We start from the raw sequence: 144,179 nt of genomic DNA, 5'->3' as shown, positions 1-144,179 counted from the left end.
TCCCAAAGCGATTCAGGATCCAGTAATTCGCGTACAAGCCGACAACCGCGGGTTTGTGTTGTACGTATTATGAACCTTATAAACACACGTTCTGATGACGTTGCAATGGACATTGCTTAACATTGAATTTCTTAACATTTTCGCTTATAACTTTTTATTTATAGTTCTACGACAAAAGTTACTAGACCAAAGTTGTAGAGAATTTAATTTGCAACAAAAATGTTTATAATTTTTTGTCAGATAAATAGTTTAAGAGATACATCGTAAAACCATTTCAAACCAAGATGGCGGCCGTGGGACAAGGGTGGCGACCCCACAAACTTGGTTTTAGCTTTAGACTGACCCCCCCTACACTTCAAAAAAATAAAATTGCGTCCTCTAAAAAACGCAAGGTAAGGCCTAAAAAATGTAACATTTCAATGGACTAGACGCATTTTCATTTCATCGAGTTTCAAATCACAACGTTTCTAAAGAGGTTTCTATTGCACTCCTAATGACAAAACAGTCACCAGCAACTAAAAGTGGATATCTCAGGCCTGAAACAATAGACTCCAAAACATCCAATACACAATTTCCAAGACATGAAACTAACCGCGATCGATTCGGAATATGCGCGCTATACCAACTATCCGATGAGATTTAATGAAATAACTTCCGCCGGCGGAGAAACTACGTCGATTGTATGAGAAATTTTGCTATAAGTCTATTAAGCAGAAATGGCTGTGGGTTAAGTTGATAGATGAAGCGAGTTGTGTAAAACACACAAAAACATCACGCTTTAATTGCGAAATAGAGGTGCAACTAGGGCACTCAATTTTGACAGTGACGTGTGTTCCATCGCTTCGGGCAAGGCTATGATCTTATCAGGCACATTTGTGGAATTTCCTAGACTTCGTAATGATACTAAGAAGGAAAACCCAATAGCACTTTACTCTATCCGGGAATCAAAACCTTAGAACAGTGTCATACCACACCGATACAATCTTTTTGTAGAACTTATTTTATTAAACATGACAGAATTTACTCTAGTATTTTTCTGGTTAGCGCGGGTCTGTCTACCTAGATACTACCGCCATGTCTATTTTTGCATTCAGGCAACGTCTATGACCGCTGTTGTGTTCCAGTTTTACGTTTTAGCCAGTGCAATTAACAATCAGCCAACCACCTTAAATTTCAATGTAAACAATGCAGTACAAGGCCACGTAGAGCTTTGTAATTTAAAAATCTAGGTAGACTTTCTAATATTTATAAGTAGTCGTATTATGTTAGGCAAGTGAGTTGCTCCTCTGGTCAATCATTTTTTTATTTTATTTATTTTAGGAAAACTTACAACTAGCACAACAAAATGTGGTAAATATAACTAAAGAAAGGTCAATTAAAAGTTTTTACAAATATAAGAATTGCTAGAAGCATAGTCGGGAATATAAATGGTGTAATAAAAACGCTATCAGCTTAATACTTGTGCCAAATAGTAAGACGCAAAGATTATTCAACTAATGTTTCATTGTTGGGTTGGCAAGACAATTCAAATGCAAATAATTTTAATTGAAATATAATTACATCCTCCCGCTTATTTCCAAATGAATAGATTGACTGGACCTCATGTCTACCTACTTAGCTCCGATTATTAAATCACTTCAAATATATTCCAAAACATGCATACGAACTTGCATGCTTTGTGTGTATACTCATGTTTAACAAATAAAGAATCTTGAATCTTGAATCTTGAACAAAAAAAAATTACATTTTCTTTCCTATACCAGTTTCATAGATTTTGCGGGACTTTTTCGTAGGTAGAGCCGAGAAAGTACCTAGTATTATTAAAGAACTCTGTATTCGATAGTCAATAGATTTTATAGTTAGTCAAAAAGATTTAAAGAACGATATCTAGTCCAAACACAAAGACTGTTAAGACAGAACATCTAACAGTTGCAGTTTATTGTATTTTTTATAAACGTGCATGGCTAAGTGACTCCACAGCACTTGAAGTGGAGTAGGGACCACAAATGTCGACTGACGAGAGATGATTACCTATCGACCGTCGACACAATTATGTCGGCCTGATGGAATTAGATATACACAGGCTGATCCCGGAACGAGATACACTAACGTACGTCAATATGATGGATTTCAACACCTTGTGTACAGTGGTCGCTATCCGGGCGGATATACAATATATCCTACCACCAGCAAGTTTAGCATCGATGTCATGATATCAATGTTTCTTGGCAATAAATTAATAACGTCTGCCCGGTGCCTAAGGACTATTTTATAAGGGATCTTTGATAAATTAATCGCGTCACATCACCCTTTACTTATCTAGAGGAAATGAAATCCTTTACCTACTTATCGTTAGAGGAAAGAGGGGTAGCTACATTAGAAAGCGTAATCAAGAAGCCTTGTCATAAATAATTATGTCTGCCGATTCATATTATGTGTATTGGCTTTAATGAAAGATATAAGAAAAGGTAATTAAAAAAAAATTATAAAGGTATGAAGTAATATAAGGTGATATATATATTGTATTACTAGGTGACCCGACAGACGTTGTCCCGTCTTAACTATGAATTTGCAGCGCGCATTCTGTCAATCGCTGACAGCTATTTTAAACAGTTGACAATTATATAAAATTAATATTTTCGTATTAAATTTTAAAGGCCGAAATATCCATGCATATTAATTATTTTTACGTTTTTCTTTCAACTGCGAGAACTAATCACTAACTAGACGTGAATTTAAATTCTTTACTTGCCAATACTTGTTTAGTTACCCAGATTAAAGGTGAAACAAAATGTATGAAAAATGGACCTTAAGCTATAACCTTAAGTTTTCTCAAATTTTCTAATTTCCGCGCAATTTTTTGAATTCATAAGAATCTTCTCCTGACAATAACAAACACAACAACAACAAAAAATAGTGAAATCGGTCCAGCCGTTCACGCATGATGGCGTGACCAAGGGAAATAGGGATTAATTTTTATATAATATATAGATAACTCTTATTGAAAAATGGTTTGTACAGATTTCATAATTACTACGGGAGATCGCAAATTGTATGACATCTCTGAAACGTTTTAACCTTTTCTATGCGATAAATCTAGATAGATACTATAATTCTTACTACGAAATTACTTTAAAATTTATAAAAAATTGTCCTAATCCCCATTTCACTCGATAGCCTAATAACATCAATTTATTAAAGCGAAAAACGCCCCTAGAGCTACAGATAAATTTCACATCGATAAAAACCGTCAGCAAAAAATTAAATAAGCTAATTTAGCAGTTTCAAAAAATAACGAACCATAAATGAACATAACTCAACGTTGAACGCAAATGGCCGCGTCTAATAATCTGAGCTCAAAATTTAATTACATATTTCTTACATTTAAAAGGCACTCTTTATTTTACATTTAATAGTCTTTCATTAAAATGTTTTTATGATACTTTTTTATGTGGAGTAAAAAGTTGAGTTCGTGTTGCGAGCGGTTATTTTCTTTCTTTGGTAATGTTAATTTTTTAACATAAATTCGTGAATTATGAATAAATTACACGAAAATAATAACCAGTTTTACGCCGCCATATATGTTTTTTCGTTTTAATGTTGAAGCTGCAAGTACAAGAAATTAGTTCCATATTTTACCACAATATGGCGAAGATTTTTTATTTTTCTGGTCAGGCTATGCTTTCTGGCCATCTTCGAATAAAATACTATATTTTTTTTTTATATATGTGCTTCTTTTTGTTTAGCCTGTTTAGTTTTATTCCTTGCCATAGATGTACTTAGATAAATCATCCTCATTTGGAGTCGATTTAAAAAATAGCTCGACTCTCGAAAATAGAAAAAAAAATACTGATTCTAATTTTAAAATTAACTATATTCTTTAAAAGCGATTCGAAATTTAAATTGAATATTATGATCTCGAAATCCCTGAGTCAACAACTGATGACGTTAATATATTTTTTTCCATTACAGCCATTTAATTAAAGCCACAATCCGAAATCCTTTATTGCCAGAAAGAAAACACCATTCTCTTTATTTGCTCAAACGAAATGGTTTTGGTCCCTGCGAAATAGGGCATTCTTCGAGACGTCCTTAATTGTAAACGAAATTTCTTGAGAATATAATATTTCAGCTTAATTGTCCGTATAAATTCGCGTTGTTTGGTTCGTTGTGCGCGGTTTCATAATAAATGGTGTTTTGTGACGTCATATCGCAGTTTTTGCTTCTGAATGGCCTGAAAAAGAATTATGGAATGTACCATTAAATAGCAATTGTTTATTTTGCTGGCTTGAATTCGTTCGAGTATGGTTGCGGGTTGTAAGAATTATTTTGCAAATATTATTGCTAGTGGCTGTTCAATGGTTGAAATTCAACCGTAAAATAATAAATTTGTAGCACATATAAATATATATGTTTAGCTTTCTTTGTATATATAAATTTATGCCAAATCACACTCATCCGTGCGTGCAATGTAATTAAAAAGGAGTGCAAAGTTTTCTTCACATATATATCGATAAACTAGGTTTTGCTTGTGACTCTACGAAAAAATACACTTATATATTCGATCAACAATAATAGACTAATAAACACACATATACTATAATAAAACCTGTAAATATTGCTGAGTTGCCTCCCATACAGCCCCTTACATATGACGGACCATCTCAAAATAATCTTAAATTCGATTTATAAAAGTAATAATTTCAAAGACACAAACATATCAATTTGTTTATATAGAAAAATATGAAATGAAAAGTCAAGCGTAGTATTTAACGTAACACTACGTGCAAAATATATTTGAGAACGCTCTCCAAAATGACAAGAGTGGCACGTAGTGTAGCTCGATAGAGAATTTCCGTCACGTTTCGGCCAGAAATCTCTAAATCGGTGTCTAAAGAGCTTTGTGACAGTATTATACTTGATCTTTCTTTTAGAGACTGGCGGAGAGATGAGCAAGTCGGTCTAATGAAGGAGAGATCGCGGTATTGAATATGGATTTTAGTTATTGTTAAATTAACCTTGTTATATAGTATCTTGTACATTATAGCCAGTGTAACTGCTGGACATAATAGTTTAACATCTCATGTCTCAGGATGGCGAGCGCAGTGGAATACCAAACAATACTTTCTTAAGGTGTTGGATGGTTTTTCTATCGTTTATGGACGGTCGTATCGCTTATCGTCAGGTGCACGGCAAGCTCGTCTCGACATTCAAAGCAATAAAAAAATGTACTTTAGTTATTTGAATCTGTGTTGCATAATTTTCGGATAACATAGAGGTTGTATTTATATATATTTTAGCAGCTAAGGGCATATACTGTAACACTGTAATATTATTATATCTTTCACTGCCATACCACTTAAACCGCTCTATATTCTTTAGCAAGATGCAAAGTCGAACCTCTCAAGCAACTGTCTTTGAAAGGTAACAGCCCACCTCCAATTGATGAAGGTTCAAATCTCCCATGCACCTAAGCAGATCCTCGGCGTCATTAGTTGTTTGATGCCGACCATCGACTCTACCATCCACCAACGATCAAAATCAGATATTAAAATACTCGATGGGTATAAATGACTGCCTCATTGCGCCTACAACTTGCAACACACGCCATGTCAGCACGTCATAACACGGTGCAGCAGACTCTGAACACGCCACGTGACTCAGCTTATAGGACGTGTTCCTGGTATTTGACTTTTGTATTTCATGTAAAAATTATCACAAAGAGCACAATCAAAACTGATAAAAATCAAGTTTTAAAACCAGGACAAAGGTGGTCACAAAAAGCACAATCAAAACTGATAAAAATCAAGTTTTAAAACCAGGACAAAGGTGGTCACAAAAAGCACAATCAAAACTGATAAAAATCATGTTTCTAAAACCTGGTCAAAAGTGGTCACAAAAACACAGTCAAAACTGATGAAAAGCATAAAACTTTACGGTCAAATAGTTAAGTACAATTAACAGAAAAGAGGTACAATATTATTACATGACGTCATGTATTAATAATTGATTCCTTTCTTACCGAATTTCGGCCACGACAGCCAATCTCAACGAAGATCAGCCAAGTAGGACATATTATAGTGCGCAAGTGTGTGCGCAATACATAGGTGCACTCTCTGTTCCTTCACTCTCATAAACCGGTGAGACGGCAATCCGACTAGACTGGAGAAAGATCAGGCGCAGGACCAACGGCTTTACGTGCTTTCAAAGGCACGGGGATATCACATCGACAACTTCCTGACTCCAAGCTGCGACTGAGTATTTTTTAAGATGGAAAAACCCAGTTACAATTATTTTGGCCCGACCCGGGAATCGAACCCAGGACCTCAGCGCGGTAGTTATACTTGTACAATTACGCCACCAAGGCAATCATGTAGTCATATGTAGTAACTAATGCGGTCACGAAAGAGATAGCAATATCAACAACTCGCAAACCAAATATTTATTGAGGTCTAAACAAATACGCACCGAGATCTAACCCGCAACATCCACTCACCCAAGACTCAGTAATTACAGAGTCCTAAATTCCTAAACATTTCCATCAACCCTCCAAATGCAAACGTTTTTGAAATGCGAACTAATTAACCCTCTAGGATAAACAGCGGTCCGAAGCCTCTAATCGTTTGCGGAACACCCGGCACATTACAGCGGTAATAAGGGCCCGTAATGAACGCTGAGCGCGATTCCATTGCATCCGAAGGGTTACATCTGTGTAATCTGTTTTTTTGCGTCGACCAACAAAATATATAGAAGAACCTTATCTATTTTTAATTACTGCAAACTGAGTAGGTTATATCTTAGGGCCATTTTATAAGTATACTAGCGACCCGCCCCGGCTTCGCACGGATGCAATGCTGATACTAAATCCACTACAGAAAATCTGTAAACGTTGTATATAAAAACATAGCGGCCCACTCTGGCTTCGCACGGGTATAACATAACAAAATAACAGTATTTCTCCACTATTTAATGAATGTTATTATTATACATATAAATCTTCCTCTTGAATCACTCTATCTATTAAAAAACCGCATCAAAATCCGTTGCGTAGTTTTAAAGATTTAAGCACACATAGGGACAGAGAAAGCGACTTTGTTTTATACTATGCAGTGAAGCTACTCAGCAGTGGCGAAGGGTCCGTATAACTCTATTTATTCCGGCTTCCCTTTCGTAATTCATGTCAAATTATCATTCGAATGATTTGCATATATTTATGCATATTAGTACCTATATGTGACAGGTACCCTTTCGGAAAATTTCACCCTCTGCCACTGGCACTTTATATATCTCTCAAGTGCGATACTAGGCCATACGTCAAAATAAAATAAAAATAAAATATTTTATTTATCACGTAGGTGAACAAAGTTGCACTTATAATAATAATAATAATATCAGCCCTGTATTATATACTTGCCCACTGCTGAGCACGGGCCTCCTCTACTACTGAGAGGGATTAGGCCTTAGTCCACCACGCTGGCCTATTGCGGATTGGTAGACTTCACACACCTTCGAAATTCCTATAGAGAACTTCTCAGATGTGCAGGTTTCCTCACGATGGTTTCCTTCACCGTTCGTTGCACTTATGATACTTCAAAATAATGTATTAGAATAATCAATATTATTTCTAAATAACATTTAAAATTACTTATATAACTATGGACATTTTAAATTACAGATTAAATTTATAAGGAATACAGATACAAACCAATGTAGCCAGCTCGGGCTGGCAAGTAGAGGGAAATACAAGGATAACGTGTCGCGATCCTCACCGGCGAAGACATGGGTCCTAGCCTAGCTAACCTACCAGCCTTTCACTAGCTACATAAGTGCTGAGCACCCGAAGAAGAAAGGCTGAAAGAAACTGCCAAGTTAGTCATCATCTTAATATCGTAGATATTTAATAAACAAACTTTAACATCTCAAATGATATCTTCAGTTCTGACGGATTTTGACTGCATATTTGTTTATTAAACGCTTAGTCATTTCACAACTCTGCTCAACAACTCTCCTCAGCGCGACCCCCGTGGTTCATGACCTATTTGGGAAATGCTGGTCCAGACAGAGGTACGTTCCAATCAAATAAGCCAGGGTCTACTTATGTTGTAGACAAAATTGTTTGCAAAAACACTAAACAATGATTTATTGTTCGATCGATTATTTGGGTCAGTTGTTTCATTAACCAGACAATAGGTTCGCAAAATATTCAATTATTTTGGACAAAGGACCTCTCGTCTCTTTTATTGTCTACTTATAATATAGTTTTTATGGGCAGAAATATTATTTTGGAAAAATAGATAAACGGTTATAACTTCTTTTATTCTCAGAAAATAGAGAAATAAATTGCGTAATTCGTACGACAACAAAATATTATTTTTTAGGCTTTGGAGACGGTAAGAAAGTATCAACTAAACTCCTTTTCCAGATTAAAATCACATTAGCTACATTTAACAGGTTATCTGCTGCCTTGTCAAATTTCATCAAAATCAATTCAGTAGTAGAATCATAACAAGTTTATAAAAAATCCAAGTTCCTTTATTGAAATTTGGTATCGAATATAAATATTGGACCATAGGTTCTTTTATAACTGTGAAAACTCTGAAAAGTGTGAGAGAGATAAAGCGATCATGCGGTCTTCACACATAGAGACCGTATATATTGAATACAGCGGATACAACGAAGATAATTACTGGCGACATAGTTTGGAAGTGATAACCCTTATTTCTATAGGTTTAAATTTTCCAAAGACACTTTCTGAAGTAATTTTTACCTGTAGTATGAATATCGGACCAATACCAAAATATTATGTTATGACTAAAACATGATATCGAATCCACTACCTAACGTAGAGTGTCGGCGCCTGAGCAAAATGGGCCGTCAAGTAATACAGTCAAAGTACTAAACTTATATTAATAGCGCATATAGCTTGTGCGAGTACTCAGTGAGTACAGATACGCACTTTAGGTTCCGAGGTGGGGACTTTGCCTCCCATCTGTATAATAATATTTTAAATAATAGTTTTCCTTAAATTTTTAATGGCTCGATTGTAATGCCTAATCAGAGACAACGTACAGATTCGTTTTCAATTACAATAAGAATAAATAGTTTTCGCTTGAAAAAACTCTTTTTCTTTAAGATTAAAATTAGGAACACTTTGAATTGTTTTGACAAACCATAAGGTGATCTACCAAGCAATTTATATCTTCTGCTTTACAACTCTTGAAATACTTTCACGTATAATTTAACTAGCTGTTTCCCGCAGCTCCAGCCGCGTGAAGAAATTTTCTTGGATAAAAGTCCCACTTTATATTCTACCGGGATACAATTTAGCTTCCTGTAAATTAAATTTTCAAAACCAGTTCACTAGTTCCATAGAAACAAAAAGAAATCAAACTCACAAACTTTCCTCTTTATAATATAAGTATACATAATTAGGTTATAAAAAATACAAATTCGGTTATCTTTACTTGCCTGGTCCGCCCCTGTTTCTATTTAAACAACAATGCACCCATTGAGATAAAGTTATGTTCACAATGCAGATATAATTTAATAAATTAAACAATGCGTGAATATTAAATTATAGTGCCTTGATGTTTTAAACGCAATTTTATTTTCCCACTACTTTGCAGTTATTAAAAAGGTAAAGCATTTTATTTATTTTGCTGGGAATTCTTACGCTGGAATATGGACAACAATTTTAGTGATAGACATTATAAGGAACAAACTAACAAAATCTGCTCATAGTGTAATCCGCTACCAACCTAGCAAGAGACAAATGACAAAGCTGAATGTTCCAGCGTCGTAATTTATGATTACATATTTAAAATTATTAAGAATTTAACCCTCTATTGGGAAATTAATGACCTCGTTAATTCTTAATATGTTAATTAACCTTGCCAATATTTTATGTATTTGAGTATCCAATTATTAAATGTAAAAATAATATGCTCTATCTAAAATTCAGTTGAATTACTACTATTTGTGTTCAGTTACGATTAAAACATATAAGCAACTGACGCGTTTCGTAATTTAGTTTTGTAAAATATAGACGAAACAATGTTTAGTAAAAACAACGAAAACATATCGCGGACTTGCTATTACAGGGTTCTAGGATATATTTTTTCTACAAATTTAATTATATTATATATCACATGATTATTTGTCTTTTTTAGTAAATATAGAGTGGGAGAGAAGTAATATAGAGGGAGAACCATGTCTTTTTTAATTTTTACCCACATAACTTTAAATGTAATTTTTCTAACACATACAAAAATTAACACTGGACCTTTTAGTAATGAGTTAGCGATATACCAGTAAGAGAAATTAATTAACACATTTACCAACCAAACAATATCATATAAAACTGGAATATAAACGCGGCCTAAGCCAGTGCCTTTAAGGAAACAGTAGCAATAAATCGCACACATGCAACCGCCGTTAATGTGTTTTTGGTACATAAATACTACCGCGCTGCCTCCAATGAGAGCTGCTTTATTCATCTAGTCACATCTTTATTAGAACGTGTGGTTTGGAATATTCTAGATAATATAATGTGACAGATCACGATCTCTCCAATTGCATATAATTTATAAGTTATTCTTTATATCTGGAATCATAATAAACTAATATGTGCATTAAATAACTTTTACAGTAATTTGAAAAAATAAAAGCTTCGTCAGTCTTAAAACGCCTAAAACCTATCAATAAATTTATAAGTTGAATAAACTTTATTTCGAGGGGGTTGAGGCCCCAACCCAGGACCAGTACCTGGCTACGCCCATGTCATAGGAATTACTAGACTGATTTTGAAATTCTTTCTCTAAATAGATGGTTATTCTCTTTGTAACATTAGAACAATTCGCTCGCTTGATGAAAAACGTCAAGAATACTTATAGCAGCAAACATTACTTTCAAAATTTTTTCTAGAAGCAATACACTACTTTAAATTACAAATAGATAAACAAGTTCCACTTAATAATTTAATAGAATTTACTTAAAATAACAATCGTTTATAAACTCATTACAATAATCCGCAAACAAAAAGTATTTAAATAAAATTAACATGATGAATTCAACAACAAATTAACGGGGATAATGTTGGATGTAATTACATAATCACATTAATTACAATATTAAACAAAACGAATCAGTGATATAAAGTCATGAATGGGAAGTGTGAAAATGTATTCTTTTTTTACTTTTATGTACAGCTGCTCATGATGATTTCCCAATGAATTTCGGATACATTTCGGTAATTATAATCTATTTTAAATAAATTATCATTAATTCATATAAAAAAATTGGTTTAAATAATTTGTATAGGCAACAAAATGAGTCAAAGCATTGATGGAAACCAGGAAAATCTTTTTACAATACCTTTCTTTCAAAAGTATTTTGGACGATTAGGAATCAGGATACTTACTGTCTAATTTATCGCTTGTTTTATATCTTATTCCATGTGCATTGAAGCCAGTCTAATGTGGTGTCGTCTCAATACATTTTTGAACCATTTTGAAGAAATAATTTTCTTACTTTCTAAAACAATTCCTCTTACTTGTACATTAATACGTCAAATCACCTCACACATCAAGCATTTAACCGCAAAAGAGTAGGCAGAGGCAACCAGGGCACCCACTTTTCGCCATGTGTGTTTCGTCCCATGATGTGAGGGGTGAACCTATTGCCATATGGAGCACCAATTCCGACTCCGGCCTAATACTGAGATAAAAAACCTAATATCATCTTGCCCAAGTCGTGATTCGAACTCAAGACCCCAAAGTAGTGGTAGTACCAGGCACGCACAACTACGCCACAGAGGCAGTCAAATTAAATAATATGTTATTCTCAAAATTGCTAGACCTTGTACGACTTACCTTTCTGCTTACATTACATCTGAGACTGACAAATACAGAGTAAAACAATACGCGGTGTCTTCTGATGTATTACATCAAGCAAACATCACATCGTCCCATTTTTCAACGGCATATTATACACGCACCGCATAACTACGTTATATATCATGGGAATAAGGTTGCCATACCATAAAAATAAAATAAATGTGAGGAATTTTGTTCTAGCATATTGACTCTCCGTTTTTGTTCTATTTTCATACACTTACGACTGCAATTGCTGGCAAATAAATTGCTAATATCGAAGCCTTTGACTAACAAAATACTGGATTTTGTTTCATGTCATGGCTGTGAGCGACCTAGTGAAATAACGACCAAGCTCCTTAAATAAATATCATGGATGTCTTTATGGAAGATCGGAGTAGGACGAATCATTGCTGCAGTCGAATAATCCATTTTCTTCTTAATATATTTACTAACATAATATAATTTTATTCCCTTCTGTTACTGACACTCTCATGGAATTTTATTCTGAAATAAATTATGATTTATTTCCACCATGGCTTGGACTGCAGGTACTAGGCAAAGCTGTTTAACATCTCCAATTTTCACACCAATTTACTTATACACATAATATAACTAAGGGAGGCGAACATTTAAGAGCAACATGTAGTTTTGTATAATTAAAATTCCTGGACAATATTCTTATTAATGACGTGCGTGGCGCATCAGAAATTGATACAGATGTACGTAAAGCCTTGACTACTAATTTAATATTATTTTTTACAAAACAATCAAATTTCTGAATTTCTCCAAACGATGGTAACATTCCAAAACGTCTCTGGAATCTCGAGAAACGTCGCGAACGCGCTATGAGTTATGTGTTCCATCGTTTCATATTCCAAATGTCTTTATGGAAATGTATAAATGAAAGTCATATGTCAAGTGGATAGCGTATTACGCAAGGATCTTCACACTTGAGAGAAATGGAATGGTTAAAGCCTAGAATTTTGAATGTGAGTAAATTTTAGGATATGAAGGAAAGAATGTATCAACAAATTTATTGTTTTATCTACCAATTTAATTGCCACCTTCGTTAGTTTCATAATTATGTGAAAATGATAGAACTATGTACTTATAATAAGTTTTTATTTTAACGAGCACGACAAATTGACCTTTTGCTGCACCTGATGGTAAGTGGAGGGAACAGGACCATTCAGTGTCTTAAGGATAAAATTTCTGTACGTTGTTAATACTCCTAAGGGCACTGCAGTGGTTTGCCATACACTATTTCCAGAACTGAGATTGTATCCGTTAACTACAATCTTGCCACGGAAAAATGACCTAAAAAGTGTCGTATAATAAAGTTTAAAATTATTCGTCTCTGATTTCTATTTTTAGGTAGTCGTTTTAATAAGCTGACAAAGTTAAAACCAACAGATAATTAAATTCTATCTATATAGGAAACAAAATGTAAACCACTATCGCCTTAAAATATCTATACATATTATAAAACAAAATCTCCTTTTCTGTCTCTCTGTATGTTAACGATTTTCTTAAAATGTACTCAATGAATTTTTATGAAATTTTGTATGGAGATAGTTTAAGACCCTAGGAAAGTTATAGACTACTTTCTATCCCTGAAAAATATATAGAGGGACGTTTATTCCAAAAAACTTCTTCACGCGGGCGATGCCGCGAGCAAAGGCCAGTACCTACTAGATAAGAAAGAAAAAACAAAGGTTACTCAATTACTTTTATTCTCATACACTATCACAACAGAGTCAGCAACGTCAAATAGCTTTAATATCAATGCCGATACAAACAGAAATACCGATAACGAAGTTATTATGAGAACTAATTTAACTTCCATCTCACAATTCGATATTAATATGATTGATTCAATGGCCCGGAATTAAAATAAGTACGTTAAAAGCCTCTATAATTATGATATTTAAATTAATGGAAATGTTAAGTCAATACGTCGCAAAAATGCTGAAATAAGGGTTATATTCATCGAATTATTTTATATTAACTAATTAGTATAATTACCTTGCAAATATTGCTGACGTCATATCAGTTTGATTCTTGACGCTCCATTTATTTCATGTTATTTACATAGTTAATTTATATTATTGACATTATTTGCGTGATGTAAGCACTCCCCTATATACACAAATGCGTAAAGATGTAAAATACATACTGTATAGTAAATCTATGGCCAACAATATACCAAAGATGTTTCCAAAATTATTATCATTAAATGTACCTTAGATTTTAGAACAATACATTGTATTCCTAATTCATGACCATTTAACATACACTATATATAGTTGTAATATTTGGTAACTCATAATATCACAATATTTCCGTGCTACAGAAATGTGAAAAAACAAACATTTACGTAAAAGTTTCGGTAACTTATCTAGAGAGTATGCCTAAATATTATTCAATACCATAAGTTTCTGTCGAAACGTAATACACTCCAGTAGCGTTACCAGGGTTGTGGTATCCAGCCATAGTGACTTGGTTCCTCGCACACTGCCCTCCAGAGAACTCATCATAGTTATCACAAGCCCACGCCAAATACCAATTGGGTTCATGAACAGACATCATGTAATACCTCACACACGCTTTGTGACTGCATTTAGCTGCATCAGACTCTCCCTTTCCAGGTATAAGCCCCTCGTGACATGGCGGTTGCTTCTTCCCCTTCTTATTAAAAAAGAAATCAGTATCAGCCAAGACTGCGGTAGTCCCCAAACCTCCCGCATTACAATGGTATACTTCCACATACTCTGCAACACCAGACCTGATTTGGTCCTCGATTAAACTGTTAGAGAAGCACGGTCCAGCTGGATCTAAGCCTGTTATCCTCCAAATCTTCTCTTTAGTCAGTTCTGTGTAGATACCACCAGCGTATCCTAGCATCTGACTTCCTAAGCTATGACCGATGCAATGTATGTTCTTTGATGGGTAACCACTATTACGTAGTTTAGCAAGAACGTTACCAATAGCTCGTCCAATGTAATAGGCATATGAAACAGATCGTTCGTAACTCTTAATTTTCCCTCCACGAGCGGAAGTGTAAAGGGAATGGTCAATAATGATTAAGTAGGTATTGGGAACATCCTTGAAGGTCTGTCTGACAAGTTCCTCAGTGTTTTTGCTGATATGAGACTTGTAGCCGGGGACGAAGAAGATAAGCTTCCTGGTGACGTCAAGGTTGTAGTACTTGGTGATGCCTTCGACGAACGAGGAGGCAGGGTAGGTGAGGTTGAAGTTGTTCTGGAAGTCGTAGAAGTAGACGTCGACTTCGCTGACGTCGCGGTTGAGAGACTTGTCGTGATCGCCTGTAAATTAATAGTGATTCCAATTAGTTTAAAAAGGAATGACACTGGATTATGATCAATCATAGCTTGAACCTATATTTTGATATAAATCGTTCAGTTTAAGTGCCGTTTGCATGATATAAAAAGTTTATGCTATCAAGAGGTCAATGCGATTGTATTTCAATGCGGACAAGGACGGGGAAAAAATTGACGGTAAGACCTAGACAAAGTATCTTCAGCAAGTCTAAGTATGTACTAAAATATGTCGAGGTTACATATGCTGAACAAAGCCACTGAGGAGTTTTAATCGGTATTGTAATAGAAGAAGAAGAAGGATTAGAGTGAAAAAAAAGTGAGAAATTAAGGATAACAATTCTGTGGTGGTTCGTTTCAAACACTTCATTAGACGACACCATATTATAACTTCTAGTTACTTTTATACTGTATACTATAGTATATCGTTATGAAATGTACAGCCAGGCACGAAAGTAGCTGAACAAATTCAAAACCTTAAAACTCTTCTACACATTAGTTTCAATCGCAGGATTATTATTTTTATCTGAAATAAAGTGAAAAGTTACCATTAGAGACTAAAGAACGATTGTTGATAATGACTCAAAGGTAAAAAGGAGATTTGAAATTATAATTTGTTCATCTAGATTTGTGGCTGACTGTACATCACCGGCTCAGCTTTTCGCTTGAACGTTGAAGGAAAGTCGACATTCACCGTTAAGTCTGTAAGGGCTACGAGCGCAATTAAAATCATAATAATTCTTCATATTTTTTTTTTGTATAATAACATTTTATAATAAAGCGTATAATATGACTATAATATATCGGGGCATTGGCCAGGGTTGTGATTATTTAATATCTTCATAACATTACAACGTTTAAAAAGATAATAATAAGTCATAACCACAGAAACAGCCACAATATTATTATTAATATGTATTTACCCAGTTAGTCAGTTAAATTGTTTTCGAATTATAAAACAATTACCAAATGTCGCTTCATTAGTGAAAGAGTCACAAAAAACCCGACTGAATAACAATAGCACCCATAATCTAATAGTCAGTAAGTAAATAAATAACAATCGAAATTATTTGAATATATAATTAGGTTAAAATCTTCGTGTTGCATGTATGACAATGGTGAAGGATCCATATAACCCGATTCCTGCAGCTTCCCTTGCGTATCTTATACAAAATAAAATTATTATTAGAAAGATTTATGTTTACGCGAATATTAGACATTAAAATTAAACTATTTTACGGATTTTATGGCGGTTTTAATATTTTACTTTTCTCCCTACGTTTCGAAGACTGCGGCCTTCGTAGCCACGGGCTGGACTGACCGTGATAGTTTAATTTTAATATTAGAGAGATTGACAAACCGCATTTATGCATATTAGTTGTACCTATATGTTGTCGGGTTACCTTTAGGAAAACATCACCCTTTGCCACTGATGCCTACGATCTAAAAAATATCTATAATATAATAATATCTAGGTATTATTTAGGGATAGCGGCGATGGTAGGTTGGGAGTGGAACGGACTGCCGAGACCAATGTCCGCAGGTTCAAAGCCCAAGGGCATGTATCTCTGACTTTTATTATATGTTTATACCTTGTGAATTTTAGCGTGCTTTAACGATGAAGGAAAACATCGTGAGGAAATCTGCATACCTGAGAAAAACTCTATATAAATTTTGACGGTATGTAAAGGCTGCTAATCTGCACTAGGCCATCGTTGTGCCCTAAAACTAGCCTAATCCCTCTCAGTAGTTGGAGGTCCGTGCCCAGCATTGGGACAGTTTATAATACAACTTATATTATTATTTATTATAACGTGTGCATGTGTGTGCAACGAATCGTATTATTGTTTTATATTATTTTACCATTACCGCTCTAAGATAAAGCACCACATTACATAATAATGTTAATTAACCTTTAAATGGTTTTCAGAGTGTTTGCTTGTTGGAAATATATTTCAATCCGTGAATACTTTTTAAATATTTTAATACTATAATCCCTAATAATGTAAATAGTAATACAACTAAGTTAAGTATTTAATCTTACTTCTTACAATATATTAATTATAAACGAATATAATTATAATAAATGCGAATGTTTATAAAAAATTTTGGTTGTTGGTTACAAGTAAAAGAAGTAACTGGTAAACGGATTTCAATGAATTTGGCACACCATAAATGAATTCCTCCTAGTCAAATTTCGGCCACTTTAAATTACCAAGCATTGCCATATTTTGTAATGGGTAAGTGAGTCTATATTTGTATTTTATTAAGGAAAGTCGCACGGGTTTTTACCGTAGAGTTTGCGAAATAATGGCTGCCGCGTGCCGCCAGAAGTTACAGTCACCCACATAAGTAACTGAATTCAATAACTTTTAATTGTCCTTACACTGTGTTTTATCCATTTTTTTTATTCTTAACAAAAAAAAATTACTCTACAAAAAGAAAGAGAATGGTTTAAGTAAACATATCTTGTATAGACGATTTTAATTTTTGCATTTGTTCAACTACTATTGTGTCTAAGTGTACAGGAAACTCGGATCAAGGACAATTATCAATGAACGGCGAACAAAAAGGCCCTGACTCATTGTTCTATGTGACTATATGGGATCACGAGCTCGGCTTTGTTTCACGAGGTAAAACTAATTCGAGTTACAAATATTTGTTAACATGCACTTTTCCTTACATATAACAAAGTCCCCACCTCTGTCTATCTGTATGAACGTTATAAACTCAAAAACTACCAAACAGATTACGATAAAATTTGGTATAGAGACGGTTTGAGACCCTGGGAAAGATATAGGCTAAATAAATCTGGGGAATGTATAGCGGGTCTTATATCCTGGAAAAATCCGTTTTAGTAAGCAAAAACTAGTAAACCTAAAAGTCATCGTAATAACTAGACTCTAAAAAGAATAATAATTATTGTTATTTTCATTAATTAATATGGGAATCAAGATTAGTACATTTCTCGGTCTCTCGGCACACCGAACCCATGAATTTTAATTTATAAGGAAACAAGGTTTTTAATTATATATTTTTCGGTCACCATGCATGCAACGTGCTTGTGTAACCAATTTTCGCTTGCGATATTTCCAGACAACGATTAGGGATCTTTCTGTTACCTTAATGTTAACTTTTCCTCCTTTGAATGCCGACAGTGCAATTATTTAATTATATTTATTTGGAAAACTAACAGCTATAATAGACAATATAAAAAAACAAAAAGAAGGCTACTTATAAGTTTTCACAAGTAAATTAAGATTATGTAAGGGTCAGTTAAACTACATATTTAAAAAAAGACAAAGATAAATTATTCACACAAAGAACAGTACTGGCGCATTTCACCACGGCAAATACAAACATTAAACAAAAACATATTATGTGATTCTTATGTGTAATGGATTTTATTAGGCAGTTAGAATCACCTATTTCATGGAACTTCCTCAGGTATTTTTATAAAAAAGAAAAAAAGCCCAGAAAATCATACGAGCAGAGGAATATTTGTCAGCGTTGGTGACTTACAAAATTTAACGTTAAAGTGATGTTGTCATGGTTTTGTATTCTGTGGCATCAACCGGTAGAGGCAAGTGATGGTAGTTTTAAATTGTTTAAAATAGGGTCTACCAGAATATAATAGGTACCAATTAAGTAATACTGGCAACACAACTTCGTCAAAGACCGGTTTATGACAATTCTAAATTTTAAAAATACGTTCAAAATTTTATTCGCATCACGCGCCGCCGTGAGAACGCGTATCCACCGCCCGCATCGAATGAGGTCGACCGGCACGATGAAGAGCAAGGTCGATTGCTTGTTTAGTTCGATTACATACAATTAATGCCTAACAAACGGTGATATGGATGTTTTAATGCCATGATTAACGCTAAGACTACCTCCCACTGTCTACTAGTACTACTCGAGGATATACTTTTTTCGAATATTTGGATTTGGTGTACTGTATTTAGTATTTGGGTTTTATACTATATGGAAAACCGAGGTCACCAGCTGTTTAGATGGTATGATCAATGATCATCACCTAGAAATACTACCAGAACTCGCTCATTTATGAACCGATTTGGAAAATTCTTTTTTTATTCGAAAGAATTTCTCTCCAGATTGGTCCCATAAAATTTTTTTCAAGATCGCTTCGGTAGTTTGGTTTTAAAATTTAAAAAACTAGAATAATTATCTCGTCCAAGAAAACGAAATCGCGAATTTAGCTTTCCTGTGACGTATTTAGTTATGTTTTTGCATTGAGTTTGGTTGACTGTACTTCTCACATACTTATACATATAGCATAACATCTTTTCCCCGTGTCAGGGGTAGGCAGAGGCGTAATATTTCTTCGCGATAGTCGTACTGTGTGTGAAAAATATCAGTTGTGTTTTTGGGTTGGGTTTAATTGTCTCTACTTCTTACATACATACATATATGTATATAGCATCACACCTTTTCCCCTTTTTAGGGGATAGGCAGAGATGTAACACTTCAGCGCGATAGTTATAGTATGATCGAAATATATCAGTTGTGTTTTTGCGTTACGTTTGCTTGAATCTACTTCTTACATACATACAATATATAGCATCACACCTTTTCCCCTTTTCAGGGGTAGGCAGAGGTGTAACATTTCAGCGCGATAGTCGTACTGCGTGCGAAATACATTAATTGTGTTTTTGTGTTGGGTTTAGTGGACTCTACTTCTTACATACATACATATATATAGCATCACACCTTTTCCCCTTTTAAGTGGTACTCAGAGGTGTAACTCCTCAACACGATAGTCGTACTGCGTGCGAAACACATTAGTTGTGTTTTTGCGTTGGGTTTAGTTGGCTCTACTTCTTACATATATACATATATATAGCATCACACCTTTTACCCTTTTCAGAGGTAGGCAGAGGTGTTACACCACAGCGCGAATATCAGTTGTGTGAATATCAGTTGTGTTTTTGCGTTAGGTTTGCTTAAATCTACTTCTTACATACATATATAGGTCTATTTTTTACTAACACAAAAAGCAAAAAATAAAAATAATTTTAACAAAAAATTAAACCGCCTTCAAAAACCACTCAAAACCAAAAAATAATTTTATATAACAAGTATATATTGGATACCAATTTTGGAGTCGGTGCTTAATTAAAATTGCTAGTTAAGCTAGATAAATACATTAACGAATATACGAAAACAATGTGCTGCCAGCGTACAAAGTCAACAAGTCAGATCGTCACCGGAGATAAACACACCGCCGCAGCACAGCAAATGGAAGCTATTAAGGAAATATTTAAATTTGTGAACTGTACACTACCCAAATTCTTCCCCTGTTACCTATAGCTGGTCAAATGTGGGTGTATTACACTCCCTGCCTCGAAAAAAGAGGAAATAAAAAGATGAAACACCATACATGTGCTTGGTATTACACCTTTCACTGTGTATGTTTGTAAGTAGTACACGCAAACCTACTCCTTTTAATTGATTTGAAAGAAATTTTGCTCATAGATGGACTATGCAACAAATATAGCTAACTAGCAATTTTAATTAGGCACCGACTCCAAAATTGGTATCCAATATATACTTGTTATATGAAATTATTTTTTGGTTTTGAGTAGTTTTTCAAGGCGGTTTAATTTTTTGTTAAAATTATTTTTATTATTTTATCTATTCACTCATTTTTACTAGATCAAACATGAAATAATTAGTAAGTAATGAATTTGAAACAACTATGTCTTAAATTATCGTAGACCTGTACTGTAAAAATATTTAAATTAAAGCCAGACATTCAGTATTAAATTCGGGTCAGTTTTTGTTCAACTGAACGCGACAAGGCTGTGGCATGATGGTTCACCCACGCTCATTAATAGCATCATCAACAGTATCAATCATGTAATCATCATCTTGCTACTATCCCACTCCGACTACTATAAATGCACGATCGCCTACTAGGCAATGGAACGAACTGCTGAGACGAAGGTTCGCAGGTTCAAAACCCAAAACCAACCTCTGACTTTCCAAATGATGTGTGTGGTTTACCAATTACCGTTCACTTGAATGGTAAAAGAAAACATCATGAGGAAATCTACAATAAGAATTCTAAATTAAGATTTTCGGAGGTATGTGAAGTGTGCCAACCCGCACTAGGCCAGCGTGCTGGACTCGGGCCTCTCCATAGTTAGCTCGTAGCCAGCAGTAGGACGGTATTCAATAAAGGATTTGTATTATTATTATACCACTTCGATGTGGGATCTGCTCAGCGCGGTTAAAACATATTATAGTAATAATATGTAGTCTATAAAACCGGCTCCCTATCTGTTGTTTGGAATCCTATCTTGGTAGAACCTGTCCCATGATAGCATCACTTAAACGGTACGCATTCCGTCAGCCAGAAGGCTCTGGTAAACCATAAAAAGTGCAGCCTATCATCTACTCACTTTTATTTATTTTACATTTTAAATACAAAGTATGACGGACATGTCGAAGGCATTCCCTACCAGTGCAGCTTTTGGATGTTCTATTAATAAAATTGTTCATGTAGGTTTATTAAGATTTGGATTCAGACATATTTATTACATTATTTGTAAGTTTGTTATTACGTCCTGGACTTTGCTGTTATAATTTTTTTATTGCTTTGAATCTAGCTTGCCCTTCGCCTAATGGTAAGCTATAAGACCATCGATAAACAGTAGAAACACCATCTAACACTTTCAATTACAAAATATTGTTTGGTATTTCACTGCGCTCGCTGAGACATGGGGTGTTAAGTCTTATTACGTCCAGTCGTTACAATGGCTACAATATTCTTCAAACCGAACACAATCGTGTGTAGACACATTAGTGACTACACACTGCTGCTTGGCGGTAGAAATAGACATTGCGATGGTACATTAATTTTGACACTTGACAATTTGGAAGGGTCCTTAACCAACAATAGTTCAAAAACTCCTAAAAATGTCAATAATAGATCTTATCTTATCTTCAATTCCACGGCTCAGAGTCATGATAAGGCTGGCTAAGAGTGTTTGAGTCATCAGAATTGTGACATCTGTTTTAATCTAGGTTGCGTGTCGATAAAGCATCCAATACTTAAAGTATTAAAAACAATATTTATTTTTCACTCAAGCTGGATAACTAGTAAATACAGTACAGTTCAAATAACATTGTTCAGAGACATTCCATATCTCGCTAGATGCCAGAATATTGGACTGTATTTATGCCACTGAGTGTACATATATTTCCGAATAGCTTTCTTAAACGAGTTACAATTTAGAGGTTTTTGTGGAGTCTTGACTTACAACTGAATACTAACATTATTACTTCACATAAAATGAAATATAGAACATAATTATTTAGGAATAAAAAACACGATACTAAGATAAATACACTCATTGTCAATCTCATTGCTATGTTACTTACGATATTATAAATGATGCATTCATACACTTTTATTATCTATCTTACATTTAACTACAAGGTAAGTGACTGATCACTGACATTTAAAAATAGAACACGATAGTTGATTGAATAATTACTGCTAAAATTAGATGATCACATTGTTAATCACAGAAAGTATACATTTTTAACACTTTTAAAGACAATTGATTATATACGCAAATTTATAAATAAAACACTGCAAAAACTGCGCGTGCGCATGACAACTCACATGTAATCCAACTGGAGTACAACAAAGCCTTAAAAGGTTGCCAGTTCGCATACACTTGGGCGAACGTCGCAGCTAGTAAATATAACGGTAAGAACATTTTGATAACCTGTGACACGACCGCACTGTGCCACGGTTGAGCGACGAATGGCAAGCGCGTAAGACACTACGTAATCTAGTTATTCAATTCGCAGCATTTTAACGGACACAAACATTTTGTTGTTTGTCATGCGTAACGCAAAAAGTCGACGACGCGACGCACACTTGCGACATGAAATGCGTTCTGTAAGAAGTCTTCGTGATCTTCGTGATGATGCTATACTCCCAAGTGCCGATATTGAGCCATAGAACCAATGAAATCAACATGACCGTTCTTCAATTCTAAATACACTCCTTTCGACCGCGCGAAATGGAGAAGGCCGCGTTCTGTTCTTACTGACCCTGAGGAAGATATAACTCTGGCACTTCAAATCAAACACGAGCTGCTCAAAAAGCTCAAACACTCCACACGCCCGCAGCTCTGTCCTTGCCGCCGAGGACCTCGCCTCGTCCCCCGTCCCCCGACCCTTTCAAAAAATTCCGGCCCGTGCACCGATGTATACTAGGTAGACTGTTAGGTCGCTTGCGCATCTCTCGCGTTAAAAATATTTATTTAAATTATAAATAAATATTGTTATAGATATGCCAATAGATGGTGTTGTATAAAAACTATAAATAATTGAATGGCGATGTCAAGATTCGCTTACCAATATACATAAGTTTTCAAATTCAGGGAAATAAATGTCTTTCTCACCGATATGTAACTTTATTTTAATACATTGCTGGATATTTTGGGGACGTTGAACACCCATAATCGTTGATGTCTCATCTTCTCTCAATGGCCGTCCTGAGCCGAGGCCGTGACCCTTTAGAAGGTCGCCCTCAGCATGGCCACTTAAGGGCTCGCAGTGCGTAAAGCACTCACCTGCAAGACCGGTGTGTTTGTATGAGCCGGCCCGGCCAGGCTAACAAACGTATGACCATGTTAAAAAAAACCGTTCCACTTACCTGCTAAGTCAAGGTAGGGATAACGCGTTTATTGGCTGCGAGAAAAAAGAATGTCCTGTGCAGCTACCGTAGTGCAACAAAAACCCCGGGACGGTTTCAAATTAACGAACTACTAAATTATAAAATCATTTAAATTATTAAACAAAAAATTATATTCTAAGAAAATTTATTAATAAATCAACAGTTATATACATTATTCCATTTCACCATCTGAACTTGGTATCAATTTGTCGGTCATTAATATCTTCATGGAAAAATCACGGACTGAGTGTTGAGATTGAGTCATGTATTACATCATGAATTCGATACACTTTAGGTAAACTGTTAAATGTCAGATATTTACATGTTAATAAGTTCGCAGTCTGAAGTACAGACAATGGACATAATGGTCTGAAAATTTGCATATCTATACAAACATGTTAGTAGTAATTAATGTGTAGTGCGTCTTAACTTGTTACAATTGAAATGAAATGAAATAATTTATTTGAATCTGTAAAATGTAATGATTAATTAAATTCAGTAAATTTTTTACTAAACAATGCTTGCCTGATAGATTGCTTATAAACAGAACCTAGAACTTTTAATGTAAAAAGAATTCACAAAAGGGTCGTAGTTAACGCTAACATTTTTATAGGAATAAAATATCTTAGCGGTTGACTTATCCAAACGGCAACAGCCTAGTTGGTGTGGAACGGACTGTCAAGACGAATGTCCGCAGGTTCAAAACCCAAAGGCCACACCTTTAACTTTTGTAAAATGATGTGTGTATTCTTTGTGAATTATCGCTTGCTTTAACGGTGAAGGAAAACGTCGTGAGGAAATTTGCTTACCCGAGAAGTTCACTATCGGAATTTTGAGGGTGTGAGAAGTCTAGCAACATACACTAGGCCAGCATGGAAGCTCGTGCCCAGCAGTGGGACAATATATAATACAGGGCTGATATTATTTTATGATTAATATATGACTCTTCAATAGAATATGTCATTGTTATATATTATTTCTCATTTCTATTAAAGTTAACGATTGTAGACAGGCATGCTAGCAACGGAACCAGATTACGCCTAGTCATACTGGCTACAATTCACTTCAAATCGGATTAATATATCTGTACAGACGATTAAGGTCAGGAATACAGGAAGCGATGTTACCTACACATATCCTCGTGTAGAATATCCACTTAGCGAGTGTTACACGATGTCTGAGTATACGGTAATACATATATAAATACAATAAATCAAGCCTCTATCCTAAAGGTGCAGGCAGAAATTGTGGTTTGCCACTTTGCTTGAGCAATTAAAAACTAATCATTGACTATATGTCGGCCAAATAAAAACTCAAGCTTCCAAATAAATTATTAAAAAAAAGATTGCATTGAGTATTAACTAGCTTATTCTTTAACTATCAAATAATATGGGCGTGGTTCTCTACTACTGAGAGGGTTAGGCCTCAGTCTGCCACGCTGGCCTAGTGCGGGTTGGTAGACTTCATATACCTTCGAAATTATTATGGAGAAGTTCACAGCTACGCTGGCTTCCTCACGATGTTTTTCTTCACCATTAAATCAAGCGATAATTCACAAGTATACAAATATAGTAAAGCATAATTTACTATTATTGTGGGTGATATCTAAGTTTATAATTCTTAGCAACCAAGCTTAGATAACCAGAATCCTTCACATTCCTCGCGAGACTTTAGCGATATAAAACGCAGCGCAGATGTTGATAGCAACAATCGTTTATGATGCGACAGCAACTATCAATTTAGACAAACAGCGTCTACGCTCCGCCTAACACAAGAGCTTAGCAAACTCTATTTCAAATAAAACTAATGAGCCAATTCTTTTTCGAGATATAATTTTATATAATATAAATTAATTGAACGTTATATTTCATGAGCTGAGTTAATCGGGTGCTTCAATGATCCGAAACGGAGTGGCTCATAAAAAACGATATCCTGACAAATCACAGCTCACTAATCATTGGAAATTGGGTTTTCATGTAAATTTAGTAGTTATAAGGGTAAGGATCCGAGAAAAAGTTCAAGGAAAATTATATTTCTTTTGTACGGAACTATATGTAAAATATATTTACTTTTTCCTCAAAATAAATAATACAATAATAGCATTTGGTATATTAAATGCTGATGATGAAGACTCAACATACTTTGTTGATTAGCTGGTTTCCTCATGCTTCACTTCATTTATCAGATGCAGTAACTTTTCGTCTCTATTTCACTTTAAACTTTGTCATACTAGAATAATAAAAAGACCATATTTTTTATCACACTGTAAGAAGTGGTATCAATACAATTTCAATGTTTTTTTACAAGAGGTAAGTCAATATATTTCACAATTGTAATGCTTTCATCATCGTTAAATAAATCGATTTTTTCAAATAGGTTAATGAAACCCACTTATGCCGCTATAGGATATATCGAAAATAACCTGGGTGGCGTGGTTGTATTACTTGTGTTACGGTACGACTACATTGTAGAGATCTCAGATCGAATCCTGGGGACGGACAAATTGATATTAAGATTTTCTACTCAGCATCAGTCCGGAGTTTGGAATTTGTGAATGATATGGCAACGGGCTCACCCCCTATCACATCATGGACACGGACTAAGAACGGTGAAAAATAAATGCACCAGTTGCACCCCTGCAACTGGTGCATTTATTTTTCACCCCTTTTCGAGGATAAAAGGCGCGCGCGCACGTGTTTGTGTGAGTGTGTGTGTTTTTTGTAAATAAGCGTTTTCTATACTAAAAAAAAACACGTAAAAGGTGTCAATAAGTGAAACTATCTTTATATCAAAGTCTAGAAAATTTAGATGACAGGCATATTTAGAACATAAAACACATTCTGTACCTGCGAAGCTGTAATGCCATGTCATATCAAGCTGTGTGCCTCCTGCCAGTACAGTTAAAGAAAGATATATTTACGCACTGTTCATCATCTTGTATTCGGTGTAAATCGTCCGAACAAAGGCTTTAAAAGAACTCCTTGTTCACATTCGGTTTTTCCTTCCCTGAATTGGTAACACTAAGTTAAAGGAAGTATATTATTCATTTGTACTAAGACATCGTAGAGAGCGATCGAGGAATTCGAGATCTGTATAAAGAAGGAAAAAAGAAAAAATATTTTATCCACAGTGGTTTGCCGTTTACACAAATTTTCCTCACTTTCAAAGAATAAAAATTGGCATGCAGGTTTATAGTTATAATATATTTGGTTTAGATATGCTAGTCAGAGACATTTGTTCATAAAATCTATACTAATATATAAAGCTGAAGAAGAGTTGGTGTGAATTTGCTAATCTCAGGAGCTATTTACTAAAACTACTTTTTTTTACTTATAGGAAACTACTAACTCCTGAGCGCTATAGGCTACTTTTATCCCAGGAAAATATTATTCCTGGAAAAACTTTTTCACACGAGCAGCACTGCAGACAAACGCTATATTAAATTATATCAGCCTTGTACTAAGTAACTGTATGTATATTTCATAATTCAATAGCTAGGATCCACAGGCTTACTCACAATGGTTTTCTTTATCATTATGGTAAATAAAAATTAACACACGTCGAGAATACAAAAATGTACACACGTCGAAAAGTCGGAGATGCCTTCTAGGTACATAGATGGGGTTAAAACCACGACGTATTTTGGGCAGTTCTCCCCCGAGTTGTCGCCTCTTGTGAACAAAGCGTGTTTGTAGAATTATCAAGGAAATCAAATAAAACAAATCAGTCGCAAGAGATCATCGCTGCATTTAGCAGGGGAGATCCCCTTTTACACAACACACGTCTCGTCTCACTAACCACTCACATCTCTTACTAGGTAAATTCCCTTTAAAGATAGTGTTAATGGAGGTTTAAAAATGATTAGCGAAGATACAGATGGAATCAATTAGGTATTGTTAATTGAATACATTTTAGCTGTAAAAGGAATGTGAAAATAATCCAAATCTATATCTTTATAATGTTTATAAGAATCATAATAATGTGAGACAAAGAGTGGATTAAGAATTTTAATTCTATACTATATAAAGAAAATATAGTTTATTTTAAAACTTCAGTATCACATCAAAAAATTATAGGGCTATTTTGTATAACAAGAAATAGGCAATAAGACGCGACTTTTAAACTTTACAAAATTGTTTCTTTGAAACAAATGTAAAGTAGGCTTATCGTCATTCAAGAGAGAATTAAACCTGAAATTTAAAGTCGAAACAAATTCCAACAGACGCGTTTACGAAAAGACATTATGCCGGCAAAAAGGCGAAACAATCCAGCCAAGAAACTTGTAATTAACTCACCTTAATTACTGGACACCCGTTGAAAGTTTTTAATTGACTTTTCCCTATCCTTTTTGCTGGTACGTAATTGGAAGTTTACAGGGGGGTCTTTATATTGTCTATGCTTTGAAGGGGCTGACGATAAGTAGGCTCGTTAAAATGTGCGTCTGTTGAAATGCCTTAAGGAAATGTTTGGAAAAACTTAGATTTTTTTACTGTTATACTCGCAACAAACGGAGGAAATTCGCACTTTTTAGCTTACTGAACAATAAACAACTTTTTATTTACTCTTTGAGTTAAGCAAAATGTAAGGTTTTGTCGGAATCATTCAGAGTAAATAAGTCTAAAACCAAACTATAACCACATTTTTCTTTATGAAAACACGGAAAATGAATACGAAAACAGAAAATTATTGAACAAAAAATATGAGTAACTTATACATGGCTTAAACAATATTATGATTCGGATAGGTACAATGTGTAAAACCAATACCACACATATTAAATAGGTGTAGTAAATTAATCCAAAAAGAAATACCATTCGTAATTATTAACTTTATTTATAATTTTGTCAATAAATTTATAAATAAAAACTACTTTGAAACGCCCCAGAAATCCATCGGATACTTATTCTTAAATAACTAATTATATAAAAGACAAAGAATTTGAAACGGACCACGATCTCCCTATTATTCTGATTACGTTCCTGTCTCTTTGAAGTCTCGGCTGTTTTTGAGTCGTTAATCTCGATGCTTGAAGACTGATAATTGCTGATCCTACAGATCCCGCCCCACTATGATAACTTTGACGGAAAGGAGGAAGGAATTTAAAGCAGATCGTTAGCGGTTATAATGAGTTTGATATCATTACTTTATAGAGGGACTTAATGAAAAGGAAATGAAGGATATCTTTCATCGCTTTTGGTCCTGGCTATATATTCTGACCGAAAAGTTCGATTGCCAGGTCAGACAACTTTATACTGCTACAATAAAACTATTTTGCGGATTTTATCTGTTTTTATAATATAATTTTCTCCCGACGTTTTGAAGATTTTGCAGCCTTCGTGATCACAGGGCTGGCTAAGGTGTTGGTCATCCGAAAAGTCAAAGTTACAATATCTACCTACATTTTACAATTATAATATAAAAACCGCGATCGAATCCGCTAAATAGTTTTAGTTTAATGTCCAACATTCACGTAAAAATAGAAATCAACTTTATACTGGTTGATACAATGTGCCCTGGGATACGCCTTATAAACAGGATGAGGTCAACCGGATAACTATAATTAACTTCAGAAAAAAAACAAAAAACCATTTACCATGTAGACTGAGATGTTGAACAAACAATACCTTCAGTCTACAAATATTTATTTAATTTGCATAACTTGGAAATGAAATATGTTACAGGAATGTTGATTAGCACCGCACATTAACGTTTTTGTGTACGATTTTCACGATGATAATTACCTTTGTGTTTGTTAGGTCGTTATTAGAAACTCTAGGTTTAAAATAAAAAGTATATTTAATGAAAAACTATTTTATAGCAAAAAACAAAATAAATTAATGTAGGAAACAATACATATACCTACAATCCGTAGGAATTAAGCCGAATGTCTTAAACAATCGTAAGTATTACGTCATCAATGATTTAAATATTAGTAGAAGCGTAAAATACACCAAAAGCATCACCAGAACTTTGATAACCAACCACAGTCTGACCATCGCCACCTTTCAAGTAACCTTTGTAGGAATCAAAAGCCTGATAACAATTCTTACAATCAACAGAGTTTAACCAGAATGTAGCGCACATAACATGACTACAAACATTTGCATCAACAAATCCAACTTCGGAAAAGAGTTTACCCCCTTCACAACCTGGTTGGTTATCTTTTCCTTGGTTTAACATAACGTCAATATCTCCGACTTCATTACTTGTACCATATTTACTACAATGGTATACTTCTACGTAATCGCCAATTCCAGACCTTATTTGGTTATCAATAGAGCTGCCTTCAAAACAAGTTCCTGATGGATCTATACCTGTTACTCTCCACAATTTCTCTCTAGTGTTTTCTGTGTATACTTCGGATATGAAACTCAGCAGTTGTCCTCCGAAGCTATGGCCGAAGCAATGGATGTTAGAAGATGGATATCCATATTTTTGGAGCTTAGATAAGAACTCTCCTATCGCTTTACCGATGGAGTATGAATTTTTTACGGCTTCCAAATAGTTTTTCTTGTTGATTGGTTCTCTAGTATAGTAGGAATAGTCAATGATAATTAAGGATGTATTGGAGTGTTTTAGGAATGCTTCCATCGCCCATCGTTCTGTATCTCCTCCTGTGAAGGATCTGTATCCAGGAACGAAGACTACTAAGCGCTTGATGCGTTTTATATCCAAAAATGGAGCGATTCTTTCAGCTGCGGTGTCAACGAATCCGTGAACTTTCAAGATAGGGTCGTAAAAATGGACTTGTATTTGACTCACGTCCACATTCTGAGATTTATTCACGACACCTATAAAGAATATTTTCATATTAATACGTAATTTCGATACATAATATTATATTACTTGTTATTGATCGCAGTTCTGCTCGCATAAGACACGGTTAGATAGTAGATAATAAATTTAATGCGTGTTAATTTCCACGTCTTTTTTTGTTATTTAAATTCTTTAAATGCTACAATTTATATTACTTAAATACTACAACTCTAAAATTATTGCTAATTGCACAGAGAAGTTTTTGCATGCGACTCATAAATATATAATATAGGTATATTAGGAGTAGATCTAAATCTAAATATAAATATATTAGGAGTAGATCTCATAGTTCTTGATAATCATCTCCCAAGATTTTTTATCGTAATTTTGATTCAGAGTAAGACTGTACATTTTAACTATTACTAATTTGAGAAATTTTTAAACTCATCAAACACAACATTGGAAAATTACGTTTCTGTAATTTGAACAACTTCAATTCCAAATTTATTTCCAATCAAAACTTCTTGATTAAACATAAACGAAAATGAACTCTCAACCCTATAATCTATACAAAAAAACTTACACTCAGAATCGTCTATTTCTGTAAACGATTGTCCATTTGCAACAATAAACGACGTTGAAAACACAATGAACACACGTGCTACTTGTAAACAGAACATGTTGAATTAATGACTATTAAACACAACTCACTTATTTATAATGAGCAGCGATCGTGGGCTTTGAACCGTGAGGGTTAAATTCCCATCTAGCATTAATGGGAATCCATCTAGGTTTTTTGTTTGTTAATTGTAAGAACATTATGCTGGCAGCTTTTTATTTTTTTCTGAGAACAATATTGTGCCTTCAACGCTTCGATAAATCCTCACAAGGGCATAGCTAGCTTTCTATGAAGGGGCCACCACTAAAATTTGATATTACCATCTGGTAATTTCTAAATATGTTAGTTCGCATGGGGCAAAGTGAAAATTTTATGAGTAACGCCCATATTTTAACACAAATATAATATAAGAGCCACGTTGTTGTAGGTAAGTATTTTAATATCACTGTCACTAAAAACCTGCGTGCAGAAGGTAGGTACATAATAGCTTTTAACTGTATTTTGTTTTGTAGGTAAATAGAAAAAATCTGAGACCCCCACAACTTTCAAATCTAATCCTTAACTTCAGCGTATTGATTTCTATTAAAAGATTCTAAACATAATATTGCTGTAAATAATTCCGTCCATGTCCAATTTCTTAGTTAGGTTTACAAAAGCCCAAATGCAAAAACTGTCCCTTCGTGAGATTAACACAACCAGTGACGGCGATGACGATGCCAATGACTCAGGCAGTCATTACCCAGGTCCAGGATGGGACTGACCCCGAAGGGATGATCCACTGCACCTCCTAGCCCTATGGTAGCTTCGCCCTTGTGCATGTCCAAAGGAAGGCAAAAATTACAAATACTTAACCAGTGGCATGAACGCCTGATACCACGGTTCTCAGCCTATGCCCCTGTCCAGATAAATCATTCACATATATTGTGTTAACGGATTGTCCTGAACGTAATGAAGGTAATTTATGTATGAGAGATTAATGAAAACGTTGTATTAATGTCCGGGTTAATTTCCTTTGTCGACCATATGATAGCTAAAGTCAAAAGAAATTTGCATAAAATACAAAATCACCTTTAAAGTGTCCCAATGCGATAATTCTGAATAAAATTGTGTGGGCTGATTAACCGGCTAATGAACCATCTGATTTATCCGTCCCGCGATCTGTCATAGTTGTAGCATCAATTGAAAATATAATAAAAAAAACACGTGACCATTCAAACAATTAATGGTAATTATTTATGTACTTCGGTACAAATACTTACTTATCGATAGTGTTGTCGTCATAGGTTATGGGATGGATATAAGTCCATGCAATGTGGGCATGTCCAGATTCAACAGGCCGGCATAATTGTGTCAACTGCTGAGGGGTAATCATCCATCGTCAATCGACATTGGACCCTACTCCACGTACCATCAGGTGCAATGGAGACACTTTCCCGTGCCCATATAAAAAATAAAATGTTGAACGCAACTAATGCATACCTAAACCTTCCCGGATAAAGACCGATGTTAAATATTCCATACATTTTTACCAGTTACTGTAAAATATTACCTTTCTTCTACAGCAGTTGAGTAAAAACCTCTGTGGTTTTTCCATTAACACTGCTGAAGGAACGCCAAGAGTTTATGCTCGGCATGAACATTATTGCATGCGGCGTCTCAGGAAATTAAGCGGACTCCATCTCATCTGAATATCTCTGTGGAATTCCTCCCGTAATGGATGACTCGCTCGGGACACGTGGCTTTCATTTTTCTTCTTGATTTTTATATAAAATGTCGTGGGACATAGCTTCGTAAATAATTATAATTTTTTGCATCAAGTTTACGATCTTATTATATTATACTGCCGATCTATAGACTATAGTTCCCATTCTTTCAAGATTACTTACCTACTTCCCAATGCTAATACTTATATCGCACTCGTAATAAAATAATGACCTATTTCAAAATTGTTAATTTGTGGCAATCGTCGGAAAACTAATTTTTGTTTGCTACCTTTTTTTGAATTTGCTATAAAATTGAGCTTATTAATGATAGGTAAAGTATGTAACCTACTTATAGCATGAAAAAAAAAGGGAAAAAACTAAAAGGTCGCAAACAGAAATTGGTTGTTTGACGATTCCCACAAATTGGCAATTTTAAAATAGGTCATTATTTTATTAAGAGTGCGATATTAGTATAATGAAGTAGCAAAGGTGAGATTTGTATAATGTGACCTAAAAACACGATCGAAAATTATCTACATAAGTAGATTGAGAGTATTAAGTTAGAAGCCATGCCATTCGAATAATTTGTCACGAGCCATTTGTGGTGTAGGTAAGTATTTATGCCACTGATAATTTTTAAATTATTCCATTATTCATTGTTATTAATAAACTCATGGTATCCACAAGGTTTCATTGTAATGCTTATAGCCGTTGTAGGCGATATAACAATGGACACGTCACTTGTGAAGATCGTAGTCAAAGGGAGAAGACCGAGCTTACTCATACAAACACTGTGAAAATTGCTTCAGCAATTAAGTAAGTTTACTTTAGCAACCGTCACTTTCGTAGTAGTTGAATTAGGGTTTCTTAGCAATAATCTAAAAGCGTCTTCGCGGCGCCTAAAGCATTACAGTATCATAATACATGCATGCAAATTTAACATATTATCTTATAAAACGCCAAAAACCCTCGAGTAATTTTAGTCATGCTTAAAATACAATGACAAATTCATACGACGCGGGACAAATGAGGTACGGCATATCTCGCGAGGAGTATGTAGGCGCGAAGATTGATGCCTTCGGGACTGAATAAAAACATCATTACGTCACGCTTGTTAGTGTGAACGTGTTTACATATTATATTCGGATGTTGCGTGCCTTCATTCTTAGATTAGATGTTTTTGTCTTCACGCGTAGTGCTAGTAAGTACCGGATCATAATATATTATATACGGATACGGGCCTTTTTATATATACGTATCTAGACGAAAAAGTGACGCCACTGCATCTGATGGTAAGTGGAGTAAGTTAATAAAATGTCAACTGACGAAAGATGATTGCCCCTCGGCAGTCAACAGTTATGCCGGTCAGTTGGAACCGGATATACAAAGAATGATCTCAGAACGCGACACACTTCGTTGACCACTGTGACGGGTTTTAACACCTTGTGAACGGTGGAATCAGGCGGATTTAAAATATATCCTACCACAAGCAAAAGTATGTAGCACCATTGTTGCAATCAGGGGTTTAGTTTTTTTTTTTATTCCGCAAAAAAGGCACGCAAGATATGCGCGACAACTGAAACTGGGTGGCCTACACTTCAGTATAAATTCAGCACTATCTGTAGACTCAGCGAAGATGTGTGCAAACATTTTGTTACAAGTCTAAAAAATATAAGTGATATACCCTGAACATTTCATGGCTAAAGATGACGGGCGTAATGCAGTACCGTGAACTGCGTTTCAATTCTAAAGGAATCATGGGATCCAACTCGTGTCGCTTCTGTACAATCAGGGAAGTTGCTCGAATATGGTACAAAAAAAATATTACGCGAATTATTAACAGAGTCAAAAAGGGTTAAATAGGCAGCAATTCTTCATACAAAATTAATCTAAAAACACTATTTTTAGACTACTAATTAAAATGATTAGCTCTAGATTCTCAGTTTCGCATAAAGTAGGTAAGTCCTTGATTTTTCAATCTTAATAAATTACTAAATCGCAGCACAGTAAGGAAATTGACAGTGAGATACCCCTCCATCTCGGAAAGCACGTAAAGCCATTGATTCTGCGCTTGATGTCTCTACGGTCATGTTAGATTACCGCATCACCGAACTGAGTGAAGGAACAGAGTGCACTTGTCCACTATACTTACTCTCCTGCGTATTTAACTGATCTTTGTCTGTGTCGTCTATTTCAATTGTAAAAACATAACACTTATAACTCTACGCGTTCACAAGAAATGACCGTTTATGTATCATACTTTGCGATTTCACAAAGGAATCAAAACCTTTCGGGTTATTACCTATGATATAGATATTTTGCAAGAACCAATATTTTACAGTACCTTCTTATATGTAAAGGCAATAATCTGAAACCCTAATAACAAAAAAAAAACGAATTTACTATTACAGATTTATTATTTGAAGTTGGTTCAATAACTGTGTCGGGGGATCGAACGGCAAAGTTTAGTTTGTCAAGTTTCAACTTTGATAGCTTACCTAAAAGTTTTAACGGAACTCTAGGTGCGATTGTTCCACTCGCACTTGTCATTCAATAAGGTACGGTCCCTTATAAGTTTCAATTTTCAAGTTTCAATATTAAGTAACGCAATTTTGGATGATTTTTGAGCCAACCCCCTCCCCCATGTAACGCGCCGGAACGCTTTCCTGAACGCTCCCGCCCCCCTCCAAAAGTTATGTAACTCTAAAGTGTCATTTTTTTTCGTAATATTCACAATTATTTTACGCAAAATACCGGAGTCGCTAAAATACTTTTGTTATTGTTTTGAAATAAAAAAAACAATGTTACATAACGCTTTGTACGTGACCCCTCTCCCGCCCCTGTAACGCATCGTAACGTTTTACAAGACCCCCCTCCCCCCCCAAATTGTGTTACGTAATACTTGAACAGCCCTTAATTAGGTATTAGCGATAGTAATAAAAAAGTACAAAACAAATAAGGTTATACGTCTATAATTCACTAGGGTATAAATAAAACAACAGCGGGGTGTATAGTTTAATGCGGGCGCGGTCGCAGCGCGGGCTCGCGGGCGGCGCGCGCGGCGGCCTCGGCGTGCAGCGCGGCGAGGCGCGCGCGCACCGGCGCCGCGTGCGCGCACACCCACTCCGCCGCCGAGCGCGCGCCCGTCAGCGCCGACAGCCGCGCCGACAGCCCCGCCTCCAGCGACGACACCTCCGACAGCAGCCTGCAACACAAACATATATAAATCGCTAAACGAGGCTTGCTTCTTTTTAACCGACTTCAAAAAAAGGAGGAGGTTATCAATTCGACGTGAATTTTTTTTAAATTAAGGACTCACCTTTGAGTAAAATTTGCTATTTCGGTAAAAAAAATCGGCTCTGTTGTATTAATACGTGTAGATAAACTTAATTTAAACACATTGCGCGCACAAAGGCGTGTGAATTGCGATTTGGTAAATTCAAGTTCATACTGAAGGAGTACAGAAAAATAGAATTTATGTTAAAAGTATATAAAAATTCGACCACTACCCGATCGCTCGATTCATTTATTTTGTTATAAAAGGCCTACTTCACGATGTCTTAAACTTCAATGGTGGCATATAAACCGACCAAATACAAAATTCAAACTCCCATTAGCTGGTGCATAACATATATGTATTATACTTTCTCAAACAGACCCTTAGTTAGTCTATTACCGAAAACGGAACGAAAGCTTCAAACTGAAGAGCATCAAAATATTTATAAAAAAATAATTAATAAAAATATACAAACATTTGTGCAGTTCCAGCGATGGCTTCCACTTGCGCCGGATTTGTATAATTGTGCTCTATCTGCCACGGATTTAACCATGTTGTCACTCTGAAAATACGGTATAAATTATCAAATTACATGTAAAATTAGCTAACAAAGTTCTATGCTACAATAGAAAATATGTTTAAATTAATAAAAATTAAGTAAATATACAGTGTAATGATTACTTATGTTTAGGCAATTTAAAACATCGGAATAAAACTAATATTCCGATTTTATCTTTTTTATATTATAATTTTTTCCCGACGTTTCACTGAGTTATAATATTTAAATAATAATATTAAAAACCGCCATAAAATCTGAAAACTGATTTTATTTCCACATCATGTATAGTAAAACGCCACTTCTTCAAACCATTCTACAGGGTGCTCCCCAAAAGAGGTATCATATTTTAAAACCTATTTAAAAATACTCACAGATCACCGTGTATGAAGGAGAGACTTCTTTCTCTAATTATAACGAAGGAATGTATAAGTCTGGCCAACTCCTCGCCCGGCCACTGATGTGACGGTAAAACGTCACTCACAAACGTCTCTGAAAATAATAAATTATTTGACTGTATGTTGTAGTGATGATTGTGCTGGTTATCATATTAATTTGCGTAGCGCACGTACTACAGGGGACGCAGGCCATTAGACTGTAATGAAATGTCATTGCACACATTTTATGCGCACACGCAGAGCTCATCCTTAGGTATATGCATTAGCAGCACTATTATACACACAACATTGACAAATATTTTGCTGGGAAGTGAAACTGGAATTGAGAATTACAGGATACAGGCATATCAGTTAAATATATTGCCTGCCTGATAACAAACAATAATAATAATAATAACATTCAAGATTCTTTATTTATCACAGTGTGTAAACGTAAATAATTTAATTTGGATGTTACATTGCATTTGATGAGAACATAATATTTGATAACTGATTACAAGGAAATTTTTAAGAGCTAAATTGCCTATCGCAAGAATTACATTACCTTTGGTTTCATCTTCACATTTGGCTACTACACTTAAACAGCTTGCGAGGCTTGGCAATGATACTGGAAGCAACTCACACAGAGTGGCATAGTGATCATATCTGAAAAATAAAAGATAATTGGCTAACAATAACACAGATTAGTTTCTTAATTAGTCTAGTTCTAGAATAGAGCAAACTAGATGAATTATAGATGACTAGTAGTTGATTTGTTTTACATACATACACTTAAAAACAATTAAATAGAAATATGAAGTTATAAAACTTAGAAATTTGATGGAAGGGGTACCTATCTAACAACAGTAATAGCAAACTGTGACATCACCGAATGTCTCTGGCCGTAACGCTCCATGAGTTGGAAAGAGGTAGCATGATAACCTTACCACACCCCCACTTTTACTCACAACAATATTGCATAAATGAAAGCAAAATTTTTCAACCATATTTGATGCTGATGTTACAGAAGAATTTCTTTTTCATATTAATTTCTGTTACTTATAAAATAATTTACAAAATGAAACATAGGAAACTACCCTATTATTTGACCCAATAAAATATTAATAGATAATTGGACTTATAGAAACTGTTGAAAAAATTTGGTGTAGGAAGTTGTGCATAAAATTACTAAGAAAATAGAGACATACCTTGACCAGCCAGTGAGAATGATACCAGCAAAGCGGACATCGTTTTTATACCTCTTGATCTCTTGCACCCAAGCTTCGTTGTTGCTTACGTAGTGACATACGGGCGATAATATCTGCAGAATAAAGATAAATGGAATAAATTTGAATCCTACAAATAGAATCTGACTATTGTGAATGTCAAGTATAGAATACGTAAATATTTAAATAACAATTCAAGGAAGAAATGTGAAAAGAATAGAGAAGTTTGACGTCAGACAGGCAAACTGTCCTAAAATATACCAAATCCTTTCTACAACAGCAGTATTACCGTTAATACTACTGTTGCACAAAATTACTTTACTGGAAGAACGTCTCTCAGATATGAGAGTCCGCCTTAGTAGGTACTATTGCAATGTAGTAGTACCATAGTATAGTCACTGTTGTGTTTCAGTTTGAAGGACATTGTAGCCAGTGCAACTACTGGACATAATGAGACTTAACATCTCATGTCTTAGGATGGCGAGTGCAGTGGAATACCAAATATTTTGTAAATCAATGTATGATGGATGGTTCTAATTTTTTTGGGCGCTCGTATCGCTTACCATCAGGCGAACGGCAAGCTGGTTTCGACATTCAAAGCAATAAAAAATTAATAATAATAACCACAACCTAATTCTTTGCTGTTATAAATAATATTCACCTGACAACTCCCATTGGCTCCTTTAAACGCCGAAGCTGCCCACACACAAGGGAAGAGCTGCCGATAATGATCCCACAGGCTTTGATCGATCTGAAAACACTCCATCGGGTTGTAATGCCACAGCACTGGCTGTACTAACTCGCCCAGATTGTACACTGAAAAAAAATTGTCATAGTTAGTATTTATTCTAGTAAATAATTAATGGTTAGTTATGGGCTCCTTTTTCTGCACTTAGCCCGTAAAGTAGTCGGGCCATTGTGCGTGACGTGCGTAGTAAATAATTAATTATGTAGAAAATACTCATGAATTTTGGGTTAAAAATATATATCCACAACTGTTACAAAAAAACTTTATGAAAGATTTAAAAATTAGAGTACTAGTTGTAATGGCCACTATTATATCGTATTATATTATAATTTATCGGCTCGTTTGCTACGCACACCGTCTTCACTCCGCGCCACTCAACAAGACAATGTTCTATCTACCCGCGGTTTTGTGTTGTGTATAGTTCGAGACGACAGACGGAAATAATTATAAATATCCATACACTACACTAGTGTCATAAATTAAAACGTAATAAAACAAACTAATTAAAAATATCTCCGCAGTTAGTTCATAGAATACATGCGCAGGGCAAACGCTAAATACTTCGCCAATTTTCTTATAACTTCCGCGCCTATTTCTCGCAATGCACAGTCAACATTGATCAGATTTTACAAAAAAAATACATTGCACAAACACACCTTTCAAAGTATCCAGACTGATTGATCTCAGCATGTCATCCCACATGAGTATGGTGATGCCGGGACGCTTCTGTTTCACAAACGAGGCGATGCCGCGCACGTGGTCTAGGTAGAGTGAAGGGGCCTTGTACTGGTGGGTAGCCGCTATAAACTTACATTCATCACATACTGCTGTATGCCACACCTGAGATGAAATAACGAACATTTAAAAAAATACACATTGAATTGATAACTTCCTTTTTTGAAGTCGGTTAAAAATTGCGTTTTTTACACTGCATATTAATTCAAAATAAAAAAGTGTTGCATAATGATCATGTATCAACAATCTAAAAAAATATTGTAATTTGTGTGTTTTTAAATATATCAACTTCAGAATCAAAGAACAAAGAGAAAAGCTACGTAAACTGAAAACAATTGATTTATTTTACATAGATAGAACTTTATTGACCATCACATACCAACGGAAAAAATATACTTGTTCTAATAGATACAGTAAAAGTCACCTCATCGGCACCAATATGAAAGTATTTAGCGTCAGGCTGCAACTCCAGGGCCTGCTCTAGCATTGCTCGCACCAATACTTGAGACTCAGGCTTGGAAGGACACAAAACGGCTGGTGAGATGGGTGCTTCGCGTAAACCACGGTAGGCAGGATGTTTGAGGACATATTCCATGTGCCCTATGGTTTGAACTAACTGAATCTGTAAGTTAAAAGGCATCACCTGATTACACTCAAGGTTACTTTCATTATTCCATGAAATTTCTTTTTGTATGGAGAATTGTCTCTCATCATAGCCATTCCATTGGAGGAGGAAAAACACATCCAGGTAATCTATTTCAAAGCTTGATGGTCCAGCAAAGAAGAGTTGACGAACCTATAGATTCAGGCCATGAGTCCTGCCAATATTATTTTTAGGGAGGTGCATCTGCATCTACACACTTTAGTAGATACTACATAACATCATTAAATTTATTTATTTTTTCAAATAAAAATTGTACAGGCATTTGCATATGTTAAACCATAATAAAACCTCTAAGATTGATGATTCGCATTATCATTCAGCTACTTTTATTGTGATTTGTTCCGGACAGGGGGGTGAACATGCAACACCCTCCTGGTGTCCATGATACAGGCCAAGATGGTTGTAACCATTAGGCTATAGCACTGTTATATACTTGTAATGTCACACTTGTCAAATGAATATTTAACTAATGAGGGTAATTAGATATATGATTACAATAAATAGTTTGGCTTCAGATCTCAATATTGTTGTATTTTTTAAGCACCATATTGAATAAGGAAAGGAGAGAACAGATTGAACAATTCCTCAAAATTAAAAATCTGCATTATTTTGATCAATACTAACCGGTTCAAGTCCGTTAACCTTGGCCAGCCACAAAATGTACTTGACTTCCTCAACAGTGTACATGCCATCTCCACCACACCCTCCCTGACTCCCAATGTCTACCAGGGCTGCTGTGTACGGGAAGGTGTCTTCCCATTCCAGAAGTATACCTGTCGCTCCCCATGACTTTGCTTGTATTAGCACCTACAAATTATGACCAGAGTTGCTTCAATATGAATTGTTTTATTAGTTTGGTTTAATTCTATTTTTTATGCCCACAAAGGACCCACTTGCGGAATGACAAGGATCCAAGATTTATTTTATTGTGTACTTTTAATTCTAATTCAAATTTCTTATTAAGTCCCAAGGGAGAACATTTGAGATTTTTTTAAAATATATATCGCTCTATTATTGTTTGTTCAACCCACTGATTTTGTTTTTAATAAAAGGTTATTTATTTATTCAGTCTTACTTAAAAAAAATTGCAAAGCTTAGTTAGAACACAAATTGACTCGATCAGCTGTAAGTCAAGACTTGACATCTTGCCTCTTAATAAGGTATAAACTAGGAATTGGTGATGTTTTTGACAGCTACTTAAGCAATTCTTAACCAGCTCTTAATGCTAAAACAAGTTTATAAGTAAGACTGATAATGTTTAATTCAAATCAACTCCATTAATAAATGTCATTGAATCTCTTTCTTTCCTATTTTATAAGCTATGTTATTCTATCTCTTCCTTGCCCATTCTTCTCCGATGAACACTGCTTTCCAAACTAGTGGCAGAGTAAAAACTTTACTGAATCTAAATGATGTTTAACATTCCATTGATCTGAATCAATTAAGTATTTCATTTTATTTTAGTTACAACTCTTATAGGACTTGTTAATGCCTTAAATTTAATCTTGATTTGAGTCCTTTAAACAGAAATCAAACATATCAAATATATATTAAGGTGTTTACAATTTAGGCAAGTACAATTCAAATAAATTCAATTGCAAATTTGATATTAAAAGCAATTCACAAAAATTGTAACACGCCAGTTCTTTTCGATTATTATGACTCTAAATAAATACTTACAAATTACCTTTTCTAAATAAGGCACCTTGGGTGGAGCACCTTTTAAATCCAAGTGCACTATTCTATAACAAAAGTACACAAGTGAATGAAAACAGTCAATTGGTTCGCATAAAAAGACAAATAAACGGACCTCTCCATTATTTAAAAATGTATTCGGATGTTAATTTCCCCATTATTTACTCCCGTACAATTAGCTATTTAATTTCAGATACCGGTTGGTTTACGATTCTGTTTTGTTTTGTATTGTTAAATTTCTGTGTTGTCACAATGTCAAAACATTTTTTTGGTGTAATAAGCCATTGATAATTGCCATTTTACTGTTGACATTTGACAATTTTTTTTTTTTTTTTTATAATTCGTCCTTAGAGGACAGGTTATAGTCTTACGACCATACTGCCTAGTCTTACGTATTTCTTTTCTTCAAATTTAAATTCTTAATATATTGTCTTTCGTAAGTATTCCAATTAGTAGTTTTCGTAAGTATAGTCAATTCCAGGTAAAGTATAATCTATTTTTCCAATTGTCAAATCCAGAGTAAATATCAATTCAGTACGATTTTCCTCGTCAGTGAATATGTTTCATACTATCCGTAAAATATGTTTTACTATCCTCTTCTTAATTTAAAGCTTCATTGAAAGATATAGAATTTGCAATTCCACTATTTGCTCTTTGCTCCATGTATTGAGCGTGCTTCAAAATTTCAAAAACTTAGAGTAAGTACTTCCTCTAAGTTCAAATATAATCAATGGCAGATATTATCTGTCAGACTCAGCTGTTAAAGAATGACATTTGACAAGAGACGTCACTTATCAGATATTTTAATTAGGGTAAAGGAAATGCAAACTTACGGATTCAGCACTCTGGTATTACGTACTTGCGCCACATAATATTTTCTAAGAACTTGTTATTTTTTGCAGATTTGGCATAATGTGTAATATTTATTGTTATAATCATCGAGTACTCACCAAAGGCTAGACCTACCACATGACCTACACACAAATTACAAAATAAACGAATGGCACTTTTATACCACACCTAAGTCGAAATGTTATTGGCGAATTTTTTTTTTTTATTTGTTAGCCCGACATGGGTCGGCTTAAACAAATACCGGACTTTCCGTTGAGTACATTAGGCGATTGCAACCCTTGTAAATTAAGTTACCATGTTGAAGGCAACCTGTTCGTAACCCACTAACGGTAACCCGTTTAAGGACGGTCATTGGGAGAGGATGAGACATCAATGATTACAGGATGAGCATTCTAAAAAATCTATCCGATACCGTAGTGGTTGGCACGTGGGCAGGAACTATTAGAAGCTTTTGGCGGATAGGGAACATGGCGAGGAGGGAACTGCGGCCTTGTAAGGTCTAAGTGTTTCAGGAACTCGTTTGTACAGCGAATGGCCAGAATATGAGTGATATTGTTCTCTGGATCAGCCAGAACAGAATTGTCGATAGATATAGTACCTACAGCTTTTGCACTGACATGTCAAATAAAAGATTTTGATATATTTTTATGAGTATAGCAGAAGTAACAATTCCATAATTATTATACCCTTCAGGTTATTTAATTTTATTTTTTAGTAGATATTTCATTCTAAGATTGAAACAGTGCCTTATATATTTTTGTAATGCAGGTAGTCGTTACGCGAGTTTCGTTGCAAATTTTATAACGTGGAAGTTTTCAGAAATAAAATGTTTAGAAAATACTTGATTGATAAATTCATTTAATAATATAATGATACATAGAAATCGATACACGATTAATATTTGAAACATAATATAAATCTAAGTAGACAAACTTACACTCTAAAATACTTTGAAAATTACCACTATAACAATAAAATCATCATAATAATCGGTGTTTCCAAATGGCAAGTAAATTAGGCATTTATTTTATCCAATAATATTCAATACAAAAATATCAAAATAATTTAGTTTTAATTATACCTGCATTTTTTTGGGCAGTGATATATATTGACAGCTGTCATTAGCTAATAATAAAAAAAAATATAATACGTCATCCTCGTTATTACACACTTTTATCCCATGGAAAAAAATGTAAGGATTTTAATAATTTATTAATTTGAGAATTAATTTAATGATAGTTATTTTTGTATTATCTTCATATTTTTTAGGAGTATACGGTGTAAGTCAATTCTAAATTACTATGCCATTTTAGCCTAAGGCGATTAAACATAACGCAAAATCTAAATAAACTTTTTGCGTCCTGTTGATATAAGTACCTAAACATTAAAGCAAGTCACACAAAAATACCTTCGTAAGAAATGTCCACAAATAAATATATAGTAAAATACGCTCCAATTAATATTATAGGGTGACTTGGGGTAGTACCGGATCATGAAAACTTGTTTCATGATAACTGCTAAAGCCTAAATCCGACAACATTCCCTAATACGGACAAAACAGCTTGAAGTGACATTTGTAGCGTACCAAAATTGTTTTTCCCTGTATTAGTTTTAGTTACAGTTTAGCAGTAATATTAAAACAACGTGATTACCCGTAAACCGGTGATACCCCAACTCACCCATACATGAATTTGGAGATCATATTTTTCCATATTCTGATATTTTTCCGCCATTTTCGGTTGTCTATGGCGATGATGATATAAATAATAACATTAAAACTACGATTACAATCAAAAGTGCAAACAATATTATATGTGATAAGTACAATACTTTAATTAATAGGCAAAAAATATGCATACGCCATTATGATAATTATATTATTCTAGAACATACTAAAACAGGCACTCATACATTAATTGGAACTAATCAGCACTGAACATTCTGCAAAATCTCTAAGTGATAAAAAATATCATATTCATGTAAAAAGGTACCAAGATTTGCAACATCATCTGAATAAACATGCTTAGTCACACTCAAAAACGCAATCTTTAAGCATAAATAATATCTTTAAACAAAGAATTTAAGTGCGTTCTAACACCTACAAAAATATAATAAAAAGTACATAAGGAAATAATAAAAAATACAAAAAGTGATAAATCACAAATAAAGATTGACAACTCTAACAGTGCTGGCAACATAACATATTTATGTTTTAATATTGGTAGTACCGCTTAACGGCATTGTACAACTGTCTACTATGTCAAATTCAAAATGAGAAGGCTTAAAAATCTCTGTGAGAGTCTTCAAATACATATTATCTATCTGTAATCTAGTAAGTGCCTAGCAAATAATTAAAGCACATTGCTAGAATATATCAAAATTTTCTAAAAGTTTTCAAGAATATTAGTTATGTCAATTCGGCTGTACGATTGTAGCTTTCATGACTTTTTTTTAAAAATCTCGAAATTATGTACTACTGTTTTGCACTATTAAAGACTGATAAAGATATTTTATTAGATTATTTTATAGGGATTTAATTTAAATTAATTATATAATATTATCCGGTTAATGGGCGATGATAATCTTGATGCCAGGGTCTGGTTCTCCAGCGACATCCTTAGCCAGGGGTGCGTTGCCGCAGATCCTGAAGTTCTGGGTGTAAGGTATCACGCCTACTAGGAACCCAGACACAATCACCCAGATACCAGCCATATAGAACGCAGCGTCCCAGTAACCCGTAGTATCACGTAGGGAACCTGAAATAACAATTAATAAATAAAATTTAGATGATCTAGCAAAGTTTATAGGGTTGTTAAATGCAGACGAGATAAAATTCTATATAGGAAGCCTTTGGTGCTGCCACGTTTAGTCCAAAAAAAATATTTCTTAGTGTAGCCATCAAAGAAGTTGGGCTAGCTTCGATTATCAACAAGAAGGTTCAGATCTTTGGTGTACTAAGGTTTATCAGAAACACCCTTTAACTTGTGAAGTGAAGGTTGTCTGTTCGTACATGTTTTGGCAGACAATACAAACTGACCATAACCATATACATCTAAATATGGCCGAGGACGGCTGTAACTGCATGACCAACGATGAGATCATTGCATTGTTAATGCAAAATTTTAGAACTGTTGACGTTGTCAGGCTTATATGCAATACTAAGAGAATTCTTCAGTTATCGCAAGAGATTCACTATAGGTCATTGCGCTGTGTTGTTATAAAACAAGTTATTAATGATTGTCTCCTCCTCTGCAGATAATCTACACGTATGTCTAATAAATGAGAATTTAGACCAAGTATGATGGTACCGAAAGGCCCTCACCCGAATAAAGAGCCTTGAGCAGTTTTATATATTTACGACCCATAATTTCTCAAACTACCTACATTTTTTACCCGAAATTTCAAAAGACCTGAAATAAAATCTTACCAGCAATAGGCGGCCCGATGAGATGTCCAACACCTTGGCTTAGCAGGACAAGGCCATACGCCATGGTAAACCGTTCCAACGCAATTAGCTCCACCAGGATACTAGGGGTGTAAGAGTATGAGCTAGAGAACATGAGTCCGAAGATCGCAGCGTTGATGGCCAGGATGTAGAAACTGGAACGGGCTGTGGGGTCCAGGAGACGGATGAGGACAGGGAACATAATGATAGAGATGCCGCAGAAGACGAGGCATATGGCGTAGGTCTTCGTGACGTTGACCCAAGGCAAATCTCCCATCCAGCCGAGACCAACCTGAAAAACGTGAAACTTTCTTTATGTTGGGAAAGATTGAGTTTATTGATCATTGCAGATTTTGAAATTATCATATCTACATTAATTTAGTTAGGTCAAAATTCGTATAACTTTAAACTAGACCGTTCAAGCAATATCAAAAATATGATTTAGGTAGCTTTTAGCTGAAACGGAAATCTATTTCTGCAGTTATTGCGGCTTATGTCAATGTCATTGTAATCTGCATTGTATCGAGACCTCAGAACAATCGAGACTAATGCACGATAACTATCGTAACAGGCATTATGTTAGATGTCATCTCAGTGACATATATTTTTTATCTAATACCTATTCTTTAGAATACCTAATCGTATCAACTATAATCACTCGAGATAATCTCAACATTGTGTCAAGTGAAGGTAGAATTTTATGATAATATTCCGTAGTTTGATTAAATACGTTCATTAGTATTTGCAAGCCGTGACTTTGGTTACGGTTTCTCATTGACTGATAAGATGAATTTGTAAAGATCTTTATCTGAAGTGATTAAAGTCGTAAATAGCTTAAGTAATAAAAAGTCTAATGGCAAACAAATGAGTGACTGGATGATGTTAATAAAAAAAGACTATTAAGTAGGTATATATTGAAACATAAAATTTTAATCCTAAATCATCACAAATATATAACAACTACTACGTATAAAAGCTTTACCTAATCTTATCAAGACTTAAGAGATTCCAAATTTCGACTTTTAAGAATCATATTAAGTACCATTTTCCTCTTAGTTTTAACTTGATAGTGTTATCATAAAAAATCGAAATTTATCAATTTTGCTACTGGAAATATAATAGTTTTAAAATATATATTTCCAAAAGATAATATTATACATCATACTTACAATACCAATAATAGTAGCAACACCAAAAGTACTCAGCATCCAAGACCCATCTGCTTCTGAATATCCGCTCATGGACATGAAGTTAGAAATGTAGAAGTACGGAACAATAAACCAGATGAACAGCACCAGGGTGGAAAGGTTCATCATCAGGAAATGGAACTCCGTGAACATGTTGAAGTCGAAGGTTTTGTTGATGACATCGATGACACGCTTACCCCAAGTCTACAAATTCGGAGTTTTATATAAGAAATTTAATGCACAAAATAAAATAGTATTTTATTAGCCGTTTCAATACATAAGTATGTATTATATACTTATGTGTTGAAACGGCTAAAGAAATTTACTAATTACGGAAAGAAAAAGATAGAGTAAATAAAGTAATAAAGTACATTTATCATCTGTACTCAAAACTAAAAATTATAATCATAAATATTGATAGCAATATTAAATATTTGAACTTCAATTAAGGGACTATATTCAACAGAAGCTTTAAAGGTAATGAAGTTGTAAACTTTGTTAAGCCAAATATTTGCACAATCTTTATTTATTTGCCAATCACATGTTTATTCCCGCAACTGCTTCTAAAGGCTTCTTCTAGTTAAAATTTTATTTCTTTAACATTATTTTTTAAAACAAATTACCTTTTCTTCTTGATCTTCAACCGACCACATGGAATTTCTATAAATATCAGGACAAGACGACGCACGGAGTTTGTACTTCGCAATGTTCATCATAGCTCCACGATGCATGATAGAATTCCTGTGCACCCTTATATCTCTCAGATAATGGTGATCAGTGTGAAAATGCCTTGAAAACCAATCCTGACGTTCGGGCCTCGGCGCTATCAATGCTGGTTTGTTTTCTGGGATAGGCTGAAGTAATTTCTGCTTTACTACGTCGAGTTTCGACTCAAAATCCTTCTTTTCTTTCTTGTTCAGTTTGAACTTCATAGACATTTTGACCGGCTTAGCTTTCTCTGATGATTCTACAGGCAGTTTTTGTTCTGAGTTGCTTCTCAATGCCAATAACGAAGGATAGTTTTGCAAAATGATATTGTATAGCCGTTTATTTAATACTAATTGATCGAGTACTTCGGCAGGCACCTGTGTAAAGAAGACAGTTATCGATATTACATAACTATTACAGTAAGATTTAAACACATATAAACAAAGGAACATATTTGGTTAAATCTATATAGCAATGTTCACATAATTTTAAATGCTTTACATATGTTGCGAGCTGGTACAGATCAATTTTTAAAAAGCTATTAAAAATTAGGGACAAGGAATTAACATTTTAAAGATGATAACAGAAAACTCACCTTCTCGCTTTGCTTTAAGAAAGTAGGCAAGTTGATCACAGAGCTAACTTTATGTTGTTGAGACAAATCTGCGTTCATTTTAGTAGCTGCTTCCAAGTTCTCAGCCTCAGCTATCGACGCGACTAAAGCCGTTAAAATGTACTCTGGAGTCTCTCCGCTCTTCATCATTGTTTTCAAATCATCGTACCCTGGGTAAACGGATTCACCTCCGCCAGACTTTGCTGATATAGATACGGAACTTGACGCTCTCTTTGACTTATTTAGCTGTCTCGCTTTCTTTTGTTCTAATATCAACCACTCTGGGTCCCTCATGACAGCGCCGCAGACGCACACATTAAGTACAGTGCCAGCGAGAAGCAGTAAGGCACCTCTCCAGCCAAATTCTTCCAATAAATATGTCGTTAAAGGAGAATAAATGAATGTGCCAAATCCTACTCCGCAGGATCCCAAGCCAACAGCCAAATTACGACGTTTCTCGAACCAAAAAGCAATTGATACAACGGCCGTTACGTACAGCAGGCCCATTCCCAACCCAGCCATAATACCATAGGTGAAGTACAGCACCTCTACTGAATTACTATAGGACGCCGCTACAAATCCGATTGTGGAAGCAATTCCTCCTACTATTGTCATATTTTTGCATCCATATCTATCGACCAAGGCACTCATGATCGGACCAGCAATAAGCGGTACAGAGATAAACAAGCTTCCAATCAGTGATGTTTTGGCTTCACTGGTTTCGAAGAATATGACAAATTTGTCATGCATCAAGCCATAAGAAAAAGCCAAGCCATCGGCAACAGTGGCGACGAGGAATGAGGCGGCCACGACCACCCATCCCCAACCGCCATCTGGTATGGCAGGGCCCGTTTCTGGCGGTGGCTTGCTAGAGCAAATACTGTCTGTATCTCCCAAGCCAAAGAACTTAACACCTTCATTAGTAGAAACCGCATCTTCATCTTTTTGTCCATCTTTATGGTAGCCCACCGCAAGGGTGTCAAGCTCTTTAGATCCTTTATTATCAACCACACCGTCTATATATTTAATATCTTTCGTGTCCTGCAAAAGGGGGGATGTAGTACTTTCCTCTTCAGACGGTGTTTTCCATGCATATTCAACAGGCTTCTCTTGGCCTGCAACACCATTTGCGTAGACCGTATGCGTATCTGCTGGCCTTCGAAACGGGTGCTTTTTATTCTCTTCAATATCTTTCACATCTTTCTGACTATCGATCATACCATCTATGGATTTAACATCGTTCGTCTTCGGCAGCGAGGGAGACGTAGTCTTCTTCTCTTCAGACGGTACATTCCATCCATGGCCATCAGGCTTCCCTTTACCTGCAATTCCATTTGCATTTGTTTGCGTGTCCATTAGCCTCCGAAAGGGATGCTTTTAAGTACGAATTTAGGTACGTACTAGGAACGTTCAAACGCAGTCCTCTATAGGACCGTGTGAAAACTACCAGAATTGGATTATAAATCCAATTAGGGAGAGAATCTACGGCGAGTAGATCTCGAATTCTCTGGACCAGTGTCTTAACCTGGGATCTCTAGCGGAGTAGCGGCAGGGCCTCTTCGATATACAAAGTTTGAGAGCGCAAGGATTGTAACTTGTCGATGACATCAAGGACCGGCTAGTCCTCGATCTCACACTTTTAATAAATACACTTTCAACGGCGTGTCGCTTTCGAGTCTCAAACGGCTCGCACCTTCTTGGCATTAAGATTCAAGGTTTCGAATAGTTCAATATCAGCAGAAGTAGCATTTCAAAATATTGCTGACTGGATTATATCTGGAACAAAACATAAACAGATTATAAAACCCATATATGCTCAAATAGACTCAAAAAGTTGTAAGTCGTATAAAATTCAAATAGAATTTAGTCAAATTGACGTGAAATGAGTGATAATACGCGAAGAATTTATTCCTTAATCTGGATGACTGCGCAAGACACACTTGACTCCGCATGGTACCAAAGTGCGGCCCTGAACATACGCTAAAAAAAACGTTCAGCACGATTTTACCTATGCTTGCTAATATAAATAAACTCCATTCACGTTTTTACGTGAACGAAACGTAAAATGAAGTTTAATGGGTTATTTATACCTCCTTAATATATGTACAATATGGCAGTGCTAATAAATTAATATTTCGTATATCGAGTATGAACACGTTTTTAGTTTGTACCAACAGTTAAAATCAGGGTTGGCAGTAAAAGTATAGACATAACGTTATTAATTTTCATTGTCAGTTGTCACTGAAGACTAGCTTCAGCAGTTTAAAACCTTTATAGATAAAACCTTATCAAGGGACAGAATTCAAGAGTTCAATAAATTCATTTCCTTACTCATGCCACTAATCCTATAACAAGTTCCTCATTGCGTCCGACCTCGTGTGGTGCAATCAACCGAAATTACCTCAAACAGGTAAAGCCGAGGCTGCCCTAGTTGTGTCAATGGAACGCACCGCTCAGCCCGACGGAAACTGAAAATATCCAGTACGAGATCTTGTAAGGCACGGCCTTTTGTACTAAGGAATCAGAGTTGGCACTACTATGAATAATTATATAAAGAGTATTATATTTTGTTGAGTGAGTATTTTTGCTAATATTATGAATTCTGAGCCAGTAATAAGGAATACGTACGACTAAATGTGAGTACACCAGTTGCACCTCTGCGTCTCTTCAGGGATGAAAGGCGTGAGTGAGCGTGTATGTGCTAGCACTCTACATTACATATGAAGATGCACACGAGAAGCCATATTTTTAATACTTTAATATTGAGTATAATTTAAGCAGTATTTGTATGCTTAGGGCGTAGAGCTTACATTATATTGACGACTAGCGTAGCTATGGATTTTAAGTACTGGGGGCGGCTGGTGTTGGCAAAAAAAAAGGTCGTCGAATTCAAAAAAGGCCTGCACCACGCGATGCCCCTGTAAGCGCTAAGTTTTTTTAGAGTGGGCACCGACTAACCTTGCCCTTAGCTACGCCTATGGTATTTACATCGTACTTATGTTTTGTAATTGACAACCCTATACACAACGGGGGTGCGACCCGAGTTAGAACCGGTTAGTACAGCACAAGTGGACTGCAAAGGTTGATTAACTACGTTCAGATGTGATTTACTTACATCTAGTTCAATAGGTTTTTTAATAACATTATGTATTCAATAGCATTATTCGTTCAATGAATTTGAATCGACAAATTGAAAGTGATGGCGTTATGTCACATTTTATGGGATTTAAGGAACTACTATTTTTTATACGAATGAAAATGAATGTAATCACTACGTTTTAATTGCAATATACGTAAAATATGTATAAAGAAATAAAGAGTATATGATGCTCAAATATGATGTAAAGAATTCTCTTTGATATGAAGTAATATAAATGAAATATGTCAAAATAATATTACCAAAAATGGTGCAAAAAGTTTCATTAAAATCGAAGAAATATTAATTATATAGATTTTTGGGACCAGAAGACCTCGCCAAAGTTGTAGCACAATCTGATCAAGGTGTCGGAACGCATAGAGGACAAACATTGATTTTTATTTTGACGATAATTGATTGGCGAAACGATTAAGCTGCATTATAACAGACATACATATCATAATGGCAAACTATACAAACTCTAATGTCATTTCATCGGGAACACAACAACGCTTATAAAATGCGACTCCGCACCCACTGGACCCCTAAAATTCGTATCTTGTGCCCACTCGTCACTTGTAATATTTTTAATGCCTATTAGTCTCCCCCTGTAGAGTTTTTCTGCTGCTTCACGATTAAACGACTATACTCCTTATTCATAGACGTTTTTTATCTAAGGACGGAGCATAGCTGTGATAACAAGTCTGTTTCTCAGCTTTGTTTATCTGACAGCTTGCTGTTTGTTCAAGTTTGTTTATCTGACAGCCAACTAGATTCAAGTTGTATCTCAATATTTATCAATCACAACGACCCTATGTCTACGCACTGCGAAGGCTGCCATGCCGTCAGCACTGAGAAACAGACTTGTTATCACAGCTATGCTCCGTCCTTAGATAAATAACGTCCATGAATAAGTGGGTATGATGTTACCAATCCAGACAGACTTCTCCATATTTACTAACGCATTTCCTATCTCGACTTATATGACATCTCGCAATAGAGTATGAATATCGACTTTCCCCACTCTCGCACGTAGCAGGTATGAATTATCACCGCAGATAATAAATGTAGGTATAATAAAGTTTTATAATGTCGCCATTATGACGCATACTGATAAATGGTTTTGTGTTTGGATGTTTATTTGTGTGTGTCTGTGTTTGTGTGTTCGACAGCTCTCGTTTATAAAAACAATGCAATATTAAAAAAATTTCCATCATTGAAACAATTGGCTAGTTTTTTGCAACATAATTAGCATGAGCAATGCAGCTCATTTGTCCAATTTAACTTTGAAGTGGCACGTATACTATAGTTGGTGGTAGTTTCTCGTATTATTATGGCTTCGGCTTCAGTACCCATGTTCAATGTTAGTTAATAGTTACTAGGTAAGTTTCCCGTATGCCAGAAAATAGTTTGCATACTCTCCCGAAAGCGACCCTAGAGTGAAACATAAAATGGATGTATATTGCATATATAGGGTGAAAATTATGACTCTTCCTTACTTAACTGTAGTCGGGTATAAAAATAAAAACCTCTCGAAGCGCGCACAACTTATGCTCGTCGCGATAGGCTGATCTAAATATAACAAAAATGATAATGCAGACACAAAAGAACAGACAATGTCGTGTGAGAGGGACGGTGATATATTCCATCTCTTTCCACACACGTCTAACCTAGAAGTTAGTTCAATGACCAGAAAAGTCAAGGTCACGAATAAATTTAACATGTTAATGTCAGAACTGTTTTCATGTTGTTTATTCAGTTAACGTTGATTTTATATTGGGGTATAATATGTATCATTAATCTCTTTGATTGATATAGAAAAAAAAGAGAAAATATTTATTATAAAACGCAAACAGTAGGTGTAAAGTGCACATAGTAACATAACAAAACAAGAATAAAAACATATAATAATAATAATATAAGCCCTGTATTATACTGTCCCACTGTTGGGCATGGGCTTCCTCTACTATTGAGAGGGATTAGGCCTTAGTCCACCACACTGGCCTAATGTGGTTTGGTGGACTTCACATACCCTCGAAATTCCTATAGAGAACTTCTCAGGTATGCAGGTTTTGCTCTTGATGTTTTCCTTCACTGTTAGAGCAAGCGATAATTCACAAAGAATACACACATCATTATTTTTTTAGAAAGGTCGGAGGTGTGTCCCTTTGGTATTCGAACCTGCGGATATTCGTCTCGGCAGTCCGTTCTATACCCAACAAAGGTATATAAAAAAAAACATAAAACTTGAAATATTTAAGTATAAATTATACCTATTATGCCAATAAAATGAATCCTCATTCAGCTTCTTGCTTTAGTACCAACTACGAGTCTGACACCACAGCGTTGATTTTCAATGAGGCATCTCAGGTGACGAAAGGATGTTTACTTATATTCCCCAAGATATCACACAATCACTAAATTATATTCATAATATCTTTCTTATTAATGTTAACAATAAAACATGGGTATGTCCATTAGCCTAGCGATAGACTAAAGCATTCTGAGAAGCCATAATCGCACAGAATTATTGTTTGAAAAGTTACCTTGTTAGAACATGCGCGTTGATATAATTTACCAGTCTTTGGACAGATACTCAAAATTGATTATTGCTATCAATAATTGCGTACAATTACTGTTAGTAATCAGTTCGTATAATTGAAGCTTTTTGGATATATCATTCGCATACATTTTTCTTTTTATGAGCGTTAACAATTGTAGAAAGGCATCTCATCTAAGGCCCTTTTATTCCCTTAACCCCCCTTTTATCAGGATATCGTCTTTTAGAAACACTAACAGTATTTGCCCACCCTGTCAACATAAATTAATCAGTGTGATTCATTTGATATCGGGAAATCCCCCACCAACCGATTTTGATTAAATTAGCTTAATGACTTCGCATTTTGCGTTTACAATCTCAGACCAATCTAATGGTATTTCCAAATTAAGTATATGGCTGTCGAAATATTTAATTTTGGATGAACTTACTGTGGACACGTAATCATAAGTATTTTTTAAAATATTTAATACAAATATTTTTCGGATATACACAAGTTTTCCGCGGAACGCGACACACGTGGGCCACTATGACGGGTTTTAACATCTTGTGTACGGTGGTCGCTATCCGAGCGGATATAAAATATATCCTACCACCAGCATAGATAGTGGATAGATGTTAAAGACCTTGCAAAGTCTGAATACTGGCGAGTTGTACCCAAGTTGATCTTCGTTATTAAGACATAAAGTAACTGCAAATCTAAGACTACCACTGTTTGATACTATTGTCATTGCGATAAGCCCTTGTGGGTCAAGAGCACGAAACGTTCATTAATCAAGTTTTCCTGGTAAATATCAGACGCTTGCAATGTTTATTTCCTCATTAACCTAGTAAAGTCTAGTACCTACAAAGGCTGCTAGGTTCAATTCCGAAGTTAAGCAAACTTAGTGTAATTTTAGTATTACCAAACTAAACACACTGATTGTTTTTTTTTGGTATAGTGCAGTGTAATATAGTGCTGGGTACAGATATGATTGTCCCCTATCAGTTACCTCGGTGACGTACTTGTACTGCATTCCAGGTACGGCAACGCTCTAAGGTCTTGGGTAAGAATCCCATATTGGGATTATTATATCGGGCAAAGTGATATTTGGATTTTTCTGCTCAGTATCAGCCCGTAATATCTCAGTCAGGCAATAGGCACATGGCGAAAAATGGGTGCCTTGGTTGTGCCTCTGCATACCCCTTCGGGGACAAATGCGTGATGTGTGTATAAAGTTGCCGAATAGTGGTTAAATTAGTTGTACCTCTGCCTAACCTTCAAAGGTAAAACCGTGAATGCATGTAATATAAAAGTAAACGTAAATACTTTTTGTTTTAATGCAGATATTTTGTGCATCAAGTACTAATGTACTTGATATATTAATATATAAACATCCATCTGTTTCCACTTATATTTACAAATGTTGGGCGCACTCCACACTAATGCGTTTTAAACTGCGTTTTATCTAGTCTCATAAATACTCTATTGAACGTTCAACTTCTTTCAATGCGTTGCATTAACTATAATTGAATACAGTGGGGTTTATTTTTGCATAAACAAATTTACATTTATCATTATGACTGCCTGTATCCACAAAAGGTGGATTTCCGTCTGTGTTATAATAGATGACAAATTGAACTAATTTTAATCTTAGACTACCAGTCATATTATGGTCGGTTTTGAAAATAACACGGGTAATACGTAATATCCATTCCATGTCTCGAGCCATTCAAAACATTACAAGCTTGACTGACGTGTGTCATATTTCAACGTCATTATTTAAAATTGGAATAAAAACGTTTAAAAATTTGTTACTATTATGACAGCACCTCATTAGCTAGCGTCATAATTTATCACACACGCGATTAATTGTGTATATACATTGTGTGTGTGCGTTTGTGTATGTGTGAGTGTATACGTGTGCAATATATTGCATTTTCCTGCATTACTGAGTCAATTAAAATGCTATATCAAATAAAAGGCAACGTTTATGTCAATATATGTATGTAAATACCGAGAAATATTGTATAAATAGAATAACATGTGATTTCATGATGAATTATTTCCGTGATGAATAAAAAGGATCCAATAAGAATCACACAAACAAAATAATATATTACAACCCATCAATAAATTCACACTCGATAATTAAATTATGAAAGTCTGAACTATACAGGTAAGGTCAGGGGGCCCATTTCCGTCTACGGGGGTATATCCGTCTTTTGGCAATTACCGGCTTTTTATTCGAAGGACCGTTTTGATAGCCGTATAGATAAATAGAGGATTATTTTACGCTCCTACCTGTACGACTATCGAAGTTGTTCTTCGTATAGAATGCGCGAAACTGCATAAAGACGGATATACCCACGTAGACGGAATAGGGACCTGTGATCTTACTTAAATTATTAACTTAAAAAATAGACAAACAAACGGATTAAGAACCTCACCCGTTTTTGGAGTTCAGTTATAATACGCTGGTGATAAGATTAGACAATTAATGAGAATTGAGATAGGAGATCATGGTAATATCTTTAAATCCCAAGTTAGTCTCGCTAGCATTCATAAGGACAGTGACACGAATTATACTAACTAATCCACACCTATTTTCATCATAAAGTATAATTGCCATTATCTATCACTTTCTTCATCATAACATGTAGTTGCCTTTATCCATCACTAGCTTTTGCTCGCGGCTCCATCTGTGTGAAAAAGTTTTCCCAGGATAAAAGTCCCGTTTTATATTTTGTCGGGATAAAAGTAGCCTATAGACTATATATAGCACAGAGGAGTAGTAGCTTCCTATTAGTGAAAAAAAATCAAAATCCTTTTAGTAGTTCCTGATATTAACGCATTGAAACACACAGTCTCGTCTGCGTTATATATTAATATAGATTTATCAAGACATTTTGGGTCTAGAAAAAACTATCGAAATGTTGAATGCATACCAGTGCCACACCACGGCTGGCGTCGCGCGGAAGAGCTCTGTAACAAAAAAACAGGTATTTGTATTAAAAGGTAACTTAAATCATTTTATGTGACCACTTATTGATACCACAGATATAACTGTCTGAAAACAAATACACATTTAGATATATTTTGTACTTCAACTGGATGAAAGTATATCTTTCTTTTTTATACGGACACTGCTCCTGGTGGTAAGTTTTTATCGAGAGATGATTAAAAACACCTCATGAGACCATTTGTTGACACCACAGAAATTACTGTTTAAAAACAGGTACACATTTAGATATATTTAGTACATCAACTGGGTGAAAGTATTCCTTTTTATATGGGGACGAAAAAATTACTTCACTGCACCTGATGGTAAGTCGACTGTGGTAGAATGTCGACTGACGAAAGATGATTACCCCTCGTCAGTCGACACAATTATGCCGGCTTTTGGAACCGAATATATACAGGCTGATGCCGGAATGAGACAGACTTACGTGGGTTAAAATATTACTAAATTCCCAATAATCTACGTTTCATCTCACAATAAATAAATTAAACTTGAAATATGAATTGACGAACAACAAACAGTCTTCAAAATGAAAAAAGACTAGAAAAAATCGTTGGCAAGATAGTCTTTTTTTGACTGGAAATGTAGCCAAGTCCGAAAAACAACGTAAAAAACTGTTAGTAATCCGTTATCTGAAAAACAATACGTAACTAAATTTCATTTTTAATGTATAAATATAATACACCATCTGTCTGTTAAAACATAAAATTAATTACGACTAATTTCAAAATGAAGGTATTTTTCCTACGTTCAGTTTATATGCTATCTACCTGTGTGGTTATCTAGAAGTTTTAGTTAAGGTTATATACACGTCTGACTGTGTAAATACATGTTCTTCCTTAATTTTAGATTGTTTATTTTTTAATGCATAGTAGTCAGGGTTAATCAACGTACTATAACTACTAGGTACAAGTTGCCTTAGATCTGCCAGAAGAGAAAGAAGTAGAGACTACCCGCCGTCGAATTGTGGTCGCATATAAAGAGAAATCCCAAGAAAGCCCAATAACTAGAGGTGACAACCCAGAATATATTAACCTGGCGCCAACTAGTGAGGAGATCCGACAAACAGCTAATCTCCACAACGACTGGAATATGAACTACTTTTGACAAGAATTTCTTTGACAGTGAACTTTTTAACAAGTCCAGATATTTTTGCCCTATTCGAGTAATTTCGTGTCATAAACTTATACACACTCGCACAAGCCACTGTCTGTCTTACAGCTGCAGTGCATGAGGGCGAGACAGTCATATTTCCTAACTTGACAGATCTAAATCGGACTGTACGATTCGTGTTGTCACTTCGCCAAGGTCCTGATGGAGGTTAGCAGTATTACGAAAATTGGAGTCTTCATGTTAACTCAGCATACCAGATCATTGGCCTCAGTCCAGAACATTCTAAATAAACGCTATGATATATGTTTCCTGCATCTCATATTATTTGGTGTTTATTTCGAATGCTATCAGGCATAAGCGAAGGTGGGATGGATATTTTTAAATATTAAGTTACACTTAATACTTTATGCGCTTAATTTTTATTTATAATACAAAAGGTTTACATAAAAAGTGAATTATCATAGTCCTAATTCATTTTGCGGAGTTCTCCTCTGCGTCTTTGAAGTCCTATACCAATGAAATTAAAATGGGACCATTCCGAAGCTATACAAAAGAGAACGTAAACAAATCATTATATCAAACCACGGGGAAAAAAATATACATTAAAATACGACAAATCCTCCTTTGGAGGCACCAAAGGATGATTTGTGGTATTAAAAATGAATTATGTACAGACTTCCTACCAGTTAAACCTCTGCGTTAAGCGTAAATATATGAGTCTGAACCTTCCACGTAGAATAAAAAGCGGAAGATGTCTTGTGATGTCCTGGATTATATGTCCAAATTTCTTTTTATTCATCACAAGAGTAATATATATACCTATACATAATATACTCGTACTTATCATTTTAAGAGAACACCATGACTTAGGGTGGCAAGCGCAGAGCAATCCATTGCAGTACTTTGTGATTTAAAATCTGTGTAATATACCTACTGTTTCTCCTGTAACTTCGAGATAATAACTCGTTTTATCATACATTTGAATAATAATATATGCAAAGATAAAAATAGTCTTGAAGTTCCGTTAAGGGCATGACATCACCTGAATAGAAATCAAGGTATGCATAATAAGGAAACGAAACGTAGGAAATATTGCACTTCCCGCTAGTGTAGGAAACTAAAAGGTCAGGTACCTATAGGAAGATGAATGATGGATGGATGTGTTTAAATTAACTCAGAAAGAAAACTATCAATAACATTTTACTAAGTATTAGTGTATGTTATTAAAATAAAATTATTTTACGGATTTTACCGCGATTTATTATAGTATAATTTTCTCCCGACGATTCGAAGACATTGCAGCCTTCATGGTCACGAGGGGGGCTGAGATGATGGTCTTCCGAAAAGTAAATTACAATATCTACCTACATTTAAGAATTATACAACACTTTTAATTGTTTTAGCTATTGACGATCCGTTCTACGCAGAATGAGCTCACAGTGTCTTCAAATATGGCAGCCGGTCTTTTGGGTACCGATTTAATTAAATATACCTACAGTGTATTTTATTTTTAGATGCACGAGTTAAGACTTCTGAGAAGGAATCGTATATATATTTCCTAGTGTTAATGGGTGCCATTTAAATATAAATAATGTATGTATTTTTTATAACAATTATATTTAAAAATGATTTTGCATACAGTTGTTCCACAAAAAACCTATTTAAAAAAAACGTGGTAATTTAAACTTGGCATTACCATAAAAACCTGTCTAATCTTTGCTTATTTTAAAGTCAGGATTCAAAACAACTAAGCTAAGGTCATCTAATTGTCATTCGACGATGTAACCAACACCAACAAACAATTAATCCCAATAAAACAGAACACAATCCGATTGGCAGCTGAGTCCAGCGAATTATTCACAGAACAAACTATGTTAACAATACTGTCGCGTCATTCTGGCGCTGTATTGAATATATGCATATAAATATTGTAATCGCTGCATTTCTTAGAAAAAGCCAAGAGCATTAAATGTAAAATTGCTCACTCATTGGTACTATCAAAGAAGTAGGGACTATTTTTTTTAACATAGTTCTGTAAACAATGTGGGCCATGATATTGTCGTGTGAAAGCCACTGATGCAATATTGTTGTTTAAAAGGCAAAGAACAGGGATGGGATAGGGAGTATAACTGTCTTAATAACATAGTTCTGTAAACAATATGGGCCTTGATATTGTCATGTGAGAGCTACTGATGCAATACCGTTTTAAAGGCAAGGGACAGGGACGGAATAGGGGGTATTACTGTCTCTGGAAATCCCTCATAATACGAAATACTGTAGCTGTTACTTCACAGTAGTTTCTACAGCGATTCTACCGCAAGCGAGCAAACTCAATTAATAAAGTATCCTATAAAGGAAATTATTCCATAATCATTGACGTATATTCTATAGATACGGACGTATATTCTATTTGTTCAAAATCTGAACTAAAATCGCAACTACAACGTCACTGTTATAACCTAGTTATTCACTTGAATAACAAATAATTTTACTTATTTGACTAATATTTTTTATTCACATCCAGGTTTACACTTAGACACGAATTCTTATTTTATGAGCGTCACTGTACATAACCACACGCTGTCAATGTTGAAATCATACTAAAGTCAGGTGTACGGATTGCAGTACAGTTGTGTCGAATACAATGAGTATACGGAACGCCAGATCTAGTACGTAGTACATTATATACCGATGACCATAATACAGTTCACTGAATAATCAAAATAATAGGGGACCGGCCTATGCTTGATTTTGTACATTATTCTATATGTAATGTTTAATAATACGAAAAAGAAGCACTGCTGCGAAAACTGCATAAAAATTGGTTAAAAAATGAGCGAGCAGTTCATGTTTAAATATTGTAATGTACAGAAGTGGGCGCGATGTAGGGATATCGCTTCACCTCTTTCTTTAGCACGCGTCGTAATTCCCAATGACGTCACATGTGGGTATTTCGTGTCTTTTCTGTTTCTTGTAAATTACCCTTTCCACCGAAATTCAAAGACTTATAACTTGTTGATTTTTTACCGGATTTTAATAATTCTTTCTGTGTTATAATTTATATTATGTAAATATTTGTTAATAGTAAAGAACAAAAATGAGTCCGGTACCCTAATTCCAATTAGCAACAGGCAGAGATGTCAATGTACTGAAAATGCAATTGTCGCAAGCCTCAGCGGCACTACACTGTGTCAGGTTTTTATTGTTACCACACGACATTAGGAAGGACATTTGGAATTTCGAAGGTGTGTGAAGTCTACCAACCCGCACTAGGCCAGCGTGGTGGACTAAGGCCTAATCCCTCTCAGTAGTAGAGGAGGCCCGTGCTCAGCAGTGGGTAAGTATATAATACAGGGCTGATATTATTTACACGACATTACGTCGGCATTGTGCATGAAATTGTTTGCATACAAAAGCCTTGTGATCCTCTCGAATCGCTTCACTGAATGCAATTGCAGTGGATGACTCGCTCAGTTAATATTGTTGATTACTTCAGAATAAAATGAATAATGGTATTATTAAATCAATGACTTATTTGTTTGACTCGAGATTGTTGGCTCAATGTCTGCTTTATTATAATAAGATTGATGTCGGTTTTAATACAATTTTCATTATCAAAGGTGAAGTCAAGTGTGTTAAAATCCAAAATACGACCATTTTGCCAACCTTGGAATGGAATCCGGAAACTTTCAGTTCAAAGCCTACCATACCAGTTTCAATATCAGCCAATGAGGCATGCTCAATTCTAGAATTAAGAAAGTAGTCATCGCCAATATACATCATTACATCTCAACGAGGCGTTTATGGTACCAGGATAGCAGTAAACCAAAGGAAGTGCTTGATAAACACGTAGAAACCCAGATCGTGTGGTACTAATCCAATTTCCACTGAAACGGGCCGGCTTTATACACGCGATTTACAATGAGCTATTGTTATTATTAGTGATGTACCTGTCCACTTATCGAATCTGCCTTTTCAATATAGTCGATATTACGTAGTAAAATAATGGATCCCTTCTAGTTGTATTTCGGCGACGGTGGCCAATCTCAAACGGAGATCAGCCAGGTAAGCAGGACATTGTGTGCACAATTGTGTGCGAAATACTCAGATGCACTCTCTGTTCCTTCACTCTCATAATCCGGGGAGACGGCAATCTGACATGACTCATAATAATAAATTATAGAGAAGCTTACATGATTTGTTTTTTATATGGTAACAGCGCCCCGGAGAGCGTATTTGCAACTAAAATACAATAGCATAAACATTGGGAGTGTGTTAACTTTGAATAATAAATCGTGAAACTATAAAATAATACTAAAATACTTAGGAATCAACAGTACTAACCTCTTTTTGGACTACAAAGAAATACATGTTAATTTGGCGAAATTATTTATTATCCGCATAATTATTCAGTATTCAACAGTCTTAGTTTCAAATTTGCCTGTCAGCAACAAATAAGTTTAGATAGATTAAGAATTTATTTACTGATTCACTTCAAACCAGCGCAAACATACCAAGTGACATTAACTCCCCTTACTTACCATCAGAGAACCAACATAATACGTATTTTGGGGTAGTTATTCCCACTTATCCTTCCAAACGTAACTAAAATTAATTTCAAGCAAAATATGTCATAGAAAGTTACCACAAATTATACGAATAGCCCTCAATAATGTTTACATCACTAGTAAACGTTCCCCGTAGCCGAGTTTAGCAACGTTTATTGTTATCGTTCTTACTTTACGCACGTCACTGACTCGCCCTCCACAATGGAATCTTCCATTCTTCCTACATTATACCAGGAAGGCAGAGAAAGGGAACGGAACAATTGACGTCTATTGTCAACATTAATACTAAAATCTCTTTACAAATGTTTTATGTACCAGGAAAGTAGGAAACAGTAGGAGTTATATTCTTGATTAAAGCATCTGTTTTAACGTTTTATGTACCAGGAAAGTAGAAAACAGTAGAAGTAACATTCTCTAAAGTATGATTTGGGAATTACGGGGTTTATTCTCTGACGTCATAGGTAAATTAAATTACTTAATAGACAATGTTTCTAGAATACAGAATAGAAATTTTAGCACTACTCTTTATTCGGTTGTACCATAGTAATTTGTACTCAAATTTAAAAAAACAAACCTGTCATACAAAATCTGTCAGGATTCGGAATTAAACACAATTTTGACACAAACAATTATCAACCACCCACATCTATAGATTTAAAGCTAAACACAGATTCTAAAGTGGATATATTTGATTGAACAATTATGACTCTACCGAGAAACACTTGCTAACTAGTGACTATTAGAGGTAATGAACACAAAGATTACTTGAATATTTTCATATCTACTAAATTAACCAAATCAATCATGTAAATAACTTTTTTTATGGTGACAAAAGAAACAAGTTGTTCACCTCCTGGAACCGCCTATGCGTGTCGCGCTCCAGGATCAGCTTGTGTACATCCATGTTTTATCAGGCCGGCATAATTGTATCAACTGGAGATGGGTATTCATATCTCTTCAGCGAACAGTCGACACAATCTATATCCCACTTTACTTTCAGTGGCAGTTGGGTCATTTTTCCGTGGCCTTATAAAAAAAAATTATATCTCGTTTCGCAGTTTCCGCAAATAGCCACGCCATAATATCCCAGCCAGGACATTGTAATATATTTAGAAAGACCTCCAAGACTAAACTAATATAAACAAAGAAATCATTAAACATTATTGCACGCTGCGTCAAACGGAACGCATTACAATGGACGTGCATATTATGCATTCGAACATTGGTGAGGAGCGGCCATGTTTGAAAACAACATGTTATCTTTAAGAGCCATTAAAAACATTTAGTTTATACCTACTTAGCCCTTCAGAAAATCACAAAGGCTTTACTGGTCTGACCAAGTCAAGTCTTCGTTCAATACTAAATTTAATACCTTTTATTATGAAGAATAAGTTTGAAATCTTGCTATATTCTTCAAATTAAATCATTATGTCCAACTTAAGTTATTCGTTTAAGCGGCGATAGCCTAGTTAGTTGTGGAACGGACTGTCGAGACGAATGTCCGCAGGTTCAAAACCCAAGTGCACACACCTCTGATTTTCTTAAAAAATTATGTGTGTATTCTTTGTGAATTATCGCTTGCTTTAACGGTGAAGGAAAACATCGTGAGGAAACCTGCATACCTGAAAAGTTCTCGATAGGAATTTCGAGGGTTTGTGAAGTCTAACAATCCGCACTAGGCCAGCGTGGCCTAATCCCTGTCAGTAGTAGAGGAGGCCCGTGCCCAACAGTGGGACAGTATATAATACAGGGCTGATATTAATATTATTATATTATAAGTTATTCGAAATAAAATCATTCTGGGATCACTAAAAATTCAGCTCAGACGTATTGGCATTCAAATTAAAAAAAAATTGTCCTAAAGGTCAAATTTTCAACTGTCTTTTTAGATTATATTTTTTTAAACAGTAATATAGTCGATTTGTTTCAATAATATAAACATCTCAAGCTATTTCAGATATCATTGACAATCGCGGTCAGACACACATCACGCATTTATCCCCGAAGGGGTATGCAGAGGCGCAACCAGAGCCATAACATTTCGCCAAGTGTGTTCCGTCCCATGATAGGGGGCGAGCCTATCGCCATATCGGGCACAAATTCCTGACTCCGGCCTGATACTTAGCAGAAAAACCCAAATATCACTTTGCCCGACCCGGGATTCGAATCCAGGATCTTAGAGTGCTGCCGTACCGCGGATACAGTATCAACTATAAACACGCCACCGAGGCAATCTCGCTCACTTTAATGGAAAATCACTGAGCGAAATAAAATTAGAACGCTTGCATTCCTCCGAATACTGAGTGCATTTTATTTATAATAAGGGAATAAATATTGGACATTATGTCTGTCTCAAGATCACGAACCCAGTACAATACCAAACAGTACTTCAAGTTCTAGATATCGCCTTATAAGTAATATACCTTTATTATGGATGGAACGATTTACCATCAGATGACTTATTGGCATACTGGCCGTCTAGAAAAACCCAATATCACTTTGCCTGGCTCGGAGTTCGAACCCGAAACCTTAGCACTGCAGGCATATTTTATACAATAACGCCACCGAAACAGTCTAATAAACAAACTTGACAAATAATTCAGCACGCTTGTTCCAAAATAGACTACTAACAAACTTCTTCAAAATCAATAAATATTTAAAAAAAAAACCTTAGCGTTTAGCCAAAATAACTAAACACCCGCAAAATTTCAATGCCAACGTTCGCACTATTCGCATTGTACAAAAATAAACTACATAATACAATATAACTTTTCGCATTTTACGCAAAACAACTATTCGAACGCAATAACTGTCATGCACGTGACGTCATAAGTATTTTTTTATCCATCACAGACTAGTACTCCTGGCATGAAGCCATGACACAGTTCATGATTGACAGCAACTCAAATCCAATTATATTTATTCGAGTAGTATAAAATAATTTGCAGTTATTTTATTTTGCTTGCATGGAAAATTGCGGTTTGGTTTGTTTGTAAATAATTATTGTTATTTTCCTTTATTAATAGGTTCGTATATTCTGATGCAGTTTATAAAAGGTACTTATGTAGTACATACAATGTTATTTACCTAAATATTAATAAAAACCAATAATTGCGGATATCATAGCTTCCGCGTTACGTTGACATATTTATGGGTAAATATTATTACTACTAGTTATTAATTCTATTCAATCCAATAACAATAAATGACTCGATCGAACGATGATTTAATACATCAAAAATAATTCTTCTAATAAAATGATTGTATTATTATAAATAAGCAACCAGATGTCTTAATTTGCGACTATCCTTTTGACAAATTTAAATCAAATCTACATGTGTGGGAACTCAATGTTTTTCATACCCCCAAAGGTCCTCCACCTTAATATAGTTTTAAAACTACGCGTGTAACCAGTACCTATTGGTACCAAGTGGTAGGTAGTAGGTAATATAACTACTTCAAGTGTAAGTAATATTTATCACAAACCTGTTAAATATTATTTTGGAATTTTTATTACATCGTAATTTATTTAAAAGTCAACCATAGATCTTTGCATAAGTTTAATGATTCTACAGATTCATCTACAACGGTCATGGAAACGTAATTACACATAACTGTTCGTAGTCTTTCAAATAGTCTTGTAAAAACAAAACTGGATGATAGGCTTCACTTTCCACTGACTTCTCACGTGCTATTTAAATGTAAATCACGAGACAAAAATTGGCAGCCAGCAAAAATTCAACTCGAAATATATATTAGTGTTGTCAAGAGCAAATATATACAACCACGGTGTAGCCAGTTTTTGTATGCATAACCTATTACCTACTCATAGTGTTTTAGTCCAATCCCAAATCAGAACGTATATTAATGTGAAAATATACCAAAAGATGGCGCTGTAATTATTATGACTGCCTAAAAATATCTCTAAGCTGAAAAGCCTAAGCTCTAAAATCGCATAAACTCGGTACAGCAAATGATCAATCAAATAAAATATCAAGATAATCGTTGCAACATAATACGTTTTAATTATATCATAAACTCGCTAAATAAACACACTATACACACAAGTGATCACGATTACCGACTTTGTGCTACAATGCTAAAGAACCATATTTCAATGCCGACCTTTCAGAAGAAGAATGGCAAGTTACAATTTCACCTTTCAGTAAAATGTATGCCCGAACTAAAGATAGCTAACATAGCATTATAGTAAGAATTAGAATTATGATCGTCACAGTAAAAAACGTGCAAAATTAATCCGAACATCTTGCCTTACTACTCGGAATCAACTGTTACCTCACAGACGCGCTACTGACAAAAAATAACTTTTTATGTGTTTTGTTTTGAATGCGAATACTTTTGATCCATTATAGTTTAACTGGCTGTTTAAATAAAAAATAGAATAAAGAATCCTAATGCACCTCTGAAGGACGTCTGCGATTTGAATCTATATCTATACTATTATATAAAGCTGAAGAGTTTGTTTGTTTGTTTGTTTGTTTGTTTGAACGCGCTAATCTCAGGAACTACCGGTCCAAACTGAAAAATTCTTTTTGCGTTGGATAGCCCTTTGTTCGTGGAGTGCTATAGGCTATATATCATCACGCTATACCCAATAGGAGCGGAGCAGTAATGTCTTATCTCAGGAACTACCGGTTCGAACTGAAAAATTCTTTCTGTGTTGGATAGCCCTTTGTTCGTGGAGTACCATAGGCTATATATCATCACGCTATACCTAATAGGAGCGGAGCAGTATTGTCTTATCTCAGGAACTACCGGTTCCAACTGAAAAATTCTTTTTGCGTTGGATAGCCCTTTGTTCGTGGAGTGCTATAGGCTATATATCATCACGCTATACGCAATAGGAGCGGAGCAGTAATGGCTAATCTCAGAAACTACCGATTCAAACTGAAAAATTCTTTTTGCGTTGGATAGCCCTTTGTTCGTGGAGTACTATAGGCTATATATCATCACGCTATACCCAATAGGAGCGGAGCAGTAATGGCTAATCTACGAAACTACCGATTCAAACTGAAAAATATCTTTTTGTTTTGAATAGTCCTTTGTTTGTGGAGTGCTCAAAGTTATATATCATCACGCTATGACCAATAGGAGCGGAGCAGTAATGTCTAATCTCAGGAACTACCGGTTTCAACTGAAAAATTCGTTTTGTGTTAGATAGCCCTTTATTTGTGGAGCGCTATAGGCTATATATCATCACGCTATGACCAATAGGAGCGAAGCAGTAATGGCTAATTTCAGGAACTACCGGTTTGAACTGAAAAAATCTTTTTGTGTTGGATAGCCCTTTGTTCCTGGAGTGCTATTGGCTATATATCATCACGCTATGACCAATAGGAGCGGAACAGTAATGAAAACATGTTGCAAATCGAGGAAAAATTATTAGTTTTGAGAGCTTCCGTTGCGTGCGCTGCGTAAACGGTTAAAGTTATGCAACAATGATGTATGACGGAATTGTTCCTCTTAAAAAGTTCTAAAAAATATATTATAAAACAAAAGTCCCCCGCTGCATCTGTCTGCCTGAACGTGTTAAACTCAAAAACTTCCCGACGTATTAAGATGAAATTTGGTATGGAGACAGTTTGAGACCCTGGGAAGAACATAGGCTCCCGGGAAACTACTACTTTTATAACGGAAAACTTTAGCCTGAAAAACTTTATAACGCGGGCGGAGCCGCGGGCAAAAGCTAGTTTTTAATAAATTTAATTTATGCGTATAATGGAATATTTTATTAATTTTTTTTTTGCTGGTGGTAGAATATTTATATTCGCCCGTATAGCGACCACCGTACAAGTTTTTATTACCCGCCATAGTGGCTCACGTAATTGTCACGATCTGGGATCATAGATTATTAGAATATACATTCTGTAATAAAAACCAGAACAAGTCTATCAGGTCTAATTAACTTCAAGTAATAAACACTACAAAATTACTTTATCTTCAAAGCCTTCGATGGTCAATTGGTAGGTACTTATCTAATCATAGGAAAACGTCGTGAAACAATAATGTAATTTTACCCGATTCCCAACTTTACATGTGCCACCGAATTCGTGGCTGACAGTACCTGCCAACTGACGTCATTTGTCGCAAGGCTATTCCCGTCCGAGACAGGCGTGACGTCACATATTCCAGAATTCTGCCAAAACCGTCTATGGCCGTCTGGGCTTTGCGTATTCTGAGCATCGGCGTAAAATCGTTATGGCTTTCGCAATTTAGTTTTTAGTGCCTTGTAATAGGTAACTCAGCTGTGAAGGTGAAAGCTTTAATATAATTTGCAAATGTATTCAAAATGTATAGCGGGCAAAAGCTCTATTACTATTTTACTCGTGGTAGGTCTCTCATATGTGAGAGTCCGCCGGGGTAGGTACCACCGCAACGTCTATTTCTGCCGCTAGGTAACAAAGTGTAGTCACTTCTGTGTTCCGGACTGAAGAACATTGTAGCCAGTGTAACTTCTGAACGTAATAAGACTTAACATTTCATGTCTCAGGATGGCGAGCGCAGTGGAATACCAAACAATACTTTGTAATTCAAGGTGTTGGATGGTGTTTCTACTGTTTATGGGCGGTCGTATCGCTTATTAGGCAAACGACAAGCCCGTCTTGTCATTCAAATCAATAAAAAAAACAAAAAGTTCGAAAAGGTATCTGGAAGCATGTTTGTAAACAAATTTGCACGAAATTTGTCGTGCAAACACATCATATGGATTAGTATACAGTCCATTGTTTATTTCGAGAAATATTTCTAGTAATGGCAAAAACACTCATATAAAAGTAACGTTCCATTTATTTCCTCCTATCGTACCATCTTTAATTAAAGATAAATTACTTATCATGCCTAACATCAAAGGTCGTAACGATAGCTCTGTCAAGTGTAGGAAAAGTACTACGGGACCGCTGGGAGCACTCTTTATTTATACTAATTATTATCAATTGATAACTATCAGGCGGTGCTAGTCTATATATATCGGTCTCCAAGCGATATCGATATCAATTGTCCAATAAAAACGTTACGATAGGTCAGACGTTGTTAATGTTAGGTTCATAGTGACTAGTATTGAACGAAAATTATAGTAATTATTGCAAATATTTAGATATAGAAACTTATAATTTTTGTTAGTTTTTGTCGTTAAAATAGGCTCAACCAAATAAAGAAAAAAGTATTAGAACAAATATCTTTTATTTTTGTTAGCTTTTTTCGTAAAATTTTTAAATAATTAAATTAAAAGGTATTAGAATCAAGGCAATACATTAGTACTAAATTATGCACTTAGAAATAAAAATGCATGGTTGAATACGGCGTTGTTTTTTAATGGAGGTTATTCTTAACCCAACGAAATTTCACTATGCATGTTGTTTATAAACCTAAATAAAGTATTAAGTTAATACTTGGATGAAAACAACAAACAAGTCTTCCCCTACCCATAGCATAATTTTTGCACGAACATAAAAAGAGGTTGGCAGCAACTGGCGCGTATAACGAGACGCGTTCCGCGGTCACTCAATTCCATTAGCGTTTGTTTGTTATGCTGGTTTTGTCTGCTACATCACTCACATGTGGAATATCAAATTTAGTACAAACTATTGTAAAAAAACTTCCCTCTTAAAATCCAATTTATCGGTTGTAAAGGTTATTACTGACTATCAATTTTGTATTTCTTTTATTTCTTTACACCAAAGTTTAAATTATTTTTTTGGATTATGTTTAAAAATCAATTTAAAGACAATGTCATTGCTCTACCCACCTTCTCTGATGATAGGCAGGACAACAGGGAGTGTGACACCGTAAACGTTAAGTAAAGTACAATTATAGAAACTCATAAAATTCGAAGTATTTATGCCATAAAAACAATGCCTTAATCAAAGTATATTTATAAGTCCAAACTTAAACCCACCTTTCATATTTCTTTGTTAGTCCACTCAGGTTCAGCTCTTAGCTCACGTTGGCCTTAATAGCATAAACAGTAAAAATACCATCCAACACCATGTTATTACATATTATTTGGTATTCCACTGCGCTCGCCATCCTGAGACATGAGATGTTAAGTCTCATTATGTTCAGTATTTACACTGGCTACAATGTCCTTCAAACCAGAACACAACATTGACTACGCACTGTTACTTGGCGGCAGAAATAGACATTGCGGTGGTACCTACCCAGGCAGACTCTCACATATGAGAGACCTACCACCAATAGACATTACTTTAGTGTTCCCTGAGACTTCCCGAGTTTCATCGCTCGGTGTCATAGAATGCGTTCCAAAATCAGTTGGCTTACAGGAGTTGTAGTGGTGGGTGTTAAGTCTAATGACCACATGTTTTTTAACACAATGAACCAAAGACAAGAAAAACATAAAACGTATGTAAGTTTCGTCCATTAAGCGAGTTTCATAGTTTTTACGGATATTAGGCGCGGCTGACCGCGACCTATATTCATTCCTCAAACAGATACCATTACCATTAAAAGAATGGTTTTATTGCCAATAAGGTTTTAGTTTTTGATGGCCCACTAAGGATTTCGATTAAGGATAATTTGATGCTAATGGAGTGTTCATATTTTCTAACTTACTCATATTGAAAATACTTTTTCTTTTGTATTCCTGATTATGTTTAATTAAATAAACAATATTTACTGCGTAGATTTTATGGAAGACAAAGGTACTATGTAAATAATCAGATTAAAAAAAACGAGAGTTTGAGAAAAGCACGAGCACGCAAAAAATATTATTCTAGTTTATTACATTCCGTTAGATGTTACAATTTCCGTCTAAGCCATTTTATATTCAAATAATTTATATTGCAAACTTATTACAAATTCAAATTAACACAAGATTCAATTCGAGTCGGTGACGTTATATTACGTGCGAGGCAAGACACGGCTCTGAGGTCCTGGCTTTGAATCGATATATATGAAATCGATATCGATTTTTCGACTAAATGTCAGCCCGGAGTCTGCAATTTGTGCGCGATGTGGCGATAAGCTCGCCCTCCATCACATCATGGGACAAAACATACAGGCTAAAAGTGGTTTCGCCATGATTACCTCTGCCAACCTGTTCAGGAATAAAGGCATATGTGTAGATTCGATACTAGAATAAGATTCAAAATTATGCTTCCATAACGAAATACGATATCCCCAAACGACCACAGCAACAACATTTCAATATCCTGGGAAACCATAAACAATAGGGGACCGGCCTATGCTTGATTTTGTACATTATTCTATATGTAATGGTTAATAATACGAAAAAGAAGCACTGCTGCGAAAACTGCATAAATATTGGTTAAACAATTAACGAGTAATTCATATTTAAAATATTGTAATGTGCAGAAGTGGGCGCGATGTGGGGATAACGCTTCATCTCTTTCTTTTGCACGCGTCGTAATTCCCGATGACGTCACATGTGGGTATTTCGTCTCTTTTCTGTTTCTTGTTAACTACCCCTTCCACCAAAATTCAACGACATAACTTGTTGATTTTTTATCGAATTTCAGTAATTCCTTTTGTGTTATAATTTATATTATGTAAATATTTGTTAATAGTAAAGAACAAAATTGAGTCCGGTACCCTATTGCAAACGAAAGCAATAAAACGTGTGCCTCAGCCGTCCCACAGCCAGTCTCCAGAGATCGTTCACCCTATAAGGTCGGCGCACGCTCCTGCAGACTTGACTTACGACTTTTACTTATACTATGGTGTGCGTAAAACTGGTTATACGCGTCCTTTTACCCGCTAAGGAAATATGGAAATATCCATTCGCAGGGACGGAACGAGCTTCGATTAGATTTGCAATGGCTGATACGTCTGACGTTTTTGAGTTCGTCAAGATATGCAATACATGTTGTTCCATGTCATATATGAGCTTGCACCCTATCATATCATAGGACGGAATAGACGCGACGAAAAATGGGTACACTGGTTGGACTACTGCATATCCTTTCTTGGGGAGTGTATCACATTAACTGTGATTACTTCATTAAAGATTAAAGAAGCATCTATGTTTAAAGTAATATGAATCGCTTGCCGTTTTTCCTGACCAATACGACTTAGGTTATTAAAGAAGAGATCTCATTCAGGAACTTCAAATGTTGGCTACGCGTCGATGATTCTTGTAATGTGGATATTTATGGCCATTGATAATCTGTGAATGCCTTGGTGGCAAAGTTGTACTACGGTGCAAGTGCACTGCTTGAGGCCTATAGTTCGATTCCCCGGTCGGGCAAGTTGTGTTAGGATTTTCTACTCAGTATCAGCCCGGAGTATGAAATTTATACCCGATGTCGTAGGCTCGCCCTCAACACATTTAGGAACGGGATACATGGCGGAAAGTGGGTACACCAGTTACGTCTCTGCCTTCCCCTTTCGGCAATAAAGGGCATGAGGGTGTGATAGTTGATTACCATCATAAAACCCACCAAACCGCCTAACTATTGGTTAGATTGCTATGAACAATTAAGAAATGATGACGCTCACGTCAAGCACGTGTCGAATCATGTTTCACACAATATTTGAACAAAATAGATAAAGTACCGTAAATTATTTTATTCTAGATATTATGTAGGTCTCCGTGTTAATAGATTCAGACCTGGTTATAATAAATATTATTACTTTTATGCTGTGATGTTTTGAGAGTATGAATGGTGCTGCATAATCGGAGAAGTCTGAAGTCCCGCTACCACATAGAAAAATAAAGTAAATATTTCCTAATAATTTTTATGAGGTAAGTGTGGTCATTAACAATTTAATGCAGAAACATCATAATCCTAGCATGCTTTATTGTTCATCACAATCTTAGTATGCCTCTTCAAATTTTCTAAATTCTACTGCGCTCGTCACTAATACGCTTCATTCTCATAATGCCAAGTTATTACAGGGCTCATAGAATAATTACCAGGTGTATTGCTACCTTCGTATTGTTCGGATCAGGGATACATCCTCGAGCTTTAGGGCCATACTTGGCCCATACCTAAGCGGATACCCAAAAGTTTGCACTGCCCTGAAGGGCCCCCAAATTTTGATATATTGTCCCTTTTACTACACTACTGATTATTATGTACTACGAATAAAGCACACGCTTGAAAAATGTTGTCCGGTGGCGGAAATAATTTTGCTGGTGGTAGAATATATTTTATATCCACCACTGCTATGATCAGCCTGTGCATATCCAATTCCAACAGGCCGGCATAATTGTCGACTGCCGAGGAGTAATTATCTCTCGTCAGTCGACATTATATTTGAACCCACTCCACATCAGGTGCAGAAATCGTTACGGTGCCACATACCTCACGTATACGAGAGATCTACAACATATCTCTAATTAAAAATCTTTCGACTCCAGTGCCAATGAATTTAGCAAATATTTTGAAAAACACGTCTGCGATACTTCAATGGACGTTTGTTGATAATTAAAAAGTGAAACAATGACTTGTAACTAGAGTTTATTTCCGTCACTGACTCACGAATGTTGTTGTAACACTGCGTTTTCTTTATGAGACGTGGCCAAGGGTAAAAGTATTGAAAAAGGAAATATTTCTGAATATATGTTAATAACATTTTTAATTATATCTGATTTTGTGATTTTTTTTATATGTAACAGCAATAAATTACAAAAAAGAAGTCCTGTGAAAACAGCATTAAAATTCGATAAGAAATGAGAGAGTAATACAAATTTTTTAAAAATGCTACGTGCAGGAGTTGGTGTAGAGTGGGGAAATCGCTCCATCTCTTTCTTTCACACGGATTGTAATGCCCGTTAATGTCAAATACAAGTATTTCGTCCTTTTTCTGTATGTTAACACTCACCCCTACTACCTAATTTAAATTGCCTATAACTTGTGGATTTTTCACCAGATTTCAATGATTTCTTTTGTTTTATAATTAACGTACAAAGTGTATAAAAGTTATAAATAAAAATAAGTCAAATACCCCATTACTAAGTTTGCAAAAGTATTATATAAACCCTTGCCAGAGTAGGAACCGTCCTCTACTTTACAATTATGTGTATAATTAAATCATATTGCATTTATATGACGTTTACAAAATCAGCTCCGAGAAGTCGTGCGTATTCATTAGCAAGGTTATTTCCCGTGAACCACTTGCAAGCAAACAAGGTTTTGCCACACCCAACCCTTTCTTGACAAGCATGATAATGGACCGGTAACATAGTATCCTTAGCTAAATAAGGAAAAGCCGTTCCAGAAGTAGAGGATTTTATAATTTACGAGCGATTGCTCGCGGCTTTGCATAATAATTCCATATTCATAAATAATGATACAATAATAATAAACGTTTATTATCAAAAAGTTAATAATATTGAAATCACAATTCTTGTACTAAGCTTAAATAGCTTGTATCTCAAGACCCTTACAATTTGTATTATTTCACCATTATACATATTTTAGGTTATTGACAATCAACAGATATATTGAATAATTGCCTTGACAATACAAAATAATTTAAACTACCATCCGTCATCAAACCCATGACTTCACGGTTAGAAAGAACAACATATCAGATTCCCTGTAATTTGCAAAACACCTACAAACACCGGAAGGTAAATTCTATATATTTTATACACCTTTTGGATCGACATCGAAATAACTAATAAGTAATAACTGTTGGTACCTATGTATGTATAACACACTAGCTTTTGCCCGTGGCTCGGACCGTGTGAAAAAGTTCTTTGGGAATAAAAGACCCGGTTTATATTTTCCCGGGTGTAGAAATAGCCTATAGTATTAAGAAATGATTAAATATTATTCTTTTGGATGGGCGTGTACCACCTCCGTCTTCATCTACTTTTTCCATCAGGTGAGATGGAAGACAAACGCCTATTTCATTGCAACTATATAAAAAAAAATGTTTTTTATCAGTGAAATAATTTTCAATATTAAGTCAGTAGTTCTAAACATTAGTTCTACATCCCAAACAAATTCACAAAATACTCCTCTTTATAACATTACCCTCTTATTCATAGAGGTGTTTTATCTAAGGACGGAGTAATGCTGTGCCCAACAGCACTGAGAAACTTGCTCTTGCACTTGCTCCGTCCTTAGATAAAAAAACTTCTATAGAATAAACACTTATACAGCTACCTATTGTATTCTACTTATACTTCATACCTTGTACAGTTACCTACATATAAAATATTTTAATTATCCTCAGAAACTCATTTACCTAAGCCGCCAACAATAAAAACATTTACAGGAAATACAAGAATTAATAATATAACTAATAGGAGCGAAGCATCAAAGAAAAATGTTGCAAAAACGGGGAAAATATATTATTTTATAAATATATTCCTTTTGAGAGTTTCCGTTGCGTGCGCCGCGTTAACAGTTAAAGTCACGCAACAAACATGTACTTATGACGGAATTGTTCACCATAAAGAGTTCTAAAAATATATTCAAACAAAGTCCCCTGCCCCATATGTAAGCCAGTTTGAACGCGATAAACAAAAACTACCCAATGGATTTCAATGAAATTTGGTATGAAGATAGTTTAAGACCCTGGGAAGGACATAAGCTACTTTCTATCCCGGGAAAATATATAGCAGGGCTTTTATCCCGGAAAAACATTGGCATGCGGACGGGGCCGCGAGCTAAAGCTAATATTTCTATAACCTTGTACGATGCACAGAAGTACCTACACACTGGCTCATAAATCAAAATAAAAAAGTTAACACCATAGTCATAAAACTACAAGAATTGTTTACATTTTGCATAAATATGTTAAATATCGGCTTTGGTAAGCGTCAATCGTTTTTGCAGTGCTGGCATGAAAAATAATCTCGTAAATAATTTTCAATTTATAAACACATAAACATTTACTACCGCAGGTGTTGCCAGGTGAGTTCGCAAAACCTCTGATTTAATATTTATTTTGTAATGCAGAGTAATTTTGTTACAAAGTATGCGGAATATAAATATATTGTTGCACATTTACTTTGTTCATAACAATATAATAAGTAGCTGGTTTAATTGTATTCCAAAGTTTTTCGAACAATTCTTTATATTTAGTTCTGTAACTATAAGTACATGTTGCGCGACACAAATAAACTTAACGCACTGACGACATTTTTTTAAATTCAATTTAAAATTAAAACTGCATTCTATAACCAAGATTTTATTTATATGTATAGTAATCCATGTAAAAGAAAAATAACCCGCTATAGAAAATAATTCTTAAAATAAAAATCAAAATAAGAGGAGTAATATACACATCATTAGAGAAATCCGTTAGGACTTTTAAAGATTATTCATTGGAACCTAAACTGAATAAGTAAATTTAAATTTAGAACAGTGACATGAGTCACGAAGACTAGCCGCTTTGTAAAGACAAGAAACATGAAAACTATTTCAGACTCTCTGTCTTTAAATATAAATACTAAAATGGCTACAAATAACTTTATTTGCTTAAAACCCATTACTGCTATTTAAACTTAGAACTAGTCTGAGGAAGATGGATTAATTTTCTTACAATACAGACATTTATAACAAAGAAACCATTCGAATGCGCTCTAAATGTCCATGCATCACCAAAATGTGTAACTAAATATAATGTTACGTGATTTGATCCGTTGAAACATATTTACATTCGGGCTATTTATAAAGATTTATTATTATACTCTATACTCCAAAATGGAGCACCAGTTGAATAGAGTTCAGTTGAAATTGTAAAAGATAAATTCAGTAGATTATTTAAAGTGAATTTTATTATCTAAGATTCAAGGTGAAGATTGCATTGCAATTAATACCTTGTAATTTAAAGTGACAAATGAGAATATTAGTATTATTAATAATTTTAATAAGAAAACATTTGCCATTGACACTACTTTTACCTATAGCTTCCTCATAACAACAGTTCCAAGGTCACACAACAAAGTACTTATCTGCGAACAAAACTATAGTTAATCAACGGAAATTCCCCAGTTATTACTAGCAACACCAGACGTAAAATCGACGGATTCTGACGTCATCATACAGAATAAACATAAGATTTTAACAGCAAATACGCGATGACGAATCTCATATCCCAATATAATGAAACAAAATGACGTCAAAACAATGATAGTTCTGCGAAGGAATTGGAAATAATTTATACCCCGAAGGAATATGATTATAATCTTAGTATTTATTATACTAGATTATGACGTCACAACACCGAGATTTCTGTGAAATTTGACGCGAAAATAAATTATATCTTTGCCTCAATACACATGTTACACCTACACACAGAAATATGATTTATTTTATATCTAGCAATCGAAGAGAACTATAAAGATTCTCATTTTGCGTCAGTTTAAGTGGTACCTATCTAGTTAACATAGACATTATATCTTACTTATAAATGTCAAAACTAGCTTTATCTTTTTGAAAAGTACAAAACAGCGTTCTTTTTTTAAATGTGCATGACAAAGTGACCCCACTGTACCTGATGGTAAGTGGAGTGGGATCCAATAGAATGTGGACTGACGAGTGATGATTACCCTTCGACAGTCGACACAATTATGCCGGCCTGTTGGAACCGGATACACACAGGCTGATCCCGAAACAGACAGACTTGCGTGGGCAACTATGGCTGGTTTTAATACCTTGTAGTCACTATCCTGGCAGATATAAAATATATCCTAAATCCTTTTTTTTACTTTGAATGACGAGACAAGCTTGCCGCTCGCCTGATGGTAAGCGATACGACCGCCCAAAAACAGTAAAAACACCATCCAACACCTTGAATTACAAATTATTGTGTGGTATTCCATTGCGCTCGCCATCCTGAGACATGAGATGTTAAGTCTTATTATATCCAGTAGTTACACTGGATACAATATCCTTCAAACCGGAACACAACTGTGACTATAAACTGGTGATTGGCGGCAGAAATAGACATTGCGGTGGTATCTACCCAGGCGGACTCTCACATATGAGAGACCTACCACCAATAACATAACACCGTAACAATTACAGTACTAAAGCAATTTTATACAAAGTAGGTATTTATTTAACAATTCTAATATAATGGAAAGTTCTAGATACTACTTTACACCTTACACATTTGATTTTCAGTCTCATTGCCCTGTAATTAACTAATAACATGTCTCCAAACCAATACAAAGCCATTATTAACTGATAGATATTAAGCAAGAACGTTCACGCTACCTGATAATTTGTATGTTAAATATAACGGTTATTTTGAACCGTATATGCAGTAACAGGTAGCGATACAAGATCTCCATTGTCATTCAACCGAATTAGGGTTGGCAAAACATGTTTTGAAAGCAACTTTTGGTCTTAGTTCTCACCCTTTTAAAGTGATCCTTAGCTACGTTTAGATTTTAAAATACCATCACTTCTCAATGAGTTTCAAGGTCATTACGGATCAAAGAATGCGACACCGTTGTAAATTATAATTTAAACGTTTAGTGCTGCTTTGATATACATACATACATCACGCATTTATCTCCGAAGGGGTATGCAGAGGCGCAACCAGGGCCACTTTTCGTCAAGTGTGTTTCGTCCCATGATGTGATAGGGGGCGAGACTATCGCTATATCGGGCACAAATTCCAGGCCCCAGGCTGATACTGAGCATAAAAAAACAACTATCACTTTGCCCAACCCGAGATTTGAACCCAGGAACTCAGCGCTGCCGTACCGCGCATGCAGTTCAACTACACCACTGAGGCTGTCAGTCTTTAATATACATACAGAAGAAAAATCATTAAATAATACCTTAAAACTGTTGAAAGCATTCACTTTATCGAATAGTTCTAATGCTTTTGTATTTATTTAAAGATAAATGTATCAAAACATTTCACTTAACGACAATAAAGAAATACAATAATCTAATGATCATAAAAAATATAAATATTAACTAATACTCTTATCACTTCTTATCGTACGTGAAGTGATAAAACTTGATTGATATAGATAACACTTTGTGGCATGTGATGCAAAAATTATGGTAAAATACAGAAGGCAAAAATATCAATGTATTTCACGTGGAACTTTTATATTATTTAGATAAGCCCAAGTGATGCGAATCTCTCTAAATACAAGAGAGAGATTGTAGAGAGATACGTTGTATTGCACGCAAAAATGTTCCGTATGTCATCCACACATTGGGCTCAAATTAGCAGGATTTTATAGTTTTATATTACAAAATAACATTGCAAACTCTACTTACACATTTATGTAAGACATCTACACAAAATCCGACTCATATAAAAATATATACGACTTAACTCTGTAACGTATCTAACAAAAGCCGTTCCTTATTCAAAAACACGGACCTGCATTTGATATTTTACAATACCCATTCATCTGTAAACAAACACCGTGCAACCGAGCATAAAAAAAAACAAAGACGAGCCAATGGGTCGAAAAAAAACATTCCGAGTCGACTGTGGAAATTTCCTACGTCTGAAGGACACGGGTCGGCTCGAGTTGTTTGTTTTTAAAAAAAAAACTATTTTTAATCTTTACGCGTCGTTATTTTTTTATAACACTTTTAAAATTTATGTTCCACATTATTTATAAAACGAACAGGCGTCTTAGGTTTTTTTTAGTAATCCATAGAGCAATTTTTTTTATCGAAAGTACTGGCTGGTTTAAAGCATATTGTGTTAACAAGAAAAAATTTGCATTCAAATAACCATACTATATATTAATAGATAGTATTATTATAGACTGATTTCACCAATTCCAATCGTGCGGTATATTCGCACCGATAGCGAAAATAAACCAAACATATTAAAGTTTGTTTGATATACCCACAAGATGGCTAATTTTATTTGGCTAATACGTACCATTATTCGAAGTCAGAGATTAGGATCCCCTATGGAAATCGACCCAAAATCGTAATTTCTTTGAGATCGACTTTGACCGATACCAGAAAGTAAATAACCATTATAGGGCGGAATTATAGTTACATTTAGTACTGTATAAGTACTGGCTTTACAGAAAGTAATCACTCAAAGTTAGGAATCCCCTAATAATCGATCGAAAGCAATCATTATTATTAACATCTAAGACCTCCCCTGAGCTTACGTCCTACGAGCATACGTCATACGTCATATTCGTGCTATAAATTTACGGCACAGAGTTAGGGCGAATATGCAAAGATTTACAAAAAAATACCGCAAAAAACAATTTTCGATCTTTTTAAAAATTTTAAAGTAGCAAAATGTTCCTTATAAAATCGTCTATCTAATAGTATTGGCTGCAAATCAAAATAATGTGCATTTCAGGAGGGGATGCACGGAATCAACAATATTTGTATTTCCAGAGATTAGCCCCTACTAACTTACAAACAAACCCACAAACTTTTCCTCTTTTAATATTAGTATATATTATTACGGATTTGACGAATTATTGTATATCATTCTACTATAATAGTGATAGAAATACAGAAGGCAAAAGACCAGAACGAAGAGTCAATTTCATTGTGCACTGGTAGAACCCTCGCTGAGTGGGCACTCATTAAAATTAGCCCACGCCTGCAGAACAAAGGATGCGTGTCTAAAATGATTGAATCCGAACAAGCCCTTGTGTTAAGACACATCCTTATTAATTGTGAATTGAATCTTTCCTAGCCGAACTTCAGCCACAGTAGCCGATCTCAACGGAGATCGACCAGGTACGCAGGAGATATTATAGTGCACAAGTGTGCGCAATGCACAGGTGCACTCTCTGTTCCTTCACTCTCATAGTCAGTAGAGACGGTTATCTGACATGACCGGAATGAGATCAGGCGTAGAACCAACGGCTTGGGGTATCACACTGCCAACTTCGTGACTCCTAGCTGCGACTGAGTAATTAAGATGGGAAAACCCAGTCACATTTATTTTTGAGCCGACACGTGGTTCAAACCCAGGATCTCAGCGCGGCAGTCGTGGTCCTACCGCGTACGAATCACACCTACGGCACCGAAGCAGTCGGTATATTAATTTTACTCCTATGAAAGAATACAGATATAGTTATGACCAACGATGACTTATCATCAGGACTCATTTGACTTCGTGAGCAAATAAATAATACACATAATGCCTGTTCCCCAAAATGATAGGTAGAGGTAAAAGAGTCCTTTCATAGCATATACAACATAATAATATGTATACTTATAGATATTTTTGCTGGCAGCAGGATATATTTTATATTGGCCCGGATAGCGTTAAAATCCCGCAATAGAAGACTACGTAAGTGTGGCGCGTTCTGGAACCAGCCTATGTATGTATATACGGTTCCAACAGGCCGACATAATTGTGTCGACTGCCGAGGGGTAATCATCTCTCGTCAGCCGACTCCAGTTACCGTCACGTGCAGTGGGGTCACTTTATCGTGCCAGTATGAAAGAAACTCTAACGCAATTAATCCACATGTATTTTTAATAGTATAATATATTTTCACGTACTGAAAATCAAATGCTAACCCTGACTTCACAGCCAAGGCGACATTATTAAATGAAAAAACGAGTAATGTTTACACTGCTGGTTTTCCACACTCGTAGATAAACCACTATCTAATCTAGCGGTGCATGTATAATGACAATTTCTGTTTATCATTACTTTTATATGGCGCAAGATACATTGTTAACCGTTACATATTGAACAACTAAATATCATATAACACACCACGACAGTTGTACGAAAAGCGACATCTAGCGAAATCTTCATTATTGGTAGGTTTTTAATTGTAGTGTTTAATCCATAATTAAATCACTTTACATTTTTGGGTTATAATAATATATAATATCAGCCTTGTATTATTTACCGTCCCATTGCTGGTTACGGGTCTTCTACAACTGAGAGAGATTAGGTCTTAGTCCACAACGCTGTCCTAGGGCGGATTGGTAGACTTCACACACCCTCAAAATACTTCTCAGATATGCAGGTTTCCTCACGACGTTTTTCTTCACCGTTAAAGCATGGGGTAATAAATCAATTTTGTTTAGTTATCCTTGACCGGTATAAATAACTAAGGTATATATTAATTCCCTACAGCCCGTAAGGGTCAAAAATTTATTTGCTTGAGTTAAATACTTCTCTTATGATATTGGTACAATAAAATAATATAGATTCCTTCTTTAACGTTAGAATCTATTCTTGCTAGAATAAAGCAATCGGGCAATATGACTGATGAAAATAATTTTACCATAAATCTCGCCATCGATAAGTCTCAAACACCAACATTGTAATTCAAACTGGATGTTTCACTCCATCGAACCTTCGAGAAACTAATTGATAGTCTACGAAGCTCAACTTTACGAAGGGAGCATTTAATTGCCTATAATTAACATGCATTAAGGGATCGTAAAAGTTGAAAACGAACGTCTATAAAAATCCGTTATTTTTTTGTCCATAACCTTCCTTCTACAGCCACTCTATTTTAACGTAGAGTCGGCGAATAAGATGGTCTGGTGAGATTGATTGACAAAGTATTTATGCTTATTTCTCCTCGACGAATAGGAGCTTATGGTCTTTGAGATTTTTTTTATTGCTTTGGATGATGAGACGAGCTTACCGTTCGCCTGATGATAAACGATACGACCGCCCATAAACAGTAGAAACACTATACAACACATTGAATTAGAAAGTATTACTTGGTATTCCACTGCGCTCGCCATCCTGAGACATGAGATGTTAAGTCTTATGTTCAGTAGTTACACTGGCTACAATGTTCTTCAAACCGGAACACAACTGTTTGTAGCATATGTAATTACTAGGCATTATGAGACTCATAGTGACAAGCGAATAAGTTATTTTGAACAGTTTTGGTGGTGATGAAGAACACAACATGAACATCACACTTCCCGTCATACTTTCAGTTGCATACAACTTGATACAACTTAATAAACATACTGATCAAGGATAAATTTATATTTTAATAATAACTATTAATAACAGCCCGTAACCAACGCGACGCGACGCCGCGATGAATATCTTACGCTAACCCATTACTAATGGATATTTAACAATTTTCTATCTAGATAAGTTCAATTACAGGTCGCTGTAACAGTTTATAATATATAAATACGTATAGGTGCTAAGAAACGTTAATTTAATTTACTTTGCTGCTTTTACGACCGACTCTGACAGCTGTGTATTGATCTTTTCTTGTTAAACGAGAAGATTCTTTTATTTGACTGCTCTGCGCCTTCTTATAAACAGTTGTAAATGGGTATAGGATGAACGAAGCACTGCATGGCACTGAGCTCATCACGCTGAGACTCATTGGCCATAATAATATATAAGTATAATAATCTACTTATTAATTATGCATTATGTACACATGAATCACTTCATATATCAGACTCAATAATAATGTTAACATATATGTTGCAAACCAAAGAATTACATACATTACATTCTAAAGTTATTCCATCAGAAATTGTTGGAGAGAAATGAGAATAAACGTGCATATTCGCGAACTCGCGAGTGCATTCCATAATTTTCCATAGCAATATCTTGTAAGATAAGCAAAGGGCGAAAACATTCTGCCGACAAAACTTCAATGAATACATTCAACCTTTAACACAAATAAAAATACACGAACAGACAGATTAACCTAAAAAATTCCGCAAACGTCGAAGTTTAGTACATTTATCGGCAATTTAACCACGAAATGAAACTCTAATGACATTATAAACATGCTCATTCATAAAACCGAGTTACTAAGCACCGTTGTGTCCGGCGCGGATAACGTGTTATCGCACGAATTTAACGTTTAAAAACAATGTTTACATTACAATACACATAAAATTCATAACATACCTCGATTTTAGAGACTTCACACACTAAACACAATATTGTTCACGAAATCAGCTGTTCACTGTACGTGTATGGGTATGAAACACGACGAAAAACGTCAGAGACGTGTACACTAGCGCACACCGACGCGGACTGAATAAACTAAAGTTGTGTATTGGTGTTAGGCGGGACGCGGCTCGGCGCGCCACAACCATGCCACCGCATTTTTAAAAACTCTTCTTTTTGTTTTCTTTTTTAATTGTTTTTTTTTTCAACACGTCCAGCCAGTACTGAGATGCTGGGACAAATATCTCGTTATCAGCACGTAACAATTAACATTTACTGACTGCTAGATATAATTGCTTGTTTTATACTTAACGACAGAAAGCAAATCCGTGGCGTTGATAACAATGGAATTTTACATCAAATATAATTAATTTTATTTCATATTAGTTGAGGACTGGTTTTTTTTATCTTGCATTACAATACAAATGTATTTAAATTATTAAATTTGAAACGTTGACGTGACGTTTCTTTTTTTAATTTTTCATACTTAAAAAAAAAAACATAAAAGAGGTTTCAAGCGTACCTACGAAATATTTTTATTATTATTGGAAAAACCTATAATTTATCATGATTCTATCGCATTTAATGTTCATTATACATACAATATTAATTGGCGATTATCAATCCGCGATAACAATGTTACAATTACAAATTATAAAATGCATTTTCATTATATATTTTAAATTTCAGAATTCAAAATAATTCCGTACAAATACGTCCGCCGCTAGCTAACACTCAACGGTACATATTGCAGTTCCTACTTCAATATAAGTACTTCTAGATCATATAGGTACACAGTACGTATATATTTATATTGTACCTATGCATTTATAGGCTGCTCTAAAACTATAGTAGATGTAATCTTGCAAATCAGATATTATTAACAATAATTTTATTTAACTAAGCCGCACAGACGCAGTTTTACAAAAAATATCCTTATCCTTATATCGAAGATAAGAGCAGGTAGATGCGTGTTGGATGCAAACAAAAATAGTTTTTATGCTTAAACACTTTCTTAGGTTGGTCGCTAGATGACAATAGACGACCACTTTTTTTTCTGGACGAAATTCTTTCCACACACACTCAAGATCCTGTGCCTCACACCAGGCTGGGGAGTTCCCCAGCCTGAGGCAGGTAGATCGAGTTATGGGTCACATCTCAAGTCAGCGTTTCGAATTCAACTCGTCATTCTTGATACGAGAGAGACGGGTCAAAGGCATCGTAAGGTGCGGTATCTTTATCAAGCTGCGACCCCGAGTACATACTTACCAAGTGACCCATTATGGACTTTATTAATCTCATTTTTAAGATAGGCTAGGTCGATTTTTAATTGACATTTTGTCGTATTATACAACGCCTCTATACTACAGGACATACTCATGCCTTTAGTCGTCGAAGGGGTAGGCAGAGGCGCAACTGGTGAACCCACTTTTCGAAATGCATATTCCGTACCTTCTGATAGGGTGCTGGCCTATCGCCATATCGGGCACATATTCCAGACTCGGGATTGATACTGAGTAGAAAAACCTAATGTCACTGCCCGACCCGGGGATCGAACCCAAGATCTCAGTACTGCAGACGTACGGTAATAGAACCACGCTAGCGAGGCAGTACCTCTATCAAATGTAGAGGAATTGGCAGTATTTAAGGAATAGGGGTTATACCGAAAAAAATATAGATCTTAGAAGGTGTTTATAGCATTCTAACACGACTCTACTACTTAGAGAATCACAAGCAATTAATACCCATTATAAAAATATTTATAAATAAGGTTTAAAACGATAACGAAGTTTACCTTTATATTCTAGGAATTATATCTTATGTATACATATAGATAATATAGTAATATACATATAACAGTTATATATAATGTTTTATACAATATTACCATTACTCATTGGGTATAAGGTGTATATTGCATTATCAAAGTGCACTATTTTATTTATGCTAGTAACTATAACTCTGCTTTGTATAGTAACTAAACGTTTATCACAGAGAGAATAAACTCCAATGAAGGTTCCACTCCATTAAATTGTTTTTAAATGTCGAGTCATTTAAATATTGGCTTTTTGAAATAAAATCTGCGTGGTAACATTTTTTTAATTCTCATAATATCACTGAAGATAGTGGCACAGCACAACATATACTAAATATCATATAATCATTATGACAAAATGGTAGTCTTTAAATTTTGTTTTAAGCATAATTGGATGGATTCTATTATCCTGGTAGTATTATTGTAGATGCAATGAAGTAAATTGGCAACATTGTACTCAGTTCGATCTCTACAATTAATTAGTAGCCTACTCAACCGCAACTGCAAGCTCCGATACGATTTATCGTTACGATATTTTTCACCTGACCGATGTGTAATGCCAATATGGCTCTTATAATATTAAGTTAAAAGTCAGCAGCACACCCATATTCCATCTGATTCCTTTATCATCATATCTACAAGATCACTAGCTGGCTGTATCACGCTAAAAATCGAATCACAGCTCTATGTATCAACTCATAAAGTCTAGATTTCTTTTACCCATAAATTCAACCCGATTGTCATGGTACCAAGACAACTAACATGTAATTCGACGACCTATACAAGTGTAAGCAAAGTGCATTGTATTGTGTTTATGGTGCCGGCTTCGAAGAAAACCTTGTGTGGCGCGCATAACAACACAAGGTCCGCAATGATTCCAGGTACGGATCAAGGTGGGTCGTGGGGGTCATGGACCACAATTATAATAAATTTTATATTATGATTTGAACTACAAATAGGTGTCTGTTACCGTATTCATCAATCGAATGTAATAATAAAGGAACAACATTTAAAAATTTAACAATAATATATCCTTATGCTTTTAAATTAGTGTATTATTAAATATAAATTCAGTTTGTTCATATTAAAAAAATATTTAATAGCCCATATACCGCGAGCAATACTATTTTGTCTCCTCTCTCGATATCCAAATCCATGCCGAAAAACTTTTGCAACGATCTCATTATTACCGATTATTTCGTTGATCCATTTGATCGAATGAAACAGTTTGCTTGTCATTTTTACGTATGACACATAAAATTTTAATCTGTAAATCAATGATATACAAAAATAGTGATTATCTTCGCCAATTTCGTACATTCTTACATATTGTTAAACAAAATTTGCCCACCGCGTCTGTCTGTCTGTCTGAACGTAAGAAACTTAAAAACTACCGAACGGATTTTGATAAAATTTGATGTAGAGATAGTTAGGGCATCCACGGTGACTCCCCATCCGTCAGTCTTGAGCTGCCTGCTTCATGATTTCTTATGTTTACGCGACTGTTAGACATTATAGTTAAACTACTTTTCGGATTCTATCGCGGTTTTTTATATTTTAGTTTTCTCCCGACGTTTCGAAGACATTGCAGCCTTCATGGTCACGGGGGACTGCTTGCTTCATTTTTCTCCAATTATATGCGGTTTTATCGCCCCGGTTATATGCGAGACTTAAATAATTTCGCATCGTACCATGCAGATGAAACCGTAATTGAAAGTCTATGGCCACCGCGTCTGTAGTTCCGGAACATTACTTTGTATGTAACATGTTTGTATACTTATACGGGTACTAGATTGGACCATAAATAATGTTAAATGCATGAGATGAAGTTGTTACTTATCAGCTCTTACTTTATAAGCAGCTGCAGTTTCTTCCTGATCATTCTAAGAAAATACTTGTGAGAAAATACGGTATAGAGACTTCTTCGTATAGAGTATTGTGAGCGCATTCGTTTTATTGAATAAAGACAGCGAAATGGTAAAGAGACATAGGCAGGGTCACAGCCTGACGGGGAAAGGATTGGGACCCCCCCCCACACATAAATTTAAAGTTTGTTCCACTATCAATTGATTGGTTATAGGCTGACAATCTACGGTAATTTTTTTTTAAAGGAATATAAATGTCATTTAATGCACATTGTTGTTTTTTTTTTTGTTAACCCCTTCAATACTAAAACTTGAATACGGCCGTGTGCACAAGTCATAACTTCTATGATAAATTTAGTACAGTATCTTATATAGAAAGTTTTTAATAATTATGGCAATGGGCTCTCTTTCTTTTACATCATGGGATGGAACTCATATGCCGAAAACTAGTTACCTGAATCCTGGTTACCACTCTATCTACCCTTTCAGGAATGAGCACGTGATGTATCATGTATGTCTCTTAAGATTTGAGGGCATTGCTTTTATGCTAGGATAGGCGTCAGGAAAATGTTCTCTCTGACAATTCTGAGAAACATTAAGGGCGTTATTTCAAATTCCTAGCTACGACCCTGCCATTAACATTACAGATAAGCCTTATCGCAATTTCTGTCAAACAAAGAACATTGAACTTTAAAAGAAATTTGTAAAAGAATAGGAGAGAGTCAAAAATAGACATACTGTTGAATTTCATCAATTTGACCGATTAAATACGGTTAACCGCCATTTTCAACAAACGACCCCAATCGCTTTTTTCGAACTATTTCAAAAATGGACCAATCAGAACAAAGTGTTTGTGACATGCTTACAAATGAGTTATTTTGATTGGTTCGTTCTCGGAATCGGATTGAAGATTGATATTGGGATCAGTAATTGAAAACGGCTGTTAGACGGCGGCGGTATCACGCCAGTTTTTTGTAAGTAACCACTGACTTACACAAAACCGGCGTCATACCGCCGCGCTACGACTGGGCTAGGGCAGGACCACACCTACCCCACCCCAGTCGCTACGCAGCAGTTTTATGAAAAAAAAATCCTATAATAACCCTGCAATATAACAGCATTGCATTATAAATCCAAAGAAAAGCATTAAATAAAACAAGATCTCGGAATAATATTTTTAATGATACATTTGACTACTAATAACAATAAGTTGATTAACATGAAGTTTTTTACCCTATATGTAGGTATTATAAAATACGGTTATTGTGCTTATATTTAGTAATAAATATGCGTCAAAAGAGTAACATTTTATAGAAATATTTTAGCAAGAATTTGCGTTACAAAAACTTATAAATGTGAAAAGTCGATCGCTTAATCATTCTGTACTCACAAATAGTTTAGCCCTTCATTTTTACTTCCATTCCTTTTCAAAGTTCTGTTTTACACTACATAAAGCTTTTCTGAGACCTTTTGTGGAATCTCACTTTGTTTTGAATATTATTGGCTACATTGTCCATCAAACTGCAATACATAGAATAATTTTTTTTTTTGTCGGTACTTTTCATATCTGCTATTAAAATGAGTATTGTACAATTCATTTATAAATAAATTAGTCTAAAAGTTAAAATATTTATAGAAGTTGTGAATTGTTGAATATAAATTGACTAACAAATAATTGACTAAAATAACTATTTTGAAAGTATTATTGACTAAAATAAGTTTATTAGTGTGCAGTACGATGCCAAAATTTGCTTCATAATAATATTTTGCGTTAATTTTTCATTATAATATTTTTCGTAATTTTACTCGACTTTTAAGTTTACCCTCGTTCAAGACAATAAACAGTCTGCCTCTTTCTTAATCCATATCCTTTAATTTCCCTTACCTGGAGTTAAATACAAAGACAAAAAAGCAATCGATTTAATAAAAATAATTTTAATAACTTTCTCTATATAAGATTATTTTTTCTGTAGACATTCACGTGCTCTGTGCAAGGTCCCAGAGATTAAGCTTTAATATCTTAAAAACTCTGTAGACCTATATGCATGGTCGCGTATTATCCTCACAATTTATCTATTACAAAGATAATTTATTTTTTTCAAATATCAAATTATTATTTCGTTTCTTCTCTAACCATCCATACTTTTAATTCTTCCGTTAAATCTAAATTCTCATCTTAGACCAAAATATATTCGAAGATTCTAATTTTGAAATATGCAAAAAGTTTTATTAAGTCAAAATTCCGCAGTTTACATCATTCAAGCCGAAATCCTCGTCAGCTTTTCGGCTCTTCTCTTCTCCTGGTAATTCTTTACGGGCTGGATGAACGATATCAGGATTCCGGCGACCACGATCCAACCCCCGGAGAGGTAGAACGACAGCTCCCAGGAATAAGTCAGGTCGTAGATTAGACCTAGAAGTAGTTGTGCCTCTTAAAATTTTTGTAAAATTCGGAATTCTTCAAAAAATTTCCGCTAACTGTTTATAAAATATTCATAGATACGATCTGTATAAAATATCATAGATAGAAATTGGAGCAAGTTAAAACTATAGTCATGGATGCAGCTGAAGTGACTATTGGTGTCATCGTAGGTATAGATTGATCAGACAATAAAAAACCTCACATGTTGTGGTAAATATAGGCCAATTTTTTTGAACTGATAACGAAAACATTAAATCGAAAAAGCAAAAGTGGAGTCCGCGAAGCAGGTTTTTTGTTTTCCTGGTTAGGCTATAATTGTATAAAACGTAATATTTACAGCTTATTGCTGCCATTTATGGCTGGTGCAACAAGTTGTCGGCGATAGACTAGAAATAGAATACACGTAGGAATTTAAGCATGCGCTTCTCTGGCACATTTGTTACTAAATCTTACTAATATTGGACTTTTTTGCTCAACATCAGTCTGGAGTCTGGAATTTGTGCTTCAAATGACGATAGGCTCGCTCACTATCACGTCATGGAAAAGAGAGGTGAAAGTACGGTGAAAAGGTGCACTGGATGCACCTCTGCCTATCCTGTCACGGATGAAGGTGTGATATGTATTATTTTTTCGTTTCATTTACTAACTTACCCGACAACGGCGGTCCAATCAAATGTCCAATCCCTTGAGCCAACAACACCAAGCCATACGCAGATGTGAAGTCATCCAACGACACCAATTTCACCAACAGGTTTGGAGTGAAAGTGAACGAGGCAGCGAAGAGTAGCCCAAACGCGCAGGATATTGAGGCAAGGGCCCAGTAGTTGGAGGCCACTGGTGGGATGGCTGCCACTGAAGCCCCACAAAGGACCAGGCATGTAGCGTAGAGATTCCCGATAGAGACACCAGGGAAGTCCCCTATCCAGCCAAGCCCCACCTTAAAAATAGAAGATTGTTTTGGTAAGACTGCATCTTATATTCTATCTTTCTCTTGCTAGACACAATCTCAGAGATATCAGAGTAAATCCCTTCATACATATTCAAAAACTTCATAATAAAAGACGTATGGAGGTAATTTTTTTTATTGCTTTGAATGACGAGACGCGGTTGCCATTCGCCTGACTGTAAGCGATACAATCGGCCATAAATAGTAGAAAACCATCAACACCTAGAATTAGAAGTTATTGTTTGTTATTAGACTGCGCTCGCCATCCTGAGACATAAGATGTCAACTCTTATTATTTCCAGTAGTTAGACTAGCCACGATGTCTTTCAAACCGGAATACAACAATGAGTACACACTGTTGCTGGGCGGCAGAAATAGACATTGCGGTGGTACCCACCCAGGCGCACTCTCACATATGAGAGACCTACCACCAGTAAATGTAACCCTATTACGTATTAAAGGTTTCTCTTCACTGTTACTTGCTAGCGCTATAATACCTATTTTTAGCTCAAACGAATTTGCTAAGTATTTCATTTCCTTGCGTGATAGGATCGACTTTCCTTAACCGTGACCATGCTTCAATGTTCAGTTGCATCTTAATGCATGCCACTGTCGATCTTAATACAGGAACTGTGGCCAATGTCACGTGAGCAGCATACTCTCATAAAACATCAGTAAATGCATTGAATCTTTAAGTGTTAACGTTTTTAAGATCCAAGATTGAGTGCGATGCCTTTACGAACATTGCAATAAATTTTGACCACCTGATTTAATTTTAACATATAAATATATAAATACTTTGCGCTTTAATTCTCTTTAAATATTTATTTCAAAGCTGAATATAAAACATTTTTGCACATTAAGTACACAATATACATATATAAAATGCGTTTGCAACTGAAACATCTCATCAAAATTCAAAATAATTCTTTAATAAAACTAGTCCATTTTAGCATCCAATTCAATATCCAACACGTATCAGAGCATAGATGTTTACCTCAAACCTAAATATTTGTGCCGGCTGTTTCAAACGCCCTTGCCAAGCATCAACATTGGCAATATTTGGCAAACTCGTTCACCTATTTAATGTAAATTTAAATTGAAATATTTGCGGTTTGTGGTATTTGGCACGGAGCGGGACCGGCCGTCGCCAGACGCTGGGAACTGGATATTTTCTATTTCTGGCCTCCTTGGTTATCTGTCACAGGCATCACGTTCAGCCTTGAAGACTCGTGACTAGATATTTTGATGATGATTTAAAATGGTCAATGATTTCTTATGTTTACGCGAATGTTAGACAAAGAAATAAAAGTAATTTACGAATTCTATCGGGTTTTTTCATATTATTATATTCTTCCGACGATTCGAAGACTTTGCAGCCTTCATGATTTCTTCAGACTTCCCCATGTGACCATGAAGGCTGCAGACTTCAAAACGTCGGGCGAAAATAATAATATAAAAAACCGCGATAAAGTCAGTAAAATCATTTTCTTCCTAAAGTCATGTATGTATGTATGTATTATGAATTATCGCTTGTTAAGATAAAGGAAAACATCGAGAGAAAACCTGCATAGCTAAGGAGTTTTTTATACGTGCATGGTAAATTAAATCCACTGAATCTGGTGGTAAATGGAGTGGAGTCCAATAGAATGTCAGACTGACGAAAGAAGATTACCCCTCGGCAGTGGACATAATACTACTACTGTTATACTGTTCGAATTGGCTAATCCCGAAACGCTACACACTTACGTGGGCCACTACAGCGGATTTTAATACCTTGTGACCGGTAGTCGCTATTCGAGTGGATGTAAAATATATTATCCTACCACCAGCAAGAATTTCGAAATTATGCGAAGTCTTTCAACCTGCACTAAACCAGTGTGGTGAACTAAATCCTTAATCCTCTCAGTAGTAGAAGAAGCCCGTGTAAGCAGGATATGATACAGGACTGGTTTTATATTATACAGGATCATTTCCACATTGCGTTAATAAACTTTCGTTTATTAGCGGTTATAGTTGTTTTCCCACGTACACGTCTTTACTTCTGGTTACATTGTACCAAAAATCATAAATGAATAACGCATATTATCACCAAGATCTTGGTTTTACATTTTAATGTGTTGAACACCATGTAATTTAGTGCGAACATGGTGTGTGCGTATGTATTTCTTATTGAAAGTGTGATGTTGCCGCTGCGACGAATTCAACTAGACTAGTAGGAGGCTACCGAGCCTCCAGTGATAGCGGTAGGGCCCACCAACTCATATTGATGCTGCCGTGGTTGCTAAGCCGGGAAATCGCTTGTACACCGTTAGCAGGGTACCCCCGGTGACAGCCGCGGCAGATCCCCAAAAAAAAACAAAAAACTAGACTAGTAGTAGTGGCACAATGGCTGTAAAACTACTAAAATGACTTTTTATTAATATTTAATTTGTTCAAAACTTACATATTTTTATTTTACATCTACGGTTCGAGTAAATGTTTTTAGTGCTCTTTTCAAGATAAAAAGTATGCGGTATAATTAAGTAAAGCAATGGCAAAATGACCCTGTATATAAAAGTTCACTGTTAATCCAGTGCGATATCAGAAATTCTTAAGCCCCATACACTACTCGTATATCTCTTTGAAACGCGCTTCTATTCTTGATATATATCTACATAGCCCTAGCCAATACATCAATGTGATGGTTTGATTTTTTACTTCACCTTATTGGGAAAAAGATAGAGGAAATGTAGCTGAATACTCTTTTTTATATTTCTGAAACTAGCTGATAAATGCATACGTACCATTCCAATAGTATTAGTGATTCCAATAAGGCTCAGCATGAGCGCGCCGTCGTCTTCGGTATACCCCTTGTGAATCATATGCTCAGCGAGATAAAAGTACGGCACGATGAACCAGACGAACAATATCAAAGTACCCAAACAGAGGAGGTTGAACGTGTGGCGTTTGAACAAAGTCACGTTGAACATATCCACGAAACAGCTCAAACAGTCTTCGTACCATTTCTGGAAGACATGCAATGATATTAAACTATTTATTTCGCCGTCAAGGAAGCCTGCCTGACATAAGTCCCTAAAGATTTCAAGATTGATTGAAACGACCTTCATCCAGCGAGTTCCTGAGGCCCTTATCAGTTCTTCTATCCACCTTATGATTCAGACAAAAAAAATATTGAACCCAAATACATTACATAGCACATAGATTAAATTAGTTTTTACTGCGAATTAATTTCCGTTTTCAACGCAATTTCTACCACAGAAAAACGGGTGATGTTGAGTGAGCTAGATAGGTGGACTAGTTCCTTTTGAAATAAAACTATAATAGAGTTTTTATAATAGTTTAACTAGAAGTACTACATACGATCACCACGGAATAGTGTTATTCACATACCTCTTCCTTCTCGTCTATAGAAATCATGGAATTCTTGAATATATCAGGACATGATGATGCCTTCAGCCGATATCTCTTTATATTCAGCATCGCGTTTCTATGACTGATTGATGTGATCGGCATCTTCAAGTCTTTCAAGTAGTGATGATTCACTGACAGCTGTTTCTTCAACCAATCCCTTTTATTCTCCTTGCTATCCTGTTTCACCAGTTCTCTATCCTCTTTTGACTCTGACATTGTTTTTCTCATCACTCTTTCTGGAATTACAATTATTTATGTCAAACTGGAGTAAGATAGCTACATCTTCTTAATTTAGCATTGATTTGATGCAGGTTTATTCTAAAGCATATTTATGTAAACCACTATCGAGTATGAAATACGTGCTACTTACACGACTAGAAGTTACATATGGATAAATACATTAAAACGCATTGAATTCTTACCTAGCCTAGGTGTATTGACATGCAACTCCTCTATTTTAACTTCTTGATCGTCACATTTATCGGAATAAGTTCTTTTCACAGCGTTTTTAATGTGTGCTACAACTGGTGGATCGTTGCATCCCAAAGTAACTCGCTTTATGCCAGGATTTGTATCTGCAGCTTTCATAAATGCTGGACATCTCAATTCTTTACCGCATTCTTTGCTCGCGTTCTTCAAAAGTGTTTCCAGCATTGTTTGTGCAACCTGAAAGTAGCAAACATTAATTTTTGCAGAATTGCAATTAAAGACATTCATTTTAATAAATGCATAAAATTGATCAACATACAAACTAGTTTTGTTTATCCTCCTCAAGAACAAAATATAAATAAAAATGACTCCTCTTCTACAAAAGGCCTCCAATGAAGCAATTAAACTTGACCTTAGTGCCATCTCGTATGATTCGTGCAGGCAGTAAAGATAAGGTGGCAATAAACCACAGATCCCAAGTAATTGGGGTCAGAAAGCAGATAAAGGCTTACCTTATCACTGGTAGTCAGGTACGTTGGCATATCAACAACGGACTTTGACCGTTTCTTGTCACTTTTTCTTAATATACTCTGGCGTCGAATACTCGCTGCCTCCTGGCTTATCACCTTCTCAGCCGGGACCCCTCGCTTTATGAGGCCATCCATGATTTTTCCTCGCGTTGGTACTTCGAAATCAGAAGTGTAAGGATTTGCTAGGGACAAAGAACTGGAATTCTTCGTTTCAAGTTCCCGTTTTTGTTCTTTAGCGTTTTGTCTCTTCTGTTCTAATATCCACCACTCAGGATCTCTCATAACACAGCCGCAAACGCATAAGTTAAGCAAAGTACCTGAGAGTAAAAGAATAGTTCCTCTCCATCCGTATTCTTCTATAAAATATTGAGTCATAGGTGCGTATACAAATGTCCCAACACCAGTTCCACAAGCTCCTAGACCAACAGCTAAATTTCTTTTCTTTTCGAACCAGTAAGCGATTGAAACTACAGCAGTAACATACACTAAGCCAAGTCCTAAGCCAGCTATCACGCCGAATGTGACCATCATCATTTCTAAGGTTGTTGATATTGATGCCAAAATGAATCCAATAGTTGAAATTATTCCGCCAAGGATGGTCATACTTCGACAGCCATATCTGTCTACCAAAGCGCTCATTATTGGTCCAGATAGAAGAGGGACGGCAATGAATAGGCTTCCGATCCACGCTGTCGTCGATTTGCTTGCTTGGAACTCTTCCAGAAATTCGATGTACAGCAGACCAAATGAAAAACTTATACCGTCAGCTATCATTGAAATTAAAAACGAAGATAACACAACGATCCATCCCCATCCACCGTCCGGGATAGCGACTTTAACGACTCCGATCTCACATTTTTCTACATCTATATCGCCATCTACAGGATTATCTATAATCTTAACTTTGTTATGTTCTTTCAGATTCTGTTCCTCATTTTTGTGCGTAGTCACAAATTTTTCTCGAGCACTAACATCCAAATCAGGGCTAGAGAAGGAAGTTGTGCCAACACTTGTAGTGTCACCTTCCTCTCCCCTGCAGATGCCTGACGTAGACTCCGACAACAAAGATTCCCGTACAGCACCATCTCTTGACTGCTCTGCAGTTCTTGGAGTACGACTATTCCTTAAAAGGAGATCCCAATCACGCTCCATTATACTTAAATAAAATACTTTAACAAAATACTGGCAGTTTGTTTTATGGTTTTCTTTTTTTATTTTCTTAAGCGAGGGTCGCGGGCTGAGTATCTGCTGGCCTGTCTAGCCACGCTGTTGAGTTTCAGAGTGTTTGGTTTATTTTGTCTGGGGACCATTAAGAACCTGCCGTTGGCCTGATGATCGAAGAGACGACCCATACACGCGTAATGTCGGCTTGCGGCGCTGGTGACACGCCGCGAATCGACAGGATTCAATGTCAGTCTTCTGCGTCAATTAGGTATTGATGCATCTGAAAATAGTAATTAGTCTTCTCAGATAAAACGATAATTAAATGATTTAACATCCTCTGAAGCACAATAGCAAAAGACACATCTGAAGAAAATGTACCTATTAGTTTTTAAATATAAGACAATATTGCATGAATTGCACTTGACTGAAGGCAGATAAGTGCGAGCTGATTAGATCGTATCTTACGTAGCAGGGCTTCAAGGACATGACGCAAAACCTACCCGACACAACGTAATAAAAACACAAGATTGAATCACTATCTACCTTTACCTATAAAAAACGTTATATGATAATAAAAACTGAGAACTAATTAGAGTAAATATAGTAATATGTAAACTCTTTACGTTTCATAGTTTTCTGACTATAGCAAGCGTTAATGATGCATTTAATACTCAGCTAATAAAGGGAAACGTATGTCTCTGAACATAATATTACTATTTACTATCTTTGCAAACTCAGGTGGCGTCGTGAATGGTTCTAGTTTTTAAAACGTTTTGTACCTAATATCAATGTAATTACGGACTCCAAAATAAAATTGACAGTTGTTCGATAAAGATCTATTTTTACTTTTAAGTTTTCCATTCTGTCATGAGTAGGAACTGCAAGTGTTATCTTTAAGTAAATTATTTGTAATTTGATAGCGTCTTGTAAACGCAATTAAAATTAAGAATAGTTTGTACAAATGATTTTAATCTCGTGCGCCTGTTAGCAATGACAGGGCTGTCCAAAAACCGTAAATACAAAAAGACATACTTTAAACACACACATTACGCTTTTCTCCCCGAAAGGATAGCAACCAGGGCACCCACTTTTCGCCCATGTGTCCATCCCATGATTTTATAGGAGGCGAGTCTACGTCATATCCGGCATGAACTCTAGACTCTGAGCTAATTCTGAGCAGAAAAAGCCAATATCATTGGTCGACCCAGGATGCGAATCCAAACACCTCCACCTACGCCTGGACTCTTTTTGAACACCCCTGCCGGACGGCCCGCGGACGCTCTTCAAATTAAGACAAATCTGGGAAATTCCAGACGGATGGCAACCCTATACATCATAGACAGTTTTATCAACAATGTGAAAGCGCCGCCATGACCAAATTGTCTCTATGCTATCTTTTGACTAACAAATTTTTGCTGCAATATATTACGCAGGACCGTCCACATGCATTTACACTTGCGTTGCGTTATTTCAATTGTTTAAACATACGACTTGCCTCAAGATTACCAATATTAAAAATTTTCAGGCTCTAGGTGAGGCCTATGTTGAGCAGTGGACAGTTATAGGCTGATGAGTTGAGAAAAATTTGCAGAAGTCAGCTTGCCCTGATAGCTTACATGGTTAAAATTGCTTACTGTAGTCGACTTTTGTCGAATTTTCTTGCTCTAAACCTCGCTTTAAAGTTAAAGAAGGTATTGTTTTTTTCCAACTGATGGAGGAGGGTAATTTTATTTATTTATTACATTTTATTACAAAGAGTATAAAGGCGGACTTAAAGCCGAAGGCATTTTCTGCCAGTTAAACTTTAGGTGGCGCCGAGACTAAAGAAGGTGTACACAATTTAATTTTACCTTTGAGTTTTGTAGAGTCATTGACATTATCAAAAGCCTTATAAATTAATGTAATAAAATTAACTCAAAAATCTTCCTAACATCATATTTTAATTACCTACCATCACGTGGCTCATGTGTTCCTGTATTTTCTTTTAAAATAGCGATAATGACAATCATACTATGTTACAATTAAAACGTGACAAAACTGATGACCCTCAATATAAATTAAACCAAACATAATTTTATCTGCAATTATTATAATTTAGTGTTTTATCACTGGCGCCAACAATTAATCTTTTGCACAAAAAAGTCCACGATTTTTGCGAATTGTTCAAATATGTTAATTAACGACAAATATAGGCCATTGCATTGCATAAGCACGTATTTACACTAATAATTTTTAAAAAAATAAGTTAACAATTATATTATGTGAATTCGTGAGTCGGTTTGTGTATAAGTAGGACTATTGAAATGATTCTCAAAGTTCTCTCACTAAGCACAATGTCTATTTTTGAAATGAAATAAAATGATTTTTCATTTCATAAGATACTTCATGATCTAAATCTTGTTCGTGGTTCCGCGAGCAGTAGTTCGTCCCCAGAATAAAAACAACATCCTACAGCACTCAGAAATAATGTAGTTTCCTAAACTTGAAATAATTTTCAGAATCGGAACACTTGTTCCAGATTACAATAGTTTAAAAAAAACATTGCTTCTTACCTATTTATTACCTACCATATACTTAGTGCAAGGTTTACAAAACTATAATTATTTACTACTTACTTACTAACACTGGTGGTCCTACCGTCAGTCGACTTACATATTTCTACACAATTTTACCACAAAACATTTCAATCACTTTTACCTCTACAATATTTACCTGCACTTCTATTCTGATGTGCGAAGGTAGCCTTGAGACTAGTGCACACGACAGGATCACAGCTGTTTATGGCTCAGAGCAAAGCGATCAATACAGGGGGACAAGGAGGTTGTCGGGTGGCGCCCTCTCATCCACTAGAATACCTGACCTTCCCCACTCCGCCAGTTCCTAAAGAATCCATAGCCAGAAGGGGTAAATATGGTATGAGGTGCGGGTCGTGCTGAACTGGTTTTCAGGGTGGAAAACTGCGTATAATGACGTCAGAAATAAAGTTACGTATGAAAATATATCGAGACTAGTGTTGGACTCTTTTGTAATATTAAAATAGGTTCTTGTTATTGTTACAGAATATATTGTATCGCATATTCATCATATATGAAGTGGCAGAGATTAACCGCCCGTACACCTGCCACTACAACTCCTGCAAGCAAGGACCGACTGGCACGCGGCGAAGTTCTGCGAGGGTCCGGAAGTATTTATCAGTTTGCCTTCTAATACAAGCCAAGACACAAGTCTTGCAGCTACCGAATTTTCTGCATCAAGAATGGCTTATGGTAGGACATTTTCAGTTTCAAACAGGCTGCCTTTATTATGCCGATTGGTGGTGGTGGATAATCATCTTTCGCCGGTTGACAAGCTATCCTACTCTACTTATTATCAGGTTCCTTGGGATCCCTTTATTGTCCGCATATAGAAGAAAACACACTCACACATACACATGCATGCAGGCAGCGAACCACGCACGAACACACCCGATACATCCGGGGCTATGTTGTTTCCGATAAGACTATAAAGTTTACTCTCCTATCATTATGAAAATCATATTTATTTTCAATAATAAGGTGATAAATGAAAATGGAACGAAACGCCAAGACGATGTACCGCAGGATCAAACCTAAGACAAACTCCTCTGAGTTATATGCCTAAGAATTTGGAGCTACGAGCAATCTGCCGACCTGCACTAGTCCAGTGTGGTGGACTAAGCCCTTAGCACTTTCTAGAGAAGGGGAGACCCGTGCTCAGAACTGGGACAGTATCTTTGTACTATGTGAAAGTTTATGAACATGTTTGATATTTATCGAAAATATTAATTATAATCGCTTAAAGTTTTTCCGAAATGTAATGAAGATGAAATCTGAAATGCAAAATAGGAAAAATATATATTTTTAAGTGGTGTGATCGTAGAAATAGTCGGACTGACTCCGCTGATTATAATATTTATTTATTATTTATTTCATACCGTTATTGTACATCATAAACAAAACACTGTGCTTAATATTAAAACAATAAAGGTTGAAAGGAGGTACAATTGGCGATCTCATTGCTCGAGGCAATCTCTTATGGAATAACCATTGGATGGAATAAGAGAGAAATTATAATTATTTTTATTTTGCTTTTAATTTGTTCTAACCATTTACGGACTATATTTCGGTAAACAGTGAATTAAATACCACCTTGTATACATATATATATATTTGACACACAGACAAAAGTCTTGAATGAACATTATTAATATTTGTGTTGATTTATACTCATTACAGACTATAGGAAACACTCTCTGTTCTTATTGAATAATACTTTGTCCCATCCCTAATACAGACATTTCAGTATAACACAATTTCGTAAGCAGTGCAGTAGTTTGCCGGCGCCTTTTAGTCTGGTTGTCAAAAGAAAACTAAAGGGACCTTTTTGTTCAAATATAATGTTAATTGCGTAGCTGTTAGTTCAGACAGTATGTTTGCTATGCGAAAAGTTTCAGGCGTTACTATGCTACAAGGGCGGGTTTAATATTTAGTTATACTACTTAATTGTATGAATTTTAAATTTATTATCCATATAAATTATATGAGTATTATAGTTAAGAGAAATTAAATTATTCTTTATTTTTAGTAAATTACAAATCGACGACTATAAGTCTACTAATCTTAAGACCATGGGGGATCGCTTCTCAGAATAAAACACGACAAAATAAAATGTGGCAAGAATGTAGCAATGCAATCCACTTTAGATATTATGTATTATACCTTGTGCTGACGTAAAACCACCCTATCAATCCCCAAGTGTCATTAGCCAATATTGACATTATCTGCGGCTTGGTAGTGTTTCCTTGACATTTTATAACATTAAGTATATAATTTATTATTATACAAAAGAACCTGCGCCACGTCTGTCTCTTTAAACGCGATTAAATCCATTACTCACGAACAAATTTCGATTTAATTTTGTTATAGATGTATTTTTAACCTTGGTAAAGACACGTGTACCTTTTATCCCAAGAAATATATAGCCTGCCTTTTATCCCGGAAAAACCCTTTCATGCGGGCGAAATCGCGAACAAAAGCTAGTTAAGAAAACACATATTTTAGTAACGGGGTATTTACTCCAGGTGACTTTGGAAAAATTTCATCTTGCATGTATTCTATATTTTAACACAGGTATATAATATAGCATAGGGAGAATATTAACCCAACTTTACGAGCATAGCCATCTATATAATATTGGTAGTACCATGCTTACTGTGTGTAATAACTTTAATTAATATTATTATGTAAAATAATGTATTTTCATGTAGTAGCGCCTGTCGTCTTCTGAGACAAAATATTTTATTATATTATTCATTACATTTTATTGCTATGCGATAATTGTAGGCGTTGATCGCGAGTACATGATACTAATTACCTAAAATTAAATATAATTTATTGCATAACATTAAAAACTTATATTTTTTCCTAAAGCCAAGGGCACCCGCCATAATATAATCTTTTCAATTAATTATCAAAATAAAAATTGTAGCCTGCGTGCTCAACTCTAATTATTCATTTATGAGCCGACATTGATGGACATTAAAACCTTATAAACATATAGATATAGGGCACCTAGTTACTTTTAATACATTTTCTCAAACTATTATATTTTGGCAACTAATTATAACGTATTTTAACTAACGACATATTTATATACGCGGGTATCCAGAATTTGGTTCGAAAATCAAAAATCACCACCATTTGACATGATAAAAATAAATTTTGAGATGTTCAAAAATGATTATAAAATATTTTACTTTGAATTCCAATTATAGTATTTTATAAATAAATTGGTATAATTAAAAATATTAGCTTTATAATATCCTTTCTTTAAAACCATAGACTGTAGAATTCCGTGGAAGTTTTTTTTTTTAATTTGACATTGGCAACACTGACACGTTCTTTTTCTCCTGTAAAGTGCGGAGACACGTGCGTCTATACGCCGAAATCTCAAAAATAATTAAAAATGAGTGAAGGTACAGCGACTATTCGCACGCGCAAATTCATGACCAACAGGTAAAGTTGTAAATTGTGTAATTCCGTCGCCAATCGCGTTTCTATTGCCGAGAAAATGTTTGTGCACAACTTGACAGGTTATGTGTGACAACGTTTTGTGGTTTTCGTAGATTGTTGGCGCGCAAGCAAATGGTGTGCGATGTTCTGCACCCGGGCAAGCCGACCGTCAGCAAGACCGAGATCAGGGAGAAGCTGGCCAAGATGTACAAGGTGACGCCTGACGTTGTGTTCGTGTTCGGTTTCAAAACCAACTTTGGTGGTGGCAAATCGACCGGATTCGCGCTCATCTACGACACCCTGGACTTGGCTAAGAAGTTCGAGCCCAAGCACAGGCTGGCACGCCACGGCTTGTACGAGAAGAAGAGGCCCACACGCAAACAGCGCAAGGAACGCAAGAACAGAATGAAGAAGGTGCGCGGTACAAAGAAATCCAAAGTAGGCGCGGCCTCCAAGAAGTGATGTGATGGTTAGGACTGTAAGTAAATAAAAATACAAAAAAATATTTTGTTGTTTTTGTGTTCCTCATGAGTAGGCATTGATGAGAGCATGTCAATAAGTATCACAGTTCCCATATGGGAATGAGGTATTTAAAACCTTAAAGAATGCAATGTGTAGTTTTGTAAGTAACTTTAAATATTCAAAGTGGAACAAAATGAAGTTTTTACACTTCACCCACACTTCACATTCATTTTTCAATTAAAGCTACCATTTCAAAATATAGTTAATAAATTTTAAGTTCTTACTCAAATGATCCAAATATTAAGTCAGTAAGTAAATGCTGAAACAAGTTATTAGTTGTACAATGAACTGCTAAAACTTGACCCCATAATGTCAATTTTATTTTTTACCTATTCCAGTAACATAATTTTATACACTACTCTAGTGTTGCAATATTTGAACTGTGAATGGAGCTTTCAATATTTTCTAGACAATACATTGCAGACAGTTACTATCATGCAGCATCAGTGGTGGTAATTCTATACAATAATAATATCAGCCCTGTATTATATATTGGCCCACTGTTGGGCACATGCCTCTTCTACTACTGAGAGGGATCAGGCCTTAGTCCACCATGCTGGCCTATTGTGGATTGGTAGACATCACACACCCTCAAAATTCCTATAGAGAACTTCTCAGGTATGCAGGTTTCCTCACAATGTTTCCCTTCACAGTTAAAGCAAGCGACAATTCACAAAGAATACACTCATAATTTTTTAGAAAAATTAGAGATGTGTGCCCTTGGGATTTGAACCTGCAACATTTGTCTCAGTCCGTTCCACAACCAACTAGGCTATTCTATACAAGCTGACGAAATATCTTAGTAACAATGTGTTTTCACTGGGTTATTTTAAAGAAATATTTATCTTGCCACATAAATAGAATTGTAAGCATAAATAAGTCACTGAATATTGTTGATAGTGTATTGTCTTGCATAAATACAATTGTAAGCAGGAATGTCTCAATTTACAGTGAGAAATCATGAAGGGAACTCCATCAGTTGCAAATGGTGAAATATTCCAAAAAGGAACCGACAAAACATATAGGTGCTAATATACATGAATACTGTCTGAAAATATTTCTAATGATAATTATATTCTACATACAGGGAAGTCGGGGTTATGGACCCTTCGCCATAACCCCGTGACTGTTGTCATGTTATATAAAATTGGGATTTGCAACCCAAAGTAAAGCAATAGGCTTTAAAGCATTCTTTGCCAATATTTTTAATGGTTCATGGGACTGAAGAAATGTTAAATACCTAAATGCCTACTTTTTTATATCTGTACCACCCTTAGGTTGACTGGGAGAGAATGCCTTCAGCATTAAGTCTGACGATATACATGTTATGTATGAAAGGTGCATAAATAAATTAATGATGTCTGACTGCCTATTTCTTTGAAGGCACACATTAAGGGTTCATGTGTTGTAAATGATTACTGGAATGCTGACTGGCTGACTGATGACATCAGCCATTTGCAATCCACTGCTGGGCATAGGCTTCTCACAAGGGTGTAATATGACTGGTTTATTTTACCAAGTTTTTATTCCATGCTAGCATATTTTAACAGTAGTGATTGCATGGCATAAATGACTATCCTAAAGTGAGAAATACAAAAACATACTCAACACTATACATTTATTTCTGTCATTAGGAAGCTACAATACATCAAAAAATAAAAATAGAGATCATTTAATTTTAACTTCATTTGACAACAGAGTAAGTATATAAAAACTGAATATTTTTCAATGTGTGTTTCATCATTATGGTTTAACTTCTCAGTTCCTCTTGTTGTTTTAAATACGTAGGTAATGTTCCTGATCTCATTTTGGGGCGATTGTGTACTCTCCTCTCATGTCGGCATATCAACTTCCTGCAAAGTAATTAGGAGGTAAGTATAATATTTTTTTTCAACTTCTGATTAGGAATTGGGAAACTGGGAATCATGATACTTGGGTCTATTGTTAGTTGAGCCTAGACCATCTATATTTAATCTGCAGCTTGCTGTTGGATGCAGTTCGCAAAACTTCTAAAAGTGGACCATCAAAATTAAAGATATACAAAAACTTAAGAAAGTTTCTCAAGTCCACCTATACTTGAGGTATATGCTTATATTATAAGTATAAAATCATTCAGTTTATAATTGTTAACACTATTAATATAAATAAAACATTCAATGATAATAACGTTTTACGAGAGTCAAGTCGGTCACTGGTCAATAAATTTATGTTGTGGCTTGAGATACCATAACTAAAATGTATGCAGTATGGCTATAAAAAAGTTTGAACATAGCAATGATTTTTCAAATATAATTTGGTGAAGATCTGATCCCACTGTGACTAGGGTCAGATAAGCGAAATATATGTTGTTTAATTAGTTTAGTACAGTGCTCAATAAAAAATATTATAATTTACCTTGTTGCAAATGCTTTTCCACAAGTGTTACAAACATGGGGCTTGGCTGTGCTGTGTTGTGATGCAATATGATTCCGTAAAGACTGAAAAATAAACAATATTGTTAGTCTAGCTCACAAAATATGTTGTACATACTTGATAGCATAAAACAAAATGCACTAATTGAGACTATGCTATTTTGAGGATCTATTAAATTATTATGCCATAATAAGCAGTAATATTCTGGCATTTAACAATATTTTTTTAAGAGCAATAAATACTTGTTATACTGAATATCTTAGGGCCTGACACTTAGGCGATAGTCAATTATAATTACTTAAGTTTTATGACGACTCAGAAAAGTCATGTTATAATAAGTGTGGTGTAAACTAGGCGGCGGATTAGGGGCAATCTCATTAGATATATCACATCACTTGGAAAACACTACCTGCTTAAACCGAAAGCTCTTCTCACAATGTGGGCAGTGGTAAGCGGGCGGTCGGTGCGTACGGCGATGAGAGGCGAGACTCGAAGCGCTCGGAAACGAAGCGCCGCACGAGCAGCACAGCGGACGCGCGCCCGAGTGTGTGCGCGCGTGCACAACCAGCGCGTACGGCGTGCGCGCGCGGTAAGGACACTCCGCGCACGCGTACACCAGGGACCCGTTGTGGACTAGCCTATGACCAATACAACCTTTATATGCTAAGCTACGGAATACCCTGCTGTTATTTACCAATGGGCTTTTAAAATTTGTTTAGGTTTGGGTTTGTTTAATCGATAAGGAGTAATCTCTGAAAAAGCTTTAGTTGGGATTCTTAGTGTGCTAGTGTTCGGAGATAAATTACGGTTCATTTTCACCCGAAAAAGAGCATCAATGCAGGCAATATTGCAAGCAAAAGTTACTCTATTGAAAACTTACCCATGCCTTTTAAGTCTCGCCAACGTCTTAAACTCCATACCGCATGTTTCACAAATGTAGAATTTCAATTGACAGCAGGATGATTGGTTTTCATGCTCAATGAATTCAGACTGAAAATGAATATATAGAATGTAGTGATGTAATTGGTTGTTATTAAGATACTTTACTGTCAGATAAAGCTGAACTAAGCTATTTCTACTATGAAATTGCTAATACTCTGTGTTCAAGCACACTGTGCATCCTCATAATTTATTTTTGTGAATACAGGTACAAGTGTCTAATAATTTCATTACAATAAAAACTATCATGCCGAATGTATTCCGAGTCATTTACAGTCATATAAATTCTCACCTGGACATCAAACCTCCGCAAACATTTTCCACAAGACCATCTTCGTGCAATCTTCCCTTCCTTTTCCACAAAGTGTCCCCCATGAGCGTTGTATGATGACTTTTCCTCATCAAGTCCTAACGATGTGTTTGCAACTGCAAATGGATAATATTTGAGGGCCTAATACTTTTACAGTATGCACTGCCAACAATTATTTGTTGAGAAATCTCTGATTTGGCTGCCATACCTCACTCATTTCATGTAAAACATATCAGCAATTATACAATTTATATCTAAATTGAAATTGGCATAATGTACCAATACTCAAAATGAAATAAAGATTTACATCCTTAATTATTTTTATAAATTACTTTTAACCATACCCATTTCTAATTCCTGTTGTAATCTCCACTGTGTGGCCTCAGCAGTTTGTCTCAGTCTATCAGCATCTCTCAGTGTAGATTCACAGTCGCTGCATATATGTTGTGGTTTGCCATCATTCTCTGATACCTGTAAATATATTATTGTAGATGCCATTGTCTGTCTAATTCAAAAATCTAGCTGCATGTTTACTGCACTGTTGTTATCCACTTTGAAGGAAATTGTCTTCTATCAACTACCGCTGTGCTGTTGTATCTATGCAAAGTATGACCACTCTGAGGTTCCAGGTTAGAATTCTCACTCCACTTACCATCAGGTGCAGAGGGGTCACTTTGGTGTGTACATACAAAAAAACTATATATACCTCAACACCAAGTATATGCTTGATGCTTTTAACCATGTCATAATCTTTGTCATTATTAAAGATCGATGTTGTCCCAGGTTTTAGACATAGCCGACATGTTTTATTTGTATTTTGTGCTTCAATTATTTTCTTAAGGTACCTGAAAAATTAATATATTACTTTACCATAACTAATACTGATAAATTATTGTGACATATGTATGTATGTGTTTCATTTACATGATGTAAAAAATATATATTTTTAGGTGTTAGGCATTTGAGAGAATTTTTAGGAATTTGAGAAAATTTTATATTCAAAACAAATATATTCATAATCGAACCTGCAACATTTTCTTTCACTATAAGTTAAACCTGTTATTTAATTTTAGTAAATACTTCAAAATTTTTCTTTATTGAAAATTATGCATATTCCTAATTATATTTAATAGAATGTATAAGGCATAATTCATTTAATAATACTGCTTCTCAGTTAGTTCCTCATAACAGGCATTAAAAAAAGTTTTTTTTTTATTGTAATTCCTTTACTATTTAGTGTAGTAGATATTATGTCTTGTAAGTACTAAGAATATAATAATAAAAGTACCAAAGTAACATACTTACTTTATAATTTTTAAAGATTTCTCTGTAGTTACCGCTTTCAATAATTTAATTTTTTCAAATTCTTCTTTACTTACTTTAACTGAAGTCAGTTTTCGAGCTAAGATTATAGACGTCATTATATTCCCATATAATTTTCTTGTGAAACTCTTGTTTCTACTTTAGATAATATTTCCCTCAATAATTCAGAAAATTGAGAATTCTGAGCTTTTCTTTAGAAATAAAATATAAAATTCTCAAATATATACTTTTCCCTTGCTATGAAATGATTGACATTTGACAACTGATAAGAATGATCGTTTAGTTATTCCTTTCATGTAATCAGCAAATATAACATTTTAATATAATGTATTAAATAGAATCTTAAGTTTTAATGGCAAATAGCCTAATAATATTAAGCATTTTATTTATTTTGTATTAAAAGTTTGAGGATAAACGTAAAAAAATATTCAATATTTTCAATATCAAGTTTACTATAACCTAAGGCCGACTGTATCATAGTGAGAGAAAAAAACAATGGTGTTATAAATTTCAAATATTATACTGTGTAAAATAAATTCAATTTTCCAGTATTATATATTAGTCTATGAATTCAATCAACCGAAATAGCTAGGTACGACGTGCGTGTTTCAATAGACTGGTTCTACTTTAGAATAGAGCTATTAAATAATGTACCTTATTGTTATAACATGTTTATACTTTTTAATTTTAATTCAACACAGCGTGCAAGTTACCACCTACCTAAATGATAAAATATTTTTTAAGAAAATCCTAATCACACTGTTATGGAAATATACATAATAAACATTTAGACGTATTAAATGCCGTCCTCGCCAAACATTTGGCCAAACGTTTTGTATATTCTAGGACAAAATCTTCGCGCCAATCTAGCATACGGTGAATCCTTATGAATAATGGCTCCTTTAGTTTTTTGATTCCACATGTGATGTGTATAGACCCCTCCAACTCGCAAATGCCCTTCTCGCAAATAAACTTTACTTTGGAAATCGCCTACTGGATAAAATAGCGTGGGATCGAACACGTTGAAGTCTGGAACAATTGGATTTTTACAGTGTTTATTATGCGTAGTTTGTTTTGAGAAGCGGAGTTGGGATTCGCTATAGTTTTCCAGATTTGTCCCTGTTTGATACATATGAAATACTTTTTTTTTAAATTTCGTGTTAACAGTAATATTATAGGTGCATCTAAGATAACCACGATTCGCCAGAATATTACGATCCCATGATACCTACAGCGTGAGTTCATCGGTATAAAGTATATGCAACCAAATTATTGTGTTTATTATCTCAGACAGGAAAAATTATTGCTCTGCCTCAAAGACTTAACATTTCATGACTTTCATAAACACGCTATCATTAAACTAAGGCATTTTTATATTACCTTGGCAAGTTCTTGCAGACCAGTCCACAGGTTTTCGAGGAGTGCATTTCCTCCGAAATACTCTGGTTACTGTATCAGATCCTTTGTAAGACCAATCATTCGGTACAAATGTACTGTTAATTTCTCTGCAAGCAGCATTTTGTAGAAATCAAACCTTTTCTGATAGGTTAAACACAGTATTATAAAAATAAACTCCATTATTGTCACTAAATGCTTAAAATACCTTGATGGGCTACTTACTTTACTATACGAGATTATATTGTATTAACTAAGAAATATGTCTTGTCTCTTTTTAGTTCAAGGCTTAAAGGATATTTCACAAATTTACTTACCTCAAAATAGCTTCAGAGAAATTCCTTCCGACATCATCTCTTGCAAAAGCTAGTATCGCTGAACCTATGCTATTGGCAGTCTCCCGGGCCACCCAGTTCTTCGGCAGCGAATCGAAGGATCTTACCACAATCACATCAAAATCTAAATAAACCCCGCCCCAAGTCCGTAATGTTTCAAATCTTAGTAAATGCGAAAGTTGTTCTGCAGGGTATATACTTTTATTGATAATTTTGTTAGCTAATTGACTGAATTTTTTTATTTTCTTGATGTCTATTTTCATTAGTTTTACATTATGGAATCCTTTTAAAGTTGTCAAAGAACTCATGTTCATTGTATCAGCTGTTATTGCGTTGGAAAAAAGAACATTTATCTGCCATTTTGAATGAGCTTTCGCGGCTGATTCCACTGCGCACGCTTCTCTCGAATTTAATCCGTTTCGGCACGATGTTTCAATAAAATAAATAGATTTCTCTGGAGGTACGTGATCTTCTAAAGACGGTAGAACATCAGATTTATTATTGTAGACGCAGGATATATTATTATTCAGCAGCGACGATTGCCAATAATACATTTCTGAGTCAGATGCAATATCATCTATGTTTTCTTTGTACATTGTTAAGTAAATAATTATTAAAATTATACAGGAGAAAGTGTTTAGTACAAAATATTTTTTTGAAATACAATTTAATTGCTTATTTTTATTCATAATTTTACTACGTCTTTACTTTTTAATTTACGTTACTAGATATCGCTAGATGTTTATTCGTCTGTGCCTAGAATACTAATGTCATATAGGAGTTTAGGCCGTCTGTAATTTCACAATTGTAAATATTTTGGACACATGTTTGTAAACCACTTTGTTAGGAATGGAGAGGAATTTGCGTTACTTAAGCAAGCATGTTTTCAAATCTTTTATATCCAGATTCTTTTTCATTCGTTTCTTCATTTCGATATTAACATTTTACGTGATAAAAATCGCCCAGCAGATAATGTAATTATGAATTTTATTAACCTCGAGCGGAATTTGTTGGTATTTTAATTTACACGAGTAACAAACTCTACAAGAATAAACTTATTCATCATTGTTTGGAAAATATTTTTTTACGGATTCTAAATGCCCTTATACAATTGAGGCACACTGGGCGAACAATATACAAGTTTTATGTGTTAGTCTGTGTGTGCCGCACAATTAAGTAAGAATAGGACTATCCTATTATTTACGGAATGTATGGTCACAGTACGTAAACACCAAATTTTGAATAATTTCATTTCCCAACAATTGAGGATACAAATAACACCATAATGTATAACATTGAATAATTTTATTTTTGAAATCATTCAATAACTTATGTTACATCTTAATAATAAGATAAATCATATTAGTTTATATTGGGACATTCAACTTAATTAATGCCTTTAACGGATATTCATATAACCGGGTAAAAATTTTTGGAACATTCATGAAGTTTTAACACTACAGTTTATATACAAAATAAAGTTGAAGTAAATTTGGGTACAAAATTACAGTTTCTATCAGAATCTTGTTAAACTAAATGTATGATAAGAAATAACCTCAATTTCTCTTATATATCTGTTTATATAGTACTCTACATTCATACCGGCATATGTGTCACATCATATGCGCAAGCGCAGCTCGGAAGAGCGGCTATGTGATTACCGGGTGATTCGCTACATAAAATTATTGATATCCAACAATATTGTGTTGAGCTTGATCCACTAGGATGAGCCACAAAGTCAAATGTCCCAATACAAATCACAAATAAACACTTTGGAAATAATTATAATTTTTATACATTATAATAATACAATTAAATTTAAGGAATACGATGCAGAGATGTGATTTTTAGGCGCCTTTTGCATTTTAGCTTCACAGGGTTTTAACAACTGATACGTTGTGAAGTTTATTAAGCTATTGACTTCTATAATATGAGGTAAATAAAAATTCGTTACTATTGTCTAGTATATTAAAGTACTAAAGACTTTGGCCGAAATTATATTCTCTATATTTTTCGGGATAAAAAGTAGCCTAATCCAAAACTTGATCTATATGGGCCAAATTTAATTAAAATATAGTCAGGAATTCCTGTGGTTACTTCTAACAAACATTCAATCATCTCCACAATTTTTTGAATTAATGGTAGTAATAAGATTGAGTCATAGATGCCTTAAAAATCACTCCCGCTTTTGTACCAAAATAATACAATTTACATAAATTATTTTCGTATCACACTTATACGTATAAATAAGTCTTAGATAAGATAATGTAATAGCTCGATAGAATGTTCTAGAATGCACTCTAAAGTTTGCTGGTGAAATTTGTATACTGAAGACCACGAGACTGCCACTAAGCGCCGGCGCATATATGGCGGAGCGTAGAGGATTTATTACTGTCAAACTATTATCGACTTTGTCTGTATTGAAACAATATTAAAATTCCATTAACACAACAATAAATTGCATTACATTTTAATTGATTTTGAATATTATATCAATTAACACAATGTCGATAATAGTTTGACAGTAAAAAATTATCTACGCTCCGCCATATATGACCCGGCCCTAAGGGGGAATGTAAATCACAAGAAAGTAGAAATTAATAACGCTGACATACATTTGGGATCTATAGGGTGTTGCACAAAGGCGGGTTTTTTTTACTCCATACCGGGATCATAATTATGTACTTAGGTCTTTAATTTGCAATTATTTTGTGAAACTTATTAGTATTTTTCACAGATTAGTCTATTTTTTTCGTAATAAATGTACTGCCACAATATACCGGTATCGATTATTAAATAAGATGCAAACCCATAATTCACAGTTCCCGTATCATTTTTTAATACTATGTGATGTTTGTGCTGTTCAGTTTAAAGGAATAAAATGTAGTTAACATTACACCCTGTATAGTGGGATATACAACGGTTTTAATTGTAAGGATAAAAAAATATTGCATCGACAATTTTAACTACTAATTTTTTATAATACCGTGGTATTTCAGTTCTTAAAACTTTTTTGGGTGGTTTGGATTCTGTGGTCCTCAATTAATAATATTACAATATAACTAAAATATACCATCAACACAAATAAAATTGAAGCTAACTCTCCATACAAAAATCATATAATGCGTTTATAATAAAAGAAAATGAGATTAAATGATATTGCACACTTATCGCCTGACACTTAAGCGACATAGCGGAATTTTGTAAAAACGATCTTATGCTCTGTGACATACAGGATTGTTTAAAGAAATCGTTATTAATTATTACGAAATTTTAGTTTGGAATCAGAATGGTAACTCGTTACGAGGACCTTTTAATAAGGTATCTATAAATATTCACAGTGTTTTAGAATAGTTGGTGCCAAGACGTTAAGTGTGTCGCAAACTTTTCTCATTTTAATCAGCACACATTTTAATCAAATTACATTAACAACAATTGACCGCATATTAAATAATTTAAACATACATTTTTACAATTTTAAGTAAATATTTGAACACTACTGGATGGGTCTTATGTGACCCGGGACAAATTCATAAAAGTGTATGGTTATAATGAATTTTATTATTTAGATAATAAGATTGAAATTAAGTTATTTTGTTGTTGAAATATCGACTCAAGTCAGATCAAGACTCAATTTAATGCTTTAGGAACTAGAATAGTTTATAATAGTGTGGTCACTTTACATAAGTACAGAAAAAGAGAAAATTAAAGTATATCGAAGTAAAAATGACTAACCCCGTTATTCATAGAGGTTATTTATCTGAGGACGGAGCATTGCTGTGATAACAAGTCTGTTTCTCAGCTTTGTTAATCTGGCAGCCAACTAGATTAAAGTTGTATTTCAATATTAGCGAATCACAACGGCCCTATGTGTACGCACTGCGAAGGCTACCATGCCGTCAGCGCTGAGAAACAGACTTGTTATCACAACAATGCTCCGCAAAGTATATAAACAATACAATTACAGCACTCTATTTAAGTTCTTCAGATTTTAATGAAATTCTAGATTTATAATTGGGTCACATTCGATCCACTGCACTTTACCTTGCAGTGTATTGCAAAGTATTTTAGTACATAGATCATAAAAAAGGCAACAATTACCTACACTACTAATTGTTATAAAAAGCTACCAAGTATTACAGCATTACAAATTTACCAACACACTATATGTTGTTTTTTTCTTGTAGTTAAGATCCATGTCAATTTATGATGATTAAATTAATGTGTAGCATTTTGTGTATATTTTTTTACTAAACATTTCTAGAAAGAGCTAGAAATAATAAACGCATACCAGCTTTAAAGTAAAGAAAGTATTATTACGTAATTTGGGCGGTCCAAAGTTTATTTTTAAAATACATGCAAAAACTTGCTCTGGTGGGGAGTGAAAAAAGAAATTGGTAAATTGAATTCTATACAATATATGACAAAGTTCAAAGTACATAAAATTTGCCATAGATAAGGTAGAAATATGGTAAAATAGATATTAATTGTTTATCAGAAATATAGAAATGTTTCGGAGGTTTTCGTTAACTGCTTACAGTTTACAAATTTGAACGGTCCGAAGCAATTTATACAGCATTAAAACTAGACGACAGTTGTCGCTACCTACCATTGAACAAATCGATTTTGACATTTAAAATTCGATTTTCATCGTATGTCATTATCGACTAGTTCAAGGATTTTTGGACAATTCTTTCTTAATATTGCAGTTCTAACGCTAGTGCACCATTTATTATTGTGTTTATACGACTTATTTTCATTAACTTAAAATCGATATTTCGTGGTACATTTCATAACTTATTCGAAGTCATCGATAGTGCATAGCCATGTGCTTCATCAACGATCGATTTTTCTCGAATATTATACTTGCATAACAAATGTATTGTCGACAATTTTATACAAAATATTATTAGACATTAGTGCACAATATGTTTATATCGATTTTACATTATATCGATACATCTCGATTGTCGTAGTAACACGGCGACTAGTATGAGGGATGTAGGCGATTCGTATTGCATAATCAAGTTGCCGATCATACCCTAGGTTAATAGTCCAAATACATTTACATAATATTGTTGTCAACCAGTTGGGTTGAGCTAACTTAACCGTAGTTTTACAAACACTACACCAAATATACTCTGTCAAATTAAATACCGCAATCCAAACAGAGATGTCAAATTGTGAAAAAACATGGTTGTGTAACATCGCATATATTTTTTAATGGCAAGGCTTATTACTGACGTCAACTTGTCAATTTGAACTTGGCATTTACTGAAGGGATGTAGTGTACCTTAAAGGTATTATTCCTGCGGCTCGTGTCGCGCGGGGCGGGCGGGGCGCGCGGGGGAGTGCGCACGCGCCGGCTCCGACTCCTTGCCTTTGTTCTGTACGAACCTGCGCAACAGTTTGTTTTTAATTATTGATATGACAAATATTTTTATAGTTAGAATGTAATATGCGAACAATTACGTGGGTGACCTTGGATGTAAATTTTGCAATTAGAAGCATTTATTAGTACTTGAGGTAAAGAGGATACGTTATTTTAACATTTCATAACCAGCATGTAACAGTCACAGTGCTAGCACGAGCGTGTTACAAGTATACACTGTGATAGAGAGGTCTCTGGCAGGTAGTGTGGGGTACCGGTAGACGTCGTCGGTGGTCTGCAGCGTGCCGCTGGCGAGGTGCAGACGGCGGCCGGCGGGCGGCGGCGCGGGCGCCCACCACTGCACCACGCGCCCCACCACGGGCACGCGCCGCAGCAGCCCCTCCTGCCACACCTCCTGCTGCAGCTCCTGCTGCGCCGCCTCTATGCCTGCGACACACTCACATCCTCAAACACCAATTTAGATACACCCTATATATGTTCCTTCGGGATAAAACATTGCAATGTTAAAAATTACAAAAAATATACTTTCTACTTAAGGGGCTGTTCGAGTATTACGTAACGCAATTTGGAGGGGAGAGGGTCTTGTAAAACGTTACGATGCGTTACAGGGCAGGAGGGGTTCGTACAACGCGTTATGTAACATTGTTTTTTTTAAATTTTAAAACAATAACAAAAATTTTCAAGAATAGGGGACCGGACTCATTTTTGTTCTTTATTATTATCAAATATTTACGTTATATAAATTATAACACAGAAAGAATTATTTAAATCCGATAAAAAATCAACATGTTATAAGTCTTTCAATTTCGGTAGAAGGGGTAAGTAACAAGAAACACAAAAGAGGCGCAATACCCACCTGTGACGTCATCGGGCATTACGACGCGTGCGAAAAAAAGAGATGAAGCGATATCCCAACTTCACGCCCACTTCAGCACATATTCATATTTGAAATATGAATTACTGGCTCATTTTTTCACCAATTTTAATGCAGTTTTCGCAGGAGGGTTTCTTTTTCGTATTATTAACCATTACATATAGAATAATGTACAAAATCAAACACAGGACGGTCCCCTATTGCGTTACGTAATACTTGAACGGCCCCTAAATTTTATATAAAGAATTATCGTTACCTTTCTTTAATACTTCAGTCATATCGGTGAGGGCTTTCGAGCTCTCTTCTACTTCTTTTCCAGCAGACATCACCAAGTCTAGCAGTTCGTCTACGTCCGTGTCTGCCGTCACCATTCCGAACCTATGAATATAAACACTTATTGGTGTGATAGGTATATGGATCAGCTATCCACTAGAATAGCCTGAGTTAGAAGCTCCGATGAAACGATAAAGTATGGAAATGTATCTATTATAATGTATTATTTAATTTTTAAAAAACGAGACTCTCCTTCAATATCATTTTGTACTAGCTTTGCTCTGTCCGCGTCTAAAAGTTTTTCCTTGATAAATATTTTTCCGTGATAAAAAGAGCACATAAAACTCAGGAGTACCATAGCTTCCTATAAGTGAAAAAAATCAAAATCGATTTAGGAATACCTGAGATTAGCGTGTTTAAAGAAACAAACACACTCTTCAACTCTATATTTTAGTATAGATTACACGGTTAGACTTGTTACAATCCAAGAGGGTTATTGAACTAAAATACCCAGGATGCGTTACAAAATTAGCCATATCTAGAAGTAAAGACTGAATATATTTGTGTGGGGAATAATATTTGATCGTATCTTAGGAGAATTAGAGTAAAATGTTTTTGTACGCATATCTGATTTTCGGTGCATGAGAAAGATGATAGTGCTATCTCTCTCTCTCGCGAGCAATGGCGGCAGACGCTCAAGCGTGCGTGCAACCTTGTAATTAAAATGAATTGGTGAAAAGTAAAGATTTTGAGTAGGATTCCTTCTTATGCCCGTCATCCCTATATTTATGGTACCTGACGCAAGCGAGTCCGTCATCACCGTCGCCGCACGAGAAGGCTCCGTCGGTGACCCGCAGCGTCTCCACCAGTTGCCTGTTGAGCGAGTTGAGTTCGTCGGGGCCGGCCTGCTCCCACCCCAGCGGGACGTACCGCACTCCTCCCAAACCTGGCCAGGTGTTATTTATTATGGCCTAACCGGGTAAATTAAGGAAAACTGTATTGGGAATGCTACTATTGGGTATTCGTTGTAGACTTAGCATTGTCAGTACAAAAAAATTGTTTAATCATTTTCCATAACATGGCGAAGTTTTTTAGTGCTTAGGAACTTTGGGTGAACAAAAAATGTATGTATTTATTAATTCATTGGTAAGCGAAGTCACATCCCCTTAGAAACAATGATATTTTGTAGCGTTATTTTGATGTAACTAAAAAATGACGTATATTACATTTGCCTAACGGCGCATACAACGCCTGCTCATATATCATAGCAATGCGACCCAACAGTGACTAATAAATGATTGCATGGCGCTCTCAAAATCAACTCTAATTATTCCAATTAAAACTCTATTTTGCTTAACTTAACTCACCAGCCCATCCCGGAACGTGTACGAGCCTCAGGCACGGGTGTTCCTCGACCCTCTTCTGGAAAGGATCCCTGAGCGCCACCGTCGCGTGCAGGACATGTAGCTGCGCCTCTAGGATGCTGGACCATGCATCAACACGTTCCTCGTCGAGGAGAGAGCCCTCCAGGGGACAGTACCGCAGCACCACCCCGTGGGACTCTGTCTCACACACTTCTATTGTGATCTGAGAACAAATACGATTTAAGAGTGGAATTTGTATAGTCAGTGTAGTTACTTCCTTTATTTTGCAGAGGTGTGTGAGAACTATAAGCATAGAAATCGAAGTTGAGTAGCATCCAATGTGTAAAATTTAATAAACTCTCAAGTCACCATTTTCAATTATTTTGGAAGTAAATTCCTGGGGAATGATGATCACTTACTGCCAGGTGATCCACATGCTCTAAAAGCACATTTTAAATTTTCTCACTGTACTAGAGGCCCACAACCGGTCCCTATGGCGCTCAATGGGGGAGGCCTATGTCCAGCAGTGGACAATTCCCGGCTGATGACTAGATTCCATAAAATATTCGACACTAAGCCGTCGGTCATATTTTGACAAAAAAATCTTATCCAACTTTATATGGGTAAATGAATAAGTATAAGAAACCTTCTCACCATATCAGCCTCCCTCTGCAGCACCTGTCCGAGCCAGGAGTTGAGTTTGTCGTAGTAGGGCGGCGGCTTCTCGGCGCCCGGCGGCGCGAACTGGAACGTCACGCACGCTGACGCCTCGCTTATCGCTTCCTGGGAACACATCGTCAACGTCATTATTGATGATATTATCGTCATAATGTGATGACGATATAATATGACCGTTGTTGTTAGCCTTATTATCATCATCTTCATTCTTACCACTGTCATTATAATTATGATTGTCTTGATATTTATTACCATCATGATTATTATTACTGGCATTATCATTATTATCATCGTTGTCTTCGAAATCATGATTATAAAAAAATAATTATTTCACTTACAACTATATCTGCGTTTGGTGGTTCGTCTCCGCCAGGTCGTCCGCTCTGGAAAATATAAATAATGACATTGTAAAAATATATTTTGGACCTTGACTTAAATTACGCTCCTCAGATCATTCCACGCTCTCCTAATAATTGTTTTTATTCTGGGACTTGGAACTTACTATGGTGTATCACTATTTATACCTCTTGTAGTACCAGGTGTCAGCTTTATGATATTTGTTATAGTTTAGATAGTGTATGTTGCGTATAACAGATTTGTACTTGCATGCCTTGCAGATCGCGTATCGTACGCAAGCGCACACGTTGTAAGATTTAATTGTACTAATAGGTATCAATATATTTTTTTATTAGTTCCGTAAGCAACAGCAGCAAGCTAAGGTCTTCACCTTAGCTTGCTGCTGCACTTATCACTATCTAACGACTTGGCAGCATACTCCTTCGAGTATGCTGCCAAGTCGTTAGATAACTTGGTCGTGTTTCCCAGTCGTGCCGCCGCCTCCAGCCCGGCTAGAGCTGCTAGTGCGTGTGGCTACTCACCAGTATGTGCAGGTGGTGCGCGGCGAGCACCTTGTGCGCGGCGCGGGCGGCGCGGTAGGCAGCGCGCAGGCGCCGCGCCAGCCCCGCGCCGCCCGCCGCGCGTGCGCTCGCCCACAGCGACAGCGCGCGACTGCCGCCGCCTCCAGCCCGGCTAGAGCTGCTAGTGCGTGTGGCTACTCACCAGTATGTGCAGGTGGTGCGCGGCGAGCACCTTGTGCGCGGCGCGGGCGGCGCGGTAGGCAGCGCGCAGGCGCCGCGCCAGCCCCGCGCCGCCCGCCGCGCGTGCGCTCGCCCACAGCGACAGCGCGCGACTGCCGCCGCCTCCACCGCCTCCTGTGAGCCCGGCCAAAGCCGCTAGTGCACCCTCGCGACCACCCTGCGACACATTTCATCATGTTAACCCCGTCTCTATCCCACACTAATGAAAAACGACACGATGTGTGGCGATCTAAATAGCATAGAAATAAAAGTACAGTCCTACGCGATCTCCGAGGAATTTTAAGGAATAGTGACGTGATGACTTAGTTGATGTTATGTTTTGGACGTAGCTGAGGTCAGGTGGCGAAGTGTAAAATAATTATGTATAGTCAGCCACATAAGTAGCTGAACAAATTCAAAACTTAAAAACACTTCTACACTTTAATTTCTATTTTAATCTTTTCTTTATCTTACCTAAACTGAACTATGACATTAATTTTAGTGTACAAAAACGATTTTTGATACAAAGACAAAAGTTTAAGGGCGATTTGATATTTTAAATTTGTTCAGCTACTTTTGTTGCTGTCTCTACATACAATATATTTCCTACCTAACACGTCGATTCTATTAACATTGCCTCATGCGTGACATATTGTTTTACTGAAAGCAATAGATACGAGACTACAATCAACAAGGTCGCTCCCATGCAATACGAGCATAGTAGAACTGATTCGTGGCTTTAGCGATGTTTCATTTAAGGTGGTAGCTCAAGGTCCATTTTCATGCATTTTGTTTCGGCTTTAATCTGGGTAACTAAACAAGTATTGGCAAGTAAAGAAAGCCTTTAAAATTTCGTCGATATTTTAAAGGCAGAAATATCCATGATTATTAATTATTTTTACATTTTTCTTTCAACTGCGAGAACTAATCACTAACTAGACGTGAATTTAAATTCTTTACTTGCCAATACTTGTTTAGTTACCCAGATTAAAGCCGAAACAAAATGTATGAAAATGGACCTTGAGCTACCACCTTAATATTTATACGTGAAATTATAGTATGATGATTATTTTTTTTTCTATTTACCGATATTAATATAAACGATAACGACAATAAACGATCTCAACAGCTTTTTTTGATGTATCAAGAAAATGGACCAAATAGATCAGTTTTTTTCTGACATGCTTAACGACTTATCTTGATTGGTTAATTCTGGCAATCGGATTTAAGTTTGAGATCGTTTATTGAAAACGGCAGGTCGAATGTGATCCAATAGAAAGCACATACTAAAATACATAAAAATAAAATTGTCACTGAAATATTTGTACATGAATTTAATTTATACACACTTATGCCTTTTATCCCTGAAGAGGTAGGCAGAGGCTCAACTTGTGCACCCACTTTCCGCCACATGTATTCCGTCCCATAACGTGATAGGGGGTGAGCCTATCTCTTTATCGCGCACAAATTCCCGACTCCGCGGTGATACTGAGTAGAAAAACAATATCACCGCCCGAACCGGGGATCGAACCCGAGACCTCAGCACTGCAGTCTTACCGTATAATAACTACGCCACTAATACAGCTAAAATATTAAATTAAATTTATACTTACAACATTAACACCTTTGGAGTGATCGTTTGCTGTAATCGGTTCCGGAATTTTGTAAAATGTCTGCATTTTTAAGTCAAGGTTATTATCACAAATTAATTATCGTTATTTAATTATCTTAGAAAAATCAAATTAACTATTCAACAACTATAATTCTATATTCAAATAGCTGTTATCATGAAGATTATCAGCATGATTTCATTATACCGGACAGTGCAGATGGACTGAGTTGCGGAGCCACGGCGAGGAGACCTACTCAATGAAAATTAAAAATTAACTCTACCTATGCGACATACGGCTGATATTAATATAACGAAAAAAAATTATTAGAGATGACCATAGGATGAGCTTGAAGTTTTGCATGATAGTAATATCAGTAGTATGTTAAAGACACAAGGCTCAAATTCAATTGTTATCGACGGTAGTCTCTACCGACTTGTTTTGCTCTATATTATGAAGTTCTTAGCAAAGGATACAACTGTTGGCAATGCCGGCACACCGAACCAAGGTCCTGGCGTCAATGTCGCCGAGTCTGGAATGTTGAACATCTGAAAAATTAAAATAATATTGCATTGAAAGGAAATACCAATTATGAAATTTGCTGAATATCGAATTGCATATGCCAACACAATTCAATATAGCGCCATCTAGCGGCACTAGCCCGAACCACTTTCTACGAACTAACCTGTTCACTGCCAATAGCTCCAGGCAGCGCTAACGCATGTCCACGTAGATGTAAATGCAAGTTCCTTTTCTTGCATATAGCGCCTAGGGTTGCTACAGGTAACCCCCAACCTAGTGGAGGGGCGCCCACCTCACCCAGTACTAGTAGGGGAGTACGGTTAGCTGCTAGGTCTTCATCGCATAACGCTTCTAAAGCTTCTATATCCATACCGCGACCTGAAAGGGAATTAGTTATGGTTGGTAGGTATAGTAGAGAAGACAGGCCATAAACGTTACGACGGTCGCACAGACTGTCCTGCATGCATATTGCGATAAATTTAACTGCCAGTGGACATTCATAAAAGTAAAATTTAATTAAATTAACCAATTCAAACCTGTATTAAAATTGGATAGGATAGCCCGTAGCACCATTGTAGCGTGAATGTCCTGTTTAAATGTTAAATATATTGTATGGTATTTTCATTTTGTGATAGGATATGAATATAAATTAAAACACCAATATCATTGATTTTTACTAAAGAATTGCGTTTGTTAGACTCGAAGATAGTTCTAAAATACTCAGTCTACAACTTCAGTCATGAATAAAAGCAATGAATTTACCAATTAATTAAGGTTGACACGCGCATTTATTGTCCTGGCGCCAAATAATTAGTAAATATAATGTTGAAAAACAGACTGAAGGAAGTTGGCATACAGTACATATTTGTACATACTGTATCATAATCAGAGTGTTCATTCAAAATTGAAATCTTGAAACAATGGCCAGTTCGTTTAGGACGTTATTCTGCTGATAACATAAGATTTTGAAGGCACTTAGCTGTCACTTTACCAATAGGTTTCTAATATGCGAAAGTCCACTGCTAGCGATGTTAGATTGCGATTCGAAACTAAACCGCAGGGTTACTGTAAATGTAAACTTATATTGCGAAGTGTAAATTTCGGGGTGTTATTGCTACTGTATTTTTTTTTATTTTTTTTTTTATAAGCGCACGACAAAGTAACCCTAATGAACCCGATGGTAAGTTGGGTGGGGTCCAATAAAATGTCAACTGATGAGAGATGATTACTCCTCGATAATTGACACAATAATACCGGCCTGTTTGGTAACGGATATACACAGGCTGATGCCGGAATGTGACACTCTTACGTGTTCACTATAGCGGGTTTTAAAACCTTGTGTACGGTGGTCGCTGTCTGAGCGGATATAAAATATATCCTACCACCAGTAATAGTTGTAGTTCTTTTCATCAGACGAACTACTTGCTCGTCTCTCATTCGAATCAAAAACACCTTAATACATCAAATTTCACAAGTCTATTAAAACTTTATAAAAAGAACTAATTTTAGTAACAATCTGTTGTTGCCAACGTAAACATAGGCCTATATTAAAAATGGCGATGAGATCGATTAATAACAAAACGCGAGAGATCGTCGAGTGTTTACAAACAACATTCCTTGTTACTGGGAGCGTTTGATGTAAGCGCCTCTTGCGCACGTGATATATTAAACAGGTAATGTATGCTATTACAACTACTTATATCGAATAAAAAGATCTATATGTAATGTTTTTTTCAGGGAATTAAATGACGAGGAAACTTTTAATTTAATGTATATTTTTATAGGTGCGATACAGTAATTATTTGGGTAATAGCAGATTTGTCAATAGGTCATGAAAGCCGCGGCGTATTTATAGTAGGGCCAGCACAGTTGCAATCAGGACCTTTTTTTGCTTCCGCAAAATAGGCACTCGGGTGTAGGACATGCACATACATTTGAGTAAAGTTTCAACTGACGTTATGTTTGGGTTTAAAGATGAAGATATCTAATGAGTTCTCTTTGAAAAGACTAGGTATTGAGATATTACCTAATCATTTCCGCTCTTATCCTCCAAGCCATAAATAAACTCCACTAGTATCTTAACTATATCCGCAAATTTCATCATCAAACAATAACCGCGTGGATGACAATTCAATGCATAAGTAATTAAATATTTATCGTATTATTGCTTTACGCATCGCGGTATCTACTAAAGCTATGTACACACCAACAATTCCACGCGCAGAAATTTAACATCAAATTATACATTTTACATAAATTGACAAACTGACTAAAGTCGTGAACGACTTGATAGAAGTCGCAGGAACAGGTTGGATGCAGTCCACTTTCGACAGGTCCGTCTGGAAATCTTTGGACGAGGCCTATGTTCAGCAGTGGACTTTATGTGGCCGGTGATGATGATGATGGTGGTGGTGGTGGCGATGATGATGATGATTATTATGATGGTGATGATGATGATGAAAGTCGTGAGCACAAGTGCCACGCGGCCACGACAAAACGTGTTCCATTACCTGAAGCGTGTACGGGGACTGGTCTGACGCATGCGAGCGGCAGGCTGAGCTGTCGGCAGAGGTGTTGCACCACGCCCAGCGGGCTCGCCACGCAGCTGTATATGCAGGGAAGGCGGCTCGCGAACGCTAGAGCTGGGAACGAAGAGATTCACGTACAAATTGTTCTTCCAGTCTTTAGTTTTGTAAGAAGTACAAAAGTAAACTATTTTTCGGATTTTATCGCGGTTTTGATATTTTAGTTTTCTCCCGAAGGCTGCAAGGTCTTCGAATTGTCGTGACAGAAATAGATTATTAAAACTGCAATAAAATCCCAAAAATTGTTTAATTTTAAGCATTAAGCACAAATGTGTATTTTTTTTAAATGAATTAGAAAAGTATTGGTGATCCTAATGCAAAACTAGAAGGTTACCGAAAGGAACCCTGACCCGGACCGGTTAACCTTTCCAAAGACATGTTGGTCATTTATACAGTAGGTATGATTTATATAACTTTGCGGATCTGGAATAAGTTGGCATTTAGCTTTTGTTTTCAGCTGCACCTGCTTGCTAGAAGTTCTAAAACTCGAATTAATTCACCAATTCCATTCGTAATATTCTGTACGCTCAATTACGCTCAGATCTATGTTATTCATAAAGCGGGAGAGCAGTAGTGGTGGAGGAACATGTGCTCTCAACTTTACCTACAATTCATACTTTTCTCATTCTCCATATCAACTTGTCCCCCCTAGTCCATCGGCTGGCGACGCTCTTGATTATTCTGGATATAATCGCGGCCTTTTATAATATAAATTTCTCCCAACGTTTCAAAGACTTTGCAGACTTTATGGTCACGGGGCGGAATGAGATGTTGATCGTCCGCAAAATTCAAAGTTACAATATCTACTTACATTTTACAATATGCCTCGGTGGCGTAGTTGTATTGCATGCCCGGTACAATAGCGCTCTGAGGTCCTGGGTTCGAATCCCGCGTCGGGCAAAGTGATATTTGGGTTTTTCTGCTCAGTATCAGCCCGGAGTCTGGAATTTGTGCCCGATATGGCGATAGGCTCGCCCCCTATCACATCATGGGACGGAACATACTTGGCGAAAAGTGGGTGCCCTAGTTGCGCCTCTGCATACCGTGATGTTATGTATGTATGTATGTATTTTACAATATATAAGAGCTTTTAAAATTATAAAATAGCCGCGATAAAATCCGGAAAAATAATTTTATTTTAAATACATACTAAATGTGTGTTAAAGTTTGAAACTTTTATGTTTTTTTAAAGAAACGGCTCCTACCTCCATCCTCCAAATATCTTGGATATCTGTGATGCAAGAGCATTCTTGTAACACGCACCAAGCCTTCCAGCTGTTCCTGGTGGTAAAACGCGTGGTACTCCGTCATTCTGTAACAAAATACTGTTTTAACCTGCGCAAATCGTTTCTGCAGATGCAAAGAACTTCTTCAATACTCTTTTGGGTTAAAATCTTCAGCGTTAGTGAGAAGTTTTATTTTATCATAGGGTCGAGTTGTTAGGAGTTATTTGGAACTTTTTCCGACCAATCAACATAAAAGTTGACCCATCTTTATTTGTTTTTGGAGATAGTTTTTGTGTTCTTTTTACATGTATTTTATCATTTTTCTCTCTTGATAGCGGTGCAGTTGCAGCGCATTAACTTCTGTACCAATAGCGTACGAGTACATAGATCAGTCCCAGATTTGTATTTTCTTTAAGTACAGGCCATTTTCGTCTCGTCACCCTTATTTTTAATTTTTGGAAAGTGGACCTAATTTGTGCCGCCGGTACATTGATTTATGTAGTCTTCTAGGCCGCTGTCACATCTGGACCAGAACCGATAAGGCCTTCTGACAAATCCAAAACCTATGTAGGTTTTGGATTTGTCAAAATGAACCTGTATATGTATACAGGGTCATTTTGACATTGCGTTGCAAAATGAAACCTCATACTCCTCTGCACCTTTGCTGACATTGTGTCAAAAATTATCCATTAATAACGAATATTTTCACCAAAAATCCTGGCTTTAGTATTCAGATTTTTTGATCATTTTGTAGTTTAATGTGAATATGGCGTGTACGTGAGTGTATTTCTGTCTGAAAATATAATGTTGCTGCTGCGACGAAAACTCTTTTAGTAGTAGTAGTGGGATTACGGCGCGTAAAATTAAAATAAATTTTTATTAATATTTATTTTGTTCGAAACTTTTAACTTTTTTTATTTTATATCTACGACTAGAGTAACTTATTGTAAAGTGTTATTTTCAAGAAGATGAGCGAGTGGTTTCATTTAGTAACGTAATGTCAATATGACCCTGTATATCAGGTGCTTACATTTTTGCGGGCTGAAAATGGGAACATAATATATGCACTAACCATAGATATAGGTACAATAACAACCATTACTTATTTACGAATAAAGAGCGTAGTGTACGCCACGTCACAGACCACAAGGTCTCATAAATTGCGCAACACTAATTACGGAAACGTATGCAAATAACATTCATTTTCACACGGGCGAAAAATAGGCCAAAAGTGTTTAGGGATGCGGAGTCGCGATATAAACTAGTGCAATTATTATACGTAACTAGCGACCCGCCCCGGCTTCGCACGGGTGCAATGCTGACTATTTAATGGATGTTATTATCTATACTATTATATAAAGCTGAAGAGTTTGTTTGTTTGTTTGTTTGTTTGTTTGTTTGTTTGTTTGTTTGTTTGAACGCGCTAATCTCAGGAACTACCGGTCCAAACTGAAAAATTCTTTTTGCGTTAGATAGCCCTTTGTTCGTGGAGTGCTATAGGCTATATATCATCACGCTATACCCAATAGGAGCGGGGCAGTAATGGCTAATCTCAGGAACTACCGGTCCAAACTGAAAAATTATTTTTGCGTTGGATAGCCCTTTATTCGTGGAGTGCTATAGGCTATATATCATCACGCTATACCCAATAGGAGCGGGGCAGTAATGGCTAATCTCAGGAACTACCGGTCCAAACTGAAAAATTCTTTTTGCGTTGGATAGCCCTTTGTTCGTGGAGAGCTATAGGCTATATATCATCACGCTATATTCAATAGGAGCGGAGCAGTAATGGCTAATCTCAGGAACTACCGGTCCAAACTGAAAAATTCTTTTTGCGTTGGATAGCCCTTTATTCGTGGAGTGCTATAGGCTATATATCATCACGCTATACCCAATAGGAGCGGGGCAGTAATGGCTAATCTCAGGAACTACCGGTCCAAACTGAAAAATTCTTTTTGCGTTGGATAGCCCTTTGTTCGTGGAGAGCTATAGGCTATATATCATCACGCTATATTCAATAGGAGCGGAGCAGTAATGGCTAATCTCAGGAACTACCGATTCGAACTGAAAAAAATATTTTTGTGTTGAATAGTTCTTTGTTTGTGGAGTGCTCAAAGTTATATATCATCACGCTATGACCAATAGGAGCGGAGCAGTAATGGCTAATCTCAGGAACTACCGGTTTGAACTGAAAAAATCTTTTTGTGTTGTATAGCCCTTTGTTCCTGGAGTGCTATAGGCTATATATCATCATGCTATAACCAATAGGAGCGGAGCAGTAATGAAACATGTTGCAAAAACGGGGAAAATTATGAGTTTTGAGAGCTTCCGTTGCCTGCGCTGCGTAAACGGTTAAATTTATGCAACAATGATGTATGACGGGATTGTTTCACTTAAAAAGTTCTAAATAATATAACAAAGCCCCCCGCTGCATCTGTCTGTCTGAACGTGTTAAACTCAAAAACTACCCAATGTATTAAGACGAAATTTGGTATGGAGACAGTTTGAGACCCTGAGAAGAACATAGGCTCCCGGGAAACTACTACTTTTATAACGGAAAACTTTAGCCTGAAAAACTTTATAACGCGGGCGGAGCCGCGGGCAAAAGCTAGTCTATCTATATACTTATAATAAATCTGTACAGAGGTCAATTCTGTACATGAAATATATTTCCAAAATAACTATCAGGGGGTGATTAGGGATCGATACTGATGCCAAAAATGCAATTAGTAAAATTTTTGTCTGTCTGTCTGTATAACCGTTATAGAAACAAAAACTACTCGACGGATTTTAACGAAACTTGGTACAATTATTTGTCATACTCCTGTGCTGGTTATAGTATACTTTTCATCACGCTACAATTAATAGGAGCAGAGCAGTGAAGGGAAATGTTTGGAAAACGGGAGAAGTTACTCCATTTTTTAAGCTTCCGTCGCGTGTGCAACCTTAATGGTTAAAGCTACACAGAAATCATGTATGACGGAAATGTTCTCCTTAAAATTATGTAAAAATATCCCACGACAGCATATGTCTATCTTTTATGGTTGACTCACAATAACACGTGTAACTCCCGATAGCTTAGCAGTTCGAAGCTTTCTCATTATATTTGTCTACTCGTACGTTTATAACACTCTCAGTCATCCCTAATTAAAAAAGTTAACATTATTAAAGATTCCAGAAAAAAGAATCATAGAAATCGGTATAGAAACACCAAAGTTATACATGAAATACGCTAATAATAAGCCATCACGCGTGAATACTGAATCATGCTATAAGGATTATTTTTGTATATATATAAGGTCGCGAACGCACAGGCAGGCGGCTTGCTTGGCACCTAGAGGCTAGCGAATCACCTAGCGAGTAGCTTCGTAAAGCGAACATTCTCGAACGTTCGCGACCGGCTCCATTTTTGAAGTCCGAAATCCACGCGGGCGAAGCTGCGAGCGGAAGCTAGTTATACATATAAACCTTCCTCTTGAATCACTCTATTAAATTAATTAATCAATCTATTAAAAAAAAACCGCATCAAAATCCGTTGCGTAGTTTTAAAGATTTTACCATACATAGATAGGGACAGAGAAAGCGACTTTGTTTTATACTATGTAGTGATAATGGCGAAGTCCGTTTATGCGGATTTTTTGTAGAATCTAAATATCATTAGAATGATTTGCAGACTGCATTTACACGTATTAGTGCTTATATGTTGTGTGGGATTCCCTTTAGGAAAATGTCACCTTTCGCCACTGATAAGCAATAACATAGTAACAATTTTATAGCATAAATGTATGATTGAAAAATATAGCAATAAATTAGATTTTCTAACACAATACCCTTATCAACTGCAGCTGTAGAAATCTATAATCAATCAACATATGCCTACACACAACTTATAACTAATAAAATATCATAATATTATATGCCATATTACTAATTAGCATAAATAAAGCCAGAAATATACTATGAACAAATGAATGTTACATATTTAATTAAATAATTTCCTATGTCATTACAAACTAAAAAGTTATTGATATGTATTCATATTATATAAGGAAAATAATATTAATATATTTTTCACACAATATATAATTATCAAACACCATGTAGATATGGGCTTATCCACACTTCCTATATGTGTATGTATGTTAATTAACTTTGAAAATAATAAAATGCGTGATGTTGTGTGTGTGTGTGTGAAAATAAGCAGTTTATATTTTTATTTATTTTAATTAAGTACATATTCGAGCTACCAGCCTCTAGCAACTCGGAAAACTTTTATTTCCCAATCTAGGGTGCTAACCCAAAATCTCAGTCTATAGCCTTGGTGCACACCAGGGCTGCAAACTGTAAACTCCCAGTAAATTAATACACAGGAAAACAAATATTATAATACTTGTTTATAAATATGAAGCGCCTATAGATAAATGATAATATTTATGACACTGGCTTTACATTGTGTTATCATATTGCCATTAGGTAAAATTGTTGCAAAATGTATGATAGGACTTATTAGGTTAAGGACCTATTGCACCATCTCCTAGTAGTGCTAATCGTTATTTATAATATAAACAGTAAAAAAACATAATTGTTTACATAGTGTCAAAATATGAGTTAATAATATCAATAGGCCATCGGCAGCCGTTTAAAAGTGAACTTAATAGGCATATAACAAAGTCTATTTTCATCAAGTCTTTTTTGACAGCCTAAAAGTTAACATGGTAATTACAATCTCATGTGTGTGGGGCCAGAAATAGATATTATGGTGGTATTTATCCAGTCAGACTTCCATACAAGAGACTATCACTTTACATACTTTTACATGAACTTTATAAAAGAACAATAATGCCATCAAGATCTGTTTATATCAAGTGTTGTCCTATCTCTCAATTATCATGTTGTTTAATTTAAATATGGAGTTATAAATTAGTTTACGTAATTTTAATGCATGTATATCATAAATATTTTCTCAGAATAAAAATCCAACAGGGTACTTTCCACAATAAAAATAAATATATAATGTGCTCATTATGTATAAGCATATGTCATGGCCAATTCTTTCAATGTTCTCTGCATTACCAAACATATTTGCAAACATTTACATTTATAATATTAGTAGAAGTATAATGCACTTAAATAAATAATAATTGCAGAAGTAAGAATATGTAAACATATAATTCAAATGCATACTTGAACTGACATAATAAATGCATTTTTAGAAGTGACCTTTGATGACAAAATTTTGTATAGTGGCAATTAAAAAAAAAATATTTTTAATACAATATTAGTATTCTCGGTGCAAAATATACTATTCTGATAGATTTTTTTTTATCTACATTTCTCTGAAACAAACATTCTCATGGCCAGTTTTAATTGATGTCTATAACTTGTTATTGCTGATTAATTTACATCTAACAACATTCTACCATTAAATGGTACTTATAGTACACGATGGTGAGTCACTTAGTACATAGAACACATGAGAGTGTTGCTCAGGCTAATCTTATCCAAGTATAATTGATACAATGCAAACTGATAACAACTAAAATCCATTAAAGTTATCAAAACATCTTAATTATCGCATCTAGATCTCACCTGAACAAGTGCGACATCCACCGCGTCGTCTCGGTGGCTATGTGAGCGTTCAGCCGGGAGGCATGGCTCCTCTCGAGCCGGCCGAACAAGGCCGTGATACTGTGCGAGAGGATGGCAGTGCGCGTCACGGCGTCCGTCGGCAGCAGAGGTGGTTCCACAACCTCACAACTAGGGTCCGTCTTCACTACCAACTCCTCCAAACTCTTCAAAATATCGTCCATTGACGTCTCTTCGGGTTCGAAAAAACCAGCGCTCAATTTACGCGGTTCACGCTTTTTCTCCTCATCCACAGTTTCCTGAGCGTTGACGCCAGCTTCCAGCCTTTCAACTACTTCGGAAACTTGGAACTCCAGCCCGCCGAACGGACGCCGGTCCTGCTGACAAGCGGTAGAGTTAGGTTTAGATGGTTTCCTATTACAATTGAAGCATTAAAAACACAAACACGATTTACCAGCTCGAGTTGGATCTCGCCCGTCGGGCTGGGCTTGCTGGACTCCGCGTCTGGTGCCGGTGCATCTCCCATGCTGCGTGGCGAATTTTTCGCAAATTTACAGCACCAACACAAAAATCTGTAAACGTCACTTCAATGTTTTGACGTGGGAGGTGAGGCGGTTTGCGGGGAGAGAAGAAGTGCGATGACAGCGCCCCCATTTACGTTCAGAAATGGATAGGATTTACACGTCATAACATTTTGCAATTTAAACTGGCGAAAAGACAGTTACTCCAACACCCTCTTCTTGACATTCTCTTGACAGTAGAAATAAATGTCAATTGGTTTGACGTTTAGTTTCTTGTTCGTTCGTTTCTATTTTCTTGAAACTAACAATACGAACGAATTTTTGAAAATATGTCCTTAGCAAAAATATTTTCGGTGTCAACGCGCGGTAAATATATATCCCATTATTTATTATTCGTAGAATTATTAAACAATATGTACTAACCTGTTACGCAATTGTTGTTTATAACCTAAATTGCGTATTTACTGTTTAGATTGTGCCAATTTTATGATTTTAAATAGGATAATATGTGCACTAAAAGTTCTACGCCTATAATGCGTGTTTTAGAATCGGACTATATATGCTACAAACCTTAAAAAAGCATAACAAAATCCCTTTGAATAATTTTGTTACCTCAGAAAGAAACAGAAATTTAATGTCTAGTTCGTAATTTTTTTCGAATAATGTTTTTTACTTAGATCAATTACATGCCATTTTTTATTTGTACATTTGTAGTGTATAGAACAATTATATAGCTTCTTACCTTAAGATATGCTGCAGTCTACAGTATAAAAATAAAATAAAAACTATTATTATTTTAAGTGCGCGCATCAGGCGCCTGCGGCGTATTAAGGCATGCCCAGTACAGCACGGAGGGAAAGACGGAGAAGGTATACCCGCCGAATGTGCCCGGATTCAAGTATGTGAACGGTGAATTCCAGGACATGAGCATGACAGAGATGAGTAACAGAGCGGCTCAGACTCTGTTCTGGACTGAACTTGCTAGAGGATTTGCGGTCACATTGGCTCATATTTTCAAGGTAAAAAAAAACGAATTATTATAATATATAAATTGTGAACTTTGTTCTTTTGTTTTGTTGCTGTTAAGAGAAACACATATTAATTATAATAAATATTTTTGAAAATTTAAAATACTCTAATATGGGACAGTTAATAAAAATATATTTAAGTTTTATGGCAAGTAAATACTCATTAAGTTTTGTTTCACATTTAAGATTTCTCTGTCAGAACACTTTTATCAATTATTCAGTTGTATTTATGATTGTATGATATTACTGTGGTGAAAGATGAGATTATCCAAAAGGAAACTCGTCACAAAATATAGGTACTGATACTAATTATAATTAGATTTTAGCCTACTACACTATACATATTAATTATTTATTTATTAATAATAAGATTAATTTTAACAGTTTGCTTTCATATATTACAAAAGCGAAGCTGAACAACTCGTATTTAGTTATATTAACACAACAGTAATTATTTAAACATTGACTCATGTTTATTGATTAGGATGTATTTAATGCACCCTTCAGTTATGTAAATATTTTTTTAATCATTATTTGGTTTCATACAAATAAACTGAAAATAACAAGAATCTTATATTTAGTTTGTCATTTTCCACAGGAACCAGCAACAATAAACTACCCGTTTGAAAAGGGGCCCCTGTCGCCCAGGTTCAGAGGAGAGCATGCCCTCCGCCGCTATCCCTCAGGTGAAGAGAGATGCATTGCCTGCAAACTGTGTGAGGCTATTTGTCCTGCGCAGGTGGGTTTTCGTTTATTTATGACCAAGAGCTCAGTGTTCGTTCAGCTTTGTAAGCGTGTTAATAGGATATAAATTGGACTGAAGCAATCCAGGATAATGAAACTTAGTGTTGGTCTTTAGTTTTATATTATGGTATACCGTGGTGGTCTTAGATGAGGGTAAACCAGGCAATTGCCCGGGGCTTTGTGGTAAAACGAGAGGCCTCCTGCAATAACTTAGCCGAGGGTCTGTTTATTAGGTCACCTCCTTATTGACGAACATAACATCTTACCTAGCTGTTTATAAAATTGTTAAATCAGGGATTTATACTTTTGTGGCTAAAATATTTGTGGCTTTTGGGACTATGCTGGCTAAGAATACCACTGAGTATAGGTAACCCTAAATATTGATGCATTTTCTGATCAGTTGATTCTTCAATATAAATTATAATAATGTTATCATTGCAAATAGACAGGGTGTAATGAAAGCGTGTTTAAAAATTTCCAATTATTTATAGTATTTATTACTTTCTTTTCCAGGCTATCACAATTGAAGCAGAAGAACGTAAGGATGGCTCGCGACGAACAACGCGTTACGATATTGATATGACTAAATGCATCTACTGTGGTTTCTGTCAAGTAAGTAATTTGTATGACATAAATATTGCTTGATGAACAGGGGCGTAGATACCGCCATTTCAGCTGTATCAGTGAAATGGGGCCCCCAAGCCTTGGTGCCCCTCTTGGCCCATACCTACGTTAACCTAAGCGGGCGCCCAAAAGTTCGCACTGCCATGAAGAGCCTCCAACAAATATAGATATAGGGCCCCTGTATGGCAAGCTACGCTATTGTTGATGAATAAGATATTTTTAAAATGATTTGTAATGAAAATAGATTACTGACTTACAATCTTGGTATGTATGCATCTTTATTGTGTGCTTGGGTAATTTTTAATCTTATTTACCATGAGTTTTTGAAGAAAATAGTACATATATTTACTCCAATTAATTTAGATACTATCTCCCGGCTTTAGTTTTCCTGTAGTATATTACATATCCAGTTTGCTATACATAGATGTTATTTTAAATATTACTGAACACGAAATTGTGTTTTTCCAGGAGGCATGCCCAGTAGACGCTATCGTCGAAGGCCCCAACTTTGAATTCTCAACGGAAACCCACGAAGAGCTTCTTTACAATAAGGAGAAACTGTTATCAAACGGAGATAAATGGGAGAGTGAAATAGCCTCCAACATCAGAGCAGATCACCTGTACCGTTAAATCATTATAGGTGTGGTAGTAAATGTATTTCGAGGTCTATTTTGCAGCTGAGGTTAGAATGGTTATGTTACCTATGAATATAAAAATGTTCGCAAGGCATCAATTTAGTTTCATGTATGTATATAAGGTAAAGTTCAAAATATATAATTATTATTGTATTTTTTTTTCATTACCTGTCTTCTATATTATATTAATTTATTAAATATATTTTATGTTTTGTTAAAAAAAATTTCTATGATTTTTAAGTAGTCCTTCATTTATAGGACTGGATAAAATGAAGAAGGTAAGTTTTTAAACGTTTGTATTCCTAAATATGACATGTAAAACACATTATGGTAGTGAAAACTCCAGTTACAAAATAGACCTCAAAACTAGGAATTATTGTAAATTATTATTTCTCCTTGTGATTAATAAACATCATCTCAGTTACAAACATGTTTTATTATTTAAAAATAAGCAATACTATGAGGCAGCTTTGTCATCAGCAATAACTTAAAATTATAGTCTAACGATTTTATATGTATAAACAATTTCCTTAAAATAATCTTAAATATTAAATATGGAAGAACAAATTATAGTGTGATTACTCCCTCTTACATAAAAATAACTTCCTTGGCATTAAAAGTAATTTCAATCAGTATTTAACTTACTAGTGTTTATGAATATTTGAACCTCAATATAATTTGTCAGATATAACACTAAATTAATCATTGCATTTAAATGTTTTTGGTAAGATTACTTTTTAGAGTATTTTAGAGATTGCATCTTGCACTAAGGGCGCCTTCTAATTTGCGCTGCCTTCGTGCAGCATTTATCAGCATTTTGCATACTGGTCACAATACATCCTAATATTTAACACACGATTACGATAATGCTGGTTGTAAATGTTGATATTTTTTTAATTTTAACAATTAATTAGTGTGATTTCCACCCAATACTTTGTATGTGTACCTTTCTAAATCATCTTTTACACAAGCTATTGATTTGTCAGCATCTATAGTCAACACTTCACACCCTACATCTTGTGAGTTGAACCACATTTCATAAGATTCATGCACCTGAAAGAAAATATATTAATTTTGGTTAACTACTCAATTTCATTGATGGTATATATAGTTATTGCTATATGTTTTAATTTTCATGTAATGTATTAAACACAATGTTATGCCAGATTTTTATGTAGTTATTTTTCTTTCATAATCAGTTTATTTTAATTAAGTATTCACAGAGACAGTTATATAGCTACCTGTTGCAAGTAATCCAAAGGCACTTCAGATTCTTCAGCCCTGCCACGTTTTAACATACGGTCAAACACAACTTGTGGGGATGTCCTTAAATAAACTGAAAAAACAAAGGACATTTTATTAAATGAGTTTTTGGATAATTTACTTATACATTTATTTCAAAATAAAAATAATAGTAATAAGTTAAATAAGAAATTATTATTCAAATAAAGTTTCAGAACTAACCATTTGTTTATAAACAAATAAGTCTTACAATGCACATATTGCTTCTTGTTTATTCACAATCTGCCTATAGCTATATTATTTAGATTAACATTATATAAACTTCCTGTACAAACAATAGTTTAAACATAAGCATACAACAAATGCTTACCTATGAGATCCAGGCTTATATCAAGGCACTTTTCTGTGTAGTCATACCATGCCAATAATGTGTGGTATTCAGGGTCTTCAAGGAAGTTCTGTCTCTTGGCATTCTCCACAAAACAGAACCGGCTGTTTTGTACTGACCTGATATAATAAACCATGATTTATTAACACATAAAATTGGCATGGCACTAAAGTCCAATTTTGCATGATCATGGAAGAATGTTGGCATTATATTAGCAGAGGTAAAGACACATATGTGGTTTAATTTATTTATACAATATCAAATTGACTCCATATAATTCCATAGTGATACCATGAATGTGTATCCTTAAAATACTTCACAAAGTAAAATATAAAAGCAGTTTTAAAGTTTAAATTCATGGTAATTTTTGCAACCCAGCCGCAGTGTCATTCATCTCATGATTCAATTGCATAGAAAAATATCAATTGCTATTCCCTTAAAACCTTTTTATCATATTACCAAGCTAATAATATAATAATTTAAGCTCTTATGTAAGTCTGATTTGTAATAAACTATTTGTAATAATAATAATATTACCAAGTTGAATATAAAAAAAGAAACTGTTCTTACCTTTCAAACATCTTGACAGTGATGTTAGGGTTAGATGGTGGGCTTGTCTGTATCTTCAGCCTGCTGAGGTGGACGTAGTGCTGGAATGGAAACATCCACTTGTTCATGTCACTGTACATGAGACCGAGCAGATTGTGGCCGCTCACATCACGCCATTCATTGAGAGGTTCCTGAAAACATAGATTACATATTTAATTATCATTTAATTTGGTAAATCTTTAAAATGTAATTCCTGTTTTTGTTTCGTACAACAATAGAGTAGATGTAATGCATATATATAGAGACAATTTCTTTTTCACTGTCAGTTGTCATTTTCATAATATATGAATTAACAATTCAACAGATATTATTGTATGTATTTTTCAGTAAAAATTTCCAATATTCCAGAAAGATAAATAAAGGAGAACTATGACTTATCATTTCTAATCTTTACCATGATGGAAATGATTTATCACATTTTTCCGGCATAATTAAAAACATGCAATTTTGTAATAGTGAGACAGCAAATTGTTTTTGTTTAACACACACATACTAAACAGATTTTGTTCTGTTCTATGCATAAAATTAGAAACACGGCTGGAAAATTTATTTAGTGTAGTAGGTAGTTTCTATGCTTCTGCACAAATTTAGACGTTATTATATTATTTTGGCGTAATGAAGGCTATAATATAAGAAGACTTACCGTATGTGTTTCCACGTTTTGATATTTCTCAAAAAACTTTATGCATGTAGACTTTCCTGAGCCTATGTTACCTTCTATGGACACTCTAAATGGTCTCCTGCCCGCTACCCGAGCCACATTACTAACAGGTTTCATGATGGGCATTGTTAATTTTGTCCACCACTGCTTACAATCCCTATATAAAAAAGAATAGCTTTTGCGATGCGTAATGGTAATGATTTATAATCCACAATATACTTAAAACAAAAGGTGTATTTAACTACTTATATAAGAAGCAGCCGTGCATTTTAGGCTGAGGAAACGATTTTAATAATGCTCCATTGAACGTACGTTTGGCGCCAAATATATTCACCAAAAAATTACACACTGCAGTCAAAATATGTGTCAACTGTCAGAAAATTTACGTTCGGAAACTTCAAATATATAATAATATAATAATCTGTAACGTATTAAAAACTAGTAACGTATTAAAATTTAATAAAATAATTTAGTAAAATATGCCAACAATATTTTTATGAATACTCAAAGATATATTTTTCATTACAGTTATTGTTTGTTTTGTGTCTGTTGCTCTGCTACCTTTTAAGCTCAGATGTATAAAATGTGTATCCAAGAGACAAACGAATAAACACACTGACTTGAGTCTTAAGTAGGTAATAGTACCTACTTTTCTTTAGTAACCCTTTTCTTTTTTATTGCTTAAGTACTTCTTTTTCAATATTCATTTATATACGTCGATATAATATAAGTATAGATTTAATATGATCCGAAATCTTTATTAGTTGCCTTACGACAGGACGGGGATACCCTGCTGTCATTGTCCAAACGCTCCCAATCCAAAGGGAGAAAAAGTAACTAGTATTAAACTCTGGACTGTATCACCAATCGTAGTCAACTTTATTTTTAAAAGCCTCAGTCAAGTCTCATATATTGTGCTTTGGCCTATAAAGTAGGTAGATTATTGACCTACTTAAGTGCATAATAACGTAATTCAAATTTAGCCTTTCATTTATTTTAATGAAATATACTCGCACTTAACCGGATGTTGTTTTTTCTAAGGTTGGCATACAGCTAAAGCGATTTAAAGAAAAGTTACTGTATTTTCAGTGAGAGTGAGAAGAGGACAAGTCTGTCGTCATATCGGACACAAAACGCAGAAACCAGACTGATACTGAAAAGAAAAACTGAATATCACTTTGACCGACCCGGGATTCGAACCCGAGATCTCTGCGTGTCAATCATTACCTCTAAGTACCTACCGACACCACTGAGGTAATCCAACGACAGCAATTAAGTAATAAGTCCATACTTGAAAATTAGGTTTTATCTAAAAATATTTAACTTGTAGGTGTCTTGTTCACTGATACCTTTAGTGGTGGCCTTAACGCACGCGCGGCTCCGGGCGGTACATAGCTCTTTGCAGGACCGTTAATCATAGTGCCGGTGTGAAGCACCAAAGCGGACGTCAAAAATTGTCACTTTTTTGATTTGATTTTAACAGTTTCATAGGCAAGATGCTTACGAAGCGTTGGTAAATAGGGTGGTGACATACAAAGAAATATAGTTCTTCCGTTGGATATCCCATGCGGTCCAAGCGCGATTGGTGGTGGAACACTTCGCTTCCCTTCCGCTAAGATTTTTCCAATAAACGATATTAATTTTTATCCGCTACCAACAGACCACAGCTAAAATGGATTAAAGTTTGTTCGACATGCTTACAGATGAGTTAGCGTGATTGGTTTATTCTTGCCATTAGTCATCAAAGCGTAGTTACAAATTGGTATAGTCTTTGGAATGTATTACGTAAACTTATGCGTTACGATTATGGACTACCCCATTGTAATTTAGGGTTTTATTTCCGGTACAAATCCGGAATACGATTAACGCAGGCGGAGTCACTAGTAAAAGCGAATACACGGAAATAACCAGTTCACCTGTGATTATCCTGTGATTTTCCACCATCGATGTACATTAAAATATTAAAAAATACCATTTCGTTGCGTGCAATTTTTACCTCTAAAATGGTGCATCGGACACACGATCATCACGGGGCGACTGACAGTTTAATTAAAGTTGAAATGCCCCGGGATACGGCTCGCATTGTCGGATGTCGATCACACTCGGGCACAACCGGCCTTCGCCGACTGCTGGCTGATATTCCATTTATAAATTCATTTATCGGAAATATTCTACGTTTAATTTTTTAATATCAAGGGGCTAAGGTTTTATCATAATTAAATTCATACCGATTTGTAAATTAATTCTGATTGAGTGGTAGTGAAGAGTCGCGTTTCGACAGCATGAGTGGGTAGTTGAATAGGGACGGGTTAATATTATAAGCAGAAGACTTTTATCACAGAAATATTATGGAGTGACTTTATTCAGAGAATGGACATTTACGCAACTGCGTGTCTGATAGAAAAAGCTAGTGAATAATAATAATGTGAACATATTTATTAGGTAAGTAGATACAAAACAGCCATATTAAAACAATGCAGGTTAAATAAATTAGAGAGAACACTGCGACATAACTGAATAATAGGCACGTACATTGTATGCACATACTCGTACAATTGTGAAATCTCGAGAATCTTCCCGCTTCAGAGAACAATTTAAGTCGTTCCTACTAATTGTCGTGATGTGATAACCGTAAGGCCAAGTATAAAGTTTCACATGAGAACCATTTAAAATGCCACAATGTGTTTATTTTCCGTAACATTTCGAAAAAGTAATTAACGCATACAGTTTTATTTTTATATTTAACTTGTTTCTAGAATACTTTGCACAATAGCAGAGATATTACTATCAAGGCACTATAGCTGTTTGCCTCTGCCTCTGCATAAAAAAACTACCCCAAGGCAAGCGGTTGGCAACTTCAGCCAGAACTTTTTATTACTTATTCAATATTAAAACTGCGGCGAAATTGCATACGAATGGCTATTAAATTAAAAAGCTAGTAATTAAAATGATATAATGAAAGTATTGTGGGCATTATTGGCGCGATGTAGCGACAGAGTTCCGCGCGCGAGAGCCCGTGGCGTCGCCATTATCTCAGCCATTTTTGTAATTCTTTGCATTGTGCACGAAATTTATTTTTGGGTTCAGTTCGCTCATTAGCTTTTTTAAACCTTGTTTATACAAATGCGTTATAGATCATTGATTATGCTTTGTTTTGCGTAATATTTAAAATATTTTAGAGGTTTTGCTCAGTAATATAAACATTAAAGGTAGAGAGGAAAAAGGGTTTTCCAGTGTCCAATATAGGAAACTTTAGAACATTTTTCACATGTTCCTACTCTAAAGACGAATGTGTTTGCCAGTTCTTTGAGGTTCTATTTGAAACGAGTACTGGATTAGGGTTTATTAAGAAAGATGTCAGTAATTAAGTAATCTATAATATTATAATTCTCTTTGTTAAGGCGATACCTCAAGGTCCATTTTCATACATTTTGTTTCGGCTTTAATCTGGGTAACTAAACAAGTATTGGCAAGTAAAGAATTTAAATTCACGTCTAGTTAGTGATTAGTTCTCGCAGTTGAAGAAAAAACGTAAAAATAATTAATAATCATGGATATTTCGGCCTTTAAAATTTAATATGACGAAATTTTAAAGGCCGAAATATCCATGATTATTAATTATTTTTACATTTTTCTTCAACTGCGAGAACTAATCACTAACTAGACGTGAATTTAAATTCTTTACTTGCCAATACTTGTTTAGTTACCCAGATTAAAGGCGAAACAAAATGTATGAAAATGGACCTTGAGGTATCGCCTTAAGTAAGTTCCTAGATATTATTATCTATATATTCAATGCGTCCGTTAAAGCTCCTTTCTAAATATTTAGGTTCTCTCTAAAGGTGGAGTGAGAGTAGGTACTTAAACGAGTTAGAGTCATTTTGTCAGCCATTAAGAAAAACAGCGTTTTGCGTTGGACCTCACTGTTTTTGGAATGGACTGGAGTGCAATGCACTAACCTCGAGGTACGGTTCATTATCCTCACAGGAATAAAACACTTTAACGACCACTTCGACAGGAGTTTTAACTCTGGCAATAGAGCACCTTTAACGGTAAGTAACTTGAGCTTGCATTCGAGAAGTAGTAATTCAGGTAATAGCATAAACATTCCTCCGTTGCAGTTGGTTTAAATGCTGCAGCCACCCCAAGAACTACTCAGTAGAAATAAATGAAAGGAAGTCTGGAACGCGACTCGCTGACAATAATACTCTTTAAATTCGATATTCGAACAATAGGGAACAGTTTATCCACCAGTGCGATTCAATCCATGTTATACAATACGGAACCAGGATGAAAAGATTTTGTAACGTTGTATTTTAAACCTTGGCGTGGTGAAAAATAGGATCCTCAGATACAATGCCTATAGTTTTCGGCTGAATGCCCGTTGGCTGTTGACACGCCATTGTGGGCGCGGATAATGGATGCGTGGAAAGATTTCGCTTATATTTCGTGTTGTGGGCGGGTGGCCGTTCGGTTGTTTGGCAATTTGTTAATCTAAAGCGAAATTGAAATAAGTTATACGTAGTGAATTTGTAATAAAGGATTATTTTGCAACTTGATTTAATATTTTAATTGGTAGGTTTTTAGGGTCATAAGTGAGATCAGGATCCACATTTAACATTTATTTAGAATTAGCAAAACTCTGTCGATATGCTAATGTGAAATAACACCAGTTGTTCAAACGATTGAAATTTTTTTTGCAGCATAAAGTAAGCACTCAATAGGTTGGGAAATCTAATGCTAAGTGATGATCAAGGCCCATTAACGTATAAGCTTTCATATAAAGTGAGAAATGCAGCAATTCTCGTCGTTACTCTGAAAGAACATAGTACCGAAGCCACTTATTCAAAACGAATAGGTGTTTTAGCATATTGCTAAAACTGCTATTTGTCCACTACATCAAAATCTGTTTGAATATTAGTTGTTATTGGTTTGTGGAATTCCTTTATACCCTATAATTTATGTGTTACAATTAGAATGGCAAATATTTTGCCATACGCAATTGTCATTGCAGTTATCGTTAGTCCGATAGTTATATCCATTTTTCTTTGTTTAATGACATTCAACGTAGAAATTATGAACGAATAGATCTGGGCTAAAATATCTTTGCCATATCTCAGATTCTGATCAAGACTGGAGGATAGGTAAGATTGCTAGATGTCTGTTGGATGCTGGAAGCGTCGGCCCTAGATCATGGAGCAGAGTAGAGCCAGTGGCAGCCTTACCTGACGCGAGGCCCTCAGAGCAAAAATGTGCCTTATTAATAATCTACTATTTTTATTTAGGATACGTTGATAATTTAAGGATGGTGTCTTGAATGCATGTTTCTAAAAAGCTAATCTATTTTTTAGATTATTTTTCGCATTGGAAATCTTGCCTCATCTTGCTACCT

General features: G+C 35.4%; 10 protein-coding genes and 1 non-coding gene across 14 annotated transcripts; 2 read left to right on the top strand and 9 right to left on the bottom strand.

The window, feature by feature from the left end:
* Nucleotides 1-13,588: 13,588 nt before the first annotated feature.
* On the bottom strand, nt 13,589-23,048 carry LOC115448681 (phospholipase A1). Its single transcript, XM_030176192.2, has 2 exons — nt 22,866-23,048; nt 13,589-15,199 (listed from the first exon to the last, which is right to left on the bottom strand). The coding sequence occupies exons 1-2, from the start codon at nt 22,960-22,962 to the stop codon at nt 14,292-14,294; spliced, it is 1,005 nt and encodes a 334-aa protein (XP_030032052.2). The 5' UTR covers nt 22,963-23,048; the 3' UTR covers nt 13,589-14,291.
* Nucleotides 23,049-29,513: 6,465 nt separating this feature from the next.
* Nucleotides 29,514-31,365, bottom strand: LOC115448677. Its single transcript, XR_005112221.1, has 2 exons — nt 31,270-31,365; nt 29,514-30,721 (listed from the first exon to the last, which is right to left on the bottom strand). It is a non-coding gene; the product is annotated as an uncharacterized LOC115448677 (transcript).
* A 4,599-nt stretch (nt 31,366-35,964) lies between these two features.
* Nucleotides 35,965-42,605, bottom strand: LOC115448676 (hexosaminidase D). 2 transcript variants are annotated; one of them, XM_037437986.1, is made up of 11 exons: nt 42,402-42,605; nt 42,279-42,333; nt 41,216-41,398; nt 40,352-40,549; nt 39,849-40,032; nt 39,106-39,260; nt 38,427-38,539; nt 37,784-37,884; nt 37,216-37,333; nt 36,761-36,847; nt 35,965-36,213 (listed from the first exon to the last, which is right to left on the bottom strand). In XM_037437986.1, the coding sequence occupies exons 1-11, from the start codon at nt 42,407-42,409 to the stop codon at nt 36,024-36,026; spliced, it is 1,392 nt and encodes a 463-aa protein (XP_037293883.1). In that variant the 5' UTR covers nt 42,410-42,605; the 3' UTR covers nt 35,965-36,023. The 2 variants fall into 2 exon arrangements, with proteins under 2 accessions (XP_037293883.1, XP_037293884.1); XM_037437987.1 differs by having other exon boundaries at nt 42,272-42,604.
* Nucleotides 42,606-43,976: 1,371 nt separating this feature from the next.
* Nucleotides 43,977-85,679, bottom strand: LOC115448689. The gene is made up of 7 exons (XM_030176201.2): nt 85,257-85,679; nt 57,713-57,749; nt 49,074-50,867; nt 48,394-48,855; nt 47,753-47,974; nt 46,566-46,875; nt 43,977-45,894 (listed from the first exon to the last, which is right to left on the bottom strand). The coding sequence occupies exons 3-7, from the start codon at nt 50,445-50,447 to the stop codon at nt 45,704-45,706; spliced, it is 2,559 nt and encodes an 852-aa protein (XP_030032061.1). The 5' UTR covers nt 50,448-50,867; nt 57,713-57,749; nt 85,257-85,679; the 3' UTR covers nt 43,977-45,703.
* Nucleotides 85,680-90,142: 4,463 nt separating this feature from the next.
* LOC115448685 (monocarboxylate transporter 14) lies at nt 90,143-100,734 on the bottom strand. The gene is made up of 7 exons (XM_030176198.2): nt 100,597-100,734; nt 96,703-98,164; nt 96,184-96,427; nt 95,741-95,997; nt 95,134-95,355; nt 92,053-92,338; nt 90,143-91,392 (listed from the first exon to the last, which is right to left on the bottom strand). Exons 2-7 carry the CDS (start codon nt 97,870-97,872, stop codon nt 91,238-91,240), a joined length of 2,334 nt encoding a protein of 777 aa, XP_030032058.2. The 5' UTR covers nt 97,873-98,164; nt 100,597-100,734; the 3' UTR covers nt 90,143-91,237.
* A 3,034-nt stretch (nt 100,735-103,768) lies between these two features.
* On the top strand, nt 103,769-104,418 carry LOC115448688 (40S ribosomal protein S24). The gene is made up of 2 exons (XM_030176200.2): nt 103,769-103,916; nt 104,027-104,418. The coding sequence occupies exons 1-2, from the start codon at nt 103,867-103,869 to the stop codon at nt 104,373-104,375; spliced, it is 399 nt and encodes a 132-aa protein (XP_030032060.1). The 5' UTR covers nt 103,769-103,866; the 3' UTR covers nt 104,376-104,418.
* Nucleotides 104,419-106,036: 1,618 nt separating this feature from the next.
* LOC115448690 (zinc finger protein 433) lies at nt 106,037-109,693 on the bottom strand. The gene is made up of 8 exons (XM_030176204.2): nt 109,402-109,693; nt 108,803-108,941; nt 108,441-108,567; nt 108,079-108,212; nt 107,728-107,837; nt 107,257-107,485; nt 106,830-106,912; nt 106,037-106,288 (listed from the first exon to the last, which is right to left on the bottom strand). Exons 1-8 carry the CDS (start codon nt 109,515-109,517, stop codon nt 106,186-106,188), a joined length of 1,041 nt encoding a protein of 346 aa, XP_030032064.2. The 5' UTR covers nt 109,518-109,693; the 3' UTR covers nt 106,037-106,185.
* Nucleotides 109,694-109,815: 122 nt separating this feature from the next.
* On the bottom strand, nt 109,816-112,321 carry LOC115448675 (lactosylceramide 4-alpha-galactosyltransferase). The gene is made up of 3 exons (XM_030176181.2): nt 111,132-112,321; nt 110,800-110,924; nt 109,816-110,448 (listed from the first exon to the last, which is right to left on the bottom strand). Exons 1-3 carry the CDS (start codon nt 111,836-111,838, stop codon nt 110,216-110,218), a joined length of 1,065 nt encoding a protein of 354 aa, XP_030032041.2. The 5' UTR covers nt 111,839-112,321; the 3' UTR covers nt 109,816-110,215.
* A 118-nt stretch (nt 112,322-112,439) lies between these two features.
* LOC115448678 (pyridoxal-dependent decarboxylase domain-containing protein 1) lies at nt 112,440-132,969 on the bottom strand. Of its 3 annotated transcripts, XM_037437741.1 has the most exons (16): nt 132,790-132,969; nt 132,339-132,715; nt 126,729-126,835; nt 125,449-125,580; nt 123,102-123,316; nt 122,893-122,964; nt 122,420-122,479; nt 120,896-120,984; nt 120,790-120,838; nt 120,069-120,113; nt 119,707-119,835; nt 119,056-119,275; nt 118,484-118,634; nt 117,672-117,793; nt 116,796-116,967; nt 112,440-116,546 (listed from the first exon to the last, which is right to left on the bottom strand). In XM_037437741.1, exons 1-16 carry the CDS (start codon nt 132,859-132,861, stop codon nt 116,453-116,455), a joined length of 2,106 nt encoding a protein of 701 aa, XP_037293638.1. In that variant the 5' UTR covers nt 132,862-132,969; the 3' UTR covers nt 112,440-116,452. The 3 variants fall into 3 exon arrangements, with proteins under 3 accessions (XP_037293638.1, XP_037293635.1, XP_037293636.1); XM_037437738.1 differs by having other exon boundaries at nt 120,790-120,984; XM_037437739.1 differs by having other exon boundaries at nt 120,790-120,984; nt 132,339-132,712; nt 132,790-132,967.
* A 62-nt stretch (nt 132,970-133,031) lies between these two features.
* On the top strand, nt 133,032-136,311 carry LOC115448680 (NADH-ubiquinone oxidoreductase subunit 8). The gene is made up of 5 exons (XM_030176190.2): nt 133,032-133,222; nt 133,658-133,875; nt 134,483-134,623; nt 135,142-135,240; nt 135,721-136,311. Exons 1-5 carry the CDS (start codon nt 133,186-133,188, stop codon nt 135,880-135,882), a joined length of 657 nt encoding a protein of 218 aa, XP_030032050.1. The 5' UTR covers nt 133,032-133,185; the 3' UTR covers nt 135,883-136,311.
* On the bottom strand, nt 136,305-139,146 carry LOC115448679 (deoxynucleoside kinase). The gene is made up of 5 exons (XM_030176189.2): nt 138,770-139,146; nt 138,088-138,257; nt 137,500-137,636; nt 137,129-137,223; nt 136,305-136,940 (listed from the first exon to the last, which is right to left on the bottom strand). Exons 1-5 carry the CDS (start codon nt 138,911-138,913, stop codon nt 136,794-136,796), a joined length of 693 nt encoding a protein of 230 aa, XP_030032049.2. The 5' UTR covers nt 138,914-139,146; the 3' UTR covers nt 136,305-136,793.
* Nucleotides 139,147-144,179: the final 5,033 nt, after the last annotated feature.

This window comes from Manduca sexta, chromosome 12, assembly GCF_014839805.1.
Source record: "Manduca sexta isolate Smith_Timp_Sample1 chromosome 12, JHU_Msex_v1.0, whole genome shotgun sequence".
Lineage (NCBI taxonomy): Eukaryota > Metazoa > Arthropoda > Insecta > Lepidoptera > Sphingidae > Manduca > Manduca sexta.
The sequence above is the reverse complement of the archived record's forward strand: the minus strand, read 5'-3'. Positions and strand labels throughout refer to the sequence as shown.

Coding starts and splice junctions, on each gene's coding strand:
- LOC115448681 (XM_030176192.2), bottom strand. CDS start 22,962: ATGTTCTTACCGTTATATTTACTAGCTGCGACGTTCGCCCAAGTGTAT. Junction 15,200..22,865: donor GTACTCCAGTTGGATTACAT/GTGAGTTGTCAT, acceptor ATTAATTTACAG/GCGATCACGACAAGTCTCTC.
- LOC115448676 (XM_037437986.1), bottom strand. Junction 39,261..39,848: donor CAGTCTGGATACTTTGAAAG/GTGTGTTTGTGC, acceptor ATTTTTTTTCAG/TGTACAATCTGGGCGAGTTA. Junction 36,848..37,215: donor TCCTTCATACACGGTGATCT/GTGAGTATTTTT, acceptor CCGTATTTTCAG/AGTGACAACATGGTTAAATC.
- LOC115448689 (XM_030176201.2), bottom strand. CDS start 50,447: ATGGACACGCAAACAAATGCAAATGGAATTGCAGGTAAAGGGAAGCCT. Junction 47,975..48,393: donor TTGAAGATCAAGAAGAAAAG/GTAATTTGTTTT, acceptor CCGAATTTGTAG/ACTTGGGGTAAGCGTGTCAT. Junction 45,895..46,565: donor CATCGGGCCGCCTATTGCTG/GTAAGATTTTAT, acceptor TTGTTATTTCAG/GTTCCCTACGTGATACTACG.
- LOC115448685 (XM_030176198.2), bottom strand. CDS start 97,872: ATGGAGCGTGATTGGGATCTCCTTTTAAGGAATAGTCGTACTCCAAGA. Junction 96,428..96,702: donor ACCTGACTACCAGTGATAAG/GTAAGCCTTTAT, acceptor TGCTACTTTCAG/GTTGCACAAACAATGCTGGA. Junction 95,356..95,740: donor CTATAGACGAGAAGGAAGAG/GTATGTGAATAA, acceptor CATGTCTTCCAG/AAATGGTACGAAGACTGTTT.
- LOC115448688 (XM_030176200.2), top strand. CDS start 103,867: ATGAGTGAAGGTACAGCGACTATTCGCACGCGCAAATTCATGACCAAC. Junction 103,917..104,026: donor CGCAAATTCATGACCAACAG/GTAAAGTTGTAA, acceptor TGGTTTTCGTAG/ATTGTTGGCGCGCAAGCAAA.
- LOC115448690 (XM_030176204.2), bottom strand. CDS start 109,517: ATGACGTCTATAATCTTAGCTCGAAAACTGACTTCAGTTAAAGTAAGT. Junction 108,942..109,401: donor AAATCTTTAAAAATTATAAA/GTAAGTATGTTA, acceptor TTAATTTTTCAG/GTACCTTAAGAAAATAATTG. Junction 107,486..107,727: donor GCGAGACTTAAAAGGCATGG/GTAAGTTTTCAA, acceptor TATTGGTCATAG/GCTAGTCCACAACGGGTCCC.
- LOC115448675 (XM_030176181.2), bottom strand. CDS start 111,838: ATGAATAAAAATAAGCAATTAAATTGTATTTCAAAAAAATATTTTGTA. Junction 110,925..111,131: donor TTCTCTGAAGCTATTTTGAG/GTAAGTAAATTT, acceptor TGCTGCTTGCAG/AGAAATTAACAGTACATTTG. Junction 110,449..110,799: donor GTCTGCAAGAACTTGCCAAG/GTAATATAAAAA, acceptor CAATTGTTCCAG/ACTTCAACGTGTTCGATCCC.
- LOC115448678 (XM_037437738.1), bottom strand. CDS start 132,861: ATGGGAGATGCACCGGCACCAGACGCGGAGTCCAGCAAGCCCAGCCCG. Junction 117,794..118,483: donor GACGGACTCGCTTGCGTCAG/GTACCATAAATA, acceptor TTATATTCATAG/GTTCGGAATGGTGACGGCAG. Junction 116,968..117,671: donor GACTGAAGTATTAAAGAAAG/GTAACGATAATT, acceptor AGTGTGTCGCAG/GCATAGAGGCGGCGCAGCAG.
- LOC115448680 (XM_030176190.2), top strand. CDS start 133,186: ATGTCCTTAGCAAAAATATTTTCGGTGTCAACGCGCG. Junction 133,876..134,482: donor CATTGGCTCATATTTTCAAG/GTAAAAAAAAAC, acceptor CATTTTCCACAG/GAACCAGCAACAATAAACTA. Junction 134,624..135,141: donor AGGCTATTTGTCCTGCGCAG/GTGGGTTTTCGT, acceptor TTTCTTTTCCAG/GCTATCACAATTGAAGCAGA.
- LOC115448679 (XM_030176189.2), bottom strand. CDS start 138,913: ATGCCCATCATGAAACCTGTTAGTAATGTGGCTCGGGTAGCGGGCAGG. Junction 137,637..138,087: donor ACTGTCAAGATGTTTGAAAG/GTAAGAACAGTT, acceptor TTATTATATCAG/GTCAGTACAAAACAGCCGGT. Junction 137,224..137,499: donor TATAAGCCTGGATCTCATAG/GTAAGCATTTGT, acceptor TTGTTTTTTCAG/TTTATTTAAGGACATCCCCA.